This window comes from Caretta caretta, chromosome 5, assembly GCF_965140235.1.
Source record: "Caretta caretta isolate rCarCar2 chromosome 5, rCarCar1.hap1, whole genome shotgun sequence".
Classification (NCBI taxonomy): Eukaryota; Metazoa; Chordata; order Testudines; family Cheloniidae; genus Caretta; species Caretta caretta.
In genome coordinates, this window is record NC_134210.1 from 136,714,143 (window position 1) to 136,849,647 (window position 135,505).

General features: G+C 45.6%; 1 protein-coding gene and 1 long non-coding RNA gene across 9 annotated transcripts; one reads left to right on the forward strand and one right to left on the reverse strand.

The window, feature by feature from the left end:
* Positions 1-9,079: 9,079 nt before the first annotated feature.
* On the reverse strand, positions 9,080-114,571 carry TDRD7 (tudor domain containing 7). Of its 7 annotated transcripts, none has more exons than XM_048849687.2 (17): positions 114,457-114,571; positions 103,311-103,523; positions 101,445-101,586; positions 92,179-92,386; positions 75,143-75,228; positions 63,687-63,904; positions 55,331-55,923; positions 47,559-47,745; positions 45,621-45,732; positions 37,319-37,521; positions 37,064-37,198; positions 34,537-34,617; positions 33,941-34,075; positions 33,068-33,178; positions 27,495-27,994; positions 18,979-19,139; positions 9,080-9,579 (listed from the first exon to the last, which is right to left on the reverse strand). In XM_048849687.2, the coding sequence occupies exons 1-17, from the start codon at positions 114,463-114,465 to the stop codon at positions 9,359-9,361; spliced, it is 3,315 nt and encodes a 1,104-aa protein (XP_048705644.2). In that variant the 5' UTR covers positions 114,466-114,571; the 3' UTR covers positions 9,080-9,358. The 7 variants fall into 7 exon arrangements, with proteins under 7 accessions (XP_048705644.2, XP_048705643.2, XP_074985034.1 ...); XM_048849686.2 differs by having other exon boundaries at positions 34,537-34,620; XM_075128933.1 differs by having other exon boundaries at positions 37,037-37,198.
* Positions 114,572-114,753: 182 nt separating this feature from the next.
* On the forward strand, positions 114,754-119,701 carry LOC125636531 (uncharacterized). 2 transcript variants are annotated; one of them, XR_012668699.1, is made up of 2 exons: positions 114,754-115,264; positions 119,406-119,701. It is a non-coding gene; the product is annotated as an uncharacterized LOC125636531 (long non-coding RNA). The 2 variants fall into 2 exon arrangements; XR_012668698.1 differs by having other exon boundaries at positions 114,754-115,251.
* Positions 119,702-135,505: the final 15,804 nt, after the last annotated feature.

The window sequence follows — 135,505 nt, forward strand, 5'->3', positions numbered from 1 at the left end:
GGAGCAGAGGAGGGAGCCTAGCCGCAATTCAAGGCAGTGAACCCAGCCCCCCCCCCCCCCCCCCATGCAACGTAACACAAGTACAATAAACAATACAAAATCCACAGCAACACCGAGTCCTGACCACTGCAGTGTGGTCCAACATCCGAGCCACCCCCAAAACACTGCCTCTCCTCCTTCGACAGGGTCAAGATCTTATGGATCCAGTTGCTGGCAGAAGCAACAAGCTGCCCCCTGCAGGTTTTGTATGCTTTTGTCCATATCATAAGTCCATTGAATGTTCACAGAGAAATGGGATATTTTCCAAACCAGCTTGACCACTTGGTATGGAATCAGGCCATATGCCCTGGTTTGATTATTTACAGCAATAGGATTCACAGATCCATTTGTGCACCATAGTCCAGATAGCAGCGTGTAGCTGTGTGTAGTTTGGTTATGGGCTGGTGTAATTGTGGCCCCAGTAATATGTACATTCCCAGCAAAACACCTTATACACAGTACACCCAATTGTCCACCCCTTGCATAGGCCATTGATCCTGCTCCTCTATAGTCAGAGGAGAGGGGCACATCCAAACATCTTCTCTTGATTCACACCATTTTACACACCCCTCCATTGATTCCCAGTGAGCTCCTCCCCTTCTCATTATTTCCATAGGGCTTGTGGGGACCACCTTAGTTGCCATTCCATTTCCAGGTACCACGGTAGCTATTACACAGATGCTGGCCTCCTAGTTGAGCATTCTGCATTCCCATACACATCTCCCCCACCCCAAGGTCAGCCTTTTGAAGCCATCCCCCACCCATGTCATGAGGTTTTTCGTTCATTAAAACACAACAATGCTAGCAACAAGACAAACACCACAAAACATAGATCCATGGTATTCTGGTTTATTCTTCCGCTGGCACGAGCTTGCTTGAAGAGTATCTGAAAAACAAAAAAACTTCCCCCACCCACTAGTGGAGACAGATTATTGCTTAATAATAATAATAATACCACTTTCTTTTACAAATTTCCTTGCCAATTGCAGGAAAAACAGAAGAATTACCTCCAGGCTGTTCCTTATTTTGTTCTATAGTCAGGCTAGTGAATTACCCCACTCACTGGTCATTTATAAAATTCATGAGGTGGTGTACCTCAGTTTCCCCTCGTGTACAACAGACCGTGTTTGCAATAGTTTCTCTGCTGTACCAAGCTTTAAGTTTATTCTCCGGTAATAGCCGAGAGACAGCTTCAGATTTTAGCACTGTACACACACACACCCTTTAGGGTTAACCTGTCCCCCTTATTTTCAGGCTTGACTTGGTTTTTTCACCTCCCTTTCCTGGAGGGCCATAATCTGAGTCTTCTAGTAGCTTGTTTGTTGACCAGATGTATTCATTATTTGCAGCTCCTTAGTGCCCATCAGCTAGGTAATTTGCATTTACACAGAGGCTTTCTGGCTTGCTTTTGGATCCAAAGCTATTAGCAGCTCAGAGACGGTCTTAAAAGGGAAACATTCCACTTCCACCAGAGTTCTGATTACTTTCCACTTTCATCTCCTGCTCCAAAACACAGAGATCTGAAAAAGAAAGCACAACCTATTGTGGCTCCTTTTGGAGCCCTATTAGGATTTTATTTAAGTACCATGTTTTGTTCTCATTTCTTTTACCCCTTCTCCAATATACACTGCACACGTCCTGGGAAAATGCACATTCCTTCCATAGTCTAACCTTCATAACATTATATTAGCCATATTAATTTTACACAAGGTGTAACTGCTTCCCCAATGCCCACAGAGTTTTCATGCACACCCACCAAAGCAACAATCTGATCCCTCAGAGCCACCCCCAAGGCTTAGTGTTCCCATCATTCCTCCCCTTTTCCTTTTCTTTTTCCTATGCACACACACAAAATTCTCTTTTGCCTAACATCCCTTGCACTGTGATTACTGTTTTACACAACTGTACCTTGATTACACTCCCATCTTGTACAACTAGACACAACCAGGGGCAGCCAAGTTAAGTTCCAATAGAAACCCCTTACATCCTTTAGTGATTTTAATTACATTACCCAATAGTCAAATAATTTTGATCAGATTATCTCTCTGCCTGCAGCAGCCCCTTATAGAACATTTCTGTGGGAAAAGGGCCCATTTCCCCTCAGAATAGCTGTAAAGGCTTCTGGGGACAGAAGCCTAGTGGTGGTAGTAGCCACTCGACCTGACCCCCTTGGATAATTTAATGACCAAGCTTCCATCCAATGTGACTGCAGAGAGTTGCGCACAGTTACATTTCTATAACTGGGTTGTATCATTAAACAAAAACTTCCTTCTTGTACCACCACAACGGTTACCTTTTACCATTTCCACAACTCCCAAATGTTTACTTTCCTGCAAACCCTGTATTATCAATTTTTGCAAAAGCTATTTGTAACTTTTCACTCACTTCTTTAAATCACTTACTCCTACATTCAGTTCTTTAAGGTGGTGCAAATTGTCTGTAACAACTCAGCCACCAAGTACAATTATTGCCACACAGCTGCCTTAACCTGTGCTGTCTTCGCCTTGAGACTGTTCAAAGAGGCAGTAAAACATTTGTCTCCATGGATGCCCATGGATCTTTTACTCCAAAAATTCCAGTGGAATACAGCAGACCTCCCTCATACTTTGTCCAAAATAACTCACAAGTATCCAAAGTACCCTCCATTGAAACTTCAGAAAAACAAAAGTGTGGAAAGGCGGGGGAGAGGAGGGGGGAAGAGGTGGAAAGAAACCAATTAAGCCGGTCAGGTCAGTTTAAAGTATAGGCTACCAGCAGCAAATTAAGTAAACTGAGGAAAAGAAGAAAAGGACATCGTTAGCTCTGAGCCAAGAGTGGGCTCCCTGGGTTGACACAGTTGGGAACCCTTATCCCCAGGTTCTCATTCTGGCTCTGGGAGAAGAGTGGGGGTTACCACCTGCTCCTGCAAACCCTGCCATTTTGCACTTTGAAACCCCCCCCCCCTCCTTCTTTCTCTCCACCTCCCCAGGACCAAGTCCCAGCTCCAGTCTCTAAAGGTTGTCTGTTAACTCTGCTTTTGACTTTAAACCCTGTTGTGCCAAATCATCTTTAACCACCCCTAACTAATTTACAACCCTTCAGCAGCCCTTGCTGAAGCAGCACCAAACTTGAAAGATTCCTGGCAGCTTCCCATAATGCTGCCCTCACTTCAAACCTCTCACAAGGGGACTGAAGTGTCTCCTTTCCCTGGAAGGCATTCAGTCCCCATGGGCAGGGACCTTCTTCCACTACCCATATATCAAGGAGGGTGGGCTCCTCAGCCACCCCCCATCCCTCTGGGTCCCCTAATACTTCCTCCATTTCCTTTTTAATCTCATCCCAGGGTGACCCCTGTACCTAGTATGGGCCCTGGTTCTTCCTTATCCATTTATCCAAAAAATCCTTTACCCTGGCTTGCCAGAACCCGCAACTACCATCACAAGAGAGTTCGTGATACCCCCTCCAAGCAGCTGCGTGGACTGTTGGGGAGGGGGACTTACAGGCTGCCACTCACCTATCCGATGCGATGCATCCGAGTCACCGGCACCAAGATGTTAGGGGGCTTATTCCTTCACCCACTTACTTCCCTGGTCCTTCTCGCACGAACAGAGAGCAACACTACCCAAAGTCCGGAGGTGCAAACAATTCGATGTTTATTGGGGTGAACTTCCAGCAAGCATGATTCCAGTTTCCTTCCTTAGTATCCTCCTTCCCAGCTCTGACACCACAGAGCCTTACACCTGTGTCCCTGTTCCCATTCCTGCCCTTAGCCAAACATGATTGCAATTTCCCCAGCCCCATTCCCTGTTCCCATTTCCCCCTTTAGCAAAACATGATTCCAATTTCCCCACCCCCATTCCGTTTCCATTTCACACCCCGCCCCCACACACTTCCTGATTGACTGCAGACTATATAGTAAAACTTGAGTTCTGCTTTGCTATACCTGAAACCAATCATTTTCCTGAAATTTAACTAACCAATCCTAACATACTGTAACATACTATGGACTATTTAACCAATTATATCCCACCACCTTAATTAGTTTACACCCAGCAAAATTAATTATACAGCAGACAGAAAAGGAGTACTTGTGGCACCTTAGAGACTAACCAATTTATTTGAGCATGAGCTTTCGTGAGCTACAGCTCACTTCATCAGATGTTTACCGTGGAAACTGCAGCAGACTTTATATACACACAGAGAATATGAAACAATACCTCCTCCCACCCCACTGTCCTGCTGGTAATAGCTTATCTAAAATGATTAACAGGTGGGCCATTTCCAGCACAAATCCAGGTTTTCTCACCCTCCACCCCCCCCACACAAATTCACTCTCCTGCTGGTGCTAGCCCATCCAAAGTGACAACTCTTTACATAAACAAGTCGGGCTATTTCCTGCATAGATCAAGGTTTTCTCACATCCCCCCCACCCCCATACACACACAAACTCACTCTCCTGCTGGTAATAGCTCATCTAAACTGACCACTCTCCAAGTTTAAATCCAAGTTAAACCAGAACATCTGGGGGGGGGGGGGGGTAGGAAAAAACAAGAGGAAACAAGGGGAAACAGGCTACCTTGCATAATGACTTAGCCACTCCCAGTCTCTATTTAAGCCTAAATTAATAGTATCCAATTTGCAAATGAATTCCAATTCAGCAGTTTCTCGCTGGAGTCTGGATTTGAAGTTTTTTTGTTTTAAGATAGCGACCTTCATGTCTGTGATTGCGTGACCAGAGAGATTGAAGTGTTCTCCGACTGGTTTATGAATGTTATAATTCTTGACATCTGATTTGTGTCCATTTATTCTTTTACGTAGAGACTGTCCAGTTTGACCAATGTACATGGCAGAGGGGCATTGCTGGCACATGATGGCATATATCACATTGGTGGATGTGCAGGTGAACGAGCCTCTGATAGTGTGGCTGATGTTATTAGGCCCTGTGATGGTGTCCCCTGAATAGATATGTGGGCACAATTGGCAACGGGCTTTGTTGCAAGGAAAAGTTCCTGGGTTAGTGGTTCTGTTGTGTGGACAGAAAATCACAGAACCAGACAGAGATTATACAGACAAACAACGGGGAAATGGGGACTACAATGATAGAACAAATGCAGAAGTGAGGATTTCACATCCCAGCTATTGATAAGTGAGTTCTTGCCAGACAGGATGCTATCAAACTAAGTTTCCTTTTACATCTTCCAGGCACTTCCCTTTCTCTGGAGGTGATAGGATACAATCCTGTCCTGATAGTGCCTAACAGCCCAATAGCACCTGATTTCAATGTGACTAGTTTGGAATGTGAGGATGTGACTGTTCGCTTCCCAGCTTAGGGCTGCCGCTGCTGCTTAGCCAGAGGCCTTAGCCTAAGCACAGGGCCTCAGACTGTCACAGTGAGAGAAGGCCCTTACACCAGCAGACAGTGATTTTGATTCTTTCTTTTATACCTCTAACTAGCCAAGTGATAAGAATACATCTAAATTCTTAAATTCTAGGCCTTTACAATTCTGAATTTGTCCTCTGTACATAACACCACACAAGCACAACACCTTGTAGACACAGGTTAGGACAGTGAGTTGGGATACACTGAACTGGTCAGGCCAGCAGACACACACTCCCAGACACCAGTGTGTCCCTTGCCCTCCTCCACTGGGGTGCTGTTAGAGTTACAATCCCGTCTACCAACAAATCCCACCCTCACCCCCCTGCTAAACTGACCCAACTCCCACAACAGCAAAGTTCTAGTACATTTGTCCTTTGAGCTTGGAAAAGAGACGGCTAAGGGGAGATATGATTGAGGTCTATAAAATCCATGACTGGTGTAGAGAAAGTAGATAAGGAAGTGTTGTTTACTCCTCATAACACAAGAAACCAGGGGTCACCAAATGAAATTAACGGGCAGAAGGTTTAAAACAAATAAAAGGAAGTATTTCTTCACACAAGGCCCAATCAACCTGTGGAACTCCTTGCCAGAGGATGTTGTGAAGGCCAAGACCATAACAGGGTTCAAAAAAGAACTAGATAAATTCATGGTAGCTAGATCCATCAATGGCTATTAGCCAGGATGGGCAGGGATGGTGTCCCTAACCTCTGTTTGCCAGAAGCTGGGAATGAGCAACAGGTGATGGATCACTTGATGATGACCTATTCTGTTCATTCCCTCTGGGGCACCTGGCATTGGCTACTGTCGGAAGACAGGATACTGGGCTAGATGGACCTTTGGTCTGACCCAGTAGGGCCATTCTTATGTTCTTAAGAGCAAGTCTGCCAAGAAATCTGCCCCCAGCTAGTGCTCTCACTTTCACAATAATATAAATAAAATAAACACACACTGCTTAACTTGAAACGCCAATGACCCCATATACAGCAGAAGTGGCCTCATGGGAAGGACCAAGTCTTGTTACAAAAGATGTCCTCGGAGAAGTGGAAGGACTTGCCACCCTCCATACCCCGTTGACACATTTTGGCTCACCCACATGCATGTAGGGTCTGGAATAATGGGTCCTACTTTGGCACTGTCTGATCAAGCCATAATTGCATTTTTCATCCAAACTCCAAGAGACTGATATGAAGCTCACCAATTTTGGCCATTTTCTTTGGACAACTCCATCTTCATCTGATGCCCCAGCAGAGTAGGCAGGATCAGTGCACCGTTGAAATAACTCCGTGGTTTTATCTCTCTGCAACCCCTCCCCCGCAAGAGTCTTGATTTTGTTGCTCGAGAGCTCTCTTCACAATGCATAGGGCCCTACCAAATTCACGGTCCATTTTGGTCAATTTCATGGTCATAGAATTTTTAAAATAATAAATTTCATGATTGCAGCTATTTAAATCTGAAATTTCACGGTGTTGTAACGGTAGGGTCCTGACCCAAAAAGGAGCTGTGGGAGGGTCACAAGGTTAATGTAGGGGGGCTTGCGGTCCTGCTCCCGACTTCTGTGCTGCTCCTGGCAGCGATTCTGCCTTCAGGGCTGGGCAGCTGGAGAGTGGCAGCTGCTGGCTGGGAGCCCAGCTCTGAAGGCAGAGCCGCTGCCCCCAGCAGCGCAGAAGTGCGGATGGCAGGGTCTGGCATGGCCACCCCTACTTCTGCGCTGCTGCCTGCAGAGCTGGGCCCTCCGTCAGCAGTCGCCGCTCCCCAGGCGCCCTGCTCTGAGGGAAGCAGCCGTGCAGAAATAAGGATGGCATGGCATGGCATCACCAGCCTTGCTTCTGTGCTGCTGGGGCGGCGCTGCCTTCACATCTGGGCACGCGGCAATATCATACCATGCCAGTCCCCTAAAGTAGCCTTCTGAGCCCCCCACAATGCCCAGTCGGAGCAATGCTGGTCTCCCCTGTGACATCTGTCGAGCATAGGATAACAGCGCGCACACAACCAGATTTCACCAGGGGAGACCAGATTTCATGGTCTCTGACACGTTTTTCATGGCCCTGAATATGTGTAAGGCAGGGATGGGTGGGGAGAGTGAATGAGGAAAAGTAATGGCTGGCTGCTTTTCTTGAGCTGGGGCAAAGAGTAAGCAGCATAACTGACGAAGTTTGGTGTGTAAACTGGAACAGAGAACAAGCCAGACAGGTGAACAGCAGGTGGGATAGTGTCACTAATAGATGGGTGCAGATTCTGTTTGGTGACACTATCCCACCTGCTGGAAAGTGAAAGGACAAGACATTCATTTTGAGGCAAAGGCTCTTTTACTGGTAGTCTAACATGCCTACAGCAAAGGGAGATTTGGAAGATTCATGGCACAGCTCAGAGATGACAGTGCTAAGGCACTCATCCACCTAGCACTGGGGAAGGAAGGCCACAAACACTGGGAGGAGACCTCTGAATATCTGGCCATGGCAAGGCCAATGCCACATAATGAAAGCTCAAGCTACCAGTGTTGAACCAGGACACTTTATAGAGAGATGAAGATCCAGTGGTCAGCGCAGGGGATTGGACGTGAGGACCAGTGAGCTCTGCTACTGACTAGCTAGGTAACCCATGGACAAGCCGCCATCTCAGAGCTTACAGTGATTAATGTTTGTTGTAAGTGAGTCTCTAGAGGCTGGTGAAGTGACGACAGACCAGATTCTTTCTACTTTGAAACATTAGACCATAAACCATTTAACTACTTAGCGATGTGGATCATTCCCCTTCAGTGTATCAGATACCACAAGTAGATGAAGTATATCTCTCTGAATCCTTTCAGCTCTCTAGAGCTGGATGGCCTTATGCTACATCTTCCCTTGCATGCACAGGGGATGTGAGGTGTGTGATGTACCTGTAGTAGGAGGTGAAGGTCTGAGGCTTTGAGGACATTTCTCTTAAATATCCCCTAGGGTAAAGAAAGGACATACAGCATGGGTTCAGATCACTGTAAATGGGTATGTACTGTCCCTCAAGAAGGATGGTAAATTCCCCCACACAGGAACTGTCAGCAGGATCAGCCCAAGCTAGTCAGAAGCTCTGGTTCACATGAAAACTGGGGAACTCAGTCTTGTAAAGTAGGTTGTTAGCTGGGAATACACCAAAACCCACAGATCTAACATGAGAAGAAGGTGCACTTAATGGAAACCATTCTCATGAGCATTTGACTGTCCTAAATGAAATGAAGAGGGCAAGAAGAGGGCGAAAAAGCAGGCTAGGGAGAGGGGTGCTAACCATAAAGGACAGACTGACCATCTGAGCAGACTGCAAGAAGCTGCTGGTTTTTTGGGTTTTGTTTTTAAGTAGGAGGAAAAAAGTGGGATTGTTGGAATGCATTTTCTTCACCCAAACGCAGAAAGCAAAAGGTGCCTGCAGCACTCACAATGCCCGGTATTTGCAGCCGTCAGGACACATGCAGGTTGTTATGCTGCTGACACCTCCATGTAAAAACAAGTATAATTCTTACACTCTGGATTTCAGGGATAGGATATTTCTGAAACTATCAACAAATGAGGAATCAGTTCAGATGTGATGTTTGTGTTCGTTAAGGAGGGGATGAAGCAGAAATTAACAGTTTGTAAATAAACTCAAATTTTGACAAGCCTCAAACGCCATTAAGTTTGAAAAGAATGAAAAAAAGAGTCCAGCAAGAAAATAAACAAGTCACCAATAATTTTTTATTGATAAATAACATTTTACTTAATCTGAATTTTCATCCCAACATTCTAACGCTACACTAGTGAACAAAGTGCAAGTTCTCTGAAAGTCAATTCAAAGAAAACAGAAACTTCTGTTAAATACAAGCATCAGATTTTTCAAACTTACTGCATTCATATATTCAAGATCATGTAAACAGCTAAATTTCTCTTTAAAAGCCTGCTACAGTTTTTATTGCTAAAGAATCTGAATTAGTTGCTATAGTGTCAGAAGCAGTGATTAATTAACCTTTGAAAGCTCCACAAAATATTGAGACATAAAGTCATGAATCCATATATCAGTATCTGGTAGTGCAGTGTCCACTAAGTAGGTCACTATTTTTCGATCCCAAGATCTTGTGCTTTCATTAACTGCTTGTATCAGTGCCACTAGGGGTTTCTTCTCTACATGGTTTCGAAACACTATTGATGCTTCTTCTGACCACTGTTTGCATTTCACTCCTAGGAAAAATATAAAGCAAATAAGGCCATTTAAAGAAAAGACTGATTTAAGTGACAAACTCCCAAAACCAACGAAAGCTTATGCTCAAATACATTTGTTAGTCTCTAACGTGCCACAAGTCCTCCTGTTCTTTTTCCCCAAAATCAAGATTCTTAGTAATTCTACACTTGAAGCGGAAGACACTCAAAGTAGTGCTATTACAGAAAGTGAAGCTAACAAAGCTCTGTAAAAACATTTCAATCCTTACTCTTGTTTCAATGGCTGTTCTAGCCTCCCATGTAAGGATCATCAACTGTGTCACATTGTGGAAAAAAATGGTTACGAACCTTTCTGTAACTGCTCTTTGAGATGTGTTGCACACGTCCGTTCCAATGTAGGTGTGTGCATGCCCCGAGAACAGTGGCTGGATTTTTTTCCCCCCTTAGTGATGTCTGTCAGGTTGGCTCCAGCGTCCCCCGATGTTGGATGCTCACAGTGCCGGTATAAGGGGCCACGCCAAGCCCACCGACAACTCCAACAGAGGGGGCAGAGGGCAGGACTCAGAAGGGACGTGTGCAACACATCTCGAAGAACAAGTTACAGAAAGGTCAGTAACTGTTTTTGCTTCTAGTGCTTGCACACGTCCATTCCAACGTAGGTGACTCACAAGCAGTTCCACAGGAAGTGGGCTCAGAGTTTAAGTACAAGCTGACTGCAAGACTGCGTGGATGAAGTTGGCATCATCTTGGCCCTGTTGAGTAATGGCATAGAGCACGGAGAACGTGTGCACCAAGGACCAGGTTGCTGCCCTGCAGATATCTTGAATTGGGGCTTGATCTAGGAAAGCAGCCGAAGAGGGCTGAGATCTTGTGGAGTGAGCAGTCAGGTTAGGTGAAAGAGGGACTCCCGTGAGTTTGTAACATGCCTGGATACATGAGGTAATTCAAGACAAAATCCTCTGGGAGGAGATGGGGAGCCCCTTCACTCTCTCAGCTATTGCTATGAACAGCAGAGTCGATCTGCGGAATGGTTTGGTCCTTTGAATATAAGGCTCCAGGGCCCGTCTGACATCCAAGGAGTGTAGGCGCTGTTCTTCTCTATATGCTTAGGGTAGAATACTGGTAGAAAAATTGCTTGATTGCAGTGGAATTGAGAGACCACTTTCGGGAGGAAATTTGGATGTGGGCACAGCTGTACCTTATCTTATTTGAAGAAGATTGTATACGGAGGTTCCAATGTGAGGGCTCAGATCTCCGAAACCCTCCTGGCTGAAGTCACGGCCACTAAAACTGTCACTTTCCAGGAGAGATGCAACAGTCAGCATGTTGCCAGTGGCTCAACGGGCAGGTCCCTCAGCTTTGACAGGATGAGGTTTAGGTCTCAAGAAGGTATTGGGTCCTTCAGCTGAGGGAAACACCTCTCCAGGCCTTTGAGAAAACAGACGACCATTCTGTGTGAAAAGCCTGATCTGTTGTCGACCTTAGGATGGAAGGCTGAAATGGCTGCCAGGTGGACCTTGACGGAAGAAAGGGCCAAACCTTGTTGTTTCAAGAGCAGAAGGCAGTTTAAAATAAGCTGCAGTGAGGACTCTGTAGGGGGAGCCAGGTGGAGAATCGTTTCCACTTTGCCAGGAAAGCTGCTCTGGTGCAGGGTTTTCTGCTGCCTAGTAGGATTCTACGAACCTGCTCCAAACAAGCTTGCTCTTCAGGATTCAGCCATGAAGAATCTAGGCTGTCAGATGAAGAGAGATGAGGTTTGGGTGGAGCAGCTGACTGTGGGATCCTGGGTGATCAGGTATGGATACAATGGGAGCTGGATTGAAGGCTCTACTGAAAGGCGTAAGAGGGTGGTGAACCAGTGCTGTCTCGATCATGTTGGGGCTACAAGGATGACATGTGCTCAGTCCTACTTAATCTTTGACAAGTGGAATGGGGGGGGGGGGGAGGAGGTGTAATACAGGAAGGCGTCTGTAAGGGACTCTGGGCTGTGGTCCTACAAGGAGCAAAACTGATGGCATTTCCTGTTGGTATGGGTAGAGAACAGGTCTATAAGGAGAGTCCCACACTTCTGGAAGATGTCTTTTGCAATGTCCAGTTGAAGGGACCACTCATGGTGAATGGAGACGGACCTGCTGAGGTGATCCACAAATTGGTTCTGCGTACCCAGCAGGTAAGATGCTTCTAGGTAGATTGAGTGTGTAATGCAGAACTCCCACTGTCAGATTGCCTCCTGGTATTGGGGGAGCAGGGGAGGAGAGAGAGAGAATGCTCTCCGCTCTGCCTGTTGATGTGGTATATAGTGATTGTATTGGCTGTGAGACCTGAAACTGCCTTGTCTGCAATGTTGGTTAAGAATGTCTGGTAGACCAAGGGGATTGCCCAGAGTGCTCTATGATTGATATGGCGTGAGAGCTCTTCTTGAGACCACAGGCCTTGAGTCCTGAGATGCCCTAGGTGGGCTCCTCAACCCAGCACCGAGGTGTCGGAGACCAGATATACAGATGGTTGGGGCCTCAAAAAAGGTACTCCTACACTGGTTCAGCCACCAAGTCAGTGGGTCAAGAACTTCAGATGGAATGGTAAGTACCATGTCCACATGATGTCATGAGGGTGACTACGCCATGGCCAGCCAGGCCCGGAGAGGTCAGAAATGTAGCCTTATGTGTTGTACCACATATGTGCATGATGCCATGTGGCCCAAAAGGCTCAAGCATATCCGGACTATGGTTATCGGAAGTACCTGGAGAGAGCTTATCAGGGTCGAGATTGAACAGAAGCAATCCTGAGGAAGCATGGCCTTCGCCTGTATGAAGTTGAGAACCACCCTGATGAACTCTAGCCTTTGTACAGGGATAAGGGTGGATTTCTGGTTGTTTATTAACAGGCCCAATGCCCAGAAGGTCGATTGGATGAGAGGGATATCAGATTCCCTCAACAAAAAAGGGCAACAAAAATGATTAGGGGTCTGGAACACATGAGTTATGAGGAGAGGCTGAGGGAGCTGGGATTGTTTAGTCTGCAGAAGAGAAGAATGAGGGGGGATTTGATAGCTGCTTTCAACTACCTGAAAGGGGGTTCCAAAGAGGATGGCTCTAGACTGTTCTCAATGGTAGCAGATGACAGAACGAGGAGTAATGGTCTCAAGTTGCAGTGGGGGAGGTTTAGATTGGATATTAGGAAAAACTCTCTCACTAAGAGGGTGGTGAAACACTGGAATGCGTTACCTAGGGAGGTGGTAGAATCTCCTTCCTTAGAGGTTTTTAAGGTCAGGCTTGACAAAGCCCTGGCTGGGATGATTTAACTGGGATTTGGTCCTGCTTCGAGCAGGGGGTTGGACTAGATGACCTTCTGGGGTCCCTTCCAACCCTTATATTCTATGATTCCACGTGAGTTCTGAACCGGCCCTTGATTAGTCAGTCGTCAAGATATGGGAAGAGAACTCCCTTTCTCTTGAGGAAGGCCGCGGCTACCACCATACACTTGGTGAAGACCAGTGAGGCATCCAACAGCCTGAATGGCAGAACCACAAATTATTAATGAATCTGTTTCACAAATCTTAGGAACCTTCTGTGGCTTTAGAAAAATCAGTATGTGGAAATATGTGTCTTTTAGGTCAAAGGGAGCATGCCAATCCTCTGGATCCAATGAAGGAATGATGGAAGCCCAGGAGACCATGCATACCTTTAATCTCTTGAGATAGCATTTGAGCAGCCACATGTCTAGGATTGGTCTGAGCCCTCACACTCCCTTGGCTTCTGGGATTAGGAAGTAATGGGAATAAAATCCCTATCCCCATAGATGGTGCAGAACCTCTTCCATGACTCCCACCCAAAGGAGAGATTGGACTTCTTGTTCCAATAGTTGCTCGTGAGAAGGGTCCCTGAAGAGAGACAAGGGAGGATGGGTGGAAAGGTGCAGTGGACAAAAATTGGCAGGTGTAACCTAATTCTATTATGTTTCTGAGGTAATATGTTTCCAGGCATTGAAGAAGAGGGACAGTTGGCTGGAAAACGAAGGGTAACTGGGTCCAGAATTGAGGGGATTGAAATGTCATCCTTGAGCATCTTGTCAAAACGAGTGCTTCAAGGTGCCTGCATGTCTAGGGGCAGAATGCATAGGCCCTGAGGGGGAGGTTGGGGGAGGGGGATCTAAACCCAAACCCCTTATTTTTCATCCTCCACTGCTCCTGTCTGGGAGGCTGTGTAAAATAGCATCCAGTTTGCTGAGGCCTGTAGTGTCTTCTGGATGCTGTTGGTGTATACAGACCCAGAAATTTCAGGGTTGCCTTAAGGGTCATTAAGTCTGTGCAATTTGGCATCTGTTTGCTCTGAAAAGAACAAGGACCCTTCGAATGGGAGGTCCTGGAGGATCTGCTGCACCTCTTGGGGAAACCCTGAGGACTATACCCACGAGCTCCTGCACATGGTAACAGCAGTGACCAATGATCTGGCCGCAGAATTAGTGGAGTGTAAGGCTGCCTGCAGGTAGACCCTGCCTACTGTCTTCCCTTCAACAAATGAAGAGAACTCCTATTGGCATCTTGGGGAAGCATGTCTTAAATTTTTGGATCACCTCCCACATATTAAAATCATAGTGACCTAGCAAAGCTTGCTGGTTTGCTATACAAAGCTATAGCCCACCCATCGAATAGGCTTTCCTGCCAAACAAGTCCAGCTCTTTGGGGTCGTTTGCCTTGGGCGCTTGACCCTGATAGTCCCGGTCATTGGTGGCTGCCACCACTAGGGATCCTGAAAGAGAATGAGAGAACAGAAATTCATACCCTTTAGCTGGCACAAGTATTTTCAGTGTGTGTGTTTAGCCGTAGGTGGAGAGAAGCGGGGGTCTGTCAAAGCGCCTTAACTGAATCCATGATTGCCTTGTTAAGGGGTAGAGCCACTCTTGAGGGACTGGTCCCCTGACAAGATATCTAATAGGCCGTGTGTCACCTCTTGACCACCTTGGCTTGAATACCAAGTTCAAGGACATCCGCTTTAAAAAGTCCTGGTGAGCACTGTGGTCATCTTGGGGTAGTGATGCACCAGTAGCCACCAGCGCCTCATCTGGGGAAGAGGAGGAGGCTAAAGCTGGTTGAGGGGCCTCTGCCCCTTCCTCTGTCTTGAACGAGACCTGCGGAACCTGCTCTTGAGGTTCGGCACTACAGTCTGGGTCTGGTGTCTCTTAGCGTGGTACCAGAGACATCCTACTTTCCGAGGCCACAGAGTACAAATGCCTTGAGACAGTGCCCTGGCCCAGAGGAAATCCCCACAGGTTCCAGAAAGGCCATTGCATGGGTGTTGGTCCCCATGGTCCCATAGGCCAGCGGTTCTCAACCGGGGGGCTGTGAGCCTTTTCAGGGGGTCGGTGGGGTCCCCCAGCTGAAGCTTGGAGCCCCAATGCCCCCTCCAGGCAACAGCCAGAGAGCTAAAGCCAGCAGCTGGGAGCTGCGAGCCCTGGTGCCACGGCAGGGCAGCAGCCAGGAGCTGCGGGGCTGCAACCCTGAGCCCTGTACTAAATCCCTGAGCTCCGGTGCTGCTGTGGGGCTGAAGCCTCAAGCCCTGGTGCTGCTGTGGGGCAGAAGCCTCAAGCTGAAGCTGAGATCTGTGGCAGAGCCCACCTGCCCCCACAGGACTAAAACTGGGAGCTAGGGCTGAATCTATGAGACCCAGTGACAGTGCTGAAGCTAGCCAACCCTCTCGGTACTAATGACTGGTGCCGTGGAGAAGTCAGGGGCTATTAGAGGGGGTTTTCCCCACAGAGTGGTCACGGTGCCATGTGAAAGCTGGGGGATGGCTCTCTGCTGCTCATCGGAACTGGCAGTGCCAAGTCCTGGATCTCTGGAGACCCTGGCACAGGCAATGTGAGCAAGTCTCTAGCAGCTGCAAATGCCTCCAGGACTGACAGTACCATGAACTGCTCAGTACAAGGCCTGCTGGAGGATGGTACTTCCCATGTTAGCGTATGCAGAGCTGGCATGGGTGCTGGGGAGAGAGTGCGAGACCCGCATCGGGCCGCTCTATCTCAGTCCTCTTGCCCGCTTCCTTTTGGCACCAGGGAACGACTTCTCCTGGTGCTTACGGTGCCTCTTAGGCACTGGAAGGAGGACCTGTGCTGGGATTCTCGACTGCAGGAGGCACGCTCCACACTGAAGCTGAGGTGCTTGGTGCCAAGTCCGAGCGTGGTGCCGATGCTGGTCTCAGGGCTGCCTCCATGAGAAGGCCTCAATCTCACTGTCTAGTCTTTTGGGGTGCAGGGTTTTAAGTCCCTAATGATGTGGCAACGGTCCTTTCTGTGAGCTTCCCCTAAGCACTTAACCCAGGTCTAGTGCGGGTCGCTCAATGGCATCAATCTGCCGCAGGAAGTGCGGGGCTTGAAGCCTGGTGACCAAGGCATGCCCCAGCACTGGGCAGTGGACAAGCCTTGCCAACTAAATGTGGAGGCATCCAAAACACATTAACTACTAAAACTACTATTGCTACTATCAAACTAATGAAACTACAAGAACTATATACACAAAAAAACAGAAAGAAACCACGAGGTAAGATTGCCTGAGCAACGAGGTAAGTTCCAGCAGCCATCACTGGCAGTAAGGAGGAACTGAAAGGACGCAGGCTCGGTGGGGCCCCTTATACCAGTGCTATGACTGAGCTGCACCTGGAAGTGCTGGAGCCAACCCAATGGATATCACTAAAGGAAAAAAATCCAGCAACTGTACTTGGGATGCGTACACACCTGCATTGGAATGGACATGTGCAAGCACTTGAAAAAGAACTTGGTAGCACGCAGAAAGGGGGTCTAAAAAAGTATACAATATTTTCAGCTGTGATCATCCACATTTCTGGAAGAGAAAGGCAAGTGCACTGACTCTGAATAACTGCCAGCAGTGGTCTGGATAATGTGATTATTGAACATTTTACACATATCTAAGAACATTCGTAGTAAGGCACTTTAAAGAGGGACAGGTACTTTGCTCACTGGCCCCTTTTTCAGGATTCATTGACCCTCCGGCTCGGGGAAGTGACATATCTTATAGCAGCCTTGTATTTTAGTAATTGCAAAATTGTAAAAATATTCTGAATAAAAGTTTATTTCCACCCCTAAAACCACACCATCTAATAAGATGTCTGCCACTTGTCTGAACCCCAAGGTGGCTCCATAGTGCAGAGGAGATGAGCAGTAGTATTCAGCAACGATGCATTCAGTGGCATTCAGCACAATGCAGCTAGCTTTCAAGTGATGAGAAGATGGGGAAGAAGCTATCCTAAAAGTGTTAGTATAGACTGGTTACCTGCTGACTGTCCCTAACCTCTTGCACAGTCGTTGATGAATTCAGCACATTACCTCACTATTCGCTTATTTTTTTATGAAATCTCTGCAGGTCACCAGGGCTACACTTTGTGGCCCATGAAGCCTAGTATGATGTTCCTCATACTCAGTAAGTTTGGAGACCTCTAACTACCTAGGCTCATCTCGGCTTGCATTTTGCAAGTTTGTAGCCTAACAGTGACTTCAAAATTTAAATGAGCTACTCTTACTAGAAGTTTGTCGTGACTGACCTGTAAGTTTAAAATAATTCCTAGACCATGCCATGACCTGGGCCTGCTGAGGGTTGCAAAGATCAAGGTCCACACGCTTTTTGAGGGGAAACCACTGCATGGATGTGGCCCCTCACCCCAACCTAGGCAGCTGCCCAGCAAAAAGGGCTACTGTGAGCTCCCTCCAGGACAACAGTTGTCTCCCTGCAGCTGAGCTGCCAGTACAATCTCTGGTTGTAAGGAAAGCCAGTTCAGCATTGATCAAAAAGCCAGTAAGAAGAGGCTTGCTGCACCGCCAGTATTAACAGCCATAATCTCCCCTCTCTGAGGGACAGGAAGAGCGACATGGAGGACAAAGGACAAGGAACCCATCTCCCACTCTTGTAGCGACTGCCCTATTCCACTGACAGAAGACACATGAAAGGTTTGGGGTAGAAAACAGTAGAAAACAAGTACAGAGGAGAATAATGGTGCATGGAAACAAGAGGGTAATGTGGGATGCAAAAGAGACAGTATTGCATGAGAGAGCACAATGGAGAAAAGAGCAACTGTTGAAGAATGGGAGGAAAGGAAATACTGACCTAGATAGTCAGATTCTGCTTTGGCCGCACAGTGCAGGCATAACTATCTACTTAGTAAATTCCTCAATGCCAGAAGACTCCTTGGATAGCGTAGGGACATGCTCAACTGGATCATATACAACCCCAACACAGGGGGATGGCCAGAGTGCGACTGCACTCCAACGGTAACCCTATGGGCACCTCAGCCCCTTGGCAACATAGCCAGCTGGAGTAGTTTAGAGCAGTCTCAAAGTCACCCTAAGCTACATGAGAGAACAGACCAGTTGAGAACCAGCTCTACGACTGGACACCCACAAACTGTGCCTTTGTGCCTGATTGCACCCAATACATACTAGGCACAGCTGAAAGTCTGGGCTACTACTTTTCAAATGAAGTGGAGAAGAAAGAAGCAACTGTAATGAAGCAAATAGTGAGAAAATGGTGAGGGTTACAGAATGAGTTGGAAATGGAAGAAGAAAGATGGAAAGGAAAAAGCAACACATTCACTCTTAGGCAAGCAAATGTTGTTTATTTCCACTCATGCATTAGTTGTGCTTCCCTGAAGAAGTTCTGCACTTCTAAACTGGTGGAGAAGAATGGGTTGGATAGTTACTGAGAAAATAGCAATATTACTGAATACTCTAGATGCCAGAGATCAGCAACCAGAGAAAAAGAGAGAAAATTATAATTCACCTAAATAAACTCCATTTAGGCAGGGCACAAAAAAAAAAAAAAAAAAAAAGATTGTTGGCCCTCCACAAATCCAAAAATCTGCCCTCCTCCCCTGCTCATATTTTAAAAAGATGTTTATGAGAGTATAATGGACAATGAGAGCACAAGCTTTGCAGTTAATAGAAATTATATAAACATGGCCTTCGCTACATCAAAGGACCTGAAAACAAATTTTATTTCCCTTCTTCCACTCTCCCTTCTAGAAGTCACTTACAGGACTACTATTTCATCTGCCCCACATTTCATATTGCTTGGAATGTGGCTGCTGAGAAAGTTAAATTAAGATGCCTTTCAGTTTCCATAACATGTGGTTAATACAAATTCTCTCTCAGAGATTAATTTTTTTTTAAAACAGTAGTAATAAAACTGAATTACTAATCTCTCTTGTACAAAGACGAAGGGTGGAATAAAAAACAATGAAAACAATTCTAATCTATTCATTATTTTGTAAATTTGCAAAATGCTTACTATAAAATTTAAGTGTACGCTATGCCACTATCCTCATAGCTTTATACGCCAAATATTCTTACCCACTTGATGCCCCTCTATTGTTTAGAAAATTTTATCCAACAAAATTACAAATACTTGTGACCTACCTGCAAGCTGAGCGGTTATAGCTTGAAATGGTAGTTTTTTGAACATGTCCATTAGAGGCTGTACTTTTCTGATGCTGACAAGCTCATGTTTACCATAGTCCAACTCATATACTGATACCAACCCATTTGTCAGAATTCCTTTTATTAACACCCTGTGCCACCTAAATGGTATTTAAAAAAAGGGTGAAAAAAAACAAAGGGTAGATTTAAAGTATGATTCACACAAACTGAATGCAATCAGAAAATGCTTTAACTAGAAGAATGGAAAACAATAGAACTGAATAAAAAACTCTGAACGTTTTTGTTTCAGACTGACAAAAAATTGAAATAAGAATTCAAGAGCAGGTGGGTGAGGTAAAAACAGTTCTCAAAGAATAATAATTACGAAAGGTAGGTGTGTTGCTCATGTCCATTCCATTCATGGACGGTGGAGATTTTTGCCTTAGTGTCCAAAGGGTTGGCTGTAGCACTCTCGAATGCTACTCCCATGTGTTGGTATATTAGGCACCACCAGCCCTACACCCTCTCAGTTCCTTCTTGCCTGCAACTTTGATAGAGGGGCAGGAGGGTGAGTAATGGAATGGACATGAGTAACAAAGGTAGGTAACCGTTTTTTCTTCTTTGTACGCTTGCTCATGTCGATTCTATTCTAGGTGACTCACAAGCAGTATCTCTGGTGGCAGGGTCGGGGTTCAGAGTCATGTGGCTTGCAGCACTGCTCTGTCAAAGCCAGCATCATCTCGGGCTTGCTGGGTGAGCGCATAATGAGATGCAAACATGTGGACAGACGACCAGGTAGCGGCCTGGAGATATCCTGAATCAGCACCTGGCCCAGGAAGGCTGCCGACGAAGCCTGCGCCCTAGTTGAGTGGGTAGTCATGGTCATTGGTGGAGGCATCTTTGCCAGGTCATAGAAGTAATGGATGCAGGCTGTGATCCAGGATGAAATCATATGTGCAGACACTGGGCGACCTCTCATCCTGTCTGCCACCGCAACAAATGTGTTGACTTAGGAAACGGCTTGGTCCTGTCGATGTAGAAAGCAAGCGCCCTTTGACGTCCAGGGCATGCAATCTGCACTCCTCTTCCTATTTATGAGGCTTCAGAAAGAAGACAGGTAAATATGTGTCTTGGCCAGTATGAGTGGTAGCCGTGTTAGTCTGTATCAGCAAAAAGACGAGGAGTCCTTGTGGCACCTTAGAGGCTAAGAAATTTATTTGGGCATAAGCTTTCATGGGCTCAAACCCACTTCATCGGATGCATGCAGTGGAAGATACAGCAGGAAGATTATATACATACACACACAGAACATGAAAAAATGGGTGTTGCCATACCCACTATAACGAGAGTGATCAGTTAAGGTGAGCTATTATAAGCAGAAGAAAAAAAACCTTTTGTAGTGATAATCAGGATGGCCCATTTCCAACAGTTGACAAGAAGGTGTGAGTAACAGTAGGGGGAAAAATAAGTATGGGAATGAAGTGAGCTGTAGCTCACGAAAGCTTATGCTCAAATAAATTGGTTAGTCTCTAAGATGCCACACGTCCTCCTTTTCTTTATACATTTTGTAAACACCCTTGGGGCAGACAAGAGACCAAAGGGCAGCACCATGAACTGGAAATGGCGCCTTCCAACCACAAAATAGAGGAATTGTCTGTGACCCTGGAAGATTGAGATATGGAAATAAGGGTCCTTCAGATCAAGGGAGGTGTACCAGTCTCCTGGATCCCAGGAGGGGATGATGGAGGCCAAGGAGACCATGCAGAACTTCAACTTTTTGAGAGGCTTATTGAAGTGCCGCAGGTCCAGAATGAGTCTTAGACCCCCTTTCACTTTCAGGATTAGGAAACAGGAGTAGAACCCTTTTCCCCTCATGTCCCAGGGGACCTCCTCCACTGCCCCCATCTGCATGAGGTTCTTAACCTCTTGAATGAGGAGTAACTCATGAGGAGGGTCCCTGAAGAGGGACAGGAAATGGGGGTGGGAGGAGGGGGGCTGAGAATTGAAGGGTGTAGCCCCAAGATACAAGCTCTAGCACATAACAGTCTGAGGTGACCTGCGACCAGGCTGAACGGTAGGGACGAAGATGGTTGAGGAAATGAGGTGGATACGGGGAGTCGACTGGGGCATTGCTCTCGAGTGCACCCTCAAAACAAGTGCTTCTGCCTCCCATGAGGCTTTGATGGGCCGGGTTGTGCACAGGAGCGGGAGGAGGAAGGGCAGCGATAAGACAGACTCGTGTCTATCCCTTCTCCTTACAGGGCCCTGTCGAGGCTGCCAAGGCCTTGGCAGCGGGGGTGGCTGGAACTGCTTCCTCGTCGATTGCAGCATATGCAGACCCAGTGAGCAAAGGGCGGCCTGAGTGTCCTTCAGTCCATGCAGCCTCGTGTCAGTCTGCTCTGCAAAGACACCATTCCCATTAAAGGGAAGGTCCTGGATTGAGGTCTCCATTTCCTGAGACAGGCCAGTGGTCTGAAGCCAGGAGCTGTGCCTCATGACCACCACTGACGCGACCATGCTAGTTGCTGAATCGGCCATTTCCCACACCATTTGGAGGGAGCACCTTGCAGCTGTCGAACCCTCCTCCACCAGGGCCCCCAATTCCTGGGGCAGTGAGTCCTTGAACTTATGGAGGGAGTCCCATAAGATGAAGTTGTACCTCCCCAAGAGAGCCTGGTGGAACTGAAGGCTGGCCATCAAATAATCTTTCTCCCAAACAGATTCAGCCTCTTGGCCTCTTTATTTTTGGGGTGTCAAACTGGTCTGCCCATCTGTCATTCTCTTTGGCTGACAAGACGACCAGTGAGCCCATTTGAACCCCTTGGCCAGGATGAAATACTTTTTCTCAGCCATCTTGGAGTTATGGAAGAAGGTGGCCTCGAACTTAGGGAGGAATGGAAGGAAGAGTTTGCCAAAGGGCTTTTGCTACTTTTAGGACCCCATCGTGCACTGGTAGCGCAACAAGGGTGGGGGGTAGAGGCCAAGAGCACACTGAACAGGGTGTCCGCCTGTTCAGTCATCTCTACTTCCAAGCCCAAGTTTGTAGCCACCCTATGAAGCAGGGCCTGATGTTCTTTGAAATCATCCGGCGGGCTGGCATGGGAGGGGCCTGCCACGGCCTCATCCCAGGACAAGGACGACGACTGGATCACTGTGGGAGGCCACAAGGGATCATCGCCCATGGGGGAAGAGGGTTTCGGGGTGGGCACTTGCTCCTCTACCCTGGCCTCCGAGTGTGCCACATTCACCAAACTTGGTGCTGCTGGTTGATGCTCTGAGGCGGCGGACGCGGAATGGCCGACTGAGGCGTCAGCACCAGAGGCATGCCCCAGGCGCTCCAGTAGGGCCATTGCGCCAGCTACTGGCCTGGCTGCCATGACAGCATTGTGGAGGTCAACGCAGCCTCAGGTGCCCAATCGCACCGGTGTGGTGGCGGGGCAAAGGGCTGAATTCCCTTCCTGAACCAGGGGAAACACCTTCCAGTGACCATGGAGTGGCCATCAAAGCTTGTGTCTTATGGCTAACTGTTGCCACGGGAGAGCGGTGCCTCAAGGAGCATTGGTTCCGGGGCCGGGGCGGGGGGGGGAGAGGGGAGGATTGGTACTGCAATAGAGACCGCTCCCACCATCTGGGAGATGGAAATCTGTGCTGAGGAGACAGCCTCCAGGAGGATGATTGGTGCCAGCAATATGGTGACCAGCGCCTTCCTCTAGGTGACCTGCATCAGGCGGGCGGAGACCATGAGCACGGTGCCAGCAATTTAGGACGCCCCACAGAAGACAGAGACCTGGGGCATGGAGACGGAGAGCGCCGTCTTGTCTCCAGAGACCGGCGTCATTTGCCCGCCCTCTGGGGGGTCTTTACTGCTGGTTTGCCCTCATGGGGAGCCTTTGCCGTGACCTGAGACACATGCGGTGCGGACGATGCTACTGGAGGCCTCTGCTCTCTGGGAGCCAGGAGAGCCTGGGAAGGCATCGGCATTGCCACCAGTCTGGGTCCCTTACTGCTCCCTGGAGTCAGTGGCAGATCCCTTGGGGAGAGGGGGCCCCATTTGGCTCCGGCACGGGCTGTCGGCCCGAACTGGGTCCTTTGCCCTTCTTGCTCGGTGCTAGGGAGTCACTCTTCTTTGACCTCTTCTGAGGCATTGGTGCCAGGGAGAGGTGCTGGGCAGAGTCCGGTGCCAGGGGGTATGCTGTGCGCCAAGGCAGAGGTGCTCAGGGCAGTGTCTGTCCGGGAAGGTTCCAATGCCGTGTGTAGAGCAGCCCTCCAGAAGGAGGGCCCTCAAAACGGATGTCTCGCTCTTTCTGAGTTCTGGGATGAAAGTTCTTACAGATGTGACACTTCTTCACATGGGATTCCCCCAAGCATTTGAGGCAGCTGATATGGGGGTCACTAATAGGTATAGGCCTGTTACAGTCAGAGCAGGGCTTAAAAACCAGAGACCGGAGCAAGCCCCACAGGGACTCTGTCTCTAACTACTTACTAACTACTGTAAAAAAACTACTTACAAGGCCTTAAGGCTCAAAGACTGAAGCAGAAGAAACTCTAGCCCTTGCAAGGCAAGGGAAAGGTGCTCTAACTAACCACCATAGGTGGTAAGAAGGAACTGAGAGGGCATAGGGCCAGTGATACCTAATATAACGATGCATGGGTACTGCACTCCAGAGGGAGCTACAGCTGACTCTGCAGATACTGCTAAGGCAAAAAATCTCATGACATTGACAAAAATCTCATTGGCTTAACAGTGAAATCCTTGATCTTAAACACAAAAAAGAAGCTTACAAGAAGTGGAAGATTGGACAAATGACAAGGGAAGAGTATAAAAATATTGCTCAGGCATGCAGGAGTGAAATCAGGAGGGCCAAATCACACCTGGAGTTGCAGCTAGCAAGAGATGTTAAGAGTAACAAGAAGGGTTTCTTCAGATATGTTAGCAACAAGAAGGTGGTCAAGGAAAGTGTGGGCTCCTTACTGAATGAGGGAGGCAACTTAGTGACAGAGGATGTGGAAAAAGCTAATATACTCAATGCTTTTTTTGCCTCTGTCTTCACGAACAAGGTCAGCTCCCAGACTGCTGCACTGGGCAGCACAGCATGGGGAGAAGGGACCAGCCCTCTGTGGGGAAAGAAGTGGTTCTGGACTATTTAGAAAAGCTGGATGAGCACAAGTCCATGGAGCAGGATGTGCTACATCGAAGCATGCTAAAGGAGTTGCCAGATGTGATTGCAGAGCCATTGGCCATTATCTTTGAAAACTCATGGCGATCGGGGGAGGTCCCAGATGACTGGAAAAAGGCTAACGTAGTGCCCATCTTTAAAAAAGGGAAGGAGGAGGATCTGGGGAACTACAGGCCAGTCAGCCTCACCTCAGTCCCCGGAAAAATCATGGAGCAGGTCCTCAAGGAATCAATTCTGAAGCACTTAGAGGAGAGGAAAGTGATCAGGAATAGTCAGCATGGATTCACCAAGGGAAGGTCATGCCTGACTAATCTAATCGTCTTCTATGATGAAATTACTGGCTCTGTGGATGAGGGGAACACAGTGGACATGTTATTCCTTGACTTTAGCAAAGCTTTTGATACAGTTTCCCACAGTATTCTTGCCAGCAAGTTAAGGAAGTATGGGCTAGATGAACGGACTAGAAGGTGGCTAGAAAGCTGCCTAGATCGTCGGGCTCAATGGGTAGTGATCAATGGCTCCATGTCTAGTTGGCAGCCGGTATCAAGCGGAGTGCCCCAAGGGTTGGTCCTGGAACCGGTTTTGTTCAATATCTTCATTGATGATCTGGAGGATGGTGTGGATTGCACCCTCAGCAAGTTTGCAGAAGACACTAAACTGGAAGGAGTGGTAGATATGCTGGAGGGTAGGGACAGGATCCAGAGGGACCTAGACAAATTAGAGGATTGGGCCAAAAGAAATCTGATGAGGTTCAACAAGGACAAGTGCAGAGTCTTGCACTTAGGACAGAATAATCCCATGCACCGCTACAGACCAGGGACTGAGCGGCTAGGCAGCAGTTCTGCAGAAAAGGGCCTAGGGGTTAGTGGATGAGAAGCTGGATATGAGTCTACAATGTGCCCTTGTTGCCAAAAAGGCTAAGGGCATTTTGGGCTGTACAAGTAGGAGCATTGCCAGCAGATTGAGGGATGTAATCATTCCCCTCTATTTGGCATTGATGAGGTCTCATCTGGAGTACTGTGTTCAGTTTTGGGCCCCACACTACAAGCAGGATGTGAAAAAATTGGGAAGAGTCCAGCGGAAGTCAACAAAAATGATTAGGGGGCTGGAGCACATGATTTATGAGGATTATTTCGTCTGCAAAAGAGAAGAATGAAGGGGGATCTGATAGCTGCTTTCAACTACCTGAAAGGGGGTTCCAAAGAGGATGGATCTAGACTGTTCTTAGTGGTAGCAGATGACAGAGCAAGGAGTAATGGTCTCAGGTTGCAGTGGGGGAGGTTTAGGTTGGATATTAGGGAAAACTTTTTCACTAGGAGGGTGGTGAACCACTGGAGTGAGTTACCTAGGGAGGTGGTGGAATCTCCTTAGAGGTTTTTAAGGTCAAGCTTGACAAAGCCCTGAATGGAATGATTTAGTTAGGAATTGGTCCTGCTTTGAGCAGGGGGTTGTATTAGATGACCTCGAGTTCCCTTCCAACCCTCATATTCTATGATTCTATGAGCAAGCACACAAAGACGAAGATCTTTTATTGGTGCCTCTTCTGATCTGATCTGTATAAGAGCTCTGTGTGGTTCAAAGTCTTGTCTCTTTTACCAACAGAAGTTGATCCAGTAAAAGATATTACCTCACCCACCCTGCCTCTCTAATATTCTGGGACTAATACAGCTACAAACAAAACGACAAACATGAAATAAGTATTGTTTTATCAATTCTGGAATCCTCCTCCTCCCTTTACTCCCTCCCTCACTGGAAAAAGAGGAGAGAGAGAGAGAACAGAAAAATGTGGTAGAGTGGGTGTTTGGGGGAGGAAAGAAATGAACACTGTCTACCCCTTTCTTTTCTGGTTTGGAATTTAAAAAAAAATGGAGGAGGAATAGAAAAGATCCAAATCCAAAAACTGAAAAATACATTTGAAAAATAGTTTTACAATTTTCTACTGAAAAAATTTAGTAGAAAAATCCATTTTTCAAAAAGCAAAATCTGAAAAAACTTTGATGTTCTAGGAAACAAGTACACACATTACCTAGCCAGTATCAACATGTTATAGTGATATCATGGCAGAGGTGAATTTTTAAGGAGTGATTTGAATGACAAAACAGAGGCTTTGCAGACATTTACAAGGAGCTCCATGGGCAGGAGTTTCAGGCTGTTTTTCTGGCCAGGGTGGAGAATATTTTTGGTGACCCCCACTGAGTGGCAGAACAAAAAACCCCCACAGCTAGCCAATCAGCATTCCCAGGGTGCCCAGGGTCACAGACCTGCCATCTCCCTGGAGCAGCACAGGAAGCAAAGGAGACAGCATGGAAGAACCCTCATGTACAACAACAGTTAAATTGTTCGAACAGCATGGATGGGCACTGACTGCTTTGTGTCATATAGGAAATGATGGGTAAAATTTTTAGAAGTACTTTAGTGTTTAAGTCACATTTTTTCAAAAAATGACTGGCTATGTTTCAATGAAAGTCCATGGGACTAAAGTAAAAAGCTTGTAAAGTGCCTAATAGCTTGGATAAAGGTAAGTCACGAAGGGCCCTAAAAGGGAAAAACAAGTATGAGGCTGAAAAGGGGGAGCCAGTGGAAGGGGAATAACATGGATGAAACAACAAGGCAGACAGATTTCTGACTGATGATTTAGATGAATGAAAATGAACCCTCCACGAGAGCTCTAGGCACACATACAAGATGACTTCCGAAGACTCCCCAACATGTATTTCGGAACAACAGTAGAATCTGTATAAATTGTTCTTCCACTAACTCTTTCTTACCTGGCCTTTTCAATGCTCAGACTGTAATTGTGTGTCACACTACTACTTGAAACAGAGATTTTTGTACGGTATAGCTAAATTAAAACAGCCATTTGACGGAAACAGTTGTGATGAAAAGAATCTTATACTCACAGTGATAAATAACTAGCAATCAAGGGGCAAATAATTTTCATGTGAATTTACTGCTGGCAAAAAAGTGCTCGATTGACAGACCTATGGCTAAACTGAGAGCATCAGATCAGGTACAGCAGGAACAGAAGCAGTGTTTCAACCATTGTGTTCTAACTCTGACCTGGAGGCACGTAGTCTACAACCTCATTCACCTTCCTTGGTCTCAGATTGCTGACAATCTGAAATGTGGACACTTTCCCTTGTGAACTGGAATGAGGCCAAACATTACCTAGAAATGCATAATTCATGTTAATCTAACTCTGAGAAGATTGAGCACCAATTAAGATTTCTCAGTGCATATCTCTAATGCTAGTGCCGGGCATTTGGACCCTGCAAGTATCACCGTAGACAACAGCCTTACTCAAGATAATACATATCTTTTACAAAAGCATCTACTTACTTATTTTCTACTTTAGCAGCATACAGATTGTTCTTCTTAACGGCAATGGATCTCTCCTCTGCCATGCTGTAGTACAGAATCATTTCTTCCATGAGGACTTCTAGGTTGTGGATCTCTTGCCAAGGCTGGACGACAAAGTGACCAGGGTGGCAGGCCACTGAAACATAGACATCCATGTGCTCACCGGGTTTCGGTAAGGGTAGAAGAAGTGGCATGTCAACAGTAGGCACCACACTGCTGGGTTCTGGAGCAAGCTTGATCGACCCCATGAGGCTTTTCTTGAGGCCTAGGCCAAGTAATTCTGGAGCAAGGATAGTATCACTTTTCCCTTTTATAGGACCAGCTCCACTGGGTGCAACACTCAAGAAGACATCTTTCTGATGCTTCCACAAGTCCTCATTAGTGATCTGCCGATTGATGCTCCGATCAGGGTCTGGGAAGTTCTTGGGAGTAAACAAATAAATATGTGCAATTCCCTTTGAGTCATCCAGTTTAGCAACCTTTGAAGGGAAGAAATAAAGTAAACTCCTATTATTAAATGCATCTGCACCTTCAATTTTATATGAAACAAGATTAAAGCCTTTTACAGGAGGAAAAACTGGAATGGTTATGTTAACAGTAATTTATTTTGAAATAAAAATATTGTCAAAGACTTGGCACAAATAGTTTACTGCTAAGGTAAAGCTAACAAAATATGTGGACAAAGGTTTTCACGATGGCTGAAAACGGCAAGTGCAGCAAACTGCTCAATGTGGAAGAGTAGGAGCAACACCATCGTTGAAGTTAGGCTAGGGTGACCAGACAGCAAATTTGAAAAATTGGGACAGGGGTGGGGAGGTAATAAGAGCCTATATAAGAAAAAGAACCCAGAATTGGGACTGTGTCTATAAAATCGGGACATCTGGTCACTCTAGGTTGGGCTCAAATTTTGCACTTACCGCAAGAGTTCAGAGTAGCAGTCATGTTAGTCTGTATCCGCAAAAAGAAAATGAGTACTTGTGGCACCTTAGAGACCAAGTTTTGTATGGAAAAATGTGTGCCTGCATCAAATTTACAGTAAAATCTCAGAGTTTAGCATTTCCAAATAAATCTGTACGAGTTCTAAACAATTAAAAATTGATCTTAAAGGTTTCATTTCGAGTCTCAATTTTTCAGACCCCTTGACTAAAAGCGAGACTGCAGAAAGACTGAAGTTTGTAGTTAGTGATAGCTCAATGGGGTGTCTCATGTTAATTTAAAAAAATATTAGTATTTATTATAAGTGAATCCTTACATGCAACAGCTAAACCGAGAACACGGTATGGGTTGGCTGCCATCATTCTCCGACAAGGTACATGGGAGCCTTTCTGAACAGTTATGGGGAGGCACAGTTCTGTATTTTGTCATCTGCCCCCACTTATGACCCCAGTAATGTTCCCTACATCCAAACTGGCAGTTGCCAGCGCATAGGGAACCACTTTTGCTACTCTTCAGGCATTTGTATTGAGATCTTCGACAAAGGAAACAGGGAGAGAAATCTTGTAATGCTAGTATCCCCCTTAGGAAAGAATTAAAGTTATGATGTTCCCTGACATATGGTGGTTGTGCATCTGTGTAGCAGAGTAGAAGGCCGCCACTGTTGTCTGAACTTTTCAATTCCTTACTTTTTAGGTTGTGTGTTAAGTTAGGATTTTGTGTCTGCTTAACATACACTGTTTGAAGTGTTAGGTATGTTTTGGGTCTTAAAGATTATTGACTGAAACACTATATATACCAATACATGGTGCAACTTCGCATCAAGAACTTCAGGGAAATTACTAAATTTTTAGGAAAAAAGAAAAGGAGTACTTGTGGCACCTTAGAGACTAACCAATTTATTTGAGCATGAGCTTTCGTGAGCTACAGCTCACTTCATCAGATGCTCACGAAAGCTCATGCTCAAATAAATTGGTTAGTCTCTAAGGTGCCACAAGTACTCCTTTTCTTTTTGCGAATACAGACTAACACGGCTGTTCCTCTGAAACCTAAATTTTTATGATCACTAGAAGTCTCAAGAATGCTGTAAAACTGGATTAAAAGCTGCTTTTACCATTAACTCAGATTTAGTCAGTGCAGAAAACCCAAGTTATCATCAACAGATTTCCACTGTGAATCAATGCATCTTTCCAGCTTTTTAAAATAAGTGGAATAAAAGATAAGGTCCACAGAAAGTGAGCATTTTAGGAGGTCTGCAGGAATGGCTTGGACAGAAGTCAGGAGAGTAGAGGGGAATTTCTCCACAGTTAGACAGTGGAAGCCTATTAAATACAGGCCTAGATTTTCCAATGAATGAATGCCTATAGTTACAGGTTTCAAAGCTAGCTCACGAAAGCTTATGCTCAAATAAATTGGTTAGTCTCTAAGGTGCCACAAGTACTCCTTTTCTTTTTGCCTATAGTTAGACTTCCAAGTTCATACTTCGGCCCCTAAATAAAACTGCCTAATTTTCAAATACCCTGAGAACATAGCAGCTCCCACCAACTTAGAATACCACCTTTGGGCACCCATTTTTAAAGCATTGGTCTAATGATTTTTGCTATGTTACATCAGTAACAATAGTATTCCGGTACAAGTGCTCTGGTGTGTGAATTTGGCAGTGTAGATAACTAATTTCTTACATGTTAATTTAATTTTTCAGAGACCACATATTTCAGGCCAGAAAAGTGGATATTAACACATCATACTAGCAGATGGGAGACAAGAAAAAAGCAATCTATTATGGCTGCAGTATTAATCTTCTAGCCTACTTGATGCATTTCTTCAGCCCTCATGGCATATCTGGATTCTCTAGATACTAAGATTTCATTTACAAGGCCAAGTAGAATCATAGAATATAAGGGTTGGAAGGGACCCCAGAAGGTCATCTAGTCCAACCCCCTGCTCGAAGCAGGACCAATTCCCAGTTAAATCATCCCAGCCAGGGCTTTGTCAAGCCTGACCTTAAAAACCTCTAAGGAAGGAGATTCTACCACCTCCCTAGGTAACGCATTCCAGTGTTTCACCACCCTCTTAGTGAGAGAGTTTTTCCCAATATCCAATCTAAACCTCCCCCACTGCAGCTTGAGACCATTACTCCTCGTTCTGTCATCTGATACCATTGAGAACAGTCTAGAGCCATCCTCTTTGGAACCCCCTTTCAGGTAGTTGAAAGCAGCTATCAAATCCCCCCTCATTCTTCTCTTCTGCAGGCTAAACAATCCCAGCTCCCTCAGCCTCTCCTCATAACTCATGTGTTCCAGACCCCTAATCATTTTTGTTGCCCTTCGCTGGACTCTCTCCAATTTATCCACAGTAAATTCTATCCTTCATGATAACAATTGTAAGAGTATCTTTGCAAGCTGAGTAATCCAAAGTAACGTTACCTTCATGAATCTGCAGAGATTGACGCAACAGATTTTGATTCTTCTCTTTCATATGCTAGTGTAAATCAGGAGACAAAACCGTGGAAAACCACATCCTCGTGGACTGACAAATGTGAACAGCCCTGCCCCAATTACTCAACGGGATGTTTCAAGCATCAGCATTAAATATTTCATAGCCAGATCACCTTAGCAGATGAAATGGGGAAGGGACTAGGAATCAAGAGTTGTTGCAGGGAGGAAAATGCAGACGGAAGAAAGGGGGTGGGGGGGAAGACCAGAAAGGAAGATATGGAAAGAAAAGATAAAACGCACTGTCCTAAGGTTGAGCATATTTTGCCATTGAGTGATGCTGAATGCGAATTTGTTCAGAGCCAAGAAATACTAAAAGCTTAGACTGAGATTTTTAAAGAGTATAAGGGACTTAGGTACACAAATCCCACTGACTTTCTGTGGGAGTTAAGTATCTAATCTCTTTTGAAAATTCCAACCTTAGTCACTACATGAAGGCGGACACTCACACAAATGCATTCCAGAAGTATGGTACAAGTACCCTGATACCAAGTATGGTACAAACACACCCCAAAGATAACGAGAACACACAGACCCCTCCTAAAGAGAAGGTCAAGATGACAGTAATAATGGATAGAGATGTTTTGATCGAACCAACATGTACAAGGTAATGGATGGTAACAACCCACGTCAGGGGGAAGTAACTAACTATGGTCAAAATACTAGTTTGTATTGGTGTATAAAATGGAGTCTCAGAGGGAGTGTCTTTGGCCGGCCTGCGGGGGGTGGGGAATAGAAAGTTCCGCCATTCACAGAGCTGCGTCCATTGTCACAGGCATACATGTCTTAGTATCCCCGTAGAGTCTGCTGGATGCTATTACCTTTCTTTGTTGACAATAAACCTGGCCGGGTGCCTTCGTACCTTAATGAATCTCATGGTCATTGGGCAGTTTGATCGAGGTCTGCTGTGCCAGCTGTCTGCACAGAGCTGAGATGGCACACAGAGGGAACACACACAGCCACACATCTGACAATATCATTTTACAATATCTACATATGCCAGACTAGACCAGCAGTATTTTAAATGTGCAGTATTCAAGACTAAAGCAGAGAAGAAAAGGGAAAGCTACAAAGCGTGCTTCTCAAAAGGCGCACTCATAGTGGTACCCTGTAATGAAATTAGGGGCAAGATGTACTAATCATAGCAGACTCTGAACACTTGTTTCCCTTTGAAGGGTGCTCCCAGACAATTAGGTAAGTAGGTCACACTATAAATGGTTGACATCTACTCAGCACATCCAAAAAAATGAGTCTGCAAATGGACTGTACTAAATTAAACTACATTGTGTTAGGGCCTATTTCCTTGGCTAGTTACTACACTGCAAGCCAGGGTGCGAATCTACGGCACACTGGTTTGCCGTGCCGTAACAACTGGTGTGGACACTGCTACAGCGCAGTGAAAATCCCAGAGCGTGGCTTAGTGGGACTTTCACGGCGCTGTAGCGGCATCCACATCGGACGTTTCTGAGCAGCAAGCTGGCGCACAGCAGAGCCACAGCCTGGCTTGCGGGTAGTGACTTGTCATATAGAAATAAAAGCAAATAAGAACAGAAAACTAAAAGATTCCTCTCCTAGCCAGCTGGAAGAGTTACCTCCACCTGCTGGAGACATGAAAATAACTGAGCAGGGTCATCCACCCACTTCATTTTTTATGAGGCGGCACAAAAACAAGAGAGTTTTGCTTTTTTCTTGCCCTCATTTGCTGGTAAGAAGGAATTATACCGAGCTAGCACAGGAGAATTTGGAAGGGGGAAAATTCTCTGTCTTCTTTAAATGCAGATCCAAGAATTGTATAAAAAGGGTTTGCTGGGAAATGCAAACAAATATGCTTTGTATCAAATGTGTCAAAAATGATGAATTCATACAGAATACAAGCGTTAGGGGAGGCTACAAAGCTGTAAATTGTCTAGTATAATAGCTTTTCAAACCAAACTAATGTAGGTAAACGTTTTTAAGTCTGAAAGAATTTTGTTTTTTGCATCAAAACCTGACTGTCTGGTGGAGGGTGAAGGTACCAAGTTCCTGTAACTTCATGATGACATTTTATTATAACTCTTCATTCACATTGCAACCTGGTCTTCCATATTTTATTGAATTTCAAATGTTTGAGATATTTACATTTACCTTAATGCTGCAATCAGGACAATTTAATACTGTATCTCTCAGCCACAATACAGCATCTGGAGTCCACATGCCAATGTTACGGGGAAGATCTGCTAAACAGCACTTCTTAGCCTAAAAGACATGGAGTATGTTAATGGTACAATTTAATTACATGGCACTCTTCAACAGATTATGTTATACTATTGAAGTTTACCTGCACAGAAACTAGGTAGTTTATTACAAGCTTTAACTCAGATGGATTAAAAGATATATGATATTAAAAGAGTGAAAGAAGGAGCCTATTATGCTGTAAGTTACTTCAACCACTAAGAATGCGGTGGTCTGCAGAATGGAGTCCCTTTACCCATACAGTAAGACAACCACCACAGCCTTCTACTGTGAGCACACAAGAACGTAATCTGTATTTATTTAAAACTGTACACTATAAAGAGTTAGAATGCACATCCTAACATTACTTCTAAGGCTACATCTATACTGTGCTCAAGTGTGGTCCACAAGGTAGGTAGGTGGGGGGCGAGGGGGGGAGTGAGAGAGTGTGTAGACCTGCAGAGGGCACCAAAGTGTTGTGTGTTAACTGCCCTGAGTGGATGCTGCTGGAGCAAATGAAAAGGTACATAAGTTCACGTTAATGTAGCCCAGTTTGAAAGAGGACTACGTTAACATGAACTTTGGACTACAGGGGTGTGAATTGCTAACTGCCTCCTGTGGACATTGCTGGCACAAACTAAAAGGAACCATAGTGCAGAACAGGCAATCTTAAAATGTTTTAAAACCACAAATCACTGCAGAGCACACATCTAAAATTATCAAGACTAAGACATGGCCAAGAGAGGTATAGAGGCCATCAGCTTTACTTAAAAATGATGTTTGTACCTGGGGTGGTAGGGTGATTATTTCTCTCAGGAACTGTGATGGAATATCTCGAAGCTCCGATACTTTTACAGAGGCAACTGTTCCGGTATCCATGAACTGCACATCTAGTGCACGACTACTGTGAACGCTTGTTATCTGAAATGAGAATGTGAGTGGTAAGGATAACTTGATACTAGCAAGAGAGCAACAGAGTACCTTTAAAAAGCAAATACATAGTTTAAGGAAATGGAAGAAAATATGTTGCCAGTGCATTTTATTTTCCATGTTATGATGCTATGGCTTGTTGAAATGAAATATGTTAAATGACAACACAAAAACTGTAAGATAGACCTACAGGGATCTATTCCCCATTCCATCAGCTCAAGTAAAAGATTACTTATGTGTGTTTACTATTTGAGTAAGTAGCCAATGTAAAATGATACATATGCCAAAATCAGTGTCAAAGAATTCAATGATCCAGATTTTAGCCAACCCCCAGACCTGCAAAAATAGCAGATGCTATGTGGGAAATCGAAGAAGAGCAGCAATTTTCAGTTGACACAGGGAAGTTAGTTCAGTGGTGAAAAAAAACATCCAACCAACCACTTGTTTCTTACCTCCACACGAGCCCATTTTCCTTTACAATGGAACACGCAGATTTTGCCACAGAAAGGTAATGAGACAAAACATTCAGGTGCCTGCTGCGATAAAGAAACAAGGGTAAATAATAACGCTGTTTTTGAATTTTTTTTTTTTTTGAAGAATGGCTACTGTTAAATCTGTTCTTGAGTATTCCTGAAGCAGACTTCAAAGAGAAACTGCTGAGCTACAATTCATTTGCAAAGGTAACACCATCAATTTGGGCTTCAATAGGGACTGGGAGTAGCTGGCTCACTACAAAAGCAATTTTCCCTCTCTGGGTATTGACACCTCCTCATCAATTATTGGGAGCGGACCACATCCACCCTGACTGAATTGGCCTTCAACACTGGTTCTCCACTTGTAAGGTAACTCCCTTCTCTTCATGTGCCAATATATATTTATACCTGTGTCTGTAAATTTTCACTCCATGCATCTGAAGTGGGTTTTTTACCCATGAAAGCTTATGCCCAAATAAATCGGTTAGTCTTTAAGGTGCCACCGGACTCCTCATTGTTTTTGTAGATATACACTAACACGGACACCCCTCTGATACTTAAATAGTTTCTGTTTATCACTTTGGATCAGTCCTAAGGGGTTTTAAAAAAAATATTCAAGGTTATATTTCCAAGGAGAGAATGAGCACCAGAGCTGCCCTAAATCTTGATAGGCAAAGCTGGAAAAGGTTTAAAAACTGGTCTGCTTAACTGCACTGCTTTTTACTTCAATGTGGCATGTGGGTCTTGCAAGTGCCATGGGGGGCTTGCACCTCACCTCTACAAAAGCCTTACCCATCAGAAAAGTCAGGCAAGAATGAGAGGCACAAGGGGATCTCTTAGGGGGTGGGGGAGAACATCTTGATTGTTTATATGAGGAGGAAACCTATTGGGTTGGTTGTAAACCGTTCTTATCCAGAGAAGCATAAAAGTGACAGACCAAGAGCAGAGACTACTACAAGAGATGGCTTGCAAAAGCTTCAGCAAGGAGACTAAAACTGAAACATTCATCAAGCTGTGTATTAGAATGTCAAGCATCTCCAATATCCTGGAGCCAAAAGGGATGATGATGAAAGCTCTCTTCATTTCCATCTCAGCCCACTACAGATTTGAAAACAGATGCAACCCACATGCTTTATAGTGTAGTTGACTTTTTGGCACAAAGAAAGGAATCACAGGTTTCTGTTTGAAGTCTCTGCCTGCACATCTGCAAACTGCAGGGCAGAGGGACTCACTAAGAGAGGACCAGGAACATTCAGAAATAGGGTGTGGCAGTTGCTACACATGCTCAGGAACTTTAAGAAGTTGTAGGAGAGGTTTTCATTTAGGGCAAGCAGGCTTGAAGGTCCCATGCTATTTATCATCTGAGAATATAGCCAGATTCTGGGGGGAAAGGTTATAAATACAGGAGTTAAAGATAGCCCTGTGGACTTAATGGCTGACCCATATAGGACCAAGACATGTCTGCTGCAAGGGCTGGGTCCCTATCCCTGTCCCACTTAGGACACAGGTGAGCGCTAGTCCAGCTTTCCTTATTAAGGAAGCAGTCTATTAAATAATGTTTGACTCCAGGGTAGTGTGTTTTACAGACCTAGAGGGAGGATCTGGGAAGGGAGAATTTGTCACACCTAGTGGCTACAGAGACAATGGAACCTACATTTAGCGATTAGCTAATTGAGTTAAACAGCAATCTTGCCCCAGTTAAAGAGAGAACGGGGCAGAGCTCAGTGAGGTGATGGTTTGTATACGCTTACCTGACTTGGCTCATGGGAAAAAGCTCGTGCTCTACAGAATGAGAGTCTTAGAGATCCAGGGAATGGATAGTGGATATGCTGATCCCAAAAGCTGTATGGTACAGACTACAGATTTCTGTCTCACCAACAAGTGAGCCAGTCAACTATTAACTCGAGGGTTGGAACGCTGCTAGCTGGTAGGGTCCCCAGACTTTTGTTTGCTGACAAGGCTCCAAAGAGTTGGGCTGCAACTCAGGTTTTTCCATTTTCAAGCTCAGAAGAGTGCAGACGACACCCTATATAAATCATGGTCACTCTATAAAGACTAAAAAAAAAAATCACCTGAAAAAACATTAGCGTGTTTGTGTGCACCAACGTACAGAAGTGTAAACGTCATGTTGAAACCTTGCATTGAAATATAGAATAGCAACAAAGTGGGGAAGTCTGTATGAGAGAGAACAGGAAATTTACTACATCCAGTTTACTAGCTTTTGTTTAAGAAATTATTCATAAGTATTCCAAAAACTATTTACAATAGTTTTTGTGTTTAATAAAGGTTTTACTAAGAAATTGTATGGTATTCTGAAGCTGGCTGGGAACAGTTACTAACAGCTACATTCAGGGTTTTAGATAACTGCCCTGTTTAATACTAATGCTTTCTGAAACGTCCTGAAAGACAGAATTCCTGCTCAGAGCCTCTGTAAAGAGTTAAGCTGAGATGCAGGGAGTGTAACAGTAAAAAAAATTACCTCAGCATCTCCCTTCTCCTTACACACCTTGTAATGGAAGTAGTCTTCCAACTTTTGCAAGATCTCGCAGAGTTTGGCTAGGCCCTTCGATGGCACCTGGCAATATAGGGTTCCGTCAGAGCAAACGTTGGTGACTCTAACATTTGTATATAAGGCATCTGCCTGCAACAAAATATTTAAAAGGAAGACATTTAACATGTTTCTGGTATTGTGCTCCTTCCCCATGATGGAACACTTCAGAATTTTAAATGAACAAGTATTACCTCATAAATAAAACAGTACCTGAAGGTGTAGTTCAAGCGATTTGTCACATAAGGCCTTCAGACAGGTGACGTTGATATTTATATCATCCTCTCCTGAGGTGTCATACAGAACAACAAGCGGAATATCACTCTTTTCCAGTATTTCCACAGCAAATATCCTGCCACAGGTTTGTGACTCAACAACTTTCACTAGAACAGGATCATCACAGAAGACTTCCAGCCCTGTGAAACAAGCAGTTCAGCATTTCCACACATTTTCCTTGAAACTTCCCACAGGGAAGTATAGTATCTCTGCCAGCAACTGGGAGCTCAGCTCCAAGAATCAGAACACAACAGGAGATGTACTGTATTCGTAAAGAGACCTCTCCCTAGTTTTCTGCAACATTCTTCTTTAGTGTAATTTTTTCCCCCCTAAATGTTTCTGTATTACACACTTTCAAGACTAATAAAGGGGATTTGTAAAGGAAAGCAATATGCCAAAGTACAAATATTCTCCATGGTCACTCATGGCCATTTTCTTATACAAGATCATGAATGCAAGTTACAGTAGGTTCTAAGTTTTAATTGCTCTATAAAAAGGGAAAACAGACCTGGAGCTCTCACTGCGGGAGACAAGACTGGCTAAGGCCAGGAACCAGGGCGGGCTGCTGTCTATCACAGCATCCCTAAGGAAGGGAAGAGTTTACATTCTGTGCATTTACTTGGGCCTTTGGGTATCCTGGAAGGGGTGGAACTCTTACGTGAGCTGGCTGGAAGGCTAAGTCCCCCCACCCTGGAAGGCGCTGGAGGCCGGGTGGAGCAGTGGGAGAGCAGAAATGAAGCATAGGTAGAACCACTGCCACACCACAGGTCGCTGCTGTGAAGAGTTTACATGTAATTTAAGATACGGTGAGAGACACGAGGTGATCTCGTGGTGAAGGCAACTGGACTGGGATTCATACCTGATTAAATGCCGAGGTCTGCCACAGGCATGCATGACCTAGGTATAGATATTAAGGTCAGAAGGGACCATTATGATCATCTAGTCTGACCACCTACACAACGCAGGCCACAGAATCTCACCCACCCACTCCTGCGGAAAACCTCTCACCTATGTCTGAGCTATTGAAGTCCTCAAATCATGGTTTAAAGGTTTCAAGGAGCAGAGAATCCTCCAGCAAGTGGCCTGTTCCACATGCTATAGAACAAGGCAAAAACCTCCAGGGCCTCTTCCAATCTGCCTTGGAGGAAATTCCTTCCTGACCCCAAATGTGGCAATCAGCTGAACCCTGAGCATATGGGCAAGTCACTTCAGGTCACATTTACAGACGTAAATAAGTGACTAAAGTTGCAGACCGTCACCTAGTAGAGCTGATCATGAATATTTCCAACAAAAGATTTTTTTTTTTTTTGCTGAAACTAAAATGTTTCAGATACGTATTGTTTCAACAAAATGTTAATTAGAAAGGTTTCTCGGGAACAGGGTGGAATTTGTGGACAAAAGAAAGAGATCCCCTATCCCAGAACAGCATATAGCCCAATGGTTATGGCACTCATAAAGATGTGGAAAACGCAGGTTCCAGTCCCTAGTCTGCCTAAACCATGCTATTAGCCATTTTGGGGATAGAGGCCACTCCCAGCCTCTCTTTGCCCCCCTATCCCCCATCCCTTAAATTCAAGGAGTCTTGGGCTTTTTCCAACACACTGGAACAAGAACAAGTGTCAAAACCTCCAAACTTTTCATGCAACAGAAAAAATGGTTACTTACCTTCTCCAACGCTGTTCTAGATACACTGCAGGCACATATGCCTGCAGTGTGCTGGTGCGCGAGAGTTCTCCCTAGCGATATGTAGAAGGGTGGCCACACCCCCACACAAACTGCACATGCTCTGGAGTGCAGAACCCTCCCCTAGTTCCTTTGCACAGGAAGTCAATGGTAGACTGATGTGTTGGAAGGGGAGGGTAGGTCACGAATGGACATATCCAACACATCTCAAAGAACAGTTATGAGAAGCTAAAGTAACCATTCTTTCTTCGAGGACTTCCAGGTGTCCATTACACTGTTGGTGTCTCCCAAGCTGTTACCCCAGGCAGTGGGGCCTGGAATCTCATCGGAAGACGGACTGAAGGACTGCTTTCCCTACATTTGTGTCCTCCCTTGATGCAGCAGACTGTGCATACGGTCTGGTGAATGTATGAACAGAAGACCATGTTGCTCCCCTGCAATTGCCCATAACTGGGACATGAACCACAAAGCTGCTGACGTTGAATGTGCTCTAGTCGAGTGTGTTACAAGCTTATCAGGAGGCATTACCAGCACCACCATAATGCATTATCCATTTCAAAAGTCGATGAGCTATGATTGGTTGACCCTCTCACACTCTGCGACAAACAAAGATTGAGAAAGAAACTTGAAAGGGCTTTTTCCTATCGAGCTACAAAGCTAACCATTAATGAATGCCGAAGAGGTGGAGTCTTTGTTCGTTCTAGTGCATATGCACCTTTGGGAAGGACGATGGCGGCTAGATAGACTGATTCATATGGAAATCCAAGATCACATTCAAAGGGAACTTTCAGCATGGCCTATGCTGAATCTTGCCTTGCAGAAAACTGCCGATCTCCTGCATCAGCACCTGGGCCAGACAAGCTGCCGATGAGGCCTGGGCTATTGTGGAGAGAGCCGTGAGGGGCGGGGTCGGTACACCAGCCAGATCATAGCAAGTGCGGATGCAGGACGTGATTCATGAAGAGACCCGCTGAGAGGAGACCGGGAGGCTCTTCATCCAGTCTGCCACCGCAACGAAGAGCTGGGTCGTCTTCCTGAATGGCTTCATATGCTCAATGAAGAAGGCAAGGGCCCTAAGGACATTGAGGGAATGCAGCCACTGTTGCTGGTGACTGTCGTGCCGTGTTGCATAAAAATCTGGTCGAAAAATGTCCTGGCTGATATGGAAGGCCAATACCACCTCGGGAAGGAAGGACTGATGAGGCCGAAGCTGCACCTTATCTTTATGAAAGACCGTGTAGGGCGGTTCTGAGGTAAGGGCTCTGAGCTCGGAGACACGCCGCACCGACATGATAGCAACAAGGAAAGCAGTTTTCCAGGAGAGGTAGAGGAGGAAACAGGTGGCCAGTGGCTCGACCGGGGCCCCGTGAGTCTGGAGAAGACCAGGTTAAGGTCCCATGTGGGGACTGGCTGTCGAACCTGTGGGTAGAGACAGTCCAGGCCCTTGAGGAACCTGCCAACCATGGGATTGGCGAAGACAGAGCGGCCATTCGCACCTGGGTGAAAAGCCGAGATGGCTGCCAGGTGACCTCTGACAGAGGATGCCACCAGGCCCTGCTGTTTTAGGTCCAGGACATGCTCCAAAATGAGCGGCACGGACGCCTGGAGAGGGGGGTGTTGCGCTGAGTGCACCAGCATGAAAACTGCTTCCACTTAGCCATGTGTGTGGCCCGAGTGGAGGGCTTCCTGCTGCCCATCAGTACTTGCCGTACAGACTCCGAACAGAGACATTCTGAAGGGTTTAGCCACGCAGCATCCATGCCGTGAGGTGGAGAGATCGTAGGTCGGGATGGCAGAGGCGACCGTGACCTTGAGTCATCAGGTTGGGAAGAAGAGGCAATGGGACTGGACCATCCACAGAGAGCTCCAACAGCACAGTGTACCAGTGCTGTTGGGCCATGCCGGAGCCACCAGAATCACTCGCGCCCTGTCCCTGCGCACTCTGAGCGGGACCCTATGCACCAGGGAAAAGGCGTAAAATAGTCAACCCATCCACAGGAGCAAGAAGGCATCTGTGAGAGAGCCCGGGGAGCGGCCTTAGAGGGAGCAGAACACCAGGCATTTCCAATTACTGCGGGAGGCCAACGGGTCGACCTGGGGAAACCCCCACCTTCAGAAGATGGGGTGGATGACATCTGGTCAAAAGTGACCACCCATGGGAGCGGAAGGACCTGCTCGGGTAGTCCGCCAGCGTGTTCTGGACCCCAGGTAGAAAGGACGCCACCAGGTGAATGGAGTGGGCAATGCAGAATTCCCACAGTCGAAGGGCCTCCTGACGAAGGGGGTGGAGTGGGCCCCCCTTGTTTGTTGATGTAGAACATGGCCGTGGCGCTGTCTATGAGGACTGCCACACAATGACCCTGCAGCTGCTCCTGGAAGGCTTGACAGGCAAGGCGCACCACCATCAGCTCCTGGATGTTGATATGAAGGGAGAGCATGGACGGGGGCCATAGGCCTTGTGCCCCTGAGGTGGGCACCCCATCCCAGGGCTGACACATTCGTGACCAGAGACAAGAAGGGCTGCAGGCTGTGAAAAGGGACTCCTTTGTATACCACCCGGGGATTTAGCCACCAGCAGAGGGAGGCCAAGACCCGCTCTGGGACGGTGACCACCAAGTTCAGGCTGTCTCGACCTGGGCGATAGACTGAAGCTAGCCGGGCTTGTAACGGGTGGAGTCAAAGTCTGGTGTGCCTGGTCACGTATGCACAGGAGGCCATGTGGCCAAGAAGACTCAGGCAACTTCTTGCTGACGAGCTTGGGAAGCTTTGAAGGCTCTGGACGAGGCCCACTATAGCCTGGAAACAAGCGTCCGGCAGGAGGGCTTGTGCCTGCACCGAGTCAAGAGCCGCCCCGATAAATTCTATTCTCTGGGTCGGTTCTAGTGTTGACTTTAACCGTTGAGAAGGAAGCCTAACCGACTAAACATGTCTGTGACCAAGCAGAGGTGGGACTGCACATGTTCTTTGGTGCGTTCCCGGATAAGTCAGTCATCGAGGTAAGGGTAAATCTGCACCCGCCGTCAACGAAGGAAGGCCGCCACGACCGCCATACATTTGGTGAACACTCGGGGGGCTGTGGAAGACCGAAGGGAAGGGCCGTGAACGGATAGCGTTTGCAGTTGACCACAAAGCTGAGGAAGTGTCTGTGTGCCGGATGAATCGCTATGTGGAAATACACGTCCTTCATGTCAAGGGTGGCATACCAGTCTCCAGGGAAGGTATAATGGTACCCAATGAGACCATGTGGAATTTCAACTTTACCATGTACTTGTTGAGACCGCGCAGGTCCAGAATGGGCCAAAGCCCACCCTTTGCCTTGGGGATAAGGAAGTATCAGGAGTAAAACCCCTGCCCCTTAGCTCCCTCAGAACCTCCTCAATTGTCCCCATGGCGAGAAGCATCTGAAATTCCTGAATAAGAAATTGCTCATGAGAAGGGTCCCTGAAGAGGGACGGGGAAGAAGGATGGGAGGAAGGGGGGGAGAGGGGGGAAGGAAATTAGAGAGAGTATCCCGTTTCCACCGTGCAGAGAACCCAGTGGTCCGTGGTTATGCGAGACCAAGCATGGTGGAAATGGGATAAACTATTCAAGAAAGGTGGGGTAAGATCCTGAACGAGGTCTGGTGCACCATCCTACGGCGGCCCTTCAAAAGGCCTGTTTTGAGCCTGATGAAGGCTCGGACGGGCCCTGGCCTTGCCCAGACTTGGGGTTGGAGGGCTTCCTCCTGCCATTACGCCCCCACCTCCTATAGAAAGCCTGCCTCGGCTGAGGAGGAGGATAGGAGCATTGTTGTGGCTGCTGGGGTTTGAAGGGTTTCCGCTGGGTAGCCAGTGTGTGCATGCCCAGGGACTTCATTAACGCCCTTGAGTCCTTAAGGCTTTGTAGCCTTGAATTGGTCTTTTCTGAGAACAGGCCTGCTCCATCAAAGGGGAGGTCCTGCAGTGTTTGCTGAAGTTCCGGTGGCAGGCCGGAGGCTTGCAGCCAGGAGATGGGGATCACTGTGATCCCCGAGGACAAAGTACGTGTGGCGGAGTCCACATCATCCAGCGAGGCCTGCAAAGAGGTCTGTGCCACTGTTTTGCCCTCTTCCACCAAAGCCTCAAACTCCTCTTTGGACTCAGGAGGTACTAACTCCTTAAACTTCAGCATGGAGTTCCAGGAGTTAAAATTGTAACGGCTCAGGAGCGCCTGCTGATTAGTGATCCTGAGCCGAAGGAATAAACTTTGTGCCCAAACAAATCAAGGCGCTTGGCATCCTTTGATTTGGGCGCTGGGGCCTACTGCCCATGCCATTCTTTTTCGTTCACTGACGCCACCATGAGCGAACAGGGCTGTGGGTGGGTGAACAGATAATCATACCCCTTTGAGGGGACAAAGTATTTCCACTCCATTCCTTCAGAAGTTGGGGGGGGGATGGACGTAGGTGTCTGCCAGATTGTCCTGGCGGTGCTTTGGATGGTCCAAATAAGGGGTAAGGCCACCCTTGATGGAGCTTCCGCAGGCAGAATATCCACCACGGGGCCCTCCACCTCTACCACCTCCTCCGCCTGCAGGTTCATATTCCGCGCCACCCTGCGCAGGAGGTCCTGGTGGGCACGGAGGTCTATTGGAGGGGGACCTGAGACTGCAGTGCCTGTCACTGCCTTGTCAGGTGAGGATGAGGTGGCCATGGGGGAAAGAGGGTCATTTAGGGCCTCTTGAGGAGCTGGGGCCAGCTGTCTTGTGCCAGCGACCTCAGGGCCTGGACCAGGAATCTGCATTGGAGGAGGTCTTGTAGTGGGGAGAGAAGCTGCCACAGTCTCCATGCCCCCCGGGGAGGGCAGACTGGCAGTAGCCTCTGGCACTCGTGGCTCGGAGAGAAGCCCCAGATGGAGCACCCTGGGCCTGGTGGTACGCCCAGGGCATTGAGAACGGCCACTGAGTGAGCCCTTGAGCGGGACCTTGCTCCTGCGCCTGCCAAGGCCCAGCCCCTGACTCCAGGCGGTTATGGTCCAAATGGCGAAGGTCCAAGAAACACGACCCCGCCTCCGATCCCGAAGAACGAGAAGCAGAACGCAAAGGCCACGGTGGTGCCGAGTGGCTCTGCGCTGGGTCACGTCGATGAGGAATGGTGCCGCGATGCTGGGGAGCGGTGCCGGGACCTGGACCAGTACCGAGACCTGGAACGGTGCCTGGATCTGGGCCGAGATGACGACCGGCGTTGAGAGCAGCGTCGAGTCCGGATCTACTCCTCGACAATAACCGGCAGATAGAGCAGTGCCGCAATCGGGACTGGCGATGGGAGTCCAAGCGGTGCTGCAAGTATGCCTGGTGCCGGGACTGTGAGTGGCGGCAGGAGCGGGAACCGTGCCAAGAACAGGAACGGTGCTGCAGCTCAACCGAAGGGTGGAGTAGGGCTGGCTTGCCCCGGAATGGTGCTGTTCATACAGGTACCGGTGCCTTGGCATGTGGCTGAGGGGATGCCGATGCTGTCATGGCAATAAGATCCCTTGCAGCCGCAAAAGTATCCAGGGGAAATGGAAACTGGATCTCAATCACGCTGCAAGTCGGGGAGTCTAGGGGTACCAGACTCCCCTCAGTGCCGGAGTAAATGGTGCCGAAGCCGTAGGCTGTGCCCCTAGATGCTCCCCTGCGGGACGCGTCTCCACAGGTGGTTCCAGGGAGGCTGCTCTCTGTGGAGGTGGGCCACCCTTTTCCGGTGCCGCTTCTGGCCAGAGAATGGGAGCGCGACCGGGCTGATAATGTCGGTTGCGGTGCCAAGGAGCACCGGTGCCGCAGGTCTCAACCAGAGCCCAACCACGGTGCTGCTCCGGCTGCTGCCGCTGGAGCGTTGTGCACTGAGGTGCTCGGTGCTGGATCGTGGTTCGCCACAGGAGGCTGAGGGCTACGAGCTGCCTCCATGAGGAGCTGCTTTGAACAGAAGTTCCACTCCTCCTCAGTCCGTGGACAAAACCCTTTGCAGATCCTGCACTTCTCTGCTTGAGACTCCCTCAGACACTTTGGACAAGAGTCATGGGGGTTGCCTGTTGGCCTGGGCTTAGAGCAGGAACCACAGGGCTTGAATCCCGGAGCCTTGGGCATGAGCTCAAGAGAAGAATTGGGAAGCAGGGGAAAGACCCCCCCAAGTGTAATAAAAGGAATGAAGGAAAGAGGGAGGGAGGATGCGGGTAACTAGCTTTCTCCATTAAAAAATAAAATAAATACTAAGAAAACCAGAGAAACTTCAGCTGATCTCTTCCTAGTCTTAAATCAAGCTTCTACCATGAAATATACATTCAAGATCCCTCGAGAATCAAGAAAATAAATTATTTTCTTCTGGTAAAACAAAAGTCTTTTGAAAACAGACCCAGCTTTAATAATCTAACCAAAATAACAGATCAAATTAATGTTTTTATTTTAACTCCATTCCTCCCTATTTCTTAACTTCATTTCCCAGGTTTCTCTGAAGTACGCAGTAAGGTTTTGGGGGCTCTTTTCCTGCCCCAACCTCTGTTAAGTTACAGGCAAAATTATGGTACTAGATATTTAATAATTCTCTCAAAAAAGTTCCTCTTACCTGCTAGTCTACATTTCGCAGCTTGGAATGGAAGCGAATAGAAGCATCTACCTAGTTTGTACACTTTGTTGTTTTCAATAATCTCACTGAAGCCATAATCAACATAGCACACCTAATAATTGAAAGAGAAACATTTATTTTTCATATTACAAGTATGTTAGTACTATTTGAATGATTTACCCAGAATACACACACTTGGTGGACTTATTTAGTGATCACATTTTTATACAGCCAGCTGTTAATATAAATCTGTTTCTCATTAACACAGTATATACTTTGAAATACCATTATATGAAAATTCTTCAAACTAATTTAATGTCAATAAAAAAAAGTTTAGAAAGTGCTCCATACCCTTCTTCTCTTTCCTGAAATCACTGCAAGCTCAGCGTTAGCTGTTCCTTGGAACACCAACACTTCAAAGGGTACAAAATGACAGCGCTTCCGAGTACCTATTGTCTCAGAATGGTACAGAAGATGGCAGTAAAGTGGTAATTCTGAATTTTTTGGCTTTTGTGGGTTTAAACCAGACCCTTTAATATTATTTCAGTGCAGTTCTAGGTATTTCCTTTGTTTTTATAATGAGAACGGAACCTTTTTGATTCTCATTTCTGATGATTACACGGTTTCAGAATACTGCAGACTTCATACCATCTCGATAAGTAAATTGTTTAGTCAGTGGGAGCAAATGGCTGATGGTGATTGGAACAGAAGAAGCTACAGTGCTGCTTTGTATCAGCTTATACAGATGGTCTCTTGTTTTTCTGAACTATACACAGCACCATGCTAACTTCTTGAAGATCACCAGGCTCAGGGAGAGCGATTTAGAAGCCTTTCTGAAAATCTGATGTGCAAGCCAGACACTCCAGAAAGCCAGACTTCCAGATTTCTTGTTGAAGAGAAACTTCAGAAAGCAGGCTATTCTTGCCATGCACCACTGGCCTCCCTACCGTGCAACCAAGTGCAGTTAGCTGAAATCTGGAGAGAAATCAGCGGGACGTTAGCTACTATTGTCCTGGCAGTTTTTCTGCAGCTAACGCTAAAGCCTTCGAATACTGGACAGATTCCCCCATCTCATGACTTCCCAGCTGAATGAGAACTCACAGTTTTGGAACAGATACTTAAAACTGCATGTGTCCACTTGACTAAATTTGTGAAAGGGAGTTGTATTAGAAGTGTGTTTAGCAGATCTTAGTGGAAGTTTGTCATGCTGACTAGGGAAGCAGAGACTGCAAAAAAATAAAAACCTACAATTTAAGGTTACTTAATATAACTACATAGTGACACTAGACACGAAGGACTTGAAATTTTTCTTAAACTCTTCCAGTTCAGTCATGTTCTAATTCTCTAAAAGTAAAGCCCCCAAAAATACAACTCTGACTCTAGAGAACACAGAACAAGAAGAGAAACTGCAGCAGTGTGAAAAGTTTAATCATTTTGTTCAAGGTATTTTAGTTACCAGCATGCTGAGTACAACAACAGGAATACCCACTCAGCGTAAGTGAGCCTAAGCACTCGTGTTAACAAGCTGCAAAAGACACAGTAAGGATGGACTTGTGGTAACTGCACTAGGACTTGACTCAGGAGATCGGCATTCTAGTTATCTACTGGCATTTACAGTCTATATCTGGAAGATGGAGATACTACTTCCACGTTTCATAATGATGCACAGGATACATTAGTATATTAGAGATACCAATGAACACAGAAAAGCCTAAAATAAAAATAAGGAAAAAGGCAACAGACCATTTACTTTAGCAGCAGTGCTGTAATTATTTTAAAAGCCACGCTTTGTTTTTCATGTAATGAAGAGCAAAAGCAATTTGTTGCTGAGTACTGCAGAGTGATTCTTCTGTGATAAATGCACAGCTATTACCTGTATTATTATTATTTACACTAACACTTTTTCACAAAAAGTGTCAAAAAGAAAAAGTTGCTTGCCTTTATTCGATTGTCTTCCACTGAAATTATCTGAGCACGCAACCAGGCATCTTCCTCGGCATGTACAGCGACAAGTTGTCCAATGCTTACAGACTGCATCAGCAATACTGTCAGATTCTGACTATAATATTCTTTCATCTCATCTTCCATTAGTTCTTGAGCAGCAGAATAGTCTTTGCCCACGTACCTACAGTATGTCACGGGAAACAAATCCACCAAAGGGGTAAGTACAGCAACAGAAAATTTGAGCAGATGCAAAAACTGAAACAGAAAAGCATACCTGTAGGTATTTAGTCACATCAGCATCTGAACTTTCCTTCTCAAAAAATGAGGATACAGAAACAGAGTTATAGTTCTTAGAGAAGTAAAGCATTAGTAGTACTGTCTGAAGCTAGGTAAGGATCTAATGATAGACGCAATATAACTGTCTGACACAAATTGGACTCAACTGTAAGTGTCCAAAAAGAAAATTCCTCGTGGCTCAGTCCAATACCGTAAGGGACCTTACTGTACTCTTTAGAACCTGAACTTTTACAGGGAAAGTCCCTAGCACTTCTGGTAGTGAAGGCATGTTTGGTTTTATAAGCTGAGTAGTGTCTGAAGTCAGATATGATGCAACCAGGAAATTGGAACTTGTTATATTTGAAACTTTAAGGGATTGTGACCCTCCACATTCATGGAGACATTAGTTAGATCAGTGTGATTTCACCAGAGTTAAACTTTGTGCAAAGGAAATTTCCCCACCTGAAGCTTAGGGAAACTAGAGCAGCTTTCAACATCAAACTAAAGCTTTAGGCAGCAGACCATCTGCTGCAGTCTCTCTCCTGGATCTCCAGACTTGATCCCTGATACTAGGCTGCTGTCCTCCTTCATCCCTAGACAATTTCTTTCCCAGAACAATCCATTCTTCAACCGTCTCAGATTCTGATCTCCCCGATTCCCGCTCCATCCATTTCCCTTGGCTGTGACTTGTGGAAAAAGTGAAGTTATTTTCTTTAACTGTGTTTAACTCTAATCCTTTGCTCATTACTATTCACGTGCTAGGCCAGCTGTTACTGTGCCATCAGCTGTCACACTGCTTCCTTTCACTTGTCAGTGGCAAAATGCAGTGCTGCAGTCTAGTAGACAGACTGCTACAGCAGCCCAGCTCTAAAGACAAAATTTTCTATAAACCCAAACCAAGGGTGGAAGAGTGCCAATTTCATTTAAATAACTATTACAAATTATGCCATATGATCATGCAGGACATCCTTGCTTAACTAGTTTCTGGCAATATTCAAACATCCTATTAACAGGGCATTAAATGATTTTCTTCTCTCAAAGCTGGTGAAGTATCAAATTAAGTTTATACCTAGGAGAGAGAGATTTCCTTTTCCTGATTCCTTGAAAGCGATCTTTACATGACATTTACTTAGATGGCAGAATCACAATCCTCCACTGTATGCCAGGGTGTCCATCTACATGTTATATATTACAAAATATTTGCTTCGTATTCCATGTAATTCACCTTTGTAAAGAGAGCCCATTACATATCAAGCCATGAAAACAGGAATTATTGCATTTTTAGCTCGAGTTCATTTCAAACATGAAATTCACTTCATTTGAAAACTGAAAATGCAGCTCAATTTTTTAAACATTCACGATAGCAGTGTGCCCCTGCTGTGTTCCTTCCAAAATAGTAAACTAATAGAATTTAAACACATCTGTCTACATATAAAGAGAATCAACTCGAGTGATCAGGAAGCTTTAGCTTCAATGAGTGGGTTTTTTCCTAAGGGAAAACAACAAAAGTTACTAACTAGCTATCCTGCTGGAAAGAGTTAAATCACAAACACGTACCTACATTGTAGGCTTTATACCTGTAAATATATGCGCATACCAACCTGCCTCTGGCGGCAATAGCCCTATGATGAAGTTTATCAAGCACTTTAACCACTTCACTTGCATTCTACCCACAAAATCATGCTCACTAGGACTATTTCTAACAGTGCAAAGCTGAATATCTTAAAATCCCCATCCAGCTGCTTCAACTTCTATTCTACCCTGGTTAAATCTCAGACAGCAGGGTATCATCCAAGCACCAATCTACGCTAAACAAAGGAACAGCAGAGACACAGTCATGGTCCAAGCAAATAAAAGAGGAATCTGATCACATTGATAGCATTGCAGCCAATGACAGCATTGTAGCTTCCCTAGTGACTTCATACTCCTCCAGCAGGACAGAGACGTCATGGAATGGTGAATATCCCATTGGGGCAGATGCATAATTTCTCCCTCTTAAAGAGCAAACTATCCAAAGCACTTTCTTCTTCCTATGGCAAAGACCTGAAATCAAGGAGCAAGTCTATCTAGCTCTGAAAAGTGAATTATCTTGCCCACAAAGAGAAATATTTCACACCATTTCCAAGGTCAGGCAGCTTGGACTCAGCAGGATGTCTACCTCCTGAAACCACTTCATTCATTTACCTCCCAGATATCACTGGGGAGTAGAATGAAACCTCTATCTCCCATGATCACCAATGTGAGATTCCATTAACCCTTCATGACAAGATGGATTAAATTCAGAGGGCAACTTCCACCACTACATTCGAGCTTCTATGCTTCATCTTTTGAAGGGGACAGAAATGGAGATCAATAGTCTAGGTCAAGACTGTTGCAATATCTAGCAAGAGACGTGGTGTTCTGCCTCAGAATTCAAACCCAGCTGGGCTTTTTCACCTTACTTCATACCAGTAAAACGGATCTCATGCATCACCAGGAGCAAAGATGAGCTCTGCTTGTCCTAAACAACAGTCATACCAGGACAAGAGTATAAACTCTCACTGCGCACACACCATTTACAGCCTACACTACATCATGTACGGCGGCGCAACTGCACCAGTGCAGGTTGGCTACTGCAATGCTTCTGATGAAGACGCTCTAGGCAGACAGAAGAGATCTCTCCGATGTAGAAGCCCTCTACACCAACATTACACACAAAGATGGACAAGCCGTCAGGAACAGTATCCCCGATAATGTCACGACAAACCTGGTGGCTGAACTTTGTGACTTGTCCTCACCCACAACTATTTTACATTTGGGGACAATGTATACCTTCAAATCAGCGACACTGCTATGGTACTCGCATGGCCCCACAGTATGCCAAAATGTTTATGGTTGACTTAGAACAACGCTTCCTCAGCTCTCGTCCTCTAACGCCCCTACTCTATTTGGACTACATTGATGACATCTTCATCATCTGGACCCATGGGAAGGAGGCCATTGAGGAATTCCACTGGGATTTCAACAATTTCCATTCCACCATCAACCTCAGCCTGGACCAGTCCACACAAGAGATCCAGTTCCTGGACACTACAGTGCAAATAAGCGACGGTCACATAAACACCACCCTACACTAGAAACCTACTGACCACTATAGTTATCTACATGCCTCCAGCTTTCATCAAGACCACACCACACGATCCATTGTCTACAGCCAAGCTCTAAGATACAACCACATTTGTTCCAATCCCTCAGACAGAGACAAACACCTACAGGATCTCTATCAAGCATTCTTAAAACTACAGTCCCCACCTGCTGAAGGGAAGAAACAGACTGACAGAGCCAGAAGAGTACCCAGAAGTCACCTACTACAGGACAGGCCCAACAAAGAAAAGAACAGAACGCCACTAGCCGTTGCCTTCATTCCTTAACTAAAACCTCTCCAGCGCATCAAGGATCTACAACCTATCCTGAAGGATGATCCCTCAGCCTCACAGACCTTGGGAGACAGGCCAATCCTCGCTTACAGACAGCCCCCCAACCTGTAGCAAATACTCACCAGCAACTACACACCACACAATAAAAACACAAAACCAGGAACCTATCCCTGCAACAAACCCTGTTACCAACTCTGTCCACATATCACAGGACTCTGACACCATCATAGGACCTAACCGCATCAGCCACACCATCATGGGCTCATTCTCCTGCACATCTACCAGTGTGATATATGCCATCATGTGCCAGCAATGCCCCTCTTACTTACTCTGCCATGTACATTGGCCAAACAGGACAGTCTCTACGCAAAAGAACAAATGGACACAAATCAGACGTCAAGAAGTATAACATTCAAAAACCAGTCGGAGAACACTTCAACCTCCCTGGACACTCAACAACAGACTTAAAGGTGGCAATTCAACAAAAAAACTTCAAACACAGACTCCAATGAGAAACTGCAGAACTGGAATTAATTTGCAAACTGGACACCATCAAATTAGGCTTGAATAAAGGCTGGGAGTGGATGAGTCACTACAAAAACTAAAAACTAATTTCCCCATGCTACTTTCTCCCTACTGTTACTCACACATTCTTGTCAACTGTTTGAAATGGGCCACCCTGATTACCACTACACAAAAGGGATTTTTCCTCCTGTTGATAATAGCCCACTTTAATTGAATTGTCTTGTTAGAACTGACCCCTGTTCGGTAAGGCAACTCCCATCTTTTCATGTACTTAGTATGTATATCTTCCTACTGTGTTTTCCACTCCACGCATCTGATGAAGTGGGTTTTAGCCCACAAAAGCTTATGCCCAAATACATTTCTTAGTCTCTAAGGTGCCACAAGGACTCCTCGCTGTTTTTACTGAATCTCATGATTGTCACAGTGGCTATGAAATCTTAAATCTAGAAGAGCTACTCAAACAGATATTGAATTCATCCAGAACAAGCAGCCTTAGCAACACCTAACAGCAACTGGGACAGAACTTTGGTCAGCTCAAATAGGATCTGAAATGTATTGAGAGCATCCCACTTCAACAATACCTTAAATTTAATCCACATTACATACTCCAATGAAGCCAATTTTGGAATGGAGGTCACTCACATCTGAGATCAGAAGCAAAACAGTCATCACTCAAGTAGATTATAACACATTCTCCTCCACCTTCTCTGTGTCAGACATAAGGAATGTTCCTCTGACAAACCATAGGCAAATTCAACTGACAGGAGAATGAGCTGCTCATTCACAACCTGAGCCTTCAGGGGAGGTTCTGTAGTATGTACAGGCAATGGAATAAGATTAGCTATAGATATTTCTGTTTCAGGTTGGGAATATGCAGGGCTACATAAGCTGTACTAGAAATGTAACTTTTAAGAACTGGAACAGATATGTAATGGATGAGCATACACCCAACTTGACAGAGGATACAGGGCATATAATCCAAGACAATGCTTTCAAATTTTGAGTGCAGAAAACTACATTGATAATCAGGGTCATCAAGCAGTCCTTATCGAGAAGAAGAGTAAGTGGGTGGTGTGGATGTCAGCGTGTGTGACAAGCAGAAATTGTGTTAATCTCAGAATGCATTATTCTGATGCTCTTGGAAAGCCTGTGTTCACAGAAGTAGCGATTAAGCAGTGTTGAAGCCTCCCTAACGCTCTCAAACACTGAAGTGTTCTGTCCTGCTCCTTGTTGAGCAGGAATTTTTCCTTGCTCTTCCCATGTTGACTCCATAGAAGGAACCTAAGAAAAGGGGATCATTGATCTGAGCTGATGCAGCAAATCGGACACCCATATGGAAGTGTGAAATGCACGGAGCCGAAGTGCATGGCGCTAAGTATGAAATGCCTGCTGAAACTGGCATTGGCAAAGTGACAAAAATGGCACAACTCTGCCTTTGGAAGAAAAACCCCACGCTAGACCCAGTACATACAGTGTAGACTTTTTAAACATAAGCAGTTCCCAAAATTTAATTCTTCAAGTCAGAATCCATCCACTTTGAAGAGTTAATCTCAAACAGGTAAAAGCGTAAGCGACACGCTCAGTGTATAATAAATTAATGCTGTCAAAATGAAAAATAAAAAGTGTTCAGCATGGTTCCAGATCTGACAGAACACCATGCGGTGGGGAGAAAGACAGACTGTGCACCCCCCTTACTGATGCGAAGCATGCAATCTGCATGGGTCGATTAACGTTCTAGCATACAAGAACAAGTCCTTGCTTCCACTGGCCATTTCCCCCCGCAAAAAATCATCCCACAGTTGCGGCCACCAGTTCAGATTTACCAGTATCTTTGTTTTTAAATTAATTTATCTGAACAACTGAACTCTTCCAGGGCTCCCTATATTTTCAATTCCCCCGTGTAGTAAGTGTATTGCCATTTTTTAATAACCGAGGCTCAGTCACAAACTCATGTGGCCTTTTCTTTATGTTGATCAGCGATTTTTTCCATTCAGAGAAAGTCTGGTATACCATCTTGGTTAAAAGTTTTGGCACAGACTAGTTTACTGGGTTTAGAGCCAAGTTCAAGATAAAATTACAACCACTCCCTGCAATTGTAGCACTTAAATACAACAGAGTAAGAACTTGCTTGAGGTAAAGGACAATGTGAATGGTGTTAAGGCTCAGACTGAGAAAGAAAAGTGTTGGTCCTCTAGTCACATTTTGCCCATAAACCCAAAATAGATGGCTGTTTCTGATAGAATTAGCAGCATAATGGGTTAATGATCATTAGGCTTTAGAGTCAACATTCATTTAGAACAGTATCCATCTTTCTACATACCAACACCACTGTTTTGAGGCACTTAATTTTCTCTTTAACTAAAAGGATTGGAAATTTACTTTTGAAATTTAGCAGAAATTGCTATAATTGATCATATATATATACACACACACACACGATCAATTATACCAATTTCTGCTAAATACTAAAAATGTATAAGGGATTTGGAACCAAACCATGCATAAAGGTAGTCTATTTAAATGTTTCGCCCACCCATCTTTCCTCCTATTGCTCATCATACCTTGCATAATTAGTAAGCTCTTGAGAGACAGTCCTTCCCCCCAAAGTATTTGTAGAATGCTTAGCACAATAGGGCCCAGATCCTGATTGGGGCTTTTGATGATTACTGGGAAAAAAATTATGAAATGTAAGCTTAAACTCTGCAGAAACGGACTCAGCCACGAGAGGAGTGTTGATACACCACTCTACCGAGTATCTGTAAAGTAATTTTCAAGGGTTTGTAACTCAACTTTTTTGGATGAAAAGTTGGCCGAGCGGCGGCTGTATCTGTATGTCACAGAGATTTCTACATTCTATCACAGCGTGAAGACGACAAGTAAACATGCCGTGGGATTCCCCGACACAAAGCAGCCACTTTAGATAGGGGAGCATAGCAGCAGCCGCCGCCCTTTCTAAAGCAGCGGAGCTATTTTAACGTTGGTCCTCGGTGGACTAACCCACAAACGAACATGCAAACAGTTCAAAGCACTAGTCGATCACTGCGATATTACAGTGCACATTTTAGTGCACAGTCATTGTTCTCATGTTTCCATTACACTGCAGTTTTCCTTTATATTGGAAGAAATACACCTCGACTAAAGGATAAAGAGTCATAGTTTTAAGAGTCAGCTATAATAGGAAGGTGACATCTGAACAGTATGATGAAGAAGAAGAGGAGGACAATTTAAAAACCCTACTTTCCAATGACAGCTGAACAGTCTCAGCCCTTCTCTGCTTCTCACTCTAAAGCTTACGCTGGGATTCGTTCAATGAATCTTCACTGAGCTCATTTCTGTTCAATTTTGCAGTCGCAAACTGAATATGTTTTATAGTATTTTAAATGTGTTAGTATTCTTAGCAACTATTACAGTCTGTTAGTGGAGTTTTCTATTGGTCTGTTTTCTTTTGTAAAATAGCTTTTTGTGAGCAAAGTAGTGAGCAAGTTGATTGTGCAGAATGATCCCTGGATTTTAGAAAAAATGAAGAAAGAGTATGAAGTAAAGACTTGCCTAATAACAACTTCATTCGTGTTGTTCAGTTCTACCACCAATACAGATGGAGATGCTTCCGCCGGAATGATTAAAGGAGGGACCATTATACTTTCTGGACCCTGCTCTTTGGTCTTTTCCATTAACTGAGAGCACTCTTGCTCAACCGTTATCTTCAGATCTTCAGGGATATGGACACGATCAGTGGCATTCAGATTCTCATCCATGTATTTTTGTGGTTTAGCATAGAGGATTGCCTTTTTAGGGCTGTCACTTATCTGGTTGACAGTGCATATATCAGACAATAAGTCAAGATTATTCAGAGCATCCTCAGGAAATTTTACTTTGTATGTGTCTTCATACACCTTGGGAAGTGCATTAGCCCAAAGACCATTGGAATACTTAAACAAAATTTCTGCAACTTTCTGTTTGAAGTCACTATTCAGAGAAGCTGATTTGGTCTCCATAACTGGCTTTAAGAAAGGATCTGCTTTTGAAGAAGTAAGGTTCTGAGATGTTCCTTCATGGTCTATGCCACTCGTCACTAAGTGTTGCATTTTCTTAGCAGGATAAAGGAGTACATCTGTATGCCCACCAGTGCACACTTTTTCCACCTTGAAAAAAGGAAAGCACAGTGAGACATTGACCATTTGTAAGTAATCGAACCAAAATATTTTAAGAATGAACAACTATGCATTTTAGACAGACAATCTTAGGAAGACATCTACAGGGATTTAAGCATGAGCTATTTTGTGCAATGATTTCCCTTAACATCTCCTTTTCCCTTTACAGGGGGCACTGAGCAGGAAAACGGGACACACAGCCTTCCCCAAGTGGACACTGGATCTACTTACTACATTAGGAGGTGCTTAAAAACAAGTTTCCTCTTCTCCCCCTGTGATGGGCAGAACATAATCCAATCTACTCCAAAACTGAATTTCCCAGCCTTGGACCCGAGAGCCCATTATTTTGCATGACAGTGAAATCAGCACTGATCTCACCTCCTCGTTGGCGGTTTTAGCAGAGGACCGACTCAAGCATGAGATATGCTCCTCTGCTCAAGATTAGCTCGGTTCTTGGACTGACTTTTACTAAATCAACAAGTGCACTTTGGAGGCGTACCAAATCTAGACTAGGGGCCTCAAAACCTCCTCAAAGCATTCCCAGGCAGCTCCAGGGTCTCTGAAATTTGTCCATTAATGACCTCTCCACTTTGTAGGAGGCCCCAAGCCCCTCCACAGGGGAAGAATATTAAAATATGCCAAGTCCCCATTGATGAGGGATTTGGCAGTGCATTTTTAGAGAGATTGGAGCCCTCTGGTGAGGCTCCTCTCTGGAGACTGACTGCTGCCACATAGAGGGGAGGCCCTACCTGTGGGACTGTTGAAGAACTCATTTTCAGAAGCCCAGAGATGCCCTATGCAGGAAGGGGACTGTCTAGCCCAGAGAGCCATCCTATTAATAAGCACACTGGCATTTAGTGCAAGGAAAACCAGGAATGTAGGGAGAAGAGCCAGAGAAGAGATGGAGATGTGAACAAAGATTCAGAAGAAGCAGAGATGAGATAGAATTGTAGAGAAAGAAAACAGACTAAGATCACATGCGGATAGATTAACTTGAGGGATTTAAGGAGCTGTTAAAACTCCCATTTGACTGAAGCAGAACCAAATTAAAATAAAAGATTAAAACAGAACTGGTAACCACTGCTATACATGCGACTTTGTACAGACTCCCACTTGAAGAACCCACCATTAACAAAACAAAACAAAAACACACCAGTGAAAGTCAGCCTCAATTCATAATGGCTGAGCGACCGTGTTGTTACTCGGCAGGCTTCCTCCACCGAATGCAGAGGCTCTAGCAGCGATCCCCTCGTGGAGCATGCTAGGTCTCTGGAAGTGGCTTGCCCATTTCTGTGAACACCTTTTTAAGGGTAGTGGTCTTAGAGGCTGTTTCCTTTACACTTGAAGTGCCAGGGAGATTTGTACTTCTATTGGAAGAATGAAGAGAATTCACACTTTTTGGAGCTTTCTCACGTTCAGGATTCCGGAAGGAAGGGAAGGTGGATGCAGTAAATCACAACAAAATTAGGTGCTATCTTTCAAAATGAATGCGGTGCAGGGCTTTGGGACCTTATACATGCTTTTCTGAGGCAGTGGCTGTGGTGGCATCTTTAACTACCAGGAACTGGAGAAAATTTGAGGGGCCATCTGTAATCTGAATAAGGTGGTGTGGATGCAACAACAAACTTCCATCAAGAATGCTGAATTTTTCATGTAGAGTCATCTAAATTTGGCTTTGTTTGAATGACAGAATCAAGCCCAAGAATCTTGTTGACTATGGGCAACAAAAGCTCCTAGATTCATTAGTATGGCACTCTGACCTCAGGAACTGCATTTTTGGGCTGTGAAGCCTGGGAATGAGAGACAGATACAGACATATACATCCATCAGTGCTTCTCCAAAGGTGCTTACCTTGCAGTGCTGCAGGTAGGGCAGAACCCTTAGTGTGGATGTGCCGAGGCAACATACTAAAAAACCTTCCACAGTTACTAGTAAATAGCTTCTCTCTAGCGTTCAAGAGTCTGATTATACAAATATAATTGAGACTGTGTGCAGGTGTGTAACTGCGGTACCTTGAATACCTTGCCTCCGTAGATCCATCCTGTAGTGGAAGGCTTTGCCAGCCTTCTAAAAAGACCCTATTTAATAATGGGCTCTTCATTTTAGCAAGGAAAGGTACAACGCAATCCAGTGGCTGGAAGTTGGAAGCTAGACAAATCCAGAAGGGAACTAAGGTGTAAATTTTTAACCAATGGAACAATTTTCCAACGGTGTATCTTCTATCACTGATAAATTTTTTTCTAAAAAAGATCTACTCTAGGAATTATTGTAGGGACGTTCTCCGGCCTGGGCTATACAGGAGGTCAGGCTAGAGGACCGTAACAGTCTCTTTGGGCCTCAGAATCCATAAAAGCAATGGCAATTGGAGATGCTTGAGCACCCCTTTGCAGAGCAGTGGTTTCAGGCCTGCAGGTATAAGACTGAGCACACCCTAAGCTGTCACTGGTTTCTGCAACGCATTGAAATATCTATTACAAAGTCCCAGCTGGGAAAGAAGGCATGGGGATTCGCACAAGCATGTATTTAAACTAATCTTCCTCATTTGACAAGGACTTCTGCAGATCCACATTCAATTTAACAGTACAATACAAGAAAAGGAGGACAGAAGTACTAACCGAAGTGTTCAAGAACTTCTCTCCCAAATGAGATGCTGAATTAAGAATAACTTTGCATGAATGGAACTCCAAATTCCATTGTACATCACACAAAGGGCAACACTCCATTAAGCATGCCTTGGAATGGAAGCCTTAGGGCCTCTCAAAGAGGAACCCCAGCTCTAGTGTAACAAGTCTGAACACAAGGTCCAATCCACTTGAACCAGAGTTAATCTTCATCCAAAAAATATTATCTCCAAAAACTAGAGAGAGCCTAGGCGGCTTTACAGGACACCTTTCCTAAATGGAAATAAAAGCTCTGTGTTCAATAAGTTTACACAAGTCTCAAACTTCTTCAGGAAGTCTTAGATTTAGGAATGAAACTTGGTGCATAAATGGAATAAATAAATAGTTTCCCAACTCAAGATGGTGACTCTTTTCCAGACAAAGTGTTTTATGACTCCCCTCCCCCTCCCTGCATGTCCAACCCTGAACATTGGCAGAAACATTTTTTTTTAAACTATAACCATACCCGGAACTACTACTTATGTAGTTTCTAAAAGCAATTTTGATGATAAAAGTTCAAAATTTTAAGCTACACTAAATTCCATGTGGTGGATGAGCGCGCTCATCTTGCTGAGGAAAGAAGTTCCACTGTGTTTGAATTGGGTAAATACAGTCTTTAGGAATAAACGAATATTACTGAACACACACCTGCCCCAGAGATATGAGAATGTTCAAGGCTTCTGCAACTAAGCAAGGTTTTCCTCCTTCAGAGAAAGGCAAGACCTGCCAAGCTCCTCACTAAAGAAAGTCAGCTGCAAGTTCTTGTCACTGAGGTATCAACTCATCTTGCTTACCAGGCCAGTCAGTACCGTCCAGATAAGTGCACCCTGAATGAAGGTGTTGTTGGACCTACCTCTTCCTTCTGTTGAGACATGAAGGCAACAGTCCCACAGTTCAGTCTGAGGTTCCCTCATACTGACTCATGATCTTCTGATGCCTTCCTGATGAAGTCGATCAACAAGAGGAAATGCCTCCACATTTCCTCTATCAACTTAAAAAAAGCCCAACTGTCAAATTTTCTGAAGAACACTTCTACGCTGTCATGCATGGGGAGGACATTTCCTTCCAGGCCCGGAATAGGAAAAGATTTTCTAAAAATGCATGTACTGTCATGCGAGTTGAAAATACAAAAGGAAATGCCCGAAGATCACTGGCGTTGACATTCCCAGTTTAGGTAACCAGATCTGGTTGATTTTTCAAGACAAGTTTCTTCTGAAAGAAGTCATTGGGTTTATTTTTCATTGACAAGTGTTTAATTTCCAGATATTGCAACAACTTTGCATGCTTTTGGTAGCCAACACTTCAAAATACATTGCGTTTTCAAACCAATATAAGACTAAGTCATATTGGTCATTGTATTTTTGCATTTTCTTTTGTCTGAGCCAAAACAAACAGCTTACCACTGTCCTTGTCATTAAAGGATCCATATTTCCAAATAACCCCTTCGCCAGCACAGAGCTACAGCTAAAACTGAACATAGGAAGTGTAGTACCCTTAGGCCTTAATGATTCCAGCCAACACATCGTGCACCCCAATTCAATGATGTTGATCACGGATACTTGCACTTTGCGTCATACATAAATGGATGGTTACAAGAATAACTAGTTCTTCCAAGAGACTGTTGTCTCTATATATTCATATAGGAGATGCAATCCCAGTGGGGCTGAACATGGGGCCACCTGAACCCACTCCTGCAACATCAAATGACCAGAGCCAAAGTTATAAAGGGTCTTGTGGGTCCAAATGCATCACTTCCTTCTGCCAATTCCAACAGAACTCAGTAGGAGGAAAGGTGGGCAGCCAGTATGAACAAAACATTAGCATGGCTCCTCAGTAACACAGGCTATTATGAGCCCATCAGACCTGTCTTCTGCTTACTTTGCTGGCTCCACATAAGACAAAGTCAACTCAAGCCTTAGTCCCTTACCTTCAAAGCACTCCATGGGCTGTGCCCAGGATATCGGAGACCACTTAAAGCTCCAGGACAATGATTGTGGAGACCTCTGCTCCTCAAGCAAAATAAATCTATCACCAGAGTAAGTTCATCTTCTAAGGAGACAGTTTTCTCAGGGGCTGGTCCAAGATTGCAGCAAGCTTCCATAGGGACTAAGGACAGTCATAAATCTCACCATCTTCTGCTCCAACTGCAAGGCCCCTTCTTCAATCTTGCCTTTGGTAATATAAGCATATTATACTGGATAAACAATTTTTTAAAAAAATGTTCAGTTTCCCCCAAGAAAGGATTGGAGAAAGAATGAATTACCCATAACAGATGTTGGTCATCTCACTTAATGTACTTTGGGAAAAAGTGTTTGGAACAACACTCCTGATGAGCCACAGTTACTATGGTGAGTAACCATTTACATCTATTCCTTGAGCTGGCATCTGTATAATCTCAGTTCTGGGTTTCTAGTGAATTATTCAACCACCAGACCAGGAAGGTGGGCTGGGAAGTACTTTAGATTTCAAGAAATGCCTTCCACCTAGGTAGGTTTCAGAGTAGCAGCCGTGTTAGTCTGTATTCGCAAAAAGAAAAGGAGTACTTGTGGCACCTTAGAGACTAACAAATTTATTTGAGCATAAGATAAGCACCTAAATGCTCAGTCAAGTAACTAGTGATGTGTAAATGCACATACAGGAATCTAGGCTGAGCACCCCTGCAGATTTCTATGAACAAGCAGGCCCTGGGACAATAAGCTTCAGACCCTGAAGTACTGACACCCCAATCAACTTCCATTTTCAGTAAGCAACATTTGCCTAGATGGAGTAGGTTGAGTGGAAACGGAGTTCCTTTTATATCAACTCCCAAAGGCTACAAAAATTCCAAAGAGTAAAAAAATGCCTTATGTCATATCTCTCAAACTCAGAGCCTTATTGACATGTAAGGTATTAAAGTCTAGCTTCCCTGTGACGTAAGATTTTGGGAAGAGCATTACGAGATTGTTAGTTGCATTACAGTACAGACTTGAGGCTCCAACCGACACCAGGCCTACACACTGTACTAGGTACTACATAAAATGAAAGACAGTCCCTGCCTAAAATGTTTTACACTGCCCTGCTTCCCCAGACCTTGCCAAGGCTGCAGCCGAAACAAAAACTAGAAATCAGAAGATGATGGGCAAGTACAAGCAGGAAGTATAGACCATTTTCTTGGCTGTTTAGCACAGTCCCAGAGATAGACATGATAGGTGAAATGTTGGGGAAAATGAAGGACCCTGCGTTTTTATTTCAAGGTTGATGAAACCCCTTCTCCTCTAACAGGAGGAGGTCTTCCACATGGCCATGAGCTGCAGGTGAAAGGCTCAAGGTTTTCAGGCAGCAGTACTGTCAGAAACAGATGATGCCACCTTATAAGGTGAAGTGTCAAACTAGGTTAAGGATATGCACTACACACTCCTCAGTCACCAATTCCTTTTACTGAGTATCAGAACAACTGCAGGCAGGCATAGGGAGCAGCTTTTCCTAAAGACGAAGCTAGTACCTGGCCAGGACAGCTTGACTTTGGGCCATATGACCATTTAGCTGCATCGAGCACATTATAAAGGGATAAAGCATGTTTCCCTCTCTCCTTGGACTCCAGGATATCAAACAAAGCAGTGTGTCTTTTCCTGCACAGCTAAAGTTTCCAGTTCCAGACTCTGTTTTATCAACTCCTAGACTTGTCTGAAAACATCAGGTGGTGAGATAGTTTTCTTTTATTTCCTCATGAGAGGCCAAGGAGGAAACAACCCTTCTCTTACCAAAAAGGGAGAGGTCACACATTTGCTACCCCTTCCTCCTCCTCTGAAGAAGTGCATTAGGAATACTGGTCAGAGGGGGATGATGCCACAGATAACGGAGCCATCTTTGATCCACTCTGCCACAGCCTCAGAGTTCATGACAGAGACAATGTCTTAATTTCCTTGAGAGAGAAAGGCAGGGAAAGGAGAGCATCCTGTTTGTTTTAAAGCTGTTATTTTATGAAGTCCAATACCCACCCCAAGTGGGAAAGAGGACCTTCTCAGAAAGGTCACACACCCATGTGTAAAATGAAGGACAAAGCAAAGTGGCCCTAGAAGAGATGCCCCAAATGTTACAGAAACAGAGTACTCCGAGTCCACGGGAGAACAAGAGCCCTGGGATGTCAAAGCACCTCTGCTCTGAAAGCTGACCTGACGAGCCTTACAACCTGTGCAAGGGCACAGAGACGGACCAGAACCCAGAGAACCTAGGCACAATATCTACAGGCTCCATTAGCATCTTCCCAGAAGGCTGCAAGTAATTTACATATATAACATTTACTTGAATTTTGCCAGCTGATATATCCCACATCCTCGTGATATAAGAATATTTCCCCCTTAATTTATATTCTCTTGCTTTTTCCATCATTTATTCTCTTCTCATGTCAGACAGAAGAGAAGGTAGGAGGCCTAAATGCCTCAAGTGGAGGACGAACAAGCCCAAGGAAAACATTTGAAATCCAGGGTAAAACTAAAACTCTTGCTGTTCAACCAGTGAGGCAGGTCACAATTGGAGAGTGTAAAGGGAACCACCAGACAAACTATGTTCGTATTAAAAAGTCTGTCATCCCTTCGGCTACTCATTACTCTAGTTACAACAACTTTGACCATTTCAAGTATTATCGTTTGCTAATTCTCTCCCCTCACCCCCCATATTCATCTCTTCACACTGCTTTACTGCCCTGATACAAGTTGATTGTTTTTAAATTGGTTCATGAAAGATGATATACATTTATCAGAACTATAATGTTCTATTATTATAATGATAATCAGGAGCATTAGTTGTCATTTTATGTCCAGTGGGACTTGTCACTTGAGAGAGCATTTTTCTCTGCTTTGTATGAATAGTTGCACTTTTTCAAACAGAGCTAAATATTCATTCACAAATCTCCTAGTGATCAATAGCCAGAAAAGTTTGGAGTACAAGAAAACACTTCCTTGAAAAAAATCTGTATCCCTCCCTTTATGTTAAAGGAAAAAGCTAAATGTAAGAACTATTAGAAAAGGTGTTTGTCACATAGATGGTTTAAAAAAAAATCAAATATTTCTATTAAAAATATTAGGAGCCTCTGTGGGAAGACCACCAAAAACTTACTGTGCAAATATGAGGCCAGTATTCAAACCGTTGGAGTAAGGCTGTATTAAGTTCCTCTTCGTATATCTCTCTGTAAAACTGTGGCATCTTCGATAGCCAGATACCATTGCTGTACTTATTCAAAACTTCTTTAACACGATTCTGAACTTCGTTTATGTTAGAATTGGAAGGGCCAGTGGGGATTCTGTGCGTTTCTGAAACTGGCTCATTCAAATTATCTGTAAAGATGGAAAAAATGAAAATTTTCAAAGTGGCAATGTTGTTCTACAATTTCCTTTTAAAGAACATAGAATCATAGAATATCAGGATTGGAAGGGACCTCAGGAAGTCATCTAGTCCAAGCCCCTGCTCAAAGCAGAACCAATCCCCAATTTTTGCCCCAGATCCCTAAATGGCCCCCTCAAGGATTGAACTCACAACCCTGGGTTTAGCAGGCCAATGATCAAACCACTGAGCTATCCCTCCCCCCGCCCGTAGCATTTAACTTCAGAAAGGGGAACTACATAAAAATGAGGAAGCTAGTTAAACAGAAATTAAAAGGTATAGTTCCAAAAGTGAAATGCCTGCAAGCTGCATGGAAACGTTTTAAAAACACTGTAACAGAGGCTCAAATTAAATGTATGCCCCAAATTAAAAAACAGAGTCAGAGGACCAAAGTGCCACAGTAGCGAAAACAATGAAGTAAAAGAAGCCCTTAGAGGCAAACAGGTATCCTTTAAAAATTGGAAGTTAAATCCTACCGAGGAAAACAGAAAGGAGCATAAACTCTGTCCAGTCAAGTATAATTAGGCAGGCCAAGAAGGAATTTGAAGAGCAACTAGCCAAAGACTCAAAAACTAACAGCAAAACCTTTTTTTAAGTAAATCAGAATCAGGAAGCCTGCTAAACAATCAGCAGGGCCACAGGACAACTGAGGTGTTAAAGGAGCACTCAAGGAAGAGAAAGCCATTGCAGAGAACCTAAACAAATTCGTTGCATCTGTCTTCACAGCAGGGGATGTGAGGGAGATTCCAAAACCTGAGCCACTCTTTTTAGGTGACAAATCTGAGGAACTGTCCCAGACTGAGGTGTTGGAGGTAGTTTTGGAACAAATTGATACACTAAACCAGATAGTATTCACCCAAGAGTTCTGAAGGAACTCAAATATGAAATTGTAGAACTAACAACTGTGGTATGTAACCTATCATTTAAATCATCTTCTGTACCAGGTGATTGGAGGATAATTAATGTGATGCTAATTTTTAAAAAAGGCTCTAGAGGCGATCCCAGCAATTATGGGCCAATTAGCCTAACTGGTTGAAACTACAATAAAGAACAAAATTATCAGACACAGATAAACAAAATTTGCTGGGGGGGAAGAGTCAACATGGCTTTAGTAAAGGGAAATCATGACTCACCAATCTATTAGAATTCTTTGAGGGGGGTCAACAAACATGTGGACAAGGGTGATCCAGTACATATAGTGTGCATAGATTTTCAGAAAGCCTGTGACAAGGTCCCTCACCAAATGCTCTTTAGCGAAGTAAGCAGTCTTGGTATAAGAGGGAAGGTCCTCTCAAGGATCAGTAACTGGTTAAAAGACAGAACACGAAGGGTAGGTATAAATGGTCAGTTTTCAGAATGGAGAGAGGTAAGTAGTGGTGTCCCCCAAAGGATCTGTAGTGGGACCAGTGCCGTTCAATATAGTCATAAATGATCTGGGAAAAGGGGTAAACAGTGAGGTGGCAACATTTTCAGGCAATACAAAACTACTCAAGATAGTTGAGTCCAAAGCAGACTGTGAAGAGTTACAAAGGGATCTCACAAAACTGGGTGACTGGGCAACAAAATGGCAGATGAATTTCAGTGTTGACAAATGCAAATAATGCATATTGGAAAACATAATCCCAACTATACATACAAAATGATGGGTTCTAAAATAGCTGTTACCACTCAAGAATGATCTTGGAGTCATTGTGGATAGTTCTCTGAAAACATCCACTCGATGTGCAGTGGAATCAAAAAGCTAACAATGTTAGGAAGCATTAGAAAAGGGGATAGAGAAGATAGGAAATATCATAATGCCTCTATATAAACCCATGGTACACCCACATCTTGAATACTGCGTGCAGTTCTGGTCGCCCCATCTCAAAAAAAAGATATATTAAAATTAGAGGAAGTACAGACAAGGTCAACAAAAATGATGAAGGGTATGGAATAGCTTCCCTATGTGGAGGGAATAAAAAGAATGGGACTTTTCAGCTTGGAGAAGAGACAAGTAAAGGATAGGATAGAGGTCCATAAAATCATGAATCGTGTGGAGAAAAAAAAAGAAGTGTTATTTACTCCTCCACATCGTTGGGATTTTGTGGTTCCCAATAACCACCAAATGAGTCAGATGCCGGGCAGAATCAAGGGTTCCCAATCCGACAAGACTTTCTTCAATGCGCACAGAGGGAGAGCCCCTGGTACAAACATCAGCCAGAGTCCCCCCCAGCAAGGAGCCCCTCCCATTGCTAGTTTATAGCACATAAGTTACATGACACAAACCTCTAGCCAATCACATTTAACCTTTCTACATATAGATCTGTTCATCACATGCTTATACTTCTCCACTCCACATGTTGAGCTTGCGCCCCCCCCCCCCCCCCCTTTGGCCTTTTCTAGAATGTTCCTAGGGTGGTGAACCACAGCATGCTTCTTTATGCACATGTACCTTCTAAATCACATTTTGCTTAAAATGAACACAAGCATACCCTTCAACATAACACAAGAACTGGGGTCACCCAATGAAATCAATAGGCAGCAGGTTTAAAACAAACAAAAGGAAGAGGTTACTTACCGGTAACTGGAGGTTCTTAGAGATGTGTGGTCCCTATCTGTATTCCACATGTGGGTGACTTGTAGGAAGTAATCAGTGCAGAAGTGGCTGCGGGACGCCAATAGAACCAAGCTGCATCGGTCACTGCTGCGTGTTATGGTTTAGTGTGCTTTGAATGTGTGGACAGAGTGCCACATCGCTGCTCGACAGATGTCCTGCCAGGACAGACCTGCAAGGGAGACTGAGGCAGCAGTGCAGAATGCACTGCTACCCTGCCAGGGAGGAGGTAGATTGGAGCATTTGTAGCATTTGAGGATGCACCCTGAGACCCATTTGGAGAGTCATTGGTGTGAGGGGGGCTCATCCCTTTGCCCTTTCAGCAATGGCCACAAAGAGATTAGTCAACTTCCAAAATGGGCGAGTCCTGTGGCGGTAGAAGGCTAGTGAGCCTCGAACATCAAGGGAGTGCAGGACTCTTGTCAGCGGGGGAGGTGTGCATCTTTGGATAGAATACTGCCAAGTGGATCAATTGACTGAGGTGGAACTCAGACACCACTTTAGAAAGGAATTTGGGGTGCAGTTGTAGGAACACCTAGTTCTGGTGGAATATACGGGGGCGGGGGGAGAGAGGGAGAGATCTGCCATCATGGCTGCAAGCTCACTGACCCACCTGGCCAAGGCAACGGATACCAAGAATGCCACTTTCATTGAGAGCTGGGAAAGGGAGCCTGTTGTCATTGGTTCAAAGGGAGGTCTTGTGAGGGCAGAGAGAATGAGATTAAGGTCCCATAGGGGTGTGCACTGGTGGAAAGGGTTTGAGTAAACCTTTTAGGAAGCAGGACAGTGGTAGGGTAGGTAAATATAGATGTGCTGTCCATGGGGGTAGAAAGGTGCTAAGTGCTGCTAAATACACATGGAGAACAGAGCCAGACCCAATGTCTTGAGGACTTAGTTGAGAACGATGGCAATGGTCACCATGCTCAGAGAATAGTGGTGGCAGTGGGCCCACTCTAGGAAGCATCTCCATTTAGCTCGGTAACAGGTCCTAGTGAAGTCTCTCCTACTTTGGGTGAAGATTTGCCAAAAGGACAGAGCAAGCACTGTCTACGCTTGATGCCCATCCAAATACCAGGCTGTGAGGTGAAGAGGGTCTGGATTGGGATGGTTGAGTCTCCCCCAATCTTGTGTGAGGAGATTCGGGAGTGTGCAAAGGCAGAGTGCTGTCTGGACGGAGAGTCTGAGGAGGTCTGTGAACCAGAACTGCCGGAGCCAGAAAGATGCTATGAGGAGGACAGTGCCACTGTCCTCGTGAATCTTGCATAGCACCTGCAGTAGCAGGGGAAGGGGGGAGAAGGAGAGAAGGCATAGCAGAGGTCGCCCATCCAGGGAAGGAGGAGTGTGTTGCCTTGAGAGCTCTCTTCTAGATTCTTTGGAGTAACAGAGTGGGAGCTTTTGATTCCAGGGAATGGCAAAGAGATCCACCAGGGGGTTCCCCACTTTACGACACTTTGTGGCATCGCATAGCTCCCACTTGTGATCGAGGTAGAGAGTTCTGCTGAGCGTGTCGGCCAGGGAATTCTGGGCCCCTGGTAGGTAAGCAGCCTGAAATATCACCTCATTGCAGATGCACCAGTTCCATAGCCAGACCAACTTGGAGCAGAGGGAGGAAGACCTGGCACTGTCTTGTTGATGCATAACACTGCCATGATGTTTTCGGAAAGGAGCTGAATGTATAGGAAACGTATGAGCAGGAGGAAGGCCTTGCATGCGAGGACTGCCTGAAGTTCTAGAATGTTTTGTCACACAGCGTTGATTACCCTTGAGTTGCGTGGTGGCTTAAGTGGGCTCCCCATCTGGCGAGGGAGGTGTCTGTCATGATGGTGGCTTGTGGTGTGCCGATCATGATCTTGGAGGGAGCGGACCACCACGTAAGGGGGGTCAGCATGGTCTCTGGGATGGGGACCCTGAAGTCAATATGGTCTGTTGCTTTTGTAAATGGAGAGAAGCCAAGCTCGTAGACAGCACATATGGAGCCATGTGTGCAGCATCATGGAAGTGAAGGCCACCATATGCCCAAGGAGGGAGAGAGAGTGGCAGACCATGGTGTGTAGTCTGCAACATAGGCATGCAATGAGGGCTGTCAGCGCTGCAAAGCAGTCAGGTGAAAGGAAGGCCCAGACCACAATAAGAGCCCAGCTGCACGCAAATGAAATTTATTGTCTTTGTGGGTATCATCATCATCAACAACTTGTCCTCGTTGACGCAGATACCCAGAGATGCTAGGAGACATGAGACAGTGGATCATGGAGAGTGCCTGCAATCGAGATAGCACCATCAGGAGCCAATCGTCCTGCTAGGGGAATACTGAGTAGCCAAGGCGTAGCATCTGGGCCGCTACCACAGCAAAGACTTTTGTGAATACTCTTGGCACCATCGCTATGCCAAACAGGAGGACCTGAAATTGGTAATGGTGGTGCCCTACCCTGAAATGGAGGTGAGATGGGTGGATGCCCACATGGAAGAAAGTGTCTTTCATGTCGAGAGCTGCGAACCAGGCTCCCTGGTGCAGGGAGGGCATAATCAATGCCAACGTCACCATGCAGAGTTTGGACTTCCTGAAAAACGTATTCAGAAACTGATGATCAAGAATGGGGCAGCATCCTCCACCCTTTTGCGGAATGAGGAAGTATGGTGAGTAGAACCCTCTCTCTCTGTACTGAGGCAGGATGGGCTCTATTGCCCCTTCCCCCTAGAGAAGCAGAGCATCTACTTCTTGTTGGAGGAGCAAATGATGGGAGGGGTGCCAGGGGGGAGGGTTAGGTAAGGAGGCGATGAAATGGGAAGGAAAGGAAAGGAATTATATGGAGTATCCATGGTGGATGGCCTCCAGTACCCAACTGTCTGTGGTGATCTTTCACCCATTGTGGGCAAATAGGGAACGACAGCCCCCAAAGATGACATGGGGTGCTGTGGGTGGTATCGAGCGAGGCTTGCAGGTATCAGCCTTTGGCTGGCAGTTGGAAGAGGGTTGAGGAGGTGGTTGTGGCAGACAATAGTTGTCAGCATGGTGGCTCTTGGGGCAGATAGTAGGCAGGATAGGGTGTGTGCGGCTGTGGGCAGGTTGTATCTGCTGTCTGCGTCTAGGGGTCAGAGTATATATGCCCAGGGACCATAGTGTTGGTCTAGAATCGTTGAGAGTGTAGGAATTCGCCAGTCTTGTCGCTGAAGAGTTTATGCTCATCAAAAGGGAGGTCCTCTTTCATATTTTGGACCTCCCTAGGGAAGCCGGAAGATTGTAGCCACAAGTCCCTTCGCACGACTACTCTGGTGGCTAGAGACAGAGGATGTTGGCCACATCCACTGCTGCCTGGAGGGCCACCTTGGTGACCAATCTCCCTTAATTTACCAGCACCTGGAATTGCTCCTTGTGTTTGAGCAGGAGTTTGTTCTTGAACTCTGCTAGCATATTGTAGTTATTAAAGTCATACTTGGCTAGCGGAGACTGATAATTAGCAATACGGAATTGATGTCCTACAGAGGAACAGACCTTCCTACCCAGCAGATTTAGCCTCTTAGCAGTCTTGTCTGGAGGGGTGGATTTTTGTGGATGCTGTCTTGCCCATTCTGAAGATGCTTGGACACCCAGGGAGCTCAGGGGTGGATGCGTGAACAGGAAAGTTGCCCCCTTAACTGGTAAGTAGCGTCTCTCCACCTCCTTAGGTGTGGGTTCACACGAGGCTGGTGTGTGCCACACCGCATGCGCCAGTTCCAGGATAGCCTCATTGATAGGGAGGACTACACTAGATGGCCTTTGAGGTTGGTGGATGTCCAACAGCAGATGTTGTGAGTCCTGAACTTCCTCCAACAGGACTTCCAAGACCGCAACCACTCTCTGTAGCAAATCCTGATATTGACGGTGATCATCCGGCAGAGAGAGCTGGGAGAGGAACAACCACCTCATCCTGCAGCAAGGATGTGCTGGTTGGGACCAGAGGAGGCGGCAGTACTGGTTCGACGTCCTCTTCTTCAAACACCAGTAGAGCCGGCGGGAGTACAGAGGAACCTGAGATGGTGTGTGGCATCTGTGGTAGGAATCCCAGGTTCCCCAGTATGGCCAGAAGGTGAGGTCGATCAGTGGCAGCGGGTGCCACAGAAGTGGCAACAGGTCTCCTCTGTTGGCTCCTCTGCCAAAGAGTAGGGCGGGCTGGGTTGCACATCCGCACTCCGGTGTGGAACCGATGAAAGTGATGCTTCCGCATCAGAGAATTCTTAGGAGATGGAGGCCTGGTCTAGCAATGGTGGAACTGTTGGTATGGGAGGACTGTGGTGTGGTGGCAGTGGGATAGGTTTCTCTAGCAGCAGCAGCGGCGGTTTATCCTCCCGTGTAGGGATGTCATGGGTAAGCGGAGAGCCCGAGAGAAGAGGCAACTGCAAGTAAGGGAGGATTACCTCCACTACCAACAGGAAGGTCTCTGTGCAGCCAGGGGTCTGTGGGGTACCAAGGGAAACACTCAAGGGGCCTGGCAGTATCTGTATGCCCAGCCTGTCTGGCAGATGTGGGTTACCAGCAGAGTGGGTGGTGTTGCATGCGCCAGTGAGCGTTCCAGAGGCTTGGATGCTGAGATAAGCGTCGGTACAGGCAGATCCTGTGCGCGTTTGGCCTTACCCTCCATTTGTGGGATCTTGGGTGATGGTTTAGCCAGCTACACATGCATTGTCTCACCCAACCTGGCTTAGCTCATGGAGGAAACCCTGCACTCGTGAGCAGTCCTCTGCGGGACCTGCTCTTGTACCTGAGAGAATGTTTTCTGGTCTCATGCCAGGACTTGTCCTTGGCCTTGGGTACTGTCGGTGCGGCGCTCTCTGCTAGTGGTGGCTGCTGTACAAGGCAGGTTTGGGGGGGGGGGGGGGAGGGGCGGGGAGAGGGGGGAGTGTCTCAGATCCTGGCCCAGCTGTGCCTGGGGCTGCATAGCTTCCGCCATAAGGTATTTAAGAAGGCAGAGCTCATGGGCTTCCCTGATCCTGGGCAGGAAAGACTTACAGATGGAGCAGAGTGCCACGATGTGTGCTCCAGAGGGAAGGAGAAGGAGCAGGAGCATGGGCAGGAGGCAGGGTGTCTATCCATGAAAGGGAAAAAAAACTTCTACATTAAGTACACTGCACAAAAACTTACCTGTAAATCTACCTACAACTATGTACAAAAAAGAGTAACTCTCAGCAGACTAAGAACGCAAAGGAAAAAGGGGGTTCCAACTCAGGCCATGCAGCAGTAAAAGGGAACTGGAGGGGTGAAGACCCACACTACCTCTTATGCCCCTGTGGGAAGCACGAGGAGATGTACTATGCGCATGCAGGTCAATGGACATTGTTAAGGAACACTTCCAGACTCAGGAGCATGGTGCGCATGCACGCACACGTGTGGGAAGACACATGGGGACCATCACTTGAAGTAGTAGTACTTCTTCACACAATGCACAGTCAACCTGTGGAACTTGTTGCCAGGGGATGTTCTGAAGGCAAAAACTAACTGTGTTAAAAAAAGAATTAGATAAGTTAATGCAGGATAGATACATCAGTGGCTATTAGCCAAGATGGCCACGTTCTGAGTGTCTCTAGCCTCTGTTCCCTAGAAGCAGGGAGTGGACAAAAGAACATGAGGGGGAAAGGAGTCCAGGAGAGCCGGCTGTATTTTAAAGAATCCTTATTGAGGTTACAGGGACAAACCATCCCGATGTGTAGAAAGAATAGTAAATGTGGCAGGTGACCAGCTTGGCTTAGCAGTGAAATCCTTGCTGATCTTAAACACAAAAAAGAAGCTTAAAAGAAGTGGAAGATTGGACAAATGATCAGGGAAGAGTATAAAAATATTGCTCGGGCTTGCAAGAGTGAAATCAGGAAGGCCAAATCACATCTGGAGTTGCAGCTAGCAAGAGATGTTAAGAGTAACAAGAAGGGTTTCTTCAGGTATGTTAGCAACAAGAAGTCAGTCAAGGAAAGTGGGGGCCCCTTACTGAATGAGGGAGGCAACCTAGTGACAGAGGATGTGGAAAAAGCTAATGTACTCAATGCTTTTTTGCCTGTCTTCACGAACAAGGTCAGCTCCCAGACTACTGCACTGGGCAGCACAGCATGGGGAGGAGGTGACCAGCCCTCTGTGGAGAAAGAAGTGGTTGGGGACTATTTAGAAAAGCTGGACGAGCACAAGCCCATGGGGCCAGATGCGCTGGATCCGAGGGTGCTAAAGGAGTTGGCGGATGTGATTGCAGAACCATTGGCAGTTATCTTTGAAAACTCATGGCGATCGGGGGAGGTCCCGGATGACTGGAAAAAGGCTAATGTAGTGCCCATCTTTTAAAAAGGGAAGAACGAGGATCCTAGGAACTACAGGCCAGTCAGCCTCACCTCAGTCCCTGGAAAAATCATGGAGCAGGTCCTCAAGGAATCAATTCTGAAGCACTTAGAGGAGAGGAAAGTGATCAGGAACAATCATGGATTCACCAAGGGCAAGTCATGCCTGACTAATCTAATTGCCTTCTATGACGAGATAACCAGCTCTGTGGATGAAAGCAGTGGATGTGTTGTTCTTTGACTTTAGCAAAGCTTTTGACACAGTCTCTCACAGTATTCTTGCCAGCAAGTTAAAGTATGGGCTGGATGAATGGATGATAAGGTGGACAGAAACCTGGCTAGATTGTCGGGCTCAATGGGTAGTGATCAATGGCTCCATGTCTAGTTGGCAGCCGTTATCAAGTGGAGCGCCCCAAGGGTTGGTCCTTGGGCCGATTTTGTTCAGTATCTTCATTAATGATCTGGAGGATGGCGTGGATTGCACCCTCAGCAAGTTTGCAGATGACACTAAACTCGGAGGAGAGATAGATACGCTGGAGAGTAGGGATAGGATACAGAGGGACCTAGACAAATTAGAGGATTGGGCCAAAAGAAATCTGATGAGGTTCAACAAGGACAAGTGCAGTTAGGACGCAAGAATCCCATGCACCTCTACAGACTAGGGACCAAATGGCTAGGCAGCAGTTCTGCAGAAAAGGACCTAGGGGTTATAGTGGATGAGAAGCTGGATATGAGTCAACAGCGTGCCCTTGTTGCCAAGGCCAATGGCATTTTGGGATGTATAAGTAGGGGCATTGCCAGCAGATCGAGGGACGTGATCGTTCCCCTCTATTCGACATTGGTGAGGCCTCATCTGGAGTACCATGTCCAGTTTTGGGCCCCACACTACAAGACGGATGCGAAAAAATTGGAAAACATCCAGCGGAGGGCAACAAAAATGATTAGGGGACTGGAACACATGACTTATGAGAGGCTGAGGGAACTGGGATTGTTTAGTCTGCAGAAGAGAAGAATGAGGGGGGATTTGATAGCTGCTTTCAACTATCTGAAAGGGAGTTCCAAAGAGGATGGATCTAGACTGTTCACAGTGGTAGTGGATGACAGAACGAGGAGTAACAGTCTCAAGTTGCGGGGGGGGGGGGGAAGAGGTTTAGGTTGGATATTAGGAAAACCTTTTTCACTAGGAGGGTGGTGAAGCACTGGAATGCGTTACCTAGGAAAGTGGTGGAATCTCCTTCCTTTGAAGTTTTTAATGTCAGGCTTGACAAAGCCGTGGCTGGGATGATTTAGTTGGGGCTTGGTCCTGCTTTGAGCAGGGGGTTGGACTAGATGGTCTCCTTCGGTCCCTTCCAACCCGGATAGTCTATGATTCATTCAATGATTGCTTGTTCAGTTCACTCCCTCTGAATCACCTGGCATTGGCTGCTGCCAGAGAACAGGATACTGGGTAGATGGACCAGTGGTCTGACCCAGTAGAACCATTTTTATGTTCTTGGATGGTACAATTATCTTGAGACAGGTAGGAAGAACACAAGCCAACTATTAATATTTTAGTATTATCAAGTATACAAATCTAAGCATAGTGTCACTTAAGGTAACACTGACTAGAAACATTGTTATTACACACACAGAAGAATACAGTCCTGTTTGCTTCATATTGAATGGGATGTTGAAGTATTTCCAAGAAATTATGCATCTTAAACAGTTAAGATTGAGAACTGGAGGTTAGTTACTGTAAATGGAAGCTCTTTGAGATGTATGGTCCCTATCCGTATTCCACTACCTGCCCTCCATCACATCTTCCTTGAATCCTGTTGGATATGCAATAAGAGGTGGAATTGCAGAAGCGTCGACCCGCACTGCCTCATATATCCTTTGTCAGTGCGCAAGGAAAGCTACTGCACGTGTGCGGGCCAACGGACACTCCTCTGAAAAATTTCCAGACTTGGGCGCATGGCACGCATGCATACCACGTGTGCAATATAGACTGGGACCATACATCTCAAAGACCCTCCAGTTACAGTAACTAACCTCCACTTCAAGTGATTTTTCACATTTGCTGTCTGGTCACTCTAGATACTGGGCTAGACAGACCATTGGTTTAATTCAGAATAGCTCTTTTTATGTTTAATCAGTTTATAATTACATTACCAATTAAGCAGGCTTCCTCAGAAAATAGCCTGGGTGGGTATATTGGCTTTATCAGTCTTTCACTGTTAAAATTGTTTTGTACATAAGACAATACAAGGCTATAAACATGGTTCAGATTATGAATACACGCCTAATCCAAAATGGAAAACCCACATACCATTTGAATCCACTGAAGAGCTTCTGGACAGATGCACTTGAAGTTCTTTCTGAAAACGTGGTGGAAGAGTTAATCTTTTTTCAGGCCTAGAAGATCAAAGGAAACATCTTTAATTCTATTTCCAGTCTAATCAGTACTACATCTACTCACAAAAACAGTATCACAAGAGTCATTTATTTATAGCTATCTTTTTGTTCAAAATTAGGATTAAAGTAGCAGTCTCATTCAGAAGATGGATTAGGAGTTCTGCTTGGAGGTAGAACCACTCATGGTTGTCAAGCTCATACAGCAAGAGATAAGGGAATTCACTATTACTAGAAATAAAACGTATGTGTTGGAGGCAGAAAAAATGAAGAGAAATGGGAGTTACTCAGAAAATTGCGGTTCTTTGAAGAACCGCATTGTGAAAACTCACTAAACTCAATTCACTGAGACCAAGGAAGGAGCTGCCCAAGTTTCAACTGTTAATTATAGCAGGGAGTGTTTCATGTCACTCTGAAGCTGACCACCTCTCCTAAAGCATTCCCTCAGGTTCTCAAGCTTCTGCTAATCATACCTCCTTAGGAAGGCTCAACAGACTACCAATATCAAGGCCAGAGGTGGATACTCTCTCTGGGACACCAAAGATGCTTGCACTTGATATCCATCTATCTAAGTAAAGAATGCACATCAACTGCAAGACAAAAAATATGGCTAGTTTATCCGAAGTATTAGAAACTAGTTGCCTCATTTAAAAAAAAAAAGTGTTCAGGAATCTTGATATTCCTTCCAAACAAACTCGAAAACGATAAGGTTGCACACTTGCGTAATTTGGGTGCCTAAGTGGCTTTAGTCTTTAGCTCTTGATTTTAACTGTCCTATACACATACGCATTGTCATCTCATGATATAATCACATACTATAATACATTAATATTAGGGCTGTCAATTAATCTCAGTTAACACCTGCGATTAACTGAAAGCAAAGTTAACGCATACATTTTTTTAATGCGTTAATTGGATACCTGTGTGCGGGGCATGAGGTATCTGTGGCGGGGGGGCTGAAACTCCAGCCCGCAGCTTCCCATGTGGGGCTGGAGCCCAGAGCGCCCAGCCCTAACCCAATATTGGAAATTTAGAAAAACCCAAAAATATTTAAATAAATAGTATTCTAATATTGTTTAACACTTGTGATTAAAACTGCGATTAATTGCAATAAATTTTTTAAATCTCAATTTTTTTAAACCGCTTGACAGCCCTAATATACATAGGTATATCATGTTATATTTCTCATACATCATTTTTCAAATATCTTACTGATTTAGGGACAAATCCCGACTTCCAAGCAAGCTGCAGGTGCTCAACACATCTCAGGATTTGGCCCTTCATCCATTTATCTGGTACACTGCAGTCTCACAAACATGTAGTGTTCTTACAAAGATGTACATTTTACTAATTTTTTCCACTACCCATAATATATCTCTAGTCCCCGTGTTAGGTTAAGTGTTTCACGGCTCTTGAACTCTCATCAAAAATAATGTCATGTTGCGACCGAAGACTGAGATGCAAAGCCTGTTGGAGAGGATGTGGGGAAGCAGGTCTTTTGAACCATCTACCTCTTGCATGGCATTTCATAGGGCCTCTATGGAAGAGCTGCTGAGTCATGTCTATGTCTAAAACAATGGGTGGTGAAACTTCCTGTTACGGGCAGGGGTGTATATCCCTCTTAGGTGAATTGCAAATTCTTGTTCAAAGGAATCACTGAGAGCAATATCCAAATTAGTCTACAAACCGTAAAAGCAATACAATGCAATTAATAAAAACACCAATAATGAGCTAATATTAAATTTGATTCTTAATGCTACAGGCCCCTTACCACTTATACTTTCATTAAGGTTTATAAATGCAGAGAACAGGCCCTGGCATGTTCAGACTACGTAGATTTATGCATCTTCTTTCCCTATTTCAAAAGAGTTTCTGCTCTATATTTGGAGCAGTACACCACTAGGTGTCACTAGTGCTCCATACGGCTGGCCTATGACCCCATTTTATCTTTGACTTTATGCTGCTATTGTTGTATAGTATTTGGCTGAGGAATTATGTGATAATGCTGACAGCATTATAATGCTTATTAGAGTGAAATCTGCTGGAAAGCAAGCAGGAAGTTTTAAATCAGAGTGTGTTGGGTTTTGCTATAGTATAAAAGGTAATATTGATTGAGTGAGTTGAAGTAGGCCTGAGGGTTTAACCCAGCGTTGTAGAACTGTGCACTCATGCTGTGACACAAAAAAAGTTAACGCAGAAAAACAGGTACATGGATAATTAAGTTTTAAAATAGTGGAGTTTTAGGTGTTTTTTCAACTAGTTAAAGAGAACTGCATTGATTTATAGGATTTACTACAAAATTAATTGGTGCAAAGAGCTTTTGTTAGTGTGAGTCACCCGAAATACCACACACGGATTAAGGGCAAGGCCAAAGCTGTTTTACGTTCACGGAAATGGTCAAGTATGGCTATGAATATGATTAGTTATATAACTCTGTGTACGCCACCATGAAATTGGGTGTGTCCCCAGCTTGGCGTCAACTGGGTCAGTACGCTGTCTTCTGCGGGGTTTCACTAACTGATTTCTTCTATCTTTGTTTTCCATGACTGTTAAGCGTGCGTAAGTATGATCATTTTATAAGCTATTTCTCTGCTGTTTGGTTATATTAATGAGTGGACTTATTTGGATGTTAAGTAAAGCATTTATCTACTGCTGTGTGTCTCAAATAGCCTACTCAATCACCATTTCCTGCACAGCTCCCTAGGAAGAACCTGTGTTCACACAGAAAACAGTGTACTTTTCCATTTTTATAAAGATACCATGCTTCAGTATGAGGTGATATTCTTGTTATTTGCCAACACTTAATATTTTTTCATGGGACAACTCCTAATTCAGTGTTTTCACAATTCCAATACAAGTGAAAAGATCCATCATATCTGCTTACACCATTCGTCAATGATTTTAGGTTCCCATGTTATGTATTTGACTTTTTTTTTTAAAAAGGTACTCAAACTACATGAATTGCTCTGTAATACCCAAAGGAAACTCAAACTCAGACTGCCTTTGCCATCATATGAGTCAGCAGTGTGCCCTCGTTGCCAAGAAGGCCAACAGCATATTGGGCTGTATTAGTAGGCGCATTGGCAGCAGATCGAGGGAAGCGATTATTCCCCTTGTATTCGGCACTGGTGAGGCCACACCTGGAGTACTGCGTCCAGTTTTGGTCCCCCCACTACAGAAGGGATGTGGACAAATTGGAGAGTGTCCAGTGGAGGACAACGAAAATGATTACGGGATTGGGGCACATGACTTACGAGGAGAGGCTGAGGCAACTGGGGTTATTTAGTCTGCAGAAGAGAAGAGTGAGAGGGGATTTGATAGCAGCCTTCAACTACCTGAAGGGGGGTTCCAAAGAGGATGGAGCTCAGCTGTTCTTAGCAGTGGCAGATGACAGAACAAGAAGCAATGGTTTCAAGGTGCCGTGGGGGTGGTCTAGGTTGGATATTAGGAAATACTATTTCACTAGGAGGGTGGTAACGCGCTGGAATGGGTTACTTAGGGAGGCGGTAGAATCTACATCCTTAGAGGTTTTTAAGGCCCAGCTTGACAAAGCCTTGGCTAGGATGATTTAGTTGGTGTTGGTCCTGCTTTGAGCAGGGGATTGGACTAGATGACCTCCTGAGGTCTCTTCCAGCCCTATTATTCTAGGACTAAAAAAGGGAAAATATAGTGCCAATCTATAAAAAGGGAAATAAGGATAACCTGGGGAATTATAGACCAGTCAGCTTAATTTCTGTACCTGGAAAGATAATGGAGCAAATAATTAAGCAATCAATAAATCTGCAAACATACAGAAGATAATAAGGTGCTACGTAACAGTCAAGAACAGATTGCGTCAAACCAATCTGATAGTTTTCTTTGACAGGGTAACAAGCCTGGGGGGCGGGGGGAGGAGAAGAGAGAAGTGGTAGACATGGTATGTCTTGACTTTAGTAAGGCTTTTGATACTGTCTCACATGACCTTCTCATAAACAAACTAGGGAAATGCAACCTATAACGAGCTACTATAAGGTGGGTGAAAAACTGGTTGGAAAACCGTTACCGGAGAGTAGTTATCAGTGGTTTACAGTCATGCTGGAAGGGCATAACGAGTGGGGTCCCACAGGGATTGGTTCTGGTTCGGTTCTGTTCAATATCTTCATCAATGATTTAGACAGGGGTATAGAGAGCACACTTATAAAGTCTGTGGACAATACCAAGCTGGGAGGGGTTGCAAGTGCTTTGGAGGATAAGATAGAAAATGATCTGGACAAACTGGAGAAATGGTCTGAAGTAAATAGGATGAAATTCAATAAGGACAAATGCAAGTACTCCACTTAGGAAGGAACAAGCAGTTGCACACATACAAAATGGGAAACTACTGACTAGGAAGGAGTACTGCAGAAAGGGATTTGGGGGTCATGGTGGACCACAAGCTAAATATGAGTCAGAGTAATGCTGTTGTAAAAAAAGCAAATATCATTCTAGGATGTATTAGCAGGAGTGTTGTAAACAAGACACAAAAAAGTAATTCTCCTGCTCTACTCCGCGCTGATTAGGCCTCAACCGGAGTATTGTGTCCAGTTCCGAGTGCCACATTTCAGAAAAGATGTGGACAAATTGGAGAAAGTCCAGAGAAGAGCAACAAAAAAGACTGACTGTCTAGAAAACATGACCTATGAGGGAAGATTGAAAAAAACTGGGTTTGTTTAGTCTGGCAAAGAGAAGACAGAGGGGACATGATACAGTTTTCAAGTCCATAAAAGACTGTTACAAGGAGGAGGGAGAAAAATTGCTTCTTGTCCTATCCTCAGAGGTTAAGAAGAACAATGGGCTTAAACTGCCACAAGGGAGGTTTAGGTTGGACATTAGGAAAAACTTCCTAACTGCCAGATTGGTTAAGCTCTAGAATAAATTGCTTAGGAAGGGTGTAGAATCTTCATCATTAGAGATTTTTAAGAGCAGATTAGACAAACACCTGTCAGGAATGGTCTAGACTCAGACTAAGGTCAGAAGGGACCATTATGATCATCTCGTCTGACCTCCTGCACAATGCAGGCCACAGAATCTCAGCCACCCACTCTTATAATAAACCCCTAACCTACGTCTGAGCTACTGAAGTCCTCAAATCATGGTTTAAAGACTTCAAGGTGCAGAGATCCTCCAGCAAGTGATCCGTGCCCCCGCTGCAGAGGAAGGTGAAAAACCCCCAGGGCCTCTGCCAATCTGCCCTGGAGGAAAATTCCTTCCCGACCCCAAATATGGCCATCAGCTAAACCCTGAGCATGTGGGCAAGACTCACCAGCCAGACACCCAGGAAAGAATTCTCTGTGGTAACTCAGATCCCACCCCACCTAACATCCCATCAGAAGCCATTGGGCATATCTACCACTAATAGTCAAAGATCAATTAATTGCCAAAATTAGGCTATCCTGTCATACCATCCCCTCCATAAATTTATCAAGCTTAGTTTTGAATCCAGATATGTCTTTTGCCCCCACTGCTCCCCTTGGAAGGCTGTTCCAGAACTTCATTCCTCTGATGGTTAGAAACTGCTGTCTAATTTCAAGTCTAAACTTCCTGATGGCCAGTTTATATCCATTTGTTCTTGTGTCCATATTGGTACTGAGCTTAAAAAAGTCCTCTTCCTCCCTGGTATTTATCCCTCTGATATATTTAGAAGCAATCATATCTCCCCTCGGCCTTTTTTTGGTTAGGCTAAACAAGCCAAGCTCTTTGAGTCTCCTTTCGTAAAACAGGTTTCCCATTCCATGGATCATCCTAGTAGCCCTTCTCTGTACCTGTTCCAGTTTGGATTCATCCTTCTTAAACATGGGAGACCAGAACTGCACACAGTATTCCAGGGGAGGTCTCACCGGTGCCTTGTATAAGGGTACTAACACCTCCTTATCCCTACTGGAAATACCTCGCCTGATGCATCCCAAGACCGCATTAGCTTTTTTCACGGGTCTCATAGGCTATGGTTACACTGGCACTTTACAGCGCTGCAACTTTCTCACTCAGGGGTGTGAAAACAGCCCCCCGAGAGCAGCGAGTTACAGCGCTGTAAAGCGCCGGTGTAGACAGTGCCGTGCTTCCAGCGCTCTAAGCTAATCCCCTCGTGGAGGCGGAGCGCCGGGAGTGCTCTCTCCCAGCGCTGGCATGCGACCACACTCGCACTTCAAAGTGCTCCCACAGCAGCACTTTGAAGTTTCGAGTGTAGCTATGCCCATAGTCGTCCTGTGATTAACCAATACTCCGAGGTCCTTCTAGATAATATTTAGTCCTGCCATGAGTGTAGGGGACTGACTAGATGACCTCTTGAGGTCCCTTCCAGTCCTATGAGTCTATGATTACAGAAATCAGGGAGATTCTCCTAATTCTGCTAACTTTTTGAGGTTTACAGGGGAGGTGGTGTACAAGAGCACAGACCTAAAGGAGATGAGATTCTCATTTTTAAAAAACTTGAGTTTCTAGCCCTCATGCTTGCAGAGAAAGGCTTGAAAAAGCTCTGGGTGCATGAATAGTTTTATTTTCATCCAAATGATTTCAGGTACTCATGCCACACTCACACAGGACCTATCCAGAATGTTTAATTTTCATGAGACCGACAGCAATGCCTATTAGGGTTGCCTGACACTTTCCATAAGATTCCAGAATCCATAAGATCCTGCCTTCTGTTGCTTATAACTTTGCCAAACAATTTGAGCTGAAATTTTCCATGCTGGGTCTCGGCTTCAGGTGGTTTAAAAAAAGAAAGAAAAAAAACTCTCAGCAGAAACCGTTCAGCTGTTTCCAAAAAATGAGGCTGCCCATGTTAAAACAAATTCTTAGGACCATTTCTTTGAAAGCTTTAGAGTCTTAGTGCTTTGAACGAGGGACCTGAAATTTGGCAGAGGGTGGACTTCACATCAAGGATGTACCTTTCGCTGTTCTTGTGGAAATCCAGTCAAATTTGGCCAAGTTACCTGTCTTTGGAAAAAAAAAAATCAGCTCGCACATGCTTGGAGACTTTAGAGATAAGCAGTTAAAATCTGCTAATTTGACCTCACTCGGCAAGCTTGAGCCTCTCTCAGTTCCTAGTGCTGAAGATGTTGCACATGTGCCATACTCACAGAGCAACTGAATGCTCCAGCCCAGGGTGGCTGGCAAAGAAGCCAGACTGTCCCTGTTGTTGCTGCTTTGTGCCACGGCAGAGTTGGGCGCCAGAACTGAGAACAAGGAACCTCTTTCGTGTGCTATCAATGACTGCCCTGCTGGTGCATAGGCAGAATGGAAGAGGAAACAACCTGACTAAATGCAGAGGGGCAAGGAAAAGTTTAGGAACGGGAGTAAACTGGGAACCAGGTGAAGAAGGAGGGAAGGCTGGCTAAGAATAGGGAGGAAGATGGTAATGGCAGGTGGGTGGTGCAGTGAAGGATAGGCTGGGACTGGGAGCCAGTGAGGGAAAGGAGAACACTGAGCTCAGACAAGGAGCTGTGAGGTGGGGAAATGGAGAAGGGTTGAAGGTGGGGGATAAGGAGAGGAGAGTGACAGATCAGATGGGGGAGCCTAGGGTTGGCTGGGCAAGAAAACTGGAATCAGGATGAGAAGCCTAAGGAGTGGTGACTGGATAAACAGGGAGAATGGGACTAGGTCAAGAAGCCAGCCATGGGCAGTAAAGTCTGTGCCCAGTAGAGCACACTACTCTCCAGAGCCTGGAATGGAATCCAAGACTCCTGAATCTCACCATTCCTCTGCTGCCTGCAAATGTCTATGAAACCTCCTAGCAAAATGTCCCATCCCCAACTAGTACTGATCTACAGAGGACGACATCCTACTACAAGAGAACCTCGGAGTTACAAACACCAGAGTTAGGAACTGACCAGCCCACCACACACATCATTTGGAACTGGAAGTAAGCAATCAGGCAACAGCAGAGACAAAACAAAAAAACAAAAACCCAACTACTAAAAATAAAGGGAAAGTTTAAAAAAAGATTTGACAAGGTGTTTCTGTGCTTGTTTCATTTAAATTAGATGGTTAAAAGCAGCATTTTTCTTTGGCATAGTAAAGTTTCAAAGCTGTATTAAACCAATGTTCAGCTGTAAACTTTTCAAAGGACAGAGTTTTGTTCAGACTTATGGACTGTTCAGAATTACGAACAACCTCCATTCCCAGGGTGTTCGTAACTCTGGGGTTCCACTGTACCTGCCTTCAGTTATTCAGTTAGCTCAAGTGGAGAGGTCTGTGTGATGGACCTGAAGATTTCAACCCTACTGATGAAGCATGTGGGTGTCAATATAATGCCACATGATGGAATTTCTGTTATTTCTGTTTTTTTAAAAACCCTATGAAATTACACAAAAAATCATGTTAAAAGAACATGAAGATGAGTGCTTGACTTTACCAAGTTAGGAAATGTCAAAATCAAGGATGCTCGTGCAACCTTAATTCTGCCCCCTCATGCATAAGTAATATGATACAATCTTTAATTACATGATCACATACTATTTTTCTCATAGGATCCCTGCCTCATTCAATGCACAGGATGGACAATCACTGAATGAGTAACTATTCAATATTTTTGATTTGGGTGTTCTCATGGTCCCAGACCTTCTACCCAGTCCCCTCAAGATGATCCTCTCTGCCTTGTCCCAGACCCATTCTCCATGCCTAGCCACTGTCTTCTCCTCCTCCAGGCTTTCCAAGTCCCAGCCCCCCCACCCTTTTTCACTCCCGGATGCTTTGTCCAGCCAGGCCCAGTTTCTCCTTTCTGGCTCCTCATCCAGTTAGTTTCTCTATCCTCCATCCAGTCCTGGCCTCCAGTTGTCTCCCCATCTCCACCACATCTCAGTCTCCTTCTCCATCCAGTCTCTCTCCCCCTCTCTCCCCCCCGCCCAAGTCTTGGGAACTACAGACCTGTCAGCCTCCCTTCAGACCCCAGCAAAATCACGGAGCAGGTCCTCAGGGAATCCCTTTTGAAGCACTTGGACAAGAGGAAGGTGGTCAGGAACAGTCAACATGGATTCACCAAGGGCAAGTTATGCCTGACCAACCTAAGTGCCTTCTATGATGAGATAACTGGCTCTGTGGATACGGGGAAAGCGGTAGATGTGATATCTTGACTTTAGCAAAGCTTTTGATATGGCCTCCCACAATATTCTTGCCAGCAAGTTAAAGTAGTATGGATTGTATGAATGGACTATAAGGTGGATAGAAAGCTGGCTAGATTGTTGGGCTCAGCGGGTAGTGATCAATGGCTCGATGTCTAGTTGGCAGCCTGTCATAAACATACCGCTAAGGGTACCATAAAATCCCTCCTTTACCTGTAAAGGGTTAAGAAGCTCAAATAACCTGGTTGGCACCTGACCAAAAGGACCAATAAGGGGAGAGGATACTTTCAAATCTGTGTGGGAAGGGTTTTGCTTTGTATTTCTTTGTGTTCTCTCCGGGTCAGCGAGGAACCAGGGCAGGGAAAATATATCTCCTAAAGCCATACCTGAACTAAGCACCTAAGATTACAAATTGTAAGATACAGGAAGGAAATGCATTAAGATCATCTTTTGTTTTAGCTTGTGAATTTTCCCTAGACTAAAAGGGAGGTTTATTTCTGGGTGGTTTTTTTTGGTAACTTTAAAGTTTTGCCTAGAGGGGAATCCTCTGTGTTTTAAATCTGTTTACCCTGTAAAATTATCTTCCATCCTGATTTTACAGAGGTGCTTCTTTTATTTTGTTTTTATTATAAAGTTCTGTTTTTAAGAACCTGATGGGTTTGTAAGACACTAAAAACCTAATGGGCTGGTCTGTGCTCACCTTGTTAACCTATTTGGTTGGTATATTATTCTCAAGCCTCCCCAGGAAAGGGGGTGAAGGGGCTTGGGGGGATATTTTGGGAAAACAGGAAGTGGTCCTTTTCCTGAATCTTTGTCTAACTCACTTGGTGGTGACAGCAGTACCCATCCAAGGACAAGGAAAGATTTGGGGAAGTTTTTAACCTAAGCTGGTAGAAATAAGCTTAGGGGGTCTTTCATGCGGGTCCCCACAGCTGTACCCTCGAGTTCAGAGTGGGGAAGGAAACCTGACACAGCCACTATCAAGTGAAGTGCCCCAGGGGTTGGTCTTGGGACTGGTTTTGTTCAACATCTTATCAATGATCTGGATGATGGGATTAATTACACCCTCAGCAAGTTTGCAGATGACACTAAATTGCGGGGAGAGGTAGATACGCTAGAGGGTAGGGATAGGGTCCAGAGTGACCTACACAAATTGGAGGATTGGGCCAAAAGAAATCTGATGAGGTTCAACAAGGACAAGTGCAGAGCTCTGCATTTAGGAAGGAAGAATCCCATGCACTGCTACAGGCTGGGAACCAACTGGCTAGTCAGCAGCTCTGCAGAAAAGGACCTGGGGATTACAGTGGATGAGATATGAGTCAGCAGTGTGCCCTCGCTGCCAAGAGGCCAACAGCATATTGGGCTGTATTAGGAGGAGCATTGCCAGCAGATTGAGAGAAGTGATTATTCCCCTCTATTCGGCACTGGTGAGGCCACACTTGGAGTACTGCATCCAGTTTTGGTCCCTCAACTACAGAATGGATGTGGAGAAATTGGAGACAGTCCAGCAGAGGGCAATGAAAATTATTAGGGGGCTGGGGCACATGACTAATGAGGAGAGGCTGAGGGAACTGGGGTTATTTAGTCTGTAGAAGAGAAGAGTAAGGTGGGATATGATAGCAGCCTTCAACTACCTGAAGGGAGGTTCCAAAGAGGATGGAGCTACGGTGTTCTCAGGGGTGGCAGATGACAGAACAAGAAACAATGGTCTCAAGTTGCAGTGGGGGAGGTTTAGGTTGGATATTAGGAAACACTTTCACTAGGAGGGTGGTGAAGCACTGGAACGGGTTATCTAGGGAGGTGGTGGAATCTCCATCCTTAGAGGATTTTAAAGCCAAGCTTGACAAAGCCTTGGCTGGGATGATTTAGCTGGTGTTGGTCCCGCTTTGAGCAGGGGATTGGACTAGATGACCTCCTGTGGTCTCTTCCAACCCGTATCTTCTATGACCCTATGAATCAGATTTTATCTACTAACCTCTAAGAAGTCTGAGCACGCACAGACAGATTTTTTCAATGGCTTATAACTTGGCCAAAATTGGGCAGATTTTTATAGGAACAAAAGGCACATCCCTGACACAAAGAGAAACCCCTGCTAAATTTCAAGTTCCTCCTCCAGAACATGAAGGTGTAGAACTTCTAAAGAAACATCTTTATTTATTTTAAACACTGACGAGACAATTTATTTTTCCCTAACATTCTTGGAAACAACTCAACTGATTGGGTTGAAATTGAAAAACTACCCACCAAAAAAACCCAAACAAGAAAACAAACCTCTGCCCCAGGCAGACACCCAGCACAAGAAATTTCAATTTTAATGGTTCAAGTTTGACAAAAGTTATAAGCAGCTGAAAACAGTGTCTTATGTGATCTACCAGGCAACTTTAATAGATGGTGCTACTAGTCTTGCCTACAAAAGTGTTACAGCTGACATGGCAATCTCTGGGTGCGCTTTACACCAGCAAAGCCTACACATGCTCACCAGGCTATCTGCATTGCCCTGAAAGCAAGAATCAGGATTAGATAGGACCCCATTTTCTGAAGAGTGAAATTAACTGCTGTTAGTTTCTCTGCTCCTCCATTCACTGATACACATGACTTGCATATGAAATCTGAATGGATAACATTCTTGTGGGTTTTAAGTCTTTTGAAAAATATTTTTAGTGAATACAATTAAACTGTCGCACTGATATGCATTGTTAACATTTATGCCTTAGCGGAAAGTAGCATACAACTCATTTTGCTTCATGTCAATGCTTAGTTATAAAACTAACCATAATAATACATTGAGGATTATCAAAGTAATCAAAGCTATTCTGAGACTTAGTCCAACCACAATGATAGAACGAGGACATTCTCTGTACCATTTGATGACCCAGTTCAGCAATAAACGTTACATAAAGAGAAATGATGGTGCAGCAGTTGTTTTAGCCAAGCTGGATTTTAAATAGTCAAAGAATAGCTGAAAACCAATGGGTAATGCTAATCCAGCAAAAACAGAAAAGAACCCTCCTCTGAATTCATGCAGATCTAGCCATGCAGTTGCTGGATTCAAGTGCACCAAAAACTAACCCTCCCCCACAAAAAGACACTGTACTGTATTAAAAATATACCAGCTTTTAATAGTTAACTTTTCCTTTAAAAAAGGTTCATTTGAATTCTCAGCTTTCAGAGCCAGTTTAAATCAAAATGCAAGCAGAAACACCACTAGTCTCTAGTGTTCTGACAGTTACCCCAAAAGATGAACTAGCACTGTTTCCTATGAAGAGGGCTGTAAGTCAATCTTCATGCTAGTTTAGTGGAAGACACTCAAAATTGTAGTGGATACATGTAAATTACATGGCTGACTTAGAACAATGCTTCCTTAGCTCTCGTCCCCTAACACACCTACTCTACTTGGGCTACATTGATGACATCATCATCTGGACCCACGGAAAAGAAGCCCTTGAGGAATTCCACCATGATTTCAACAATTTCCATCCCACCATCAACCTCAACATAGACCAATCCACACAAATGGTCCATTTCCTGGACACTACTGTGCTAATAAGCGATGGTCACATAAACTCCACCCTATACTGGAAACCTACGGACCGCTATACTTCCCTACATGCCTCCAGCTTCCATCCAGGACACACCACACAATTTATTGTCTACAGCCAAGCTCTAAGATACAACTGCATTTGCTCCAATCCCTCAGACAGAGACAAACACCTACAAGACTGCTATCAAGCATTCTTAAAACTACAGTACCCACCTGCTGAAGTGAAAAAAACAGATTGACAGAGCCAGAAGAGTGCCCAGAAGTCACCTACTACAGGACAGGCTCAACAAAGAAAACAACAGACCACCACTAGCTGTCACCTTCAGCCCTCAACTAAAACCTCTCCAGTGCATCATCAAAGATTTACAACCCATCCTGAAAAATGTTTCCCTCACTCACAGATCTTGGGAGACAGGCCAGTCCTTGCTTACAGACAGCCCACCAACCTGAAGCAAATACTCTCCAGCAACCACACACCACACAACAAAAACACTAACCCAGGAGCCTATCCTTGCAACAAAGCCCGATGCCAACTCTGTCCACATATTTATTCAAGTGACACCATTATAGGACCTAATCACATCAGCCACAGCAGCAGGGGCTCGTTCACCTGCACATCTACCAATGTGATATATGCCACCATGTGCCAGCAATGCCCCTCTGCCATGTACATTGATCTAACTGGACAGTCTCTACGCAAAAGAATAAATGGACACAAATCTGATACCAGGAATCATAACATTCAAAAACCGGTAGGAGAACACTTCAACTTCTCTGGCCACTCAGTAAAAGATTTAAGGGTGGCAATTTTGCAACAGAAAAGCTTCAAAAACAAACTCCAATGAGAAACTGCTGAGCTTGAATTAATATGCAAACTAGATCCCATTAACTTGGGTTTGAACAGAGACTGGGAGTGGCTGGGACATTACACATATTGAATCTATTTCCCTAAAGTTAAGTATCCTCACACTTTCTTGTCATCTTCTTGTCTAAATGGGCCATCTTGATTATCACTACAAACGTTTTTTTTCTCCTGCTGCTAATAGCTCATCTTAACTAATTAGCCTTTCACTGTTTGTTTGGTAACTTCTAACTTATCTGTATATATATATATATATTTTCTAACTGTAAGTTCCATTCTATGCATCTGATGAAGTGGGCTGTATGTAGCCCACGAAAGCCTATACTCTAATAAATTTGTTAGTCTCTAAGATGCCACAAGTACTCCTGTTCTTTTTGTAAATTGCATGTGGTGGTTTTGTAACACCAGAATGAAAGAACTCAAAAAGTTGACTTTTTCAGTTATATACTCAATTTAAAATAATTAAAAAATCCGTATTTCCATGCTGACAGTGCAATGCCAAGGGAAACACTTTCATGGAGTATCAGTATTTACTGACAATATCATGGAGCATTTAATAGTGTAATACTGTAATTTCTGCTTGACAGATGATCCCATTTTTATTTGCAATCCTCCCAGACACACTTCTAGGTACAGAAGAGAAACTGACATGTTTATTGTGCAATTTTTGTATTGCTGTATTTGAAAAATGCATCTATCAGTTATCATCCCATACAGAGATTAGAGATATACATTTACAATTCAAACACTAATTTATGGCCTGATTTCCAGAGGTGCCAACTTCAACAGGAGATGTGGGTCCTCAATACATCTGAAAATCTGTTAAATTTTTACTAATTAAAAATATGTACATGTCCACCCCATAAGGCTTTATGGAAATATGCTTATGAATGTTTATATGACATAACTGGAATATGTTTTATGCTACATATGCCATGTAATGTATCTCTGTAAAGGTTATGCTCTACTGAATCTATTCATCCTATTTGTATGCATGTGTCATTGTTGTATTCAAAGTTATGAATATTGGCTGTGTACTTGCTTGATTTCTACGTTGCTTTAGTAAAGCATTTGAGCGGCATCTTGAGAAAGGCATGTGTAAATTACATGCCCAATCAAGAAACACTTAAAGGACAATGAATCTTGGAAGGCTCCAATCTACATAAGAAGCTCCATCTTGGAGCTGGACTTTGCATAGGAGAGAGGAGGGGGTCTCCACCCACAAGAGAAAGTCTATTTAAACCCATGGGAGACCCCTCTATTTTATCTTTAGCTCGCTAAAGAGAGCCTCTCCACCATCCAGGATACCTGAAAGAAACTGGAACAAAGGACAGTAACTACAGGGTGATTGCTGGACCCAGACTAGAAGGAGACTAGTCTGTAAAAGGAAGCTTACTTGAATTCCTCTAAGGGTGAGGTTTTTATCTGTATTCAGTTTTCTTACTGTATTAGACACAGACTTGCATGTTCTATTTTATTTTGTTTGGTAAATCCTACTTTCTTAGGATTTAATAAAGTCACTTTTTACTTATTAATTAATCCAGAGTATGTATTAATACCTGGGCGGCTATCATAACCATAGGGGTAGCCTAAAATTCCTCCTTACCTGTAAGGGGTTAAGAAGCTCAAGTAACCTGGTTGGCACCTGACCAAAGGAACCAATAGGGACCAAAGATACTTCTGGGGTGGGAGAGGCTGTGTGTTGAGTTTCCCCCCCGTCCCGGATGGTTCGCTCTTGGGACTAAGAAGGACCGGACATCAATCCATGTTCTCCAAATCTTTCTGAACAAGTCTCTCATATTTCAAACTTGTAAGCAACCGCCAGGCAAGGCGTATTAGTTTACCTTTGTTTTCTCAACTTGTGAATTTTCCCCTTTGCTAGAGGGAGGTTTAAGCCTACAGCTGTTAGGGGATGTGGTTCAGACCTGGGTTTGGGTTTGCAGCAGGCTAGCGGGTCTGGCTCAAACCAGGAAGGGCACTGAAGTCCCAAGCAGGGAGGGAAGGGAAAGCAGGGGCAGAAGTAGTCTTGGCACATAAGTTGGTAGTGCCAAGGAGGTTTCTGTGATCCAACCCATCACATCCACAAATGAAGTTACCAACATTACTTGTCTTCATCTTAGTACTACATTTTCATGTTTGTCCCTAAGATGTCAAAATACAATCAAGCAATCTACTCTTTACTCTTGTGTGTATTAAAAAAAGCCACCTTCAGTAAGCATAATCATTTGAAGTCTAAATGCTTCCACAGCAGCATGCATAGATTAAAGCATAGCTACAGCTCAGGTCAGAAAAGAGACATCTGGCAGAGGGAAGAGGATCACAAGACCACTGGCTCACTAAGTAACCTTGGGCAAGTCACAGACATTGTGCGTCAGTTTCCCCACTATACAATGGGGGTAAATAATACCCCCCCCTCCCATTTTTGCAGAGCATTGTGAGATCTACATGTGAAATCGCTAAATATTACTCTTAAAACAAATCTGCATCCTGTATATAATCCTGGAAATAGCGGCTTACTTTTTGACAATAAAACTTTATTCTTCATAGTACTTCAAGGCCAAAGTGAGCAGGAGTCCTTTCTGGCTCACACATCAACAAAATTGTTAACTATGTTCCCATTGCAGAATCTTTTACATCCAATTATGCTTAATCAGAACAACTGTCAAGCCAGGTTCTCATTCCAGACTCTCTTTGCAAGGCTGGAAGGTAGCAAGATGGAATCCTCTCTTGTAAACAGAGGAAAGTTTTAACTGCAAGTTATTGAGATCTTAAAGAACTGCATGTCATTTTCTTTTTACAGTCACTTTCAGTCTCTCACCGGCACTGAATGGAGATTTCTGCTCTATGCAATGCCCCTTTACGAGACTGAAAGCAGTCACCACATTGAACTCAAGCATGTGTTCTACCTGCAAAAGATATTTAAATTATACCCATGGATTTCCCGGCAACAGCATTACAAATGCCATTTAGAACTGAAACAGGTTGTTTCTGATATTTACTTTTTTGCTTGTGGTAGGTGATTGAAAGTCTTCATAAGTATTTTTTTTAACTAACATTTTTTGAATAATCTTTTCAGGAATTGAGTTGTGCCCAAGATTTTGCCGTATCCTTTCATAAATTTAAAAGTGTCTGGGGGATATTATTTGGCAATTTCAAGCAACACGCCCTCAAGCGATAATTCATCTCTGTTTCACAAAACATGGTATATTAAGATAGTGGCATAGTGACACAGAGGAGACGAAAGGCAAAGTGCTTTCATTATCCCACATACCAGAAGAGTATTCTGGTATAATCCCACTTCTTGATAAGAATTGTTGCATTTACACTTTTTATTTTTAATAAAAACAAGTTTCGTAAATGTGGACAATTCAGACAATTCAGCTGTTCCCTGAAGGTCCACAATTCAGGACTTTCAGCTTATCAAAATTGTTTTTTTGTCCAGCACATTTTATAACTATTACACTATAAACACTGACCTGTTAATCATTGTGACATGTCTCTGCATTAGAACCTCTTTGGATAGTCCACTTCCAGGTCCCGGGGGCAAAGCATATTGAACAGTTTCTATGCTGGGTTTCACAATTCCGTAAGAACTTCCTTTGCTTTTTGGCCAGGGGGGTGTAGGCCTTCTGCCTTCTAGTGCAGCCCTTAATCCTGGCTGTCTCAAAGTTGCTTTTGGCTTTCCTATAACATGGGCAGATATATAAAAACCAGAAAAGACTATTATAATCTCAATTTGAAAGGTTCCTTCACCCAAGCATATACTTTAACAATAGTAAAAATATATCCCTAGAGAAATTAAGCTTTTGATGCTTATTTTTTAATAAACCTTTTAAATCTCATACCTAAAATGTTCATTCCTAGGCATAGTCTTTGAGCAATCAATATCCAGCCAAAACACCATAACTGATATTCCTCATCCAACAGCAGAGCAAGATTAATTAGGTAGGTTTATAGGGCAATAAATGGCGTGCAGTCTCTGGGTGAAAAGACAAGCCAATTCCAGGCTAAAATTTTTGTGAAAAAGTTCTCAAATGTGAGCTACTGTATATCATTACAGCCAGCACAGCTGAGCATTAATAGCAGCAGGTTTTAGCAAACCATTCTCTCAGATGCTCCTCTAAAAAACCATTTAACAACATTACATGCTACCCAGATAGCATGTAATTTTTGCTGAATGAAAGTTCTCATTTAACTCTATTTTGAGGTCATGTCAGCTTTTGGGGGGTAACATTCCCAAGACATTTCAAAGTGTCATTCTACTTCAAAACAGTCTAACTGCTGGAACATGTATGGGAGAAATTTAACATTAATTCCAGCATCAGTTAAGATATATAGTAACTTACAATATAAGTTAGAATCTCAAGAAAGTATATACCTTAAATTGATGTGCTTAAAGCCATTTGTACATTGTATGGGAGCAAAAAAGCTCAAACAACATTTTTTTTTATACATTATAGTAAAATCAAAGACCTTTATATAGTTAAGGCTTTGTGCACCAACTTAAATAACTGGAAGAAAACTTTTAAAGCTGAAATGTATTTAGACTTTAGCGTTGCTAGCTGCAGTGCTACAAAGTCAATTATACTGATAAGCTACTATTTTGCTAGCAGTAGAGCCAAAGAATGTTTAAGCTGGCTCGCTGCACTGTATTTTGAAGTTATATCTTCATATTTATTTTTATTAAATTGCTGCCATCAACAAAATTTAGGTATAGTCAAATAACTATTCAAAATCCAATTACTGCGTTCTCTCTCAGATCTCTCATCTCAATGAGAAGTTATACATACATCAAGTGCCACTAGTCTACAGGTCATGAAAACTTTGAATTCCTGTACAGCATGAACCTGTCTGCAATCTGATGTATGCAGCTGGAGAAAAGCAAATACTAGACTCACAAGCACAATTGTTGGTTGCTACCATAGATTTAATCTGCCTCACTTTTATCAAATGAATCATTAGCAGATGTCTCCCCGCTACCTACCATCTTTATCCCACTCACAAACACTTTTGGGAAAGGTAAATACTAGTAACCACTGAGATAGTAAAAGGTTAATTTGGTTCAGCTGACAGATACCGGTACACAAATTCATTTATTTAAGCTATTGGATTTTACCAGAAAGATCATTTAATATCACAACAACACTTCCTTCCTGTAAAATGGCTTCTGTGTATTTCCATGTCACGAATTAAGAACTAAAGCATTTTCCCTGCTGGCAAAAGAACAACAAAACATTTTCCATCTGGAGCACCTCTAATCACTGGCACTCCTGCATCAATTTAAACATTTCTCCTCCCTTCTACAAGCTCCAGGGACAAAGTAAGTGAACTAATTTAGGTTGTCTCCTACACTGGTAAAAAGTATCAAAACAATATATTACAGGTAGAAGACAATCATTTAATACTCCCTTTAGAAAGGCTGGAATTCACAAGTGTAAGCCTACCCAGAAAAAATAAGGAAGCTACTGAATAATTCTGTGCAGAGCCCTGCAATGTAGCTCACGAAAGCTTATGCTCAAATAAATTGGTTAGTCTCTAGGGTGCCACAAGTACTCCTTTTCTTTTTGCGAACAAACAGTAAGACAGTCTCAGCGAATAAGCACACATCCAGCTTGAAGCAGCAGGTGTGTATAGACAATCACCAGAGCCTTGAAAAGTTTCTCAAACTACAGTTCCCTATTTAAAAGGCTTATGAAGAGAGAGACAGAGAAGTCAGCTCAGCCAAGCAGTAGACTCCGCCAATCAAACCAAGGATCTTGAGTCCACCTATTCGGGGAACACAGTCACTTTTGCAAGGAGATCTCCTCATGCCTGAAGATCCTCCCAGCCCCCATTAATAAGTCTGATGTATACTCTCCTGATCTTTGCAGATCTAGATGATGCTCACAAAAGCATCTTATCCCTTTTCATTTAAAAAGCTGACCAATTAATAAAGATACCCCAGAAGGAGGAAGAAAAAAAAAATAACCAACAAGGGAATCGCTGAGGATACTGGGCTGTGCTCCAAACTCACTGCACGGTCCGGTCAGTGGTAGAGAGAAACTGCAGAGTTGGGGCCACCCCCGCCTTTGTACCTTCGGAACCCTGCATGGTGGTGGGGGGGAGCGAGGAAGGAAGGTGTGGCCCAACGGACGCGGCTCTAGAATGTTCTGATCTCGCCAGGCCGGGGAATGCCTATCCCGGAAGCGGGTGTGTGCTGAGGCCACCTCAAAGAACATCATTTATCTGGCAATTCTGCTTCTCTAGATCTATCATCTCACAGGAGTGACAGCTCCTTGGCATAAGGCTGGCAGAACTCCCCCAACTCTTAAGATGTTTTGCACACACAAGGCCCCTAATAGCTGTTGCTTGACACCTTCTGAACATCCCAGTCAGTTTTTTCAATTGACTAGAAGGAAAGCTCCAAAAATAAACAAACTCCTCAAGTTCATCAATGCTAGACCGAAAGTTGTGCTTCAGATACAAGAAAAACCTCAAAAAAGGTAGCCCCCAAACGGCTGGAATATGTACAGGCAAGAGAGCATTCTACAAGGTGGTAGCTTCAGAGAAGCAGTGTTACAAGGCAAACAATTTTCCTGTCTCTAAAGACACCCCTATAAAGGATTTGCACTCTTGGAGAATACAAAGCTTGAGGGATGTCCCAAGAGAAAAGTGAAAAAAAGCTGCTATCTTTTTCTTGGCACCTAAACTCAGACTTCAAGGTCAGAGGGGACTACCTTGATCATCTAGCCTGAATTCTTGCACATTACAGGCCACTCTACCTCACCCACCCACTCCTGTAACAGACCCCTGACCTCTGGCTAAGTTACTGAAGTCCTCCAGTCATGATTTAAAGACTTCAAGTTCCCGGGAATCCACTATTTACTCTAGTTCAAATCAGCAAGTGACCTGAACCCCATGCTGCAGAGGCAGCCAAAAAACCCAAGGGTCTCTGTCAATCTGACCTGGAGGTAAATCCCTTCCTGTCCCCATATCAGTTAGATCATTTAGAGCTTGCACATTATCAGTGAGACCCACTAGCCAGACATCTGGGAAAGAATTCACTGTAGTAACTCAGACCCCTCTGAGACACCCTGGCACCCCTTTATTCACCTCTGTCAGATAATTAGGGTATGTTTTGCACAAAGTACGCTTTGTGAGGTAACATTCTAAAAGTCTTGACCTGCTAGATATTAATATCTCATTGGATCGTATGTGCTATCATCGTATGTGAAGTTAGGCTACGTATGTGTTACTGAAACACGTTGTGAGGTTGAACACACCCACAAGCAGCCTTTCAGGTACAACAGTAAAAAGGCCAAACAATGTTAATCGCTTATTGAGGAAATGCACACATGCACAAGGATTACCCCAGGAACTGTGTACAATAGAAACCTCTCAGAGATAGCACTGCACAATGGGAACAGTTTGACCCAGGTCACAGCAAAAGAGCTTTCCAGCAAGTGGGAAGAAGATATGAAAGAGGGAAATGACATCATGATGGGACCTCACTCTCTCTACAACAACACACCTGGAAACACCTAAGGAACAAAGACTAGACTGGGGGAAGTGATGGTCCCAGGCTAAAGGGACTTCTAGCCTGTGTATGAAAACCTGGGAAACCCAAGCTGCAAAGCAAAGGCAGCTTGTACCTTAAGAATCTGCCAACCTATTTATCACTCAGAGTGAGAATTTGCTAATCCATATCTAATCTAGTATATTAAACTGAGTTTGCTTTTTGTTTATTTACTAGGTAATCAGCTTTGATCTGTTTGCTATCACTTAAAATCTATCTTTTTGTAGTTAATAAACTTATTTTATGTTTTAATCCAAACCAGTGTGCGTTTGACTCACAGTTTAGGAAAATCTCAGCTTGGTCACTACAAGTGTGCATGGTCCCCTTTACACTGAGGGAAGAGGCGGACTGGGTAGTAAACCCACATACTCATCAGATTTGACCGGAGAAGGACGGTACTGCTTTGGGATCCTAGGCTGGTGGTTAGAACTCCTGCATGTAACTGAAGCTGGGTGTGTCCCTACCTCCATGAATGCTGGTGAAAGTGTAAGCTTGGAGGGCTTTGCAGCTTGTCACAGCAGCACAGTGTGAGAGGGAGCCCAGGCTGGTGGGTCAGAGGGCTCAGTGGTATCCCAGTTCCAGGTGGCACCCCTGCGGGGAACCCATCACACCCTCCCCATATAGTATCCCATCTCCAGCCTTTGGAAATATTTGCTACAAAGAGTAGCAGATGAGCCACATGCCATTGTAGGTACTCCCATCATACCATCCCCTCCACAAACATCTCAAGCTGAGTCTTGAAACTAGTCAGGTTTTTTGCTCTCACTGCTCCCCCTGGGCAACTGTTCCAGAACTTCATTTCTCTGATGGTTAGAAACCTTTGTCTAATTTCAAGTCTAAACATCTGGATGGCCAGTTTATATCCATATGTTCTTGTGCATACACTAGCCCTTAACTCCTCTCCCTCCTTCCCACTGCCTTGTCCACTTGTGTAGAGACTGCCTCATCCAAGGAGCTGGAGGTTGGTACCACCAGCTCTGAGCACAGAGCCAGTGACTACATTAAGAAACCAACGCTTGGTGGAATCCACAGCTTTACTAGCACAGGCCACTCTGATGGTGAAACCCGCCTGGGACTGGGGGCAGGGGGACGGAGGGGGGGCTACAGCAATACAGAAAGCACTGGCATCAAGTTCTAGAACTCAACTGTCCTGGCCAGCTCAGACTTGAGCTTTAAGCCAATCTCATGCTGAATTTGCAGGTTTCGGTGGAATGCTTCAAATTAAGTTCTTGTTTCTTCACTGCTCGGTGTGGCATCTGCAAGCACATCTGGCACCTCTAGATGTTGTGGTCTCCTCTGAATCACACAAGGCACCGAATGTGGTTTTCAAGTCTTCAGTGATGTTCTACCTCGTGGACAAGATTTGAAGCTGCTGAGCAGACTTCCTTTCTCCTAAAATGTCATACCCAAAATAAAAAGAAAATGGGTACCACGTGTGCTGTAGGAGTCACCAGACCAATATACACAGAACTAGTGCTGAGCTTAGCAACACTGAAGTGCCTACCAAACTTTGGCCCTGATGGAGGGGTTTAAAAAAAAAAAACCCAAGAGAGAAGATGACAACGAAGACAGGCCTGAGAACTGAAGCAGTATAAAATCGCTAGAGGAAAAAGCCTCATACGTCAACAGCCATAATGGAACTGACTGGAAGGTAGGATATAGCAATAAGGAGATAAAGAGCTGAAGCAATGGCCAGACAAAGAGCAGTCTCTAGCTAGCTGCTTGTCATGACTGTGGTCAAGAAACAGCTAACAGTAACGACACACTGTTTCTACTTGGTCAGGTGAAGGCTAGTAGGGAGCCTGATTCATCGTCTAACTTTTTACTGCCATTGTGAAGGACCAAAAACCTTTAGAGGTAGGAAAGTTTTGACAGTAAGAAGCAAGAATCCTGCAGAGATGGTATCTTCAGAGAATCTCATGTTACAAACTAACATGATTCTCATTTTTTGTCTGTCTTGCAGCTTCCATTCCTTCCTATCGATCTGCTTCTTTGTCGACCTGTTTTTGCTTAATAGAATTAAACTAGCAAAAATCATGTTCATTTTACTATTTGTGATGATTCTGAGGTAGGAGTATTTGGGAAGAATAATAGGCAGGGTAAAGTTTTCTACATTAATGTTACACTGAGGCTGGACAAAATAAGCTCGAGTTACTACCTTAGTCTACTCCCATAAAAATGTACAACAGTCCCTGAAAGAGAGATGAGGATTCTTATGGTAATTCTCAACTGAAGTGCAGTTTATTCCTAGCAATTCTATGATGTTCACTGTAGTGTTAGTACCTCATGCATTTATTAAATTAAGCCTCAAAACTTTTGAGCTAAAAATGGAGTACCCACCTTTTTACAGATGGGAAACAGAGGCAAACAGAGGCAGACAGGGACTACATGACTTCGCAAAGGTCATATACAAAGTCTACGGTAGATGGAACTCAATCTTCTCCCAGTTCTCTACCTTAACCACAGGATGATTCCTTGCTCCCTATTGTTCTACTCTGGAAAGTGTGTTCTCCATGGCTAAAACTTTCAAAAGTGGGTGCCTAAAGGAGGATTTAAGAGTCTAAGTGTTTAAAATTTCTGATTTTCAGAAATGCCAAGTACCCAAGCAGTTTCCACTGAAGTGATCATGGGAGCTGCTGAGTGTTCAGCAGTTCAAAAACAAAAAATATCAAGCTCCTTGTTAAGGAGCCTAATTTTTGGAATTTTTTTTTTTTTTTTTTTTTTTTTAAGTCTCAGCCCACCTGCATTCTGTCATATCTGCCATTTTGTCCTAAAGTTTTTACTTTTTAAAAAATTCCTGGTAGAACTGCTGCTGGAAGACAGAAATTCTATACTTTTTTCTTGCAAAGCTTGTTTCTAAATTCCAATTGGTTATATCTGTGAAAATCCACAAGGCAATGAGGTTGGCCAGATGCCTAATTTGGCCTACCAAGCTTTTTTACTGGGGATATCTGAGACAAGAAACCAGAGTGACTTCTGATTCAGTGTTAGCCTGTGGGGCTGGCATTTGGGAGGGGTGGGAAGAAAACAATTTTTTTTTACTTGTAAGTCACCAGTTTTAATATGAAAATAATTGAGACAAACATGAAACAGCACTGTACTTAAAAGGGATAATGCAATTACCGGGTCTGTCAGAAGCAAGTCTGAATATTTTTTAGTGAAAGTCTCTTTAAGGATTACTATAAGAAAAAATAACCCAGGTGCTATAGATTCTTCTTATTTGGAAGTTCTCTGAAGCAGCCTGGTCTCAATCAATGCACAAGGTGTGAGCTCAGTGAAATAGGGCTCCTCCTTGTGCCATTACCTCACTGAAAATGTAATTTGCGCAAAAGAGCTTGAATGAGGCAGGCCTCCCAAGGGGGGCAAAAAAACCTAAATGTGTTTATATAATTAAGGACTATTATAAATTTATTCATCCAAGGGAAGAGTTAACTTTCATAGACCATGTTAGCTCCGGTATTTTTGACTACTTCACTTTGGATAGTGTTCTTCTAATAGGTTTCTAATTAAAAAAAAAATCTGACAGCCACAGCACATAGAAAATGATCCTTTCCTCCAATGGGTTATATTGGAGTTCTGATGTGAATTTATAGTTGTGTAATTATTTATGGACTTGCTTTATTGTGACCACTTCAGATGGTTTTATCATTAGTTTTTGGAGGGGGAGGATTAAATCAAATATGGTTAATTGTATTATCTTAATGCATTAAGATCATTTATACATTAGACAATATAAGATACACAAGGTAGTCTCAGGAGACAGCGCTGAACGTTGACAACCAGGGAAAATTCAGAAGCCTGCACCACCACTTCATTTCTTAGGAGTTCAGAAAATACCAGAATCTAATCTGGTATAATGCACTCCAGCACCCATATTATTACCCTTTTCTACCAAGCAGGCTGGTCTGCCACAAAAATGGCAGCCCTCTGAAGAAAATCACCACATTCCAGGAATGAATGTGGCAGTTAAGTAGGGAGGTTTTTTGTTTTTAATAAAAAACAGGATAAGAGTTTTACACATCAAATTTCATTCCAGAATATTTTAAAGCATCCTAACAAACCTTGTAAAAACTTTGTGCTACTTGTAGGTGGATCAACTGGTTTGAATGCTACTACATAAGCAATAGTGCTCCATTTTGACACTTTAGCAAAACATGACCAGAGGGCTACTACTTTACTGTTCTAATTTGTTTTACAGTTTAAGTTTAGTATGAACCTTTGACTCCCGGCTCTTGCAGGGCGTGCCACCACCAGTTTCTTGTCTGCCTGCTGGGCAGCCCTTTGATCTGCCACTGGAAGAAGAAAGGAAGTGAGAGCTCTGTCCAGTTTACCCTTCACCTATCTTACAGCTTGAGGCACCAGGGAAGATGAGAGGGGCTTGTTTGACAGCCTGTTTCCTCTCCCTTCCCAGCTGGGAATCAAAGAATCACTCTTATAGAGGGAACACCCCAGTTACAGCTCTGCAACACAGAGATCAGAGGCAATCTGTGTCCAGAAACAATGAGAATAGCTGCTCTCCTCAAGGGTGGGGCTTACACCTGTGTCCAGGAAGAGACCTTAAATAATTCTTCTCACCCCTGACTCCAATATCTTTTAATAACTAGTGGACCCACACAAGCTAAAACTGACCTGATTCTAAAGTCTAACAAAGAGGATATGTCTACACTGCAATTAAAAACCTGTGACCAGCTGACTGAGGCACACAGGGTTCAGACTGTGGGGCTGTTTCATTGCAGCATAGACTTATGGGCTGCAGCCCCAGTTCTGGAACACTCCCATCTCACAGGGTCCTAGATCCCGGGCTCCAGCCTGAATCCAGAAATCTACACTGTAATGAAACAGCCCGGCAGCCAGAGTCAGCTGGCATGGGCCAGCTGCAGGTTTTTAATCGCCTTTTAGACATACCCACAGACAGCTACCCTTCAAGCCTGTGCTCCAGTAACATCGCTGCACATTTGTAAGCAAGAGCACTGTTTACCTACTAACTTTCTCATGTGTGTTTCTTCGAAGTACTGTCAAGCACAAATATATATTTCAGCACTGTTTTCTTCTAGTGTGAACTGATCAACAGCATACACAATTCATTGTAATCAGAAGGTTTATAAGGGAAAGGCTCTGCCACAAGAGACTACAGTTTTAATTAACAGTATTTGTCATGAAGCTGTCTTCCAGCTTATGAATTCTTACCAACTAATGTGAATGGAGCAGTGTTCTTTAATCTCATCTGGCAGTTCACCTGTCGTCCCATTTTTCTTTTTGAACTTCTCTGGCAAGCTACCAGTTGAGCAATTCGCACAGTCTCAGCGGAAGCAACAGCATGGCAAGTGATCTGCTCACAGGGGGAGAAAATGGACATACGGAAATAATCAGGTCCAAACTTCTCTGTACTCCATGAAAGAAGTTACACAATATCTTATATTTACTGAAATGCTATTATCTTTAAAATTGTAGAAGTTCAATATTTATAGAAAGACTACAGTGAGCTGTTCATACTTTTGATGCCTAAGATATTTACTAGATCTTACACCCTCCCAGGAACTGCCTCTCCTTCCATGACCTGACTTTGGAACTCTGATAAACCAGCAACCCACTGCTGCGAGACCCCACGCTCAGGTTGCTGCAGACAGGATGTAGAGCCTTTCCCGTACAGGATCCTACATTATAGAATATCCTCCCACAGGAGACTGGGATAAATCCAACTCAATGTTGCCAAGTTTAAGACATGCAGCAAAGTTCTCTTTGCAAACAAAAACTAATGATTAGAACATGGAAAAGTACTGATGTCCTCCATGCAGACACATTATCCCACTAGTCTGTAAAACATCTACCCCCAATTCAGGGATTTGAAAAATAAATAAGTAGAAACAAAAACTACCATCAAGACAGAAATTGCTGTACATGGTCTTTTAGAAGTGTGTGTGTGTCTCCCTCTCCCACTCTCAGAGACACACTCACACAGAGTTTGAGAAATAATGAGACACAGACTTATTCAATGAATGAGGCTACTGTCTTCCAACTGGGGCTGTCATTTCAGTAATACTTACTTTACAAGGCCCAGTTTACCATTGATATAGTTCAGGGTAGCTGCACCTGTATTTCCCCTTCTGTGGTTCACCAAGAGCACCTACCCTTGGCTTATGGATCCTCAGCTGTCACTTCTCCTGGGCAGAGACCCATCTCTCCCAGTCTTGACGGGGGCTTTTCCAGGCTGCACAGTTCCCTCCCTACACTGGGATATCCCCAGCAAGCCAGACTGCCTAAACAGATGAGTAGTTTCACTTGGCCTCCTCTCCGAAGGATTATGAATGGTGTAACTGCCAGCAGTTACCACATAGCTCTTTCTAAGCTAGCACATTGATTCTTAAGGTGAAAACATTCCAAAGGAAACATTAAAAACTATCTGTTTCTATATGCATGCTAAAAGGTTACCTGAGGTCACTCATCAAGTCTTATGGAGCCCGTAGGTCAAAGTCCTTCCAGAAAGGATTGACCCCTCCCCCCCCGGACAGAAGGTCCTGTCCATTTGATGGATCAGAAAGAAAGTCCTCTCTTTATCTGCTGGTCTCTTGAAAAATCCAGTCAGAACCAGTATATGTGAACTTCTCCAGGTGGTGGCACCCCATTGAAAGTGTTACAGCCTAAGTGAATTTGACTAATTATATCCCACTGTTCTTAGTTTCTGGACAACTGTGGTCTTCCTCCACCATACAGTCCCTGACCCACAATATCCAAGCTGAATAAAGTAAGATATTCTAAAGATTGCAGGAAATTGCCATATTTGTCACAACCACCATATTATCTAAACGCACTCAGAACAAGACTAAGCCATATGGTAAAAGATTATGACACTGGTGCTCCCACTGTTGCTGCACTCGTCGGAAACACTGTTGCTAGACCAAGAGCGTGAGATCTCCCTAAAATCTTCAGCACAAAGCTAGAGACCTGCAAGCCTTACAATGAATTCCCAAGCCAGTTTAACAAGCAATCTGAGAAAAGCCACCAACTGTATAATTTGTTACAATTCCCATGACATTGTTATGAAGCTTGTCTTACCTCACCCATTTTATTAATTTCTATTCTGACAACTCCTGGAACAGTCTTCAGGTATTCTTCCAGCGTAGAGTGTCCTAGCTGTTTGAAAGGGATCCAATCCCCAGTCAACGATTTGTACTCCCCCTGCAGTCGTGGCAAGGGTATTCCATTTTTACTGGACTGGAGAACAGCTCGAAGCATCTTTGCAACTAAGTCAGATTCCGGCATCTTTATCTGTAACCAAAAATAAGCATTTACATAACGAACATTTCACAGATTCTTGCTCTCCTTGCCCACCGATTCACATACAGTATCTCGTATGCTAACATAAGTGGGAAGGGAAGAAGATGACCAATAATGAAAACCCTGACTTTTGAGGCTAAAACATCTATAAAATGACTAAACAGAAGCAAAACCAAATACTGTCATGTCGTGGCTTCCACATAACAGACTGGTGAAAGAACAGCAACGCAGAATAACCAAAGAAACAAAATAGATACGTTTAGATTATAGAACAAGAATGTATGAACACCACTGGTGGATCAACTCAGGCCATAAGCAAGTTATGGAGGTCATTCCAACAAATACCAATAAAACCTTACATCATCATGGCTTTTATTTATGCCATACACTTTGGAAAAATTATATTTTTGGAGGACAAAATGTTTTAAAGCATATTGTAATATTTTGTATGATTCCCAGACAAAATTATGTTATAATTGAGTTATGTTTGAAAATAGAGATCAGTAATTTAAGGTAAAATACATTACAGGGTTGAAATAATCCAAAACCAAGCACTTATAAACAAAGGAAATTCAGAATTAATGGTAAACATAAAAAAAAATCAGACATGTTAGGATATGGAAAAGCACAGTTAGGGCACCCAGGGCAGCCTTATCTCCATTCTGTATTGACCCCATACAATAACCATAGAATTATGATTAAGGCATTATAGTGTTTGACCCCAATTTGGATTAATCTAATGTCTCTTTAAAAATAAGTCTATTTCCCCCTCCCCCGCAGTGTCACTACAGTGCAGGGTTAGGTGTAGAAAGGCACAGTTACGGCTGTTCCAGTGCCCTATCAGTCATCAACATAAGTCTGGCCCATCCATGTGATTTGAAGCTGCTGAGCAGCCTTGTGTTGATTAGGAAGGCAACATACAACGCCAATACTCAGAACATACACCAAAGATAAAAAGGGGGCACCCAGGTAGTGCTTCTCTTCATCTCTGACACAGGTGGTGAGACAGTCTCTGCAAACACAAGCACCCAAACAGTTCAGATACTAATGCCAGGCTGCGAATGCTGATAGGCAGCAGAGTACAGTGCAACACAAGCGTTGATCCACTGAGAACACCAATACTAAGGCAGGGCCCTGAAGGGCTGCCAAAATAACTCACTCCTCAACAGGTGAATAGCTAAAAGATGCTGAAGTACCAAGAACATTGGAATGGAAGCAGACACCAAAGCACAAGCCACAGATATAAACAGATGCAGCTGAGCATCAAACAAGCCGCATCTCAAGAAAGAAAAGGAGTACTTGTGGCACCTTAGAGACTAACCAATCTGATGAAGTGAGCTGTAGCTCACGAAAGCTCATGCTCAAATAAATTGGTTAGTCTCTAAGGTGCCACAAGTACTCCTTTTCTTTTTGCGAATACAGACTAACACGGCTGTTCCCCTGAAACATCTCAAGAAAGGTATGCTAAATGGTGTGGCCATAACTGAAAGGAAGAGACTTACTAAAAAAGGATCCCCAAAGGCTTTGAAGCAATTGAGAGAAAAGAGCCGGATCAATGACTGGCAGAACCACAGCTCCTGAAGATCTTCTTTGCTGTACATAGTCAAAAGGAAGCTTCTGACCAGTTTCTTATGGCAGCAATTAAGCTGAGTGTCATGACACCACCACCAGTGGATCAACCTCCATCCTGTTCCCACAACTGTTGGGGGCCAAAACTCTTTACAACTTGTGCAGCTCTGCCAATCTCAAGCTAAGAATCTGATCCCAGGAGTGAAAATCCTAGCTGAGGACATCTTTAAAGAAGCAATATTACAGGGCAAGTTGTGATGTACTCAATTGCCAACAGCTGTTATAAAAAAAATATAGCTAGCTAGTTTTGCCATACAAGCTCATGTTTCTATGTTAAACCCCAACCTGCAAGTACATAACACTACTCAATATATCACCTCATATTGCACCTCAAATTTAATGGGCTAAATGGACACACCCCTATTATGCTAATTTTTAATCCTGCTCCTAGTGATAAAACAGTCTCTCTCTCTCAGGGATTGTCTACAATACTGCATGAGGTCCATCTAAAATACACAACTTCAGCTACATGAATAGCGTAGCTGAAGTTGATGGACTTAGCTCTACTTACCACAGTGTCTTCACTGCAGTAAGACGACAGCTGACACTCTCCCATAGACTCCGCTTGAGCTTCTCGTTCTAGTGGAGTACCAGAGTCGATGGGAGAGTGCTCAGTGGTCGATTTATCACATCTATACTAGACGTGATAAATTGATCCCCGCCGACCCAATGGCTAGTGTAGACAAGACCTCAGAAAGAATCTCATAGGGCAACATTGTGCTCCAGAACAACTGATTAGGATATACATTTAATAGCTTAATAATGGAAAGCTCACAAACATGATGTGGGCAATACAGCCAATTATCAGTTCATAACTATTGTCCAACCCATTCTCTTTTCAAACTTGTTGGTGAACATATTCGTCAGAAAACTATTTGCCATGTTTCAAAGTACTGGGGGAAAAGAACTGAAAACTCTCTCTCTCCCCCCATCCCAAAAAAAGAAGAAAAGTATTTATCCTCACAGAACCCAAGCCAGCTGAACGGATTCTCCACAAAAAAAACCCCAAAAAACCAATACCACTTCTAGGGAGAGACTAATAATTAGTAAGTTTCAGATCAAAAAGTGTCTCTTATAAAGACGAGCATGTGGAACCAGAGATAAATGGAAACTTCTGAAGCTAACCATCCTAGATTTTTCCCCCATAAACCAGCATTTTATGTCCTGATGTTTTTGAAAACACTCAGATTTAAGGTTTTCGCTCCCCAGCTGTTTCCCACTCTGTTCATATACAGTTGACTAAAGCTCCACATTCCCAGCATGCAGCACTGTAAGTAAAATGTGTATCTCATGCACTGAGGTGTCCAGCTACAAGAGATACCATCAAACTTGATGAAACAGGCAGATTGGTGAAAGGTTGTTCATCCCCTCAAAAGAAGCTTGCTACCCACACAAGATCTAGGAAATTCAAAAGGTGCGTAAGCATCTGCAGAAGCCTGGCTTTGCTTGTCAGGCTTTAGACTAGGAGTATAAGGGTCTGTCTACACTACAATTAAAACCCTGTGGCTGGTCCGTGTCAGCTGACTCAAGCTCCAGGGGCTCAGGCAAAGGGGCTGTTTAACAGAGATGTAGATGTTTGGAGGGGGAGTCCCAGAGGTTGGGCTCCAGTCAGAGTGTCTACAGTGCAGTTAAACAAGCCCTTAGCCTGAACTCCATGAGCCCAAGTCAGCTGACAAGCTAGCCATGTAACCGTACACGGAGAGCCTGTTCTCCCCTTTCCATACTACGATAGGCCCATCTTTACACTGCCCGTGCTGAAGACAAAAGGGAAACTTAGACCCACCATGTTTGGGGAGCTCCAATTTCAGGAGCCCTGAGATGTTTATATGAAGGCCAAACTTATCAAGCACTTCACCTGCCTGGGCTGCATTTCATGAGTTTCCCCTCAGAGTACTTGTAGTCGAAGTGGTCTGTCAGACTCAGAATCTGATTAGGGCTCATCCAGTTCACAAACAAAATGACTGAACATACAAAAAATAAATTACAGCTGAGATTGCTAACTGCAGCTCAGGAGAAGATAATTAAATACATCCATACTAAAACAGATAATTGGTTATATAAATCAAAACTTGTGATTACCACAATTTGACATAGTCCTTAACACTCAGCTCACACAGCCAATCAAACAGAAGAGTTCAGTATTTTACGACTAGGGCTCTGTGTTTGTCACAGAAGTCATGGATTCTGTAACTTCCCACGACCTCCGTGACTCCTTCAGTGGCCAGTGAGGCTGACCCCAGGGCCAGCTGCTCAGGTGGTCCCATGGACAGCCACACTGGCCACTGCTGGAGCAGCTCTACAGCCAGTGGCAGGCCCTGGGGCCAGCTGCACCGACTGCCACTCAGACGAGCCCTCAGCAGCTGGTCCCGAGTTGTCTGAGCAGCAGTCCCTGGGGTGGCCCCTGGCAGCTGGTGCCACTGGCCCCCTCACACACACCCTAGCAGCAGCTCCTGGGCTCGCTCCAAACAGCGGCCCCAGCCTCAGACTCTCCTCCCCCTGCCCCAAAGATTTAGTCAGGGGTATTTATAATATAAGTCACGGACAGGTCACAGACAGTGAATTTTTGTTTATTGCCTGTGACCCACCTATGACTTTTACTAAAAAAACCCATGACTAAATCATAGCCTTATTTATGACCCAATCACATTTCCACTGAAGTCAAGGGTAGTAAGATTTTCAATGGAAAGGTACCAGGCTTTAAACCAGGGGAGGGTAAACTATGGCCCACGGCTGTATCCAGCCTGTAAGGACTTTCAATCCAGCACACGGGATTGCCAGCCCTGTGGCACAGCGGGGCTAAGGTAGGCTCCCTGCCATGGCCTGCTCCACGACCCTGCGGCCCTGGAGGGCGGGGGTTTTGTGTGCTGCTCTCGGCCCCCAGGCACTGCTCCCTGAAGCTCCCACTGGCCTGGGAATGGGGAACCGTGGCCAATGGGAGCTTTGGGGGTGGTACCCACAGGCACGGGCAGCACCTCCTTACCCCCAGGAGCCACTTTCGGACATGCTGGCAACTTCCGGGAGCAATGCTGGGCCGGGGCAGGCAGCAAGCCTGCCTTAGCCCTGCGGCGCCCCACTGCCAGACAGGACAGAGCCCAAACCCTGAAGCCCTCCTGCACCCCACACCCCAACCTGAGCCCCCTAACCCTCTGCCTTACCCCAACCCCGAGTCCCCTCCTGCATCCCACACCCCAACCCTTTGCCTTGAGCCCCCTCCTGCACCCCAAACCCCCTGCCCCAACCCTACATTCATGGCCCTGCATACAATTTCCCTACCCAGATGTGGCCTACAGGCCAAAAAGTTTGCCCACCCCTGATTTAAAGACTACAAGTCTAGATAATAGCATGTATATATTCATTTATGTTATTACATCTGATGATCTATGATACAGGTAGCTCATTTTACTGTAACATGCATTTTTATGCTGTGCTATGACGTAAGAATTTCCTTTTGTACAACAGCTGTATTTAGAAAGCTATTTGTTTAATTCGGGTACATGGAATTATTTTGCTCAGAATTAAGGCACTACTATCAAAATGTGCTTATGTACTACTGTAATGGTGCTAGAGAAACCTGGAGATGTGATCACTACTGTGAGCAAATTGGAGAGGAGGTAGAACCAGTGTCCTAACCCTCACTTCCCCAGACAAAACTAACTCAGAGCTGCATGGAAGGACCCCAGGGAGAGGTACAGGGTACGGGCTTACACTTTTTTTTTTATTTTGTGCATTGAAAGCTAAACTTTTGTATGAAAAAAAGCAGGTATTAAAGACATATGAAGTTTTGGGAGAAAGCTAAGGGATGAACAGATACTTTTCTTTTAGACTTTTCAGCTATGATTGATTTGTTACACAGGCAGCATTAAGATTGTTTGGATGTTCCTTACTGAGAATTTTTCTGCTTAATTATGTATGCGCAGGAACTGGTTGTCAAGGTAAGTCAGAATTGTTTATGGATCTTCACTTTGTAAGTTCCAAACTTTTAAAAGTATGGCGTTTGTCTTAAGGACAAGTTTAATGATGCTCTTGAATTGCATTCAGCGGCCTTAACTGGAATTTGATGAAGTTATGCTATTTCATGTCTGTGGTTCTGTTTTTATAAAGCATTAAATAGGTAATCAACAAAAGGGGTAGGGGAAGAGAAAAAACAGGATTTTGGGGGAAAGGTTGGGATCTTGCTATTTTTCCCCCCAGCTCCACAGTTGATCAAAGAAAGATGGAAAAACTGTGAATTAGTTACTTTTCTCCTGTTTTTAGTTCATATTCCAACAGACTAAACTTCCAAATTTCAACCAGCTCTATCACTTATTTTGAATGATATTAAAAATGTAGTTAAAATGGAAGTAGAAACCAACAGAACTCTATATAAATTATTTCATATATGGCATTTGTTATCTGCTGTTTCATCCAGTAAATCCAGATGGCAAATGTTACAACACAAGTAGAAAATTACTACAAGTGTTAACTTAGGGGGTGAAGAGGGGGAGGAGAAGACAACACAGCCAACCACATTAATAAAGTTTGAATTTAGCCTTATTTTAGATTATTCCAAAATAACTTCAGGAATTTGCTAGAGGAATAAATAAGACTCACAAAAAAGTATTTTATAGCCCTGTCATCCAAGAAATTATGTAACTCAGATTTGCTTGACATTCTCATACAATTCATTCTGTACTTGATAACAGCTGAAATTTTGGGAGGATACCATAATATTCACACATAAGTGTGTGTTCATTTGTGCACATTCTAAGAATGGAGCCACAATGGCACCTCAAAAAAATTTAATACATGCCATCATTTTTTAGTTCCTGCTCATGTCACTCAAGCATTTTTCCAAAATCATTGTACCATTTAAAACAGATTTATTAATTATACTTTTATAGTTGACCTGTCTGCACTTCTACTAAGAGTAGTTACTGGTGTCATTGAAGCCAAGAACACAGTAGAATTGAAAAAAAAAATTAGACATATATGGATTAGAATGCCTCTAACTGCTTCCTTAGGAAGCATAAGCTGCTGCAACAGGTAAAAGATGCAAAGGATCTTTTTAGGGCGGCCTCAGTCTTTCCATCAAGGGAGTTCTTCAAGTCTTAATCTTCATAAATCTATCTTCGGGTTATCCTGGAGATAGCAACATACACTCTTGAATTCTCTATGATCACCTCAGAGTCTAATGATCAGCAGAGATGGAGCCTCCATATGGACCTACTTGGGGTTATTTTGGCCAATCACTGTCAATCATTTCTTGCATGTGAGGATGTCCTGGCCTCACGTGAGATGTGCTATGAGATTGACTCTAGGGAGTCCTAGGTAACAGTGGGCTCTCTTCTTGCACTTTCAGAATCTGTGCTGTTCTGGAGTTGAACATTATCAGGGCTTCCCTTTAGAATATGAGGCAGGGTTAAAAAGAAGGGAAGAGAGAAGTGGCTGTTAGAAAGTAGGAGCATTTCTAAAACTTTCACAGGAGCTTCTATTTTCACGTATCTTAACTAGTTAGAGCAGGGGTGGGTAAACTTTTTGGCCCGAGTGCCACATCTGGGTGGGAAAATTGTATGCAGGGCCATGAATGTAGGGCTTGGGCAGGGGGCTGGGGTGCGGGAGGGAATGCAGGGTATAGGAGAGGGTGCAGTGTGCAGGAAGGGACTCAGGGCAAGGGGTTGGGGTGCAGGGTCTGACCCAGCGCCGCTTACCTTGAGCAGCTCCAGAGGAGGTCAGTGGCATGCAGCAGGGCTAAGGCAGACTCCCTGCCTGTCCTTGCCCCGCTCCAGGAAGTGGATCCTGGAGGTGGGGTGGGGCAGTTGGCTCTGCAGCATGCTGTCCTTGCCAGTGAGTACCACCCCCAAAGCTCCCATTGGCTGCAGTTCCCCATTCCTGGAAAATGGGAGCTGCGGGGGGGGGCGGTGCTTTCAGGCAAGGGCAGCGCACAGAGCCCCCCGGGGCCACAGTGCTGGCCGCTTCCAGGAGCGGCGCTAGGCCAGGGTAGAGAGGGATCCTGTCTTAGCCATGCTGTGCTATGGGGCTGGCAATCTTGCAGGCCGGACTGAAAGCCCTGATTGGCTGGATCCAGCTCGTAGCCCACAGTTTGCCCTCCCAGGAGTTAGAGACTAATATAAAAGCTGAAGTGCCATCCCAGTCCCCAACCAACAACCCAAGAAAAATAGCCTTAAGGATCCCTGCATCCTCCTCCCCTGCAGTTATTTGAGAGGCTGGGTAGGGGGAAGAGATAACAGAGTTCTTGCCCTGAGCAGTACCCCAACATCTTTTTAGTAGCCTCCCCCTGGTAAAAAGGGATAGCTCGGTGGTTTGAGCATTGGCCTGCTAAACCCAGGGTAGTGAGTTCAATCCTTGAGGGGGCCATTTAGGGATCTGGGGCAAAAATTGGGGCTTGGCCCTGCTTTGAGCAGGGGGTTGGACTAGATTGACCTCCTGAGGTCCCTTCCAACCCTGATTCTATGATTTTCTATGATTTTTTTCTATGAAATACCTGGTAAGTTAAACCAGGTTCTTCTGAATTACGGGCTTCAAGATCTTTTACAGTGCCTAACTCAGCTCCATTAGATACAAAGCAGGGGCCTATATTAGTCTTTGGGGTTTTTTTTGGGGTGGAGGGGGGAGAGAGAATAAAATCTCAGCTTGACCACTGAAGTTCATTCACACTTTTTTTTTTAAAATACACACCATCTATGTGGTTATTCCCCAGACATTACTTGACCAACATCCCAAGGATTCCACAGCATTAAGTTCTTCAAGTTAAAGAAATAATGAGTTTAAACTATTAAATATGCCTTTGCCAGAAAAGGGTCTTACGATTTTACTATTCAGCCCACATGATCGCTTTCCAAAATGATACAAAAGGGAAATATAATCGTAGGAAGAGAGTTAACGTTTCCAGTTGCTACGAAGATCTAGGCTCATCTCGACCTGAGAGCCATTTAGCCTGCTGGGTCATTAAGCCCACGGGCAGGCTCTGGGTGTCCTGGTGCTTCAAGGGGGGACACGCCCGGGGGGACCCAGCCCCCCCACCCATATTCCCCCTACCCAGCCACCCCCAGACAGACCCAGGGGTCCCCCCACCCGCACTGCCCCGACAGCAGCGACCCCGCCCCCGGACAGACCCAAGGGTCCCCACAGCCCCTCCTGCCCCGACAGCAGTGACCCAGCCCCCCCGTACTGCCCCAACCCAGCCCCCAGACAGACCCAGGGGTCCCCGTGCCCCCCCCGCCCGTACTGCCCCGACCCAGCCGCCCCCAGACAGACCCAGGGGTCCCCCCACCCGCACTGCCCCGACAGCAGCGACCCCGCCCCCGGACAGACCCGGGGGTCCCCACAGCCCCCCCTGTCCCGACAGCAGTGACCCAGCCCCCCTGTACTGCCCCAACCCAGCCCCCAGACAGACCCAGGGGTCCCCGTGCCCCCCCCGCCCGTACTGCCCCGACCCAGCCGCCCCCAGACAGACCCAGGGGTCCCCCCACCCGCACTGCCCCGACAGCAGCGACCCCGCCCCCGGACAGACCCGGGGGTCCCCACAGCCCCCCCTGTCCCGACAGCAGTGACCCAGCCCCCCTGTACTGCCCCAACCCAGCCCCCAGACAGACCCAGGGGTCCCCGTGCCCCCCCGCCCATACTGCCCCGACCCAGCCCCATCCCCCGCCCCCAGACAGACCCAGGGGTCCCCACAGCACCCCCCGCCCATATTGCCCCGACAGCAGCGACCCAGCCCCCCCGCCCATACTGCCCCGACCCAGCCGCCCCCAGACAGACCCAGGGGTCCCCCCACCCGCACTGCCCCAACAGCAGCGACCCCGCCCCCGGACAGACCCAGGGGTCCCCACAGCCCCCCCTGCCCCGACAGCAGTGACCCAGCCCCCCCGTACTGCCCCAACCCAGCCCCCAGACAGACCCAGGGGTCCCCGTGCCCCCCCCGCCCGTACTGCCCCGACCCAGCCCCATCCCCCGCCCCCAGACAGACCCAGGGGTCCCCCCACCCGCACTGCCCCGACAGCAGCGACCCCGCCCCCGGACAGACCCGGGGGTCCCCGCCAGCCAGGCTACAGGGGAGGCGGCCGGCCGGCGAGGCCACGCACAAGCACCGAGCCCGTGACTCACCCCCGGCCCCCCGCGGGGCTCGCCGCTCCTCGCGCCTCAGGGCGGCGCCGGGTCCCCGGCCTCTTAACGCCGCCCGCGACCCCGCCCGGCGGCCCGCCGCGCGCATGCGCCGCCTGGCCCAGCCCCGCAGCCTGCGGCCCGGGCGCTGCCCCCACGTGACTGGGCCCAGCCCGTGCGGCGGCCCCCGGCGCCCGTCCCCTGTGCGCGTGCGCGCCCGCGCGGGCCGGCCCCGCCCCCCGGGCACCTGCAGCGCCCCCGTCACCGCCCGCCGGCCCCGCCCCCCGTCGGGGGCCCGGGTGCCCTCGAGCCCGCGCCCGGGGCGGGGCCCATCGATCCGCGGGGGGCCCGGGGTAACCGGGGCGGGGCCCATCGATCCGCGGGGGGCCGGGGTATCCGCGCCGGGGCGGGGCCATGGGTCCGCGGGGGGACCGGGGTAACCGGGCCCGGGGTATCCGCGCCGGGGCGGGGCCCATCGATCCGCGGGGGCCCGGGGTATCCGCGCCGGGGCGGGGCCATGGGTCCGCGGGGGGCCGGGGTAACCGCGCCCGGGGCGGGGCCCATCGATCCGCGGGGGCCCGGGGTATCCGCGCCGGGGCGGGGCCATGGGTCCGCGGGGGGCCGGGGTAACCGGGCCCGGGGTATCCGCGCCGGGGCGGAGCCGCGCGCGGCCGGCGGGGGAAAGGCGCGTTGGCGGCGCCCTGAGGCCGCGCCCCGGGCGTGCGGCGATATCCCGGCTTCTGGGCGCCGCCGCAGCGGGTCCTCCCGGCTGGAAGCGGGGCCGGTCTCCGGGCCCTCCTGGCTCCGGGCTTTCCGCCCACCGAGCCCGCGAGCGCCGCGGCCCCGCGCCCGCCCCGCCGGCTGCCCCGCGCGGGCCGGACCCAGCCGCAGCGCCGCTCCGAGCCGCCTCGCCCCGCTCGGCCGCCGCCAGCTGCTTTCCCTCCAGGCCCCGCTCCTCCCTTCCAGAGTCGCTGCTTCCCGGGAGCCGCCCGTCGTCCTGCGCCCTGCGCCCCTTCTTCCTCGCATTTCACTATCTTAGAGCACTTGTCCAAATCCCTCCACTCTACCAAACCATCCAGACCTGTCCTTACCTTGATTTCCCACTTCATCAGTCCGAGTGTCACTTGGACACTTGAGCAGTGTTTTTATATTTTCTTCCCACTGATCAATAAAGATATGGAATAGCATTACTTACAGTATGCATCGCATGCAGTGAGCTGTTGCTGCGAAAGCTGATGCTCAAATAAATTGGTTAGTCTCTAAGGTGCCACACGTCCTCCTTTTCTCATTACTTACAATAAAAATCATGAAAGCTGGCAACACTATTTTAAGTATACTTGAAATATATGGGCAATATATTATGATAATTCCTCCTTTGTGAAAAGAGGTTTAAGGTTCCAGTAAAAAACAGCTCTACCATTCTAAAACTTGGTCTTGATTTAAGGGACAAGCTTTTAATGTTTTGTTGTGGTGAACGTTGTGTCATCAGGATCATTATTCCAATGCAACGTCATGACACGAGTTATTGTATAACTTCACCAGGTTGCAAGCAGGAAGTATAAAAGATGTTTATTTTGAAGGGGCTTCTCGCTTCCTGCAAGACCTTGCTGCAGAATACAGAACAGATTAGGGAGACTAGACTATTGTGGATTTTCAGGGAGGGCAGTGTACACATAGGGTTTAAAGGTGTTGTGCATTTTCATTGTTAAAAATAATATCTTTAATCAATATGGTAAATAGAAAAATGAAACAGGAAGTTCCCCTTGTTAAATACACCTGGTTGATATGGGTTGCGGGCTAAAGGTGGAAGCAAAGAAAGCTTGATAAAGCATAGCACACTGATATATGATATCATTTAAACTTCTAATTGTATGCCTTTTGCATTTATTTTCTAGCAATCTAAACTGAATATTTCCAACATGCCTCTCACCAAAGGATCATTTTGGAGTCCTGTTCCTAAATGATGTGGTCTCATTCTCTAATCTTCGGTGTAAGTGTCAAATGTAAGAAATAACTCTTAGAAGAGACTAAAACTTTGAAGGGTTTTTTTTTTTTTAAAAAAAAAGGAAAGTAACTCATCTATACCATTTCCTGGATTTGGCTAATTGAAGCATGGCTTCTCACTTCAGGGTCTTAGGGAAGTTCCACTTCCAAAGCATCAGTGTGTGATGATTTGTTGTAACAAACTGAATACATAATAAGAAAAGGAGTACTTGTGGCACCTTAGAAACTAACCAATTTATTTGAGCGTAAGCTTTCGTGAGCTACAGCTCACTTCATCGGATGCATACTGTGGAAAGTGTAGAAGATCTTTTTATACACACAAAGCATGAAAAAATACCTCCTCCCACCCCACTTTCCTGCTGGTAATAGCTTATCTAAAGTGATCACTCTCCTTACAATGTGTATGATAAATCAAGTTGGGCCATTTCCAGCACAAATCCAGGTTTTCTCATTCCCTCCCCCCCTGCCCCACACACACAAACCCACTCTCCTGCTGGTAATAGCCGCTAGCCGTCACCTTCAGCCCCCAACTAAAACCCCTCCAACACATTATTAAGGATCTACAACCTATCCTGAAGGATGACCCAACACTCTCACAAATCTTGGGAGACAGGCCAGTCCTTGCCTACAGACAGCCCCCCAACCTGAAGCAAATATTCACCAGCAACCACATACCACACAACAGAACCACTAACCCAGGAACCTATCCTTGCAACAAAACCCGTTGCCAACTGTGTCCACATATCTATTCAGGGGACACCATCACAGGGCCTAATAACATCAGCCGCACTATCAGAGGCTCGTTCACCTGCACATCCACCAATGTGATATATGCCATCATGTGCCAGCAATGCCCCTCTGCCATGTACATTGGCCAAACAGGACAGTCTCGACATAAAAGAATAAATGGACACAAATCAGATGTCAAGAATTATAACATTCATAAACCAGTCGGAGAACACTTCAATCTCTCTGGTCACGCGATTACAGACATGAAAGTTGCTATATTACAACAAAAAAACTTCAAAAACAGTGAGAGACTGTTGAATTGGAATTCATTTGCAAATTGGATACAATTAACTTAGGCTTGAATAGAGACTGGGAGTGGCTAAGTCATTATGCAAGGTAACCTATTTTTCCTTGTTTTTTCCTCCCCCCCCCCCCCCAGACGTTCTTGTTAAACCCTGGATTTGTGCTGAAAATGGCCCACCTTGATTATCATACACATTGTAAGGAGAGTGAAGTGAGCTGTGGCTCGCGAAAGCTCATGCTCAAATAAATTGGTTAGTCTCTAAGGTGCCACAAGTACTCCTTTTCTTTTTGCGAATACAGACTAACACGGCTGTTCCTCTGAAACCTATTTTAGATAAGCTATTACTAGCAGGAGAGTGGGGTGGGAGGAGGTATTTTTTCATGCTTTGTGTGTATAAAAGATCTTCTACACTTTCCACAGTATGCATCCGATGAAGTAAAGTGTAGCTCACGAAAGCTTATGCTCAAATAAATTGGTTAGTCTCTAAGGTGCCACAAGTCCTCCTGTTCTTTTTGCGAATACAGACTAACACGGCTGTTACTCTGAAACCTGAATACATAATATCATATAACACTGTCCTCTAGTGGCAAAATGAATTAATGACAACCTCTCTTTTAAAACCTTTAAACTTTTTTCTAGCCTATATTTACCATCACCGTCTGGTCACTATTTTGTTTTGTTTGCATCTAGCTACAAACACCGTTGTCCCTACTTCATAGTACATTTGTTAGCAGTTTTACTTTTTCCCATAGCAATACAGTGCAACATTGTTTTTATATACCATTTTTATACAAAGCATTATATTTAAGTGAGAGGATAAATAAAAAGAGAACAATTTACAGAGCTGGGTACAGTGCTTTCAGAGAGAAAGAAAGGGAAAATGACAGATTGGAACTGATAACTTGATGATGTTTGTGGCAGGTTTTAAAGCAAGTTTTTACTTAAGAAAAAGTAATTTATGAAGTAAATACAGCACTAAAGTCACTGTAATCTAGCCTGGACTGTACTTCTGTCTCTGTGTCTGCCACTGGTTTCTGTCTCTCGGCCTTGTCTATGCTCCAGCTTCAGTTAGTCTGGGAAGAGACATGTTTGTTTTATAATTGTGTGGAATGCTGCGGACTGATCGTCACTTAGATACTGCTTTTTTCTGCAACACTGACCTGCCCACCTTGAGAAAATATTTTGGCACCAAGCACTTCAAAGAGAACTAAAAGCACTGGTACATCATGCATTATTTAAGAGTGTTGATGGTGATCTCTTCTCCAGCTCCTAAAGAACCTGTTTGTGAACTGCAGGGGTGAGGTCCCCTTGTTTCTTATACAATATTGTTTTATACTTTTCCATCCCCATACACACCCTCTGTCTATCTGTGTATCCTCATACACCACTCTGTCTATCTCTCTATCTATCCCCATACACCCCCTCTAGCTATCTCGCCACATCCACCCACTCTGCCTATCCCCATACACCCCCTCTAACTATCTATCTCCTCACACCCCTCTACCTATCTACCCTCATCCACCCCCTCTATCCATCTATCTATGTATCTACCCTCATCCACCCCCTCTATCTATTCACCCACATACACCCCATTATTTACCTACCCCCATCCCCTTACACCCTACCTATTTATCCCCATCCACCCCCTCTACTTATCTGTCCCCATCCACACCCGCTATCTCTCTAGCTATCTCTCTGTCCCCATACACCTCTTCTATCTGTCTAGCTATCCATCTATCCCCTTACACCCCCTCTACCTATCTATCCCCATTCACCCACTCTGTCTATCTATCTGTCCCAATCCACCGTCTCTATCTATCCATCCCCTTACCCCCACCATCTATCCCTTTACCCCCACTTATCTATCTATCCCCAACCACCCCCCTATGTATCTGTCTATCCCCTTACACCCCCTCTACCTATCTATCCCCATTCACCCACTCTGTCTATCTGTCCCAATCCACCCTCTCTATCTATCCATCCATCTATCCATCCCCTTACCCCCACCATCTATCCCCTTACCCCCACTTATCTATCTATCCCCAACCACCCCCTCTATGTATCTATCTATCCCCTTACACCCCCTCTACCTATCTATCCCCATCCCACCCTCTGTCCATCTATTAATCTATCCTCATCGACCCCCCTCTATCTATCCACCCACATACACCTCCTTGCCTACCTATCTATCCCCTTACACCCCCTCTACCTATCTATCTATCCCCATCCACCCACTCTATCTACCTATTCCAATACGCTCCCTCTATCAATCTATCCCCATCCACCCACTTTATCTATCTTTCTATCTCTATACACCCCCTCTACCTATCTGTCTATCCCCATACTCCACCTCTATCTATCCCCATCCACGCATTCTCTCTCTCTCTCCAAACACCCCCTCTAGCTAGCTAGCTATCCTCATCCACTCACGTTATCTATCTATCCCCATCCACCCACTCTATCTCTCTACCCCCATACACCCCCTCTATCTATCTATACCCATATACCCCTTCTATCTGTCTATCTGTCTATCTATCTATCTATCCCCATCCACCCACTCCATCTATCTGTCTGTCTATCCCCATTCACCCCCTCTATCCATCTAGCTATCCATGTGACGTTGCATTCCATAATGCTTTATAGAAATATGCTTATGAATGTAAATATGACATAATTGAAATATGTTTTATGCTACATATGCCATGTAACATATCTCTGCAAAGGTTGTGATGTACTGAATAGATTCATCCTATTTGTATGCATGAATCATTTTTGTATTCGAAGTTATGAATATTGGCTGTGTACTTGTTTGATTTTAAGTAGCCTCAGTGAAGCATTTGGTCAGCTTCTTGAGAAAAGCTATTCTCAGAAAGTGCCCAATCAAGAAACACTTAATCTGACAATAGACTTTGATAGATGCCAATCAACATCTGAGCTTTCCTGGGAACATTCCTGTAGCGAACTAAGTCATGCATGGACATGTGACTTGCCCAGGTGATTCCAAAACTCCATCTTGTAGAGGGGATTCTACACGGGGGGGGAGGGGTTTCCACCCACAAGAGAGAAACTACATAAAGTCCTGGGAGACGCCTCCATTTTGTCTTCAGGTAGCTCAAGAGATAGCCTCTCCACCCCCAAAGAAAGAAACTGGAACAAAGGACAGTAACCACACGGGTGTGAGTGATTGTTGGACCCAGACTAGAAGGAGACTAGTCTGTAAAAGAAGCTTACTGGAACATCTCTGAGGGTGAGATTTTATCTGTAATCACTTTCTTACTGTATTAGGCTTGCATGTTTTATTTTATTTTGCTTGGTAATTCACTTTGTTCTGTCTGTTATTACTTGGAACCACTTAAATCCTACTTTTTGTATTTAATAAAATCACTTTTTACTTATTAATTAACCCAGAGTATGTATTAATACCTGGGGCGGGGGGGGGGGGGTGGCAAACAGCTGTGCATCTCTCTCTATCAGTGTTATAGAGGGTGAATAATTTTTGAGTTTACCCTGTATAAACTTTATACAGGGTAAAACGAATTTATTTGGGGTTTGGACCCCATTGGAAGTTGGGTATCTGAGTGTTGGAGACAGGAACATTTCTTAAGCTGTTTTCAGTTAAGCCTGCAGCTTTTGGGGGATATGGTTCAGACCTGAGTCTGTGTTTGTAGCAGGCTAGCATGTCTGACTCAAACCAGACAGGACACTGAAGTCCCAAGCTGCCAGGGAAAATGGACTCAGAGGTAGTTTCAGCACATCAGAGGGCAATTCTCAAGGGGCTTTCTGTGATCCAACCCGTCACATATCTATCTATCCCCATACCCACCCTCTACTTATCTATCCCCATCCACCTGCTCTATCTTTCTATTTCTCGATCTATGTATCAATCTATCTCTCTCCATCCCCCCTACCTATCTTTCTCTCTTATCTATCCCCATAGACCCCCTCTGCTTACACCCCCCTACCTCTCTGTCAATCCCCATACACCCCCTTTATCTATCTTTCTATCTCTCTAACTCTTGCCTGACAGGGGATAGATAGATAAAGTTTAGCTAATAGCAAGACAGAAACCGGTTACAGGTCCATGCTGGAGCTCTTTTGCGATTCTGGGACTCCATCATGGTCACCTCTGCTGATGAGCTCTGCACTCACCTGCAGCTTGCCATGCTGGCCAAACAGGAAATTGAAATGCAAAAGTTTGTGGGCCTTTTCCTGTCTACCTGGCCACTGCATCTGAGTTGAGAGTGCTGTCCAGAGCGGTCACAATGGAGCACTCTGGGATAGCTCCCGGAGGCCAATACCATCGAATTGTGTCCACACTACCCCAAATTCGACCCAGCAAGGCCAATTTCAGCGCTAATCCCCTTGTCGGGAGTGGAGTAAAGAAATCAATTTTAAGAGCCCTTTAAGTTGAAAAAAAGGTCTTTGTTGTATGGACGGGTGCAGGGTTAAATCAATTTAACGCTGCTAAATTCGACCTCAACTTGTAGTGTAGACCAGGCCCCCATGTGTAGGCACGAAAACCAGATTGAGAAACCTGACTGCATCTCTTTGTCTCTCCCCCAGGGATGACGCCGAAGACTTGTGGTGCTGGGAATGGCCCCAGGAGAACGGGCTATAGGAACACAGCCAGGGTGGGGGAGGTAAGGATTTTCTGCCAGGGACTCCCACAGCTCAGGGACTGGGGCGGGCTGGGTGTCCTCGTAGATCCTGGAGACTGGCCATGATTCTGCTACTTATTTTTAGCCCCTAGACTTCCTCGTTCATCCAGTGGGAGAGGATGGCATTAAAGTTCCTGGGTTGGAGCTTGGCTAGTGGTTGTGTGTTCCATGGAGCCATTGCTACATGGGATGAAGAGAATCCCTGAGTGGGTGAGATTTTGCAGGATTGTGTCTCTGGGTACCCAGCTCCTGTCACTGTCTCCCTGGCAGACCCATGGGTGTCTGAGAGGGGAGCCACTGCATTGGTGAGTGGGCGGGACACACCCAGGTACTGCCTGACCAGATGGATCCTTGTTGGATTCCCTGAAAGGGGTGGGGGGTGGGGTTTGCCCAGTGCCATCACAAGTCAGGGAAGGAAACACCCCCCTCCCCCCCGCAAGAACTATTGTGATGAGGTCATATTGTCCTTGTCATGTGGCAGTTTGACTTCCCCTTGCAACAAACCCAAATGATGCAGCCACCAGACCCAGTTACTACAGACATCCCTAATGGGAGGGGACCAGATGTTACTTGCTAGTGGTCGTGTGTTTGTACGTGTCAGGGTTCCCTCCCCGCTTTGAACTCTAGGGTACAGATGTGGGGACCCGCATGAAAGACCCCTTAAGCTTATTTCTACCAGCTTAGGTTAAAAACTTCCCCAAGGTACAAATCTCTATTTGTCCTTGGACTGAGGTATGGTGCCACCACCAAGTGATTTAGACAAAGAATCGGGGAAAGGACCACTTGGAGTTCCTATTCCCACAAAATATCCCCCCAAGCCTACACCCCCTTTCCTGGAGAGGCTTGAAAAATAAACAAGCTGAGCACAAACCAGACCCTTGGGTTTGTAGGACACTAAAAACTCAGTCAGATTCTTAAAAAGCAGAACTTTATTATAAAGGAAAAAAAAGGTAAAAGAAGCACCTCTGTAAAATCAGGATGGAAGGTAACTTTACAGGACAATCAGATTCAAAACACATAGGATTTCCCTCTAGACCAAACTTTAAAGTTACAAAAAGTAAACCAGGAATACACCTTCCTCTCAGCACAGAGAAAATCACAAGCCAAAAGGAAAATAAGCTAACGCATTCCCTTGCTAGTACTTACTGATTCTAATGGAATTCGATTGCTTGCTTCCTTGATCTGTGTCTGGCAAACACTCAGAACAGACAGACCAAAACCTTCCCCCGCCCCCACCCCCAGATTTGAAAGTATCTTGTCCCCTTATTGGTCCTTTTGGTCAGGTGCCAGCCAGGTTACCTGAGCTTCTTAACCCTTTACAGGTAAAAGGATTTTGTGCCTCTGGGCAGGAGGGATTTTATAGTACTGTATATAGGAAGGTTGTTACCCTTCCCCTTATATTTATGACATGCCCCCCAAATCACAGATAGTGTCGGACAGCCAGTTCGACACTGGCTGTGATTTCTTCCTGGAGCTCTAGGAGAAAACAGAGTTAATAAGACACATGCACCTCTAAATATACTACCAAGTGTATAAAGACTAACAATATTTTCCACATCTCAAGGATGGTTTTAACCAGTTGATTCTGGGAAACTCTCAAGGGAGAGTGCATCAGCCACTTTGTTAGAAGCTCCTGAGATGTGTTGTATTTCAAAATCAAAATCTTGGCAAGCTAAACTCCACTGAAGAAGTTTTTTGTTATTGTCCTTGACGGTGTGAAGCCACTTCAGCGCAGCATGGTTGGTTTGTACTTGGAAATGCCGTCCCCAAATGTATGGGTGTAGCTTTTCCAGAGCGTACACAATGGCGTAGCATTTCTTTTCGCTGACTGACCAGTTGCTTTCCCTCTCAGACAGCTTCTTGCTGAGAAACACAGTAGGATGGAATTCTTGATCCGGTCCTTCCTGCATTAAAACTGCTTCCACACCACGCTCGGATGCATCTGTGGTTACTAGGAACGGTTTGTCAAAGTCTGGGGCCTTTAGCACAGGGTCAGACATGAGTGTCGCTTTAAGCTGGTTAAAGGCCTTCTGACACTCTTCGGTCCACTGAACGGCATTTGGCTGTTTCTTTTTGATTAGGTCTGTCAGTGGGGCGGTGATTTGGCTGTATTGCGGTACAAATCACCCATAATAGAGGGCCAAGCCTAAGAAGGCTTGGACCTGTTTTTTTTTTACTTTGGGACAGACCACTTTTGGATAGCATTCACTCTGGCCTGTAGGGGGTTGATAGTTCATTGACCCACCTGGTGTCCAAGGTAAGTCACTCTGTTGAGGCCTATTTGACACTTCTTAGAATCATAGAATCATAGAATATCAAGGTTGGAAGGGACCTCAGGAGGTCATCTAGTCCAACCCCCTGCTCAAAGCAGGACCAATCCCCAATTAAATCATCCCAGCCAGGGCTTTGTCAAGCCTGACCTTAAAAACTTCTAAGGAAGGAGATTCTACCACCTCCCTAGGTAACGCATTCCAGTGTTTCACCACCCTCCTAGTGAAAAAGTTTTTCCTAATATCCAACCTAAACCTCCCCCCCCCGCAACTTGAGACTATTACTCCTCGTTCTGTCATCCACTACCACTGCGGACAGTCTAGATCCATCCTCTTTGGAACTCCCTTTCAGATAGTTGAAAGCAGCTATCAAATCCCCCCTCATTCTTCTCTTCTGCAGACTAAACAATCCCAGTTCCCTCAGCCTCTCCTCATAAGTCATGTGTTCTAGACCCCTAATCATTTTTGTTGCCCTTCGCTGGACTCTCTCCAATTTCTCCACATCCTTCTTGTAGTGTGGGGCCCAAAACTGGACACAGTACTCCAGATGAGGCCTCACCAATGTCGAATAGAGGGGAATGATCACGTCCCTCGATCTGCTCGCTATGCCCCTACTTATACATCCCAAAATGCCATTGGCCTTCTTGGCAACAAGGGCACACTGCTGACTCAACAAGCCTTAACAGTTCTTAGCCTTAACAGTTAGTCCTGCCTCCCTTATGCGCTCGAAGACTTTGTAGATGCTCCAGGTATTCTGCCCAGGAATGAGAAAATATGGCCACATCGTCAAGGTAGGTGACTGCAGATTCTCCCAATCCCTCTAGGAGACCATCTACAAGTCTTTGGAAGGTGTCGGGTGCATTCCGCAGCCCGAAAGGGAGTACATTAAATTCATACAGCCCGACATGTGTGGTGAAGGCTGACCTTTCCTTGGCAGATTCATCCAGCGGTACCTGCCAGTACCCCTTGGTTAAGTCCAAGGTAGAGATGAACTGGGCCTATCCCAGTTTCTCTAATAGTTCATCTGTGCGTGGCACTGGATAGTTGTCTGGGCGAGTCACAGCATTTAACTTACGGTAGTCCACGCAAAAACGTATTTCCCCATCTGGTTTGGGAACTAGAACCACTGGAGATGCCCATGCACTTTCAGAGGGGCGGATTACTCCCATCTGTAGCATGTCCTGGATCTCCCATTCTATAGCAGTTTTAGCTTGAGGAGACACCCGGTAAGGTTGGACTCTAATTGGGTGAGCATTACCTGTGTCAATGGAGTGGTATGCCCGTTCAGTCAGTCCTGGGGTGGCTGAGAACATCAGCGCATAGCTAGTGCACAGCTCCTGGATCTGCTGTCGCTGTATACACCCAAGGGTCATGGAGAGGTTCACCTCTTCCACATCACCAGCACTTTTCCCTTCGTAGTAGACACCTTCAGGCCACTCAGCGTCGTCTCCTCCCTGGGCTGTAAACTGACAAACCTTTAATTCTCTGGAATAAAAAGGCTTTAGAGAATTAACATGGTACACCTTAGGCTTTAGGTTTGAGGTGGGGAATGCTATGAGATAATTAACAGCTCCCATTTGCTCCTGGACCGTGAATGGCCCTTCCCACGACGCTTCCATTTTATGGGCCTGGAGCGCCTTCAAGACCATGACCTGGTCCCCTACTTTGAAGGAACGCTCTCTGGCATGTTTATCATACCAGGCTTTTTGCTCTTCCTGAGCCTCTCTTAGGTTTTCTCTAGCAAGGGCTAAAGAGGTTCAGAGGGTGTTTTGCAGGTTGCTTACAAAGTCTAGAACGTTAGTTCCTGGAGAAGGTGTAAACCCCTCTCATTGCTGTTCACCAACTGTAATGACCCCTTAAGCTCACAGCCATACACAAGTTCAAATGGTGAAAACCCTAAACTGGGAGGAGGTACAGCTCTGTAGGCAAAGAGCAACTGCTGCAACACTAGGTCCCAATCACTGGAGTGTGCATTTACAAATTTACGTATCATGGCCCCCAATGTTCCATTAAACTCCACCAGGCCATTTGTTTGATGATGGTAAGGGGTGGCAACCAAGTGATTTACCCCATGAGCTTCCCAAAAGCTTTCCATGGTTCCTGCCAGGAAATTAGTTCCTCCATCTGTGAGGATGTCGGAGGGCCAACCTACCCTGGCAAAAATATCTGTTAATGCCTAGCACACACTTAACTCTGGTGTTGCTTAGAGCTACTGCTTCCGGCCATCGGGTGGAAAAATCCATGAAAGTCAGTATGTACTGCTTTCCTCTGGGTGTCTTTTTTGGAAAAGGACACAGAATATCCACAGCTACTCGCTGAAATGGAACCTCAAGGATGGGGAGTGGTTGGAGAGGAGCTTTGACCTGGTCTTGGGGTTTTCCCATCCTCTGGCACACCTCACAAGACTGGACATAGGCAGAAACATCCTTGCCCATTCCCTCCCAGTGGAATGACCTCCCCAAATGGTCTTTCGTCCTGTTCACCCCAGCATGGCCACTAGGATGATTGTGGGCTAAGCTCAAGAGCTTTACCCGGAACTTAGTTGGAACTACCAACTGTCTCTGCGGATGCCAGTCTTCCTGGTGTCCACCAGAAAGAGTTTCCTTGTATAAAAGTCCTCTTTCTAGAACAAACCGGGATCAATTAGAAGAGCTGAGAGGCGGTGGGTTGCTCTGTTCCTCCGTTCAAGCTCCCCGGAGGCTTTCATCTGCTTCCTGTTCAGCCTGGAACAGTTCCCTTCATGCTGGAGACATCAGTTCCTCATTGGATTGTGGATTTAGGCTTGGTCCCTCGGGAAGCGATGTGGGGGACGGGGCTGGTTCTGGGGAAGGTGACCTGCTCTCCGCGGGTGTGCTAGGTTGGGGTTCAGGCTCCGGCTGAGCCTTTTGCGTAAGTTTAGCGCTGCTGCCGGTGCGGGCTCGGTGGGGTCCTCTGGTGTTGTGGTTGCAAGCGCTGGACTCAGTGCTGGCAATGGTTCTGGTGCTGGTTGCTCCACTGGTTCCGGTTCTGGGACTGGCTCTGGCTGGGTCTCTGAGACTGGATCCACAACTGCTGTCGCAGACGTTGGCATGGAGTCCAGTTCCACCACCTCAGTTTGGCCCTTGTTGAAGTCTCAGGAACAGAGCTAGGTGTGACAGCTCGCTTAGCCTGGCTGCAGGTGACCATTCCCACCCTCTTGGCTAGCTTCACATGATTGGCCAAGTCTTCCCCCAGCAGCATGGGAATGGGATAATCATCATAGATGGCAAAAGTCCACATTCCTGACCAGCCCTTGTACCAGACAGGCAACTTTGCTGCAAGCAAGTTTAAAGAGTTTGACATGAAGGGTTGAATTGTCACTTGGATCTCTGGGTTGATGAATTTGGGGTCCACTAAGGACTGGTGGATAGCTGACACTTGTGCTCCAGTGTCCCTCAATGTGGTGACCTTCTTCCCGCCCACACTCACGGTTTCCCTTCGCTCTGAGGGTACCTGGGAGGCATCTGGGCCTGGGGACCTCTGGTGTGATTCCAGTGCAATGAACTGTAATCTGTTGGGGTTCTTGGGGCAGTTGGCCTTTACATGCCCTGGCTCGTTACATTTAAAACATCGCCCAGCTGACTGGTCACTGGGGGGAGGTGGGTTGCTGGAGAACGGTGTGGTGGAACGATAAGGTGTCTGGGGTTTTCCTTGGGATGTAGGTGGGGCCTTGGATGGCCCCTGGTAATAGGGTTTTGTTTCGGGTTGCCCCTTCTGATATTCGCTCCAACTACGACTAGTTTTTTTTCTTTTCTGCCACCTCCACCCATTTGGCTCCAATCTCCCCCGCCTCGATTACAGTTTTGGGCTTCCCATTTAGGATGTACCTTTCTATTTCCTCAGGAACACCCTCTGAGAACTGCTTCATTTGCATTAGGAAAGGCACCTCTTCCAGAAATTTAACACTTGCTTCTGATATCCAGGCATCCCAATGTTTCACAATGTGGTAGGCGTGTCAGGTAAATGACACATCTGGTTTCCACCTTAGGGCTCTGAACCAGCAACAGCAAGAGTTACAAAGGTGTCTAGATGCCTTTGTAACTTGGACAGAGCCCAGATGTTGGCAGGCAGGATGGAACCTGGGACCTCTGGAGCTTAGTGCAGGAGCCTCGACCACATGAGTGAAAAGCCAAGAGGCTGTTAGCTAAGGCTCTAGAGCAGATTCCTTTTCTCTGTGCCTCGAAGTGGTCCTGGTGCCATGAGATGGGCCAGAACACCACAGCCAGGAGATATGTGGGTTACCCCTACAAGGGCAGGGATGGGCCTGGTCTGATTTTCAGCCGTGCCCGTGTGCCATGGAAAGTGCATCAGAATCAGGCACCTGAGTCAGGCACTTCTGCCAAACCCATGAAGCACCTCTGGACTTCTTTAGGGGCCTAAACCCCTTTGTCAAACTGGGCCTCGTTCAAGCAACCCACAGAAACTCGTAAAGACTGGCTGGAGTTGATCATACTTGTCGAGTGTTTCTTTTCAGCCCCCTGAGCAAGGGACAGGTAGTTCTGGAAGAGATACCAGCTCCGGGAGATATCCATACACACAGCAGGGGATGCTTTCCATGAGCACAGTCACACAGTGTCATTACCATCGTCATATGGGAGCTGCATGTTAATGAGGGGCTGGGAGTGCGCTCTTGTTCCTGCTCTTCTGGGCTCCCTTTTTCCCACTTCCCCTTCAACTCAGACGGCTCCTTCTTTGTCCCTGGAGCAGAAAGAAACATTCTTAACATTATGCTTTTCCATGTCTTCTCCCTGGTTTACAGAGGATGGAAGTTGGGCACAGAGCCCTGAAGCGAATTGCCCAGGGTCAGTCTGTAGGTTGTTGGCAAAGCTAAGCAGAGAACTCCGCTCTCCTGACTCTTAGCTGGGGGCTTTTACCACACGAGTCTTCCTCTTAGCTAGGGGCCAGTTTCTTTTCAATGGTGTAGTCTACTCTAAGAATCATAGAATCATACAATATCAGGGTTGGAAGGGACCTCAGGAGGTCATCTAGTCCAACCCCCTGCTCAAAGCAGGACCAATCCCCAACTAAATCATCCCAGCCAGGGCTTTGTTAAGCCAGGCCTTAAAAACCTCTAAGGAAGGAGATTCCACCACCTCCCTAGGTAACGCATTCCAGTGTTTCACCACCCTCCTAGTGAAAAAGTTTTTCCTAATATCCAACCTAAACCTCCCCCACTGCAACTTGAGACCATTACTCCTTGTTCTGTCACCTGGTACCACTGAGAACAGTCTAGATCCATCCTCTTTGGAACCCCCTTTCAGGTAGTTGAAAGCAGCTATCAAATGACCCTCATTCTTCTCTTCTGCAGACTAAACAATCCCAGTTCCCTCAGCCTCTCCTCATAAGTCATGCGTTCCAGTCCCCTAATAATTTTTGTTGCCCTCCGCTGGACATTTTCCAGTTTTTTCACATCCTGCTTGTAGTGTGGGGCCCAAAACTGGACTCAGTACTCCAGATGAGGCCTCACCAATGTCGAATAGAGGGGAATGATCACGTCCCTCGATCTGCTGGAAATGCCCCTACATATACATCCGAAAATGCCATTGGCCTTCTTGGCAACAAGGGCACACAGTCGACTCATATCCAGCTTCTCGTCCACTGTCACCCTAGGTCCTTTTCTGCAGAACTGCTGTCTAGCCATTCGGTCCCTAGTCTGTAGCGGTGCATGTGATTTTTCCATCCTAAGTGCAGGACTCTGCACTTGCCCTTGTTGAACCTCATCAGATTTCTTTTGGCCCAATCCTCTAATTTATCTAGGTCCCTCTGTATCCTATCCCAACCCTCCAGCATATCTACCTCTCCTCCCAGTTTAATGTCATCTGCAAACTTGCTGAGGGTGCAATCCACACCATCCTCCAGATCATTAATGAAGATATTGAACAAAATCGTCCCGAGGACCGACCCTTGGGGCACTCCACATGATACCGGCTGCCAACTAGACATGGAGCCATTGATCACTATCCATTGAGCCCGACAATCTAGCCAGCTTTCTATCCACCGTATCATCCATTCATCCAGCCCATACTTCTTTAACTTGCTGGCAAGAATACTGTGGGAGACTGTGTCAAAAGCTTTGCTAAAGTCAAAGAACAACATGTCCACTGCTTTCATCCACAGAGCTGGTTATCTCGTCATAGAAGGCAATTAGATTAGTCAGGCATGACTCGCCCTTGGTGAATCCATGACTGTTCCTGATCACTTTCCTCTCTTCTAAGTGCTTCAGAATTGATTCCTTGAGGACCTGTTCCATGATTTTTCCAGGGACTGAGGTGAGGCTGACTGGCCTGTAGTTCCCAGGATCCTCCTTCTTCCCTTTTTTAAAGATGGGCACTACATTAGCCTTTTTCCAGTCATCCGGGACCTCCCCCTATCGCCATGAGTTTTCAAAGATAATGGCCAATGGTTCTGCAATCACATCCGCCAACTCCTTTAGCACCCTCGGATCCAGCGCATCTGGCCCCATGGGCTTGTGCTCGTCCAGCTTTTCTAAATAGTCCCGAACCACTTCTTTCTCCACAGAGGGCTGGTCACCTCCTCTCCATGCTGTGCTGCCCAGTGCAGTAGTCTGGGAGCTGACCTTGTTCGTGAAGACAGAGGCAAAAAAGCATTGAGTACATTAGCTTTTTCCACATCCTCTGTCACTAGGTTGCCTCCCTCATTCAGTAAGGGGCCCTCACTTTCCTTGACTTTCTTCTTGTTGCTAACATACCTGAAGAAACCCTTCTTGTTACTCTTAACATCTCTTGCTAGCTGCAACTCCAGGTGTGATTTGGCTTTCCTGATTTCACTCCTGCATGCCCAAGCAATATTTTTATACTCCTCCCTGGTCATTTGTCCAATCTTCCACTTCTTGTAAGCTTCTCTTTTGTGTTCAAGATCAGCAAGGATTTCACTGTTAAGCCAAGCTGGTCGTCTGCCATATTTACTATTCTTTCTACACATTGGGATGGTTTGTCCCTGTAACCTCAATAAGGATTCTTTAAAATACAGCCAGCTCTCCTGGACTCCTTTTCCCCTCATGTTATTCTCCCAGGGGATCTTGCCCATCAGTTCCCTGAGGGAGTCAAAGTCTGCTTTTCTGAAGTCCAGGGTCTGTATTTTGCTGCTCTCCTTTCTTCCTTGTGTCAGGATCCTGAACTCGACCATTTCATGGTCACTGCCTCCCAGGTTCCCATCCACTTTTGCTTCCCCTACTCATTCTTCCTGATTTGTGAGCAGTAGGTCAAGAAGAGCTCTGCCCCTACCTGGTTCCTCCAGCACTTGCACCAGGAAATCGCCCCCTACGCTTTCCAAAAACTTCCTGGATTGTCTGTGCACCACTGTATTGCTCTCCCAGCAGATATCAGGGTGATTGAAGTCTCCCATGAGAACCAGGGCCTGCGATCTAGTAACTTCCGTGAGTTGCTGGAAGAAAGCCTTGTCCACTTCATCCCCCTGGTCCGGTGGTCTACAGCAGACTCCCACCATGACATCACCCTTGTTGCTCACACTTCTAAACTTAATCCAGAGACTCTCAGGTTTTTCTGCAGTTTCATACCGGAGCTCTGAGCAGTCATACTGCTCCCTTACATACAGTGCAACTCCCCCACCTTTTCTGCCCTGCCTGTCCTTCCTGAACAGTTTATATCCATCCATGACAGTACTCCAGTTATGTGAGTTATCTTCCCCTCCCCTTGTACCCCTTTCCTGTCAGTGATGGGCAACAGGCCTCATTTTGCATTGAACCCCCCCAAGAAGGAATGACTCAGCTCTGGTACGGTTCCCAGCTGTGACCTGCTGAGACCTCTGGAGCATTTTACTGATGAAAGGGACCCGATCCAGGAGAAAAGAAATGATTTCCTCCAACGTCCAGCCTCTCTCTTCTCTGTACAGCCTGGAGTAATGTTAGTAGTCCCCACCCCACAGTGCCAGATCCCCAGAGGGGGGTGACCTGACATTGTCAGCTCTCCCCACCTCAGCCATGGACCTCTGCCACCCTCTCCAAGAGGATCGGGCACTAAATGGATTCCAGAACCTGAGGTACCCATCACTGTCCCATGAGACGGCCCTGATGTTGAAGGCTTGTCGAGTGACTGGTGTGAGTGTTCCTCACATGCTCCTCTCAAACCACGTGGATTGAACTATCTCACCTGTAAGATCCACTTCGACTTTGTCTGTCATCTTCTGCAGCTTCACCTCCTCTGCCTCCACCTGGGTCTCAGCTGCTTTCTTCTTCAGGGACAAGTGCGTCCACCTTCTTGGAGAGGAAACTGTTCTCTCCTCATCGCTCTCTGCCATCGCGCTGTGGGATTGGCAACAGACACAGAGTCTTTTCATGCCCGACAGGATGGTCCATGAGCATTTTCTTCTCCGGGGTTTCTCTGGCAAGGCCTGTTCTTGGGGGCTGAGGCCAGAGCATGCCTCAATGGCTGCAGGTTGGACGAGCACTTTGTGCACATGGATCTCTCTGTGCTCCCGAGAGGCGAGTCTTTGGAAAAAGGAACGAAGCCTGGAATAGAAAGAAGGAGGAAAAGGGTTTTTCTGTCATTCTCGAAAGGAAGGGAATTAGTTTGCCCAGGATTCCCAGATCCACGAGAGTGGTCTTTTGAAGCCATCTGCTCCTCTAATAGCCAGGACTGGTTGCTGCAACCAAGAACATAAGCAACACAAGACCGCCCAGACTGGGTCACACCAAAGGTCCATTTAGCCCAGTATCCTGTCTTCTAACAGTAGCCAGTGCTGAGTGCCCCAGAAGGAATGAACAGGGAATCATCAAGCGATCCATTCCTGTTGCTCATTCCTGGCACCTGGCAAACAGAGGCTAGGGACACCATCCCTACCCATTCTGGCTAATAACCATTCATGGACTTCTCCTGCATGAATTTATCTAGCTCATTTTTGAACTCTGTTATAGTCTTGGCCTTCACAACATCCTCCGGCAAAGAGTTCCACAGGTTAACTGTGCGTTGTGTGAAAAAATACTCCCTTTGGTTTGTTTGAAACCTGCTGCTTATTAACAAAGACGTCAAAGGGGGCACTAGGATGTGAACCAAGGACCACTTGATCTGCAGTCAAACACTCTGCTGCTGAACTCTACCCCATGATTAGACCCGGCTGAAGGTGAAGACACATGGGACCATGGTGAAAGAGGAATTCTTCTGGGGAAGTTCTCGGGCCTGTGTTCTGCAGGAGGTCAGACTAGATGATGAGGGCTGGCCTTAGGGCCTTTGAAACTATGACTTTATGAACCTAAAGTTGTCTTTAACTGCTAGCGGGAAGGTGGCTGCTCCTGTCCAAGAGGAGATGCTTTGTCCGCGGTTTCCTTGCGGAGAGGCACCAGGACCCCTGTTCCCCCTTTCTCATAACCTTTCTTGGACAGAGCACATCACAGGTTCTCCCCTTTTGTTCTCTAACAGGAAACCTCCATCCACCATATCTGTAATTCCTCCCATCCTCGCACAGTCGCTGGCTACATTTCCTAGCCTGACTCTTACCCCATGGTTCTCATGCCTCCTCTGCCAATGGACGGACATGGAAAGAGCAAAGGTCAGTTTCTATGTTCTTTGGTCATTGCCTGGGTCTAGTGGCAAAAATGCTTCCTTCTTAACCCCACTCCTTTGTGCACAGAACATTGGGACTCTGGGAACAGATCGGGCCAAGCTGAAAACCAAGAAAGCTCTGTTCCCAGAGAAGCCAGGAAAAGGAAGAAAAGATTGTCATCTAGAAGGTTTGAGGGTCTGGAAGGATGAATTAGCAGCTGCAAATATGTTGACTTATTCTCAACTATTTGAAAATCTGGAATGTATTAGCATGGGGGAAAGAATCAGTCAACTTTAAATGAAGAATTTCCCATATTATTTAGAACATCCAGTCAGAAGTTAGGCCACCAAAACAATGACAAAGAAATCACACCGAGACCCATGACAAATGTAGGCTACAGCTGGAAAGGAATTGCAGGGAGGGATTGACACATCTATTTTCTATAGCCCAAGGGGGTAGAGTAGAATTTGTAGAGAGTTTTGAGATCCATCGCCATGAGATTCTTTCTGAGAGAACTACCACGATGACAGCCAGGGGTGGGAGTGGAGCTGTGTCACTTTCAATATTTTAAGATTAATTTCTTCTGCATTATTTGAGCTCATTTATGTGTATTTCAATCCTGTAAATTCTGAGATCGATATTGTCTCAATACACAATTGGCAGTCATGACAGGAGACAAAGGGTTTCTATTCACAACTTGAAGGCAAGGAGTGCATTAGAGGCAACTCCAAGGGAAATACTATTGATGGAGATCTCAATCTAAATTCTACACGAGTTTTGTCATCTTCCCTTTTGGTTATATCCATGGAAATTCCCCCCGACTAGTCTGCTGAAAGATAAAATCATCTAACTCTGCTTCCAAAGAACCTGACAGGCTGAAGCAGGAGGAGACCTGAGAGATGGCCACATTCAAATCAAAAGGGAACGATTATTAAAGATTCTCTGCTCCACCGAGACTCTCTGCTTGCGAGAGGGGACGTATTGCCTCTTTGAGGCGCCCAGGGGGTGTGTAGGATTTTCCCAGGTCACTGGGTGGGGGCTCGAGCCAGTTTTGCATTTGTTTTGATGAGAGCCCCGACCCGTCCCGAGGAGAAGGAGGCACCGACCTGTCATGTGCGATCTAATGAGCAGGGAAAGAATCTGGGAATTACCTTCTGTAAAAACTCATCCTTTTTCTCCTCGAACACCTGTGGGAATAGCTGATTCAAGAAGTTGTTGACAGAGGGATGGTCCGCATCTCTCAGCAGCTCCTTGGGTCACCAGCCGTTGTCAACCAAGCCAGTTGGCAGACTGACGGCAGGGCAAGAATGCTGACGCCGAACACTCTTTGCTGTTGGCATCCGTGACATCACAATCAGCTTGTGCATAAACACACACAGACCCCCCACCCAGAGAGACACGCACCCAGAAAAGTTAGTAACATGAACAACACTGAGAGACTCACCCAGATCGCTAGGAATTTTGATTTGGGGGAGGGGGATCATAGGCACCGACTGCACGGGTGCTCCGGGCCTGGAGCACCCACGAGGAAAAATTAGTGGGTGCTTAACACCCACTGGCAGCCAAGCTCTGCCCTCCCCGCAGTGCGTCTCGCCCGCCGGCAGCCCCACTGAGCAACTCCCCACTCTCCCTGCCCACCACAAAACAGATGTTTCATGGAATTCAGGATGCTCCAGGAGGGTCGGGGAGGAGCGGGGACATGGCATACTTGGGGGAGGAGATGGGGAAGAGGCGGGGTGTAGAGACTCTACAATTTTTCCACATCCTTTCTGTACTGGGGGGCCCAAAATGGGAGGCAATACTCCAGATTTGGCCTCACCAGTGCCGAATAGAAGGGAATAATCACTTCCCTTGATCTGCTGGCAATGCTCCTACTAATGCAGCCCAATATGCCATTAGCCTTCTTGGCAACAAGGGCACACTGCTGACTCATATCCAGCTTCTTGTCTACTGTAATCCCCAGGTCCCTTTCTGCAGAATTGCCGCTTAGCCAGTCAGTCCCCTGCATGGGATTCTTCTGTCCTAAGTGCAGGACTCTGAACTTGTCCTTGTTGAACCTCAGCAGATTTCTTTTGGCCCAATCCTCCAATTTGTCTAGGTCACTCTGGACCCTTCCAGCGTATCTACCTGTCCCCCCAGCTTAGTGTCATCTGTGAACTTGCTGAGGGTGCAATCCATCCCATCCTCCAGATCATGAATGAAGATGGTGAATAAAACCGGCCCCAGGAGTGACCCATGGGGAAGCGGGGGAGGGGGTGGAGGAGAGGGGCACACGGTGAGTGGCAGGGACCCCACAGAGGGGGGTGCAGTGGAGGAGAGGGGGAACTCAGCCAGGCAGCGGTGGGCAGTGTGGGCTGGGAGAAGGGGCAAAGCAGATACAGGAAGAGATGGAGCACAGGCGGGGCACTGGGGCCCAGGCATCCGGGGCCTGGTCATCGTTGGCGGTCCTGGGGAGGCTTCACCTCCCCGCCTGTTCCACCCACCGTCTGTGCTTCCCCGGAGGGATCTCCAGGCTGTTAGTGCTGTCCGGAGCTTGCCTTCCCTGCCAGGCCTGAGCAACCAGCGCTTGTAACCAGACCACTCACAGCCTCCCCGCGGGGAGCGTATGGACACAAACCGGCTGGAGAGCAGTTAGGGCAGGAATCCCTGGAGACTCGGGGAGCATCTTCAGCGGATGAGGGTGACACACCCCACAGGAGCTGAATTTCCCACTCGGGTCTAAGTCGTGCCGTGTGGATGGGG

Coding starts and splice junctions, on each gene's coding strand:
- TDRD7 (XM_048849684.2), bottom strand. Junction 101,587..103,310: donor AAATTAATAAAATGGGTGAG/GTAAGACAAGCT, acceptor CCCTGTGAGCAG/ATCACTTGCCATGCTGTTGC. Junction 45,733..47,558: donor TGGAAGACAATCGAATAAAG/GCAAGCAACTTT, acceptor TTCAATTATTAG/GTGTGCTATGTTGATTATGG.